Genomic DNA, 134,020 nt, shown 5'->3' with positions numbered 1-134,020 from the left:
CTTCTCCCTCTTCCCCCATGTTGGGCTCCCTAAGACTTGGTTGCAAATATCATCTGACTGATCTGGAACAGAGACATTTAAAGGCAAAAGCAGGAGCCTGTGCTTGGAGCTGTTGAGGTTCATCGCAGGACAGGTTTTCATTTTGTGGTGGTTCACTGCAGTTCACCTTTGCACAGGGAAAATTGGATCAGCTGTGCTCCTGGGAGCAGGAATTGATGGGAATACAATGCAGTAGGAGCAGGGGAGATTGGAAGATGGCAGCTGCTCTGTAAAACCACGTTGTAAATCCCAAATGCTGTCTGGCCCTTATCCTGCTGGGTCACACCTTAGCAAGAAATAAATAAATTGAGCTAATTTTAACTCCAGTGAACACGAGTTGGACTTGCAGGAAGAGCATTCCCTGGAAATTGGGAGAAAACAACCAAATCCAGAAGGGCTGAAAGCAGAGTGGTTTGAGCTGAGTGCCACTAGGGCAGGACTGATGGAGCTGGGATTTGGGAGCTGGGTTGGTCACTGCAGCTCTTCTCCAGAACCTCTACTGGAGCGAGGGTGGAGACCATCCCATGGTTGTTATTTCTCTGTGAAATGATATTTTCCTTCAAATTCCACAGACCCTGCAGCATTGGTGGGGAGGCTCTTCCCTCAGGGGCGCAGCACAGAGGTGCTCTCTGGCCTGCTGGTGGTGCTCAGCATGTTCTGGGTACCAGCAGGAGTTTTTAAAGTCCCCGTGCCAGCTCAGTTTAGGAGATACTTCAAACAAATCCTATTTGATGGGTACAAGAAAGAAAATGGACTGAGAAAGGCCCCTGAGACACGTCAGACCTTCCCACTGTGGGCCTGGGCATTTAGCAAAAGGAAACAATCCCTGAAACGTAATTAATTCCCAACGTGTAAAATGCTGCTGGCGTTGGCTCTGCTGCACTAATTTACCTCGGGGCTGCTGCTGCTCTGCTTCCCTCCTGCTCCTGCAAACCCCGGCCTAGCTGGCGAATCTCTGTGGTCCCAGAGCAGAATCCCGGTGGGATGAGGAGTCTGGGAGGGAGAGCTCAGGGTAGGGAAGGTTAGAGACAAAGCAGTGGCAGTGAGGTGGTGCCAGGGTCATCCTGTCCTGTGTTCTGCAAAGGGAAACGCTTTGATCTTTACACATCGTTTGTGTCAGAATGAATGGCCTCGAAGTGACACTGGGCAGTTTAGATGGGATATTGGGAGGGAATTCCTCCCTGGGAGGGTGGGCAGGCCCTGGCACAGGGTGCCCAGAGCAGCTGTGGCTGCCCCTGGATCCCTGGCAGTGCCCAAGGCCAGGCTGGATGGGATTTAGAGCAGCCCGGGATAGGGGAAGGTGTCCCTGCCATGGCAGAGGGTGGATTGGGATGATCCTTAAGGTCCCTTCCCTCCCTCGTGGTGCTTGTTTGGATGTGCTGCAGTGTGGGGGATGTTTCTGCACCCGCAGGAAAGGGAAAGCTGGGAAGGGAAGGATGAATTAATTACACAGCAGCAGCAGCAGCAGGCTGTTAAATATTTGAGTTGCTAATAATGAGTGCATTTAGTGGTTGTCAGTTGTTTTAAAAGCTCCTAAATACAAACAACAAACACAAATACAAAACACTGCAGTGGTTGCAACACTTCAGCTTGTGTAAAATCAATTAAAATTATTCAGGTAGTCCTAGCTGGGTCTTCCCTGGTGATTTCCAAGTCCCAGGCAGCATGAGGGGAGGGCAAAAGGGCAAGGATGGGGTTTGGGAGCTGTGCTTGGGGTCCAGAACATCCCAGACCTAGCAGAGTTCATTTTGTTTTCCAGGTGGTTTTTAACTGGAGTCAGCTGCTTTAGCAGAACGTATCATGTGAAGAATTGTAATGTAGAAAAGAGACAGTTACTCGGATTTAAGGCCTGGAATTAGAAGGGCCAAGCCATCAAGAGCTGGACTGAATCTGGGGCTGCTGCTGCCCACCAGCCCATGGGAGGCTGAGGCCAAATGAAGCTGAAGTTTGTGTGTCCATGAAATCGCAGGTGGAGTTCAGCAGGCGCTGAGTTTGGTAGTGATTAAGTGCCCTAATTAACACTCGATTAAGTGTTTTTGTTTCCTTCTCTGAGGAGCAGCCACAGCTACTCCAGCAAATCATTGCCAGGCAGAAAGCAGGGAAGTGCTGTAGGGGATGGGGATGGGAATGGGACTGGGGTTGGGATGGGACTGGGGTTGGGATGCCCCAAAGGAAGGGAAATCCCATCTGTCAGTGCTGCTGTGCAGGCCCAGCTGTGTCCAGAGGCACTTGGGACCACAGGGCTGCTATCTTGGGGATCTTTGTGGGATAAACCCCACTCAAAGCCAGCAGGGAAATGTGTTCAGCCAGGAATCTCACATTGATGAGAACTCAGATGTCAGACCTGGTGAGACCTCCTTGGCTGGACTCCTTTGCATCCCCCACAGTTGGGGTCTGTTGGTCCTTTTGGATGATTTTAAATGCTCTGGATATTTTGGAAGCATCAGCTGCACAGCAGGGTCCTTGCAGGTCGTGGGCAGGTGGGAAGTTCCATCCCTGCATCCCAGAGAATCTCTGGATGGTGAAACCCGTGTAGGTCCAACCCACACCTGTAAAAATCCTCCCTTTCCCATCAGCTGGTCCAGCTGAGGTAAAATACTTCAGTATTTGCACTTTGGAAACTGCTCCAGGTCCCTTTGCTCCCACCTCACACCCTGGGCTCCTCCTCAGCAAATTCTCAGGGAATTGCACGAGGCACCACGTGGGGGTGATCAGGGAAAAGGGTTATTCTTGGCCATCCTCCCCAGGTCCTCTTTTTTAATTTTTCTTTATTTTTTTTTTAGCATTTAACTGCTCATTTTCTGATTTTGAGTCACAATATTTCTCCAAGCGAAAGGCCACAAGTCTGGAAAACATCCAGTTTATTCCTTCAGAATTCTCTGCCATCATTTCAGCACGGAAGAGCCAAGGCAAAGCTGGAACCTGCTGCTGATGGGGATGGAGGGACAGTCCCAACACCTCCAGGTGCTCATCTCCTTCCAGAGCCTCCTGCCAGGTGTCCCCTGAGATGTGGGCACAGGTGTGGGTTGGTGAGGCAGGAAGGGGCATTAAGGGATGTCTAAAGCCAGGAGACAGAGCAAAATGGAATTGTTTTCATTAACTCACCCCTAGGGAGTAGTAAAGTGAAAAAATGAATGGGGATTTTACTTTTTTTTTCCTCCTGGTTTCTCATAGATGATATAAAACTGAACCTCAACCCAGGTTTAAATGGAATTTCTTGAACCTCAGACCCAGCAGAAAAGCCAAGCTTTGGTTTTATTAATGTTTCCACCAGGAGGAGGTTGCTGGATTTGGGAAAACCAATTTCTCCATGCTGTTTCCACCCAGTTTGAGCCAAGTGCTCCTAGAGCAGTGACTCGGGGACAGAAGGATTCCCGGGAGAGCTGGCAAGCGCATTATCTTCTAAAAATATCTCCCCAAAGCTCAAACCTCTCCGAAACAACGCAGGAAAGGAGCGGGATGTGGTACTGGGCTCCGGAATTGGAGCAGGGAGCAGGGGAGATGGGTCCGTGCTTGGAGCAGAGAGGGGACAAAGCCGTGTGACAAAAGGGCTGTGCTGGGAGGCAGCAGCTGCAGGAGCATCCTCTGGGAGCAGTGGGAAAACGGGAAGGGAAAAACAAGAGCCTGGGGGGACTTTTTGTGTGGTGGCATCCCAGCCGTGATCCTGGTGATCCCATCTCCTGGCAGTGGCTCCCAGTATCCAGTACTGGGAGGAGCTGTGGCTGACTGGGAGGCGGCTCCCTCACCCCTCCTCGAGCTCTGCCGAGTGTTTCTGCTCTCTGAGGCTGCGAAGTGGCTCCTGCAGTTGGGTTTTTTTCCTTACCGGGGAGGAAGGGAAATATTCGCTCTCCCTGCACCTTCCCCGGGCGTGTTTCAAGGTTTGCCTGTTAGTCACAGTCCCGAGAGAAGCAAACTGCGGGATCTGAGTGACAGCTCCTGGAGAACCCACACCAATCTTATCTCGGCACTCAGCAGAACAGGGCTGGTGGATCTGCTGGGAGGGAGCCGGCTCTGCTCCGAGTGCTCCTGGGAGCAGCTGGGATCCCCCAAAACCTCGGAGCAGCTGCTCTGCAGACCCACTGAGCCCTCCTCCATCTCTGCACCGTTGATTAGCATCAGGGAATCGTCATGGAATGGTTTGGAATGGACCTTAAAGATCATCTCGTTCCACCCCGTGCTAGGGACAGGGACACCTTTCCCTCTCCCAGCTTGCACCAAGCCCCATCCAACTACTTCCATGGATGGGGAGTCACCCTGCTTTGGGTTTCATCCCATCCATTTCCACCCTGGTTTTCCTCCAAGCCTGCTGGGAGGTGTCTAGGGAGGTCTCCCTTGCCCTTGTGCATCTTTGATGGATTTGAACCCTGCTCTCTCCTTGGCAGCCACAGTTGCACCATCAGCAGCTCTGTTCCGTATGGCAGGTGGGAAGTTCCATCCCTGCATCCCAGAGAATCTCTGGATGGTGAAACCCGTGTAGGTCCAACCCACACCTGTAAAAACCCTCCCTTTCCCATCAGCTGGTCCAGCTGAGGTAAAATACTTCAGTGTTTTGTTCCACTTGGAAACTGCTGAGCAGTCCCCAGCACTGCTCCAGGGCTTCTCCTCTCCCTCAGGTGCTGGGAGAAGCTGGGCTGCTTCTTTTCCCTGTTTCCCTCACTCCAGCAGCACTTGGGGTGTCTCAAGAGCCGTGCAGAGCCAGGAGCAGCAGATGGAGGGGTGGGTTGGCTGAGGAGTTTCCAGCGGCTCTTGTTGTGCATTAACTCTCTTTTATTTGCCCCTCTGAGCAGATTGCCCTACCCAGACACAGCCCTGCTCCCCACCGGGGTTTTGCCCCTTGCCAGGGTACGCGTGGTAGCCCAAGCACCCCGATCTGGGGTCATTTCTCCTGGCACTCCCTCCTGGCTGGGCAGCAGAGCCAGGCATGGCACCGATTGCACTGCAGGGGAGGCGAGGCCCCACACCCCCTGTGCTGCTCTGCCTGCCGGGTTGTGACACCTTGAAAGGTTTAGAGGATGAGAATGCTGTGATTAGAGGGGAAAACACCCCCTGGATTTGCCTGGCCCAAGTGCAGTGCCGGGGAGGAGGGGGCTCACGGGACACCTTGGGGTGCCTCTGCTGGGGCACAGGGACGGAGCCCAGCCCGTGGAGATGCTCCAACCCCAAAACAGCCCCCGAGGGCCAGGCCAGGCCGCTGAGGGCGGGGGGGGTTCTGGCCGTGACCCCACCTGCCCCGGGTGCTCAGCAAACCAACCCCGCTGCCTTCGCTTCCCTCCCCTTCCCCACGCACTAATTGAGCTGAGGCACTAATTAATGGCACAGCACCCAGCTATGCGCTGGGAGGATGCTCTGATCTCCCTGTTCCCGGTTTAACAGGGTCAGGAAAGGCCGACACCCTGTGCCTTAGGGTGAAATCTCTGACATTCCCCTAAATTTCCCGTGAGCCAGGGCTGGGGGTCGGGCTGCAGTGCCTGAGGATTCAGGGATGCTCCAACGGGCGCTCCCAAGGACCGGCAACTTGACCTTGGTTTATTTTTCCCAATATCCCCGCGATGTTTATTCTGGATGGGGTTTTTGTTCTCTTAAAAAGCCACGCAGCTAAAAATAGCCGTGTGCTCGCTTGCCCGCGGTGTCCCGGCGTGAATCCGTATGCGGAGCCGACCTTCGGCTCCAGCAGCCCCGCCCCGGGAGCGCCTCTGCTGCTGCGCTGCTGAAAGAGCCTTTGGTGTGCCTCAAGAAACACCTGATGGGAAAAACGGGTTTTTTTCCTCGTTGAAAGAGCCACCTGGCCTCGGATTATCCCAAAGTGGATGATTTCGAGTGGGATTTAATTAAGCATGGGGCTGTGATAATTTAGTTGGGTGGCCATGGAGAATCTCTCCCTTCCCCAGGGTTGGGGTTGTGCACCTTGGGGTGCAGGGAGACAGCAGAACGGGATTTGGGGGTCAGGGACTCGCTGAGGCAGGATCTGGGGGGTTGGTACTCTACAAGGAGGATTTGGGATGCAGGGACCCAACAGGGCAAGATTTGGGGAACTCAGGCACCCAACGAGGCAGATTTGGGCACAGACACCCCGTGAAGCACGAGGGCATTCATGGAGCAGAGGGAATTCCAGTACTCCCCCCTCCATGGGCGTGGTGTTGCCCGCGTGAGGAACTCCCAAAATGCCTGGGGAATTTGCCAGGTCGGGTTTGGCGGGGCCGAGGTGGCTTGGAGAGGACGGAGGTGGTGGGACAGAGCCTTCCCCAGTGCTGCCTGTGCCACTGTGGCACCAGAGCACCCAAAACCATCATGCCCCTACGGAGGTCTGGGTCTCTCCCAGTGCCATCTTCTTATTTTTCCTACCTTTTATTTTTCTCAGTAGATTTGTGGAGAGGAGAAGATGCTCCTCTCTGAAACCCAGAGCTGCTGGGAGCACAATAAGGATCTCTTAAACCCCTTCAAACAAAACACTTTCGCAGAGCACAGCTGAAGGCTGGAGGTTTCTTCCCTCTCTCCTCCCCGTCACGAAGGGGCACCAAATTCTCCTGATCCACAGGAAGAAGTGCGAGTGGGCAAACTGCATCCCTGCCAGGAGCAACAGAGCTAAACTTAGCTGCACAAAGTGTCAAGGAACAATGGCGAGGTAATTAACGATTCCCTAATGAGGAGCTTGGGGTATCCCGGGGCACAGCAGCGTCTGGGGGGTTCCCGAGGGTCTGCAGGGATGGGCCTGGCAGAATTCTCCCACCATGTCCCTGTAAAAGCGGCCGGGAGCCTCCTCCAGGTGTGAATCTGGGGATGAATCTCCCAGCCCAGCACGGGAGAGGGGAAGGGGAAACGAGGGGTGCAGGGAGGGACAGAGCAGCCCTGGGAGGAGCCTGGCTGCGGGCTGGGGGTGCTGAAACCCGGGGAATGAAGACTGGCAGTTACCGAGCCGGGAGGAGATGGGTCACGGTGACATTGGCGAGTGTCCTCGGTGACCCGGTGGCCTCATTTCCAAAGGTGACAGCAGGCACGGCTCCCCCAGCCCGGTGCAGATCTCACCTTTCCAAACAGGGCAGTAGCTCCGCTGCAGAGGGATCAGGCACTCTCGGGAGTGCTGTGACTCCCTTCGATAGAGGGAAAAGCCTTGAGGAGGGGTGGGGAGCTCAGCAGGGTCTCCTTCTGTCACCCCAAAGCTCCCAGTCCCCCGTGGTGCCCAAGCCCAGCGCTCATCCAGACCCCTCCCTCGTCTCTGCCCAGCCCTGTGATGTCCCCAGACTTCAGGATGTCCCGTGCTCAGGGACCTGCCTGTGGCCAGGATACCAAACTGTGCCAAAAAGTTACAGCAAAGGAGAGTTTGGCTCGGAATTGTTGCGTTTTTCTGTTTGATCGGGGTAAGGGAGGGATCCTCTCCCCTCTGCTGCCATCCCTATAGCAACCAGCAGCCTCTTCCTGTTGAACAAGTGACTCATCAAACACGATTACACTCGTGTCAGGGATGGTGCTTGTGACTTCGAGCTCTGACAAGAGAGCTGACCTTTCAGGAGGAAAAAAAAATCAGAAAAACCCCAGGGAAATAGCTCAAAACTGGGTGAGAAGGTGCAGTTCTGGGTCTCATCCTCCCCATCCATCCTGCTGCTTTCATCTCCCCCAATCCCCTCAAATTCGGCGGTTTTAAAGAATTTGGAGGGTTTTCCATGTTGCTGCTTTTCCCATTCCCTCCTCCAGGTGCCTTTTTGCCATGAATTCATCCGTGGGGGTCTGGGGGGAGGATGTTTCTCAGCCAAGCCAGGGGGAGAGGCCCAGCACAGCTCTGGGGTGAAACCCCCAGAGCAGAGGGAATTCTTGTGGGACCAGAGAACCTCCCTGCTTTAAACCCCAGCCCGGAGGATGGAGAAGGCACATTCCCAGGATGTTTAGCAGCTCTCCACTCTGGCTGGGTGTTCACACTCCTGGAAATGGCTCTTTTATCCTGGGGGAATCCCCGAGTGCTGAGACAGCTCTGGACAGTGGTGCTGAAGGAGAAATTGCAATGCCTAGAGAGGGAAAAACACTTCCACCCCCCCCCCCACCCCCAAAATCCAGGTGGGTATGGCTCAGGCTGAGGGTTGGGATGTGACTACGTTGCTGGCATGCCCCACTCATGGCTCTCTTTAAGTAAACAGATTTTTTCCAAGCCAAGCACTTGCTTTATACAAATGATTTCACTCCCAGCCAGCAGCTGTGACCTTTTCTGGGTGATGTTCTCACCCACCCAATCTTGGAGAGCAGGGCTCTGGATCCAGGCATTGTGGTTCCCCAGCCGAATTCCCGGGAATGTGCCCGTGCTCAGGAGGGGAGCCCAGTGCTGTGACTCCACACAGGATCCTGTTTAAATATCAGAAGCTTGAGTTAAAAACAATAAATGGAGAGGACAAATGTGGGGGTGTTGAGCTGCTTGTGCTCCACTTCAAAGCTGGGAATTTGTTCCCCAGGATTTCTGGAAGCCAATGTCCTTCCTGCCCAGCGGGAAGGGAGCTGGGGACGCTGGAGGTGCTTCCAGTGCCACCACAGGGGGGTTTCCCCCCAGGGGAGTGGGCTGCCTCGTGTTCCCCCATGCCAATCCCCCAGGAGGGATCATCAGGGGGTTCAGGGATTGAATGGAGCAGCAAATCCATCCCTGCATGGATCCCACACTCAGTGCCTCTGTATTCCTGTTGGTGCTGGTGTGTCCTTGGCTCGGAGCAGCTGAGGGCTTTTCTACACAGAGCCAAGACCATCCTGGTGCTCAGAGCTGCTTCTCTGCTGTGACTCCAGGGTTTGGTGCTCTGGAGCTGCTCACTCCAAGCCTGGTTTTGGAAAACTCACATTGGTGGCAGCAGGTGGCAGGGGCACAGCAGGGAGGGAGAACTGCCCAGCACTCGAATGCAAAAACCTCCAGATTTTCTAGTTTTTTAAAAGATCTTTCCTATTTTTCCCCATCCAAACCCCTAGAAAACTTTGCTTACCTCCATGCCACGTCAGGTAAATTGGGTTATTGTTAATTATTAATTACTACACTCATATTTTGCCGAATATTTTGCATGCTCCCAGTGTTCCCTATGGCTGAATAGCAGTTTAGGGAAACAGTCACTCCTGATGAGGCACCCGGCCAGAGCAGCACAAACAGCTTGGGAGAAGGAGTAAAACACAGTGCAAAAACCTTTCTTTTGGGAAAAAAAAAAAAAAAACTTTTCTCAGAAGCCCTGCTCAGTGACATATGGTGACACAGCATGTGCCAGCAAAGGTGCTCCAAATCGTGTCCCTCTGGCTCGGGAAAGGACTTGGAACAAAACCATCGTGTGGGGATGATATCACTGATGGAAGGAGCAAAAATCCTCCCCCTGGCTTGGCCTGAGTGTTTGTTTGTGGGAATCAGGAGGAGAAGTCAGAGTGAGCCTTGGAATTGCTCCCTCCCTCCTGGCACAGCCAGGCACTGTCCCCCTAAGTGGGGAATGTTCCCTGCATGTGTAACAGCAAGAAGGCAGTGGGACACGGTGTCCCCACTGTCCCCTGGCTGCACAGCCCAGAGAGAGCTTACCTGGGGGCAGGGAGGTGTTCCCTGCTGCTGGGAGAGCCAAAGATCTGCCCGTGGCTCTCCAAGAGGTGAAGTCAGGATTGCAGCAGTGCTGCTGCAGGGGGATGGCAGAGAGCACCCTTGCAAGCCAGGACCTGGAAGGGGCCCACTTCAGCCACCTGAAGAGAGGCTTTTCAGGCAAATCAGGCAAATCAGCTGCTTTTCCACAGAGGTGGATCATTTTATCAGCCACACTCCTTCCTGCCAGCCTCCAACTCCTCCAGTGCCTGGCTTTGTCATCCGCACCTCAACCACCCCAACCCACCACGGAGCCCTGGTTCTTCCCACCAGGCTGGGATGCTGCAGCTGGAGCAGCTCTAGGAGAATTCCCATCTTTCCAGTGGCAGCAGTGAGAAAATGGCCTCATTTCCACCAAGAATTATGCAAAGCCTTTGAATGTAGGGCTTCACGCGCTCCCAGCAGCGCAGCCCCCGACGGCCCCGTTTTGGGGAGGCTGGCGGGCTCCGAGAGCTTGTTTGCCACCCTGATTAGTCAGCACTGCTAATTATAGCTGTGCTTTTCCTGCTTAGAGCTCCTCAAGCACCGTTGGAGTAACAGGGAACAAGGGAGGTGTTGGGATGAGGCTGGATCCGCTCTCTGCGGAAAAGACACCAAGATAAATAAAATGTGGGGGAATGTTCCAGAGGCGTGGCTTTGGGCCTGGCTCGGGGGTCACAGGGCAGTGAGCTCATGGATTTGTCAGCTCAGCCACAGGATGCTCCCACAGCAGTGGGAACCAGGGTGGGAAAAGCTGATGGGATGCTGGATGGTGATGATGTTTTCCTAAAGAAAAGATGAAAAGCTGATTTTAATGCTTGTGGAGGTAAAAATGATGGAGAATTGGAATTGTGGTTAATCCTCTGTACCACCAGTGTGCCCTTAAACAGCAGCCCTTGTTCCAGCTTTGGTTCCCAGTGGGCTGGGCCTGTGACAGCCACATCATTAGTGATTGCCACCCCGGTTTTAACTTGTCACCCACTTGTTTTAACCAGAAAAGCACAAATTCTAAGGGAGGATGAGCCCCAGGTCAAGCCTTGCTGTGGGCTGGGAGCACCCAGCACCCCCACAGGGCAGTGCCACAGGAAAAGCTGCCTTGCTCAGCACTGAGCTTTCTCCCAAGGGCCAAAATCCAAGGAGGATGATGGGGAATGAAGGTGGGAGACTTTTTCCATGATGAACAGCATTCCCAGGTGAGGATGGTGCCCCCTTGCTCTGTAATTAGTGTCAGGCTTGTGTCTTTGCTTAGATCTTAGCTCCTCTCATTGAGTCTGTATTTAAAATACAGATAAAGCATATCTCATATATGAATATTACCAGAATGGTCTTGCAGCTACTCAGGGAGCTCAGAACATTGAATACAACTTCAAAAAGTAGATTGTCAAGCCTTGAAAACAGGGTGTGCAGTGGCCCATCCTCTCATGTGCAACAGGGCTGCTCTGGGGGCAGCGAGCCCTGGTTTAAAAGGGGCCAGATAACGTCATTTTTGTCAGCAGAAAATCTCAGCATTCTTGGGGTACCCTAGCCGGTGCTTTGCCAATCCACTGCACCCCCTTGCACAGGTGAAACCCCCCAAAAAACTCATTGGAGACATGGGGCTGCTCTTCCCTGGGCAGGAGGACAAGCGGCTCCCAGCACCGGCTGAAATCCACTGGGATGTGTGTATGGAAAGGAGCACTTCTGGAGCCAAGAGGGGGAGCACCTACCAGGGACTGGTGTTTCTGTAGGACAAGGTAAAAACATCCCGGGATTGTGGCAAATTTGTGGTGGGATGTCGAGGGGAGGAACTGGAGGTGGGAAGTGCCGGGTGTTTGAGGGGCTCTGCAGGAAGAGGGCAGGAAGGGTGGGATGCTAGGCGGAGCAGGAGGGCCAAGGCAGCTGCAGCGAGCCCACGGGGTTTGGGATCAGCCGGGACGCTCTGGAGCGTGCGTGTCCGTGCCAGGGGCAGCTCCAGGGGACAAGGGCCAGACCGGGTCACTGGTGCGTGCTGCGTGCGCCCGTCCTCGCTCAGCCTTGCTGCCGGCCGCATCTGGTGCCCGCGGGCTGGGGACGGCGGGGACATCCCTGCTCAGCCCTGCAGCGCTCGTGGCCCGTCCTGGGTGGGCTCTGACCCCACAGACCACCACGCCCGGCCGGCGCATCCCCTCTGCCGCCAGCGCTCCTTGCAGGACGCGTCCCGCACCCCCGTCCCGGCAGGCGCCGCTGCCGAGGGGAGCCGGGCAGAGCTCCTCAGCCGCCTCCCCTCCCCCGGGCCGTGCGTAATTGCCGGGAGCGGGAGCGAATTCATTCAGCTCCGCGCTCGGGTTTCCTCCGCCCCTTGCGCTGCCGCTCGGCTCGCGGCGCTCGGTCACGCGCCCGGCGGCCCCAGGTAGATGACGATTCCCATCCCCTGGGATGGGGCTCGGCCTGATTTGCAACCCAGATGCTCCAAATTGGGGCGGCTGGGTTCAGCCAGAATCGCTGCTATTCACCTAAATATCTCTGCACATCAGGAGCTGGAAATGCTTCCCAGCGCTGAGCTGGCTGCGCCTCAAAGCTCCAGCCTGGAAGAGAGAGGGGGATGAAAGAGGGAAGCTAGAGTGTTATGAAACCCGTAGGAAAAAGGGGAGAAAGGTGTAGCTGAAATCCTGTGGATCCAGGAGCTGAGCATCCCTGCTTTGATGATCCCGCTCCCAAGATGAATCACGGAGCCATTTATAGCTGGAAAAATAACCGTGTCTTTGGGATTTGTTCCTTTCCAGGCTGTTCCTTTCCTAAACGGTCGGGGAGGAAGATCTGGGGATGGGTGGGGTGCTGCGGTGAGGGGGACAGACCCCCATACTCAGCGTCCTTGCGCAGGTCCCAATTCCAGTGAGATCCTCTTCATCCCAGCTTTTCGCTGGCTGGAGGGAAGCCCGTGTGGGGCGAAGGCTCCGGGACGCAGTGTTTCCCTGTGGAGGGATGCCCCTGCCCCGGCCTGGCCGCACAGGATCCCCGAGCAGCCTCAGCCGCCGCGTCCCGGAGGCGCAGGGGGCCGGTGCCGCTGTCCCGGACATTGTCCTTGAGGAGCGCGGCACCGGAGCCGCGCCGCGCCGGATCGCCGCCCTCCCTTTTCATCCGCGCGTCCCTCGGCACAAGCGGTAAAAATAAACCCTGAGAGGCGCCCGAGCCTGGCCGCTGCCCAAGCTGCATCCGCAGGACGCAGGTGCAGCGAGCCCCGACCTTGGGGAGGTGCGTCGGGGTGGCGGGAGGCTGATGAATGAACGAGCGGCGGGGCGGGTGCGCGCACCCCCCGCGTGCCTGCGGGTGTGGAAGGGGATGTGGAGCGGGGAGCCAGCCTTGTTGTTATTCTGATCACAGCGGCTCTGATTCACAGACTTGGATCATGAATATAAGTGAAGACTTTGACGTCAGAGTTGAGATTTATCAGCAGATCCAATGGGGCAGGAATATTAAGTGCAAGTCGATGCCAGCTCTCTGCCAACGCTATTAGCGATGCTCGCCGAGGAATGAGGCTTCGCACCAAGGGCTGGAAGGACCGGCAAGGAAAAAAATAAAAACGGGGTTGGGGGAGCAAGCTGATCCTCGAGCATTAAAACCAGGTAAAACAACAACCCCCGGCGTCGCGGCTGCATGCGGGAAGGGGCGATGGTGGCGGCGGGGGATGGCAGCGGGCTGCGGGCACAGCCCCGACCTTCACACCTCGGCTGCCCAGCCCGGCCGGGGGGATTTACTCCGCCGGGCAAGGGCAGGATGTTGCCGCCGGCCGGGAGCATCTTGTGCCGGCCTTTTCCAAAGGAGGGAAAGGCAGGGAGGAAGGAGAAACTTAACGCAGGCTGTTCCTTGCCGCCGCCTTCTCCTTCCATCAGCGGCTCCGCATACAGGCGCTGGCCTATTAATAGTGTTTATTTTTACTCACTGCACGCAAAAAAGAAAGGGCTGCGGGAGGGGGGGGGCTGAGGGGTTGCGCTATAAATAGGTAGCAAAGGTGGCCGTGCCCCGGGGAGGGGAGGGGAGGAGGAGGAGGAGGGGGCGGCCGGTTCCTCGCCGGGTGCGCAGTGGCTGCGGACCCTGCATGGAGCCGAGCGCATGGAGGCGGCTGCGGGCAGCGGGGTGATGAGTTGTGCTCGGCCTCAGCCCGGCGGGAGATAGTGGCCAGGGGTGCGTGTGGGGCGGGGGGTACGGCGAACCGGGGATGGGGGAGCTCGATCCCAGGGAAGCTGCAGTCGGGCTGGGGGGGAGCGGGCGGGAATGCGGCGAGCGGGGGCGGCCCGGTGCGGGGCGCGGTGTCCCGGGGCGGGGGGCTCCGGAACGCGGGGCAGGCTCGGTGAGGTTCTCCCCCGGCTTGGCGCGGCTCCGGCGAGGTTCGAGGTGCGGGCTCGGCGCGGCGCTGCGCGGGCTGAGCGCGGGGCTCGGCGGCTCTCCGGGGACTCGGGGTCCGTCCCTCACCGCCCCCTTCTCCCTCTCTCCCCAGCGATGCTGCACGGCCCCGCCGCCATGGGGGAGCCGTGGCCGCCGCAGCCGCAGCAGCAGCGGCTCCCGGGGCTCGGCAACGCCTCGGAGCCCCCAGCCTGGCCCTCGGCGGCGGCGGCCGGGCCGGGCACGGCGGCGCCGGGCGGCGGGGCCGCGGCCGCGGGGTCCGTGAGCCCCTGGGACATCGCGCTGTGCGCCACGGGCACGGCGGTGGCGGGGGAGAACGCGCTGGTGCTGGCCGTGCTGTTCTACACGCCGAGCCTGCGGGCGCCCATGTTCCTGCTGATCGGCAGCCTGGCGCTGGCCGACCTGCTGGCCGGGCTGGGGCTGGTGGCCAACTTCGCCGTGCGCTACCTGCTGCGGCCGCCCAGCGAGGCGGCGGAGCTGGCGGCGGCGGGGCTGCTGCTGGCCGCCTTCTCCGCCTCCGTCTGCAGCCTCCTGGCCATCACCGTGGACCGCTACCTGTCGCTGTACAACGCGCTCACCTACCACAGCGAGCGCACGCTGGGCTTCACCTGCGCCATGGTGCTGCTGATGTGGCTGCTGTGCCTGGGCGTGGGGCTGCTGCCCCTCCTGGGCTGGAACTGCCTGCGGGACCAGAGCTCCTGCAGCATCCTGCGGCCCGTCACCAAGGACAATGCGGCCGTGCTGGCCGTCACCTTCCTGCTCCTCTTCGCCCTCATGATGCAGCTCTACCTGCAGATCTGCAAGATCGCCTTCCGGCACGCCCAGCAGATCGCCGTGCAGCACCAGTTCATCGCCACGGCGCAGGCCACCTCCACCCGCAAAGGGCTCTCCACGCTGTCGCTCATCCTCGGCACCTTCGCCCTGTGCTGGATCCCCTTCGCCATCTACTCCCTGGTGGCCGATTCCAGCTACCCCGCGGTGTACACCTACTCGCTGGCACTGCCCGCCACCTGCAACTCGCTCATCAACCCCATCATTTATGCCTTCAGAAACCCGGACATCCAGAAGTCGCTCTGGCTGGCCTGCTGCGGGTGCATCCCTTCCACGTTCTCCTCCAGACCAAGGACATCCAGCGACGTGTGAGGACTGAGCACGGAGCCAGAGGTGCTCCCTGGCTCTCCTGCTCCTTCTCTTTTTCCCCTCTGTCGTTATTGTCTCCTACCGGGAGGAGTCCCTTCCCCGGTCAGCACATCTCGTTCCATGGAAAGATGGCCAAAAAGAGGGAAAAAAAAAAAAAAAAAAAAAAAAAAAAGAGAGAGAGAGAAAAGGAAAGAGAGAGAGAGAGAGAGAGAGAGTAGAATGATAATGGTTTCCTTTAGAAATGTTATTTTCTTACACATTTTATTTTTTATTTAAAAACACAAAAAAAAAAAAAAAAAAAAAAAAAAAAAAAAAAGAAAAGAAAAGAAAAGAAAAGAAAAGAAAAGAAAAGAAAAGAAAAGAAAAGAAAAGAAAAGAAAAGAAAAGAAAAGAAAAGAAAAGAAAAGAAAAGAAAAGAAAAGAAAAGAAAAGAAAAGAAAAGAAAAGAAAAGAAAAGAAAAGAAAAGAAAAAGCAAAGAAAAAGGATCCTCGCACGATGGCGTTTGTCTGCTCTCGGGGTAAGGAGCCAGGGGAGCAGCGGGCCCCATCCGGGTGGTCCCAAGCCTCGGGGCACATCCCATGGAAAGGCCACAGGAGCGGGGGAGCGGGGAGGGAGGTGTCGCGTCCCCCCCGGCGGGGCTGGTCCCCACGCGTGGGGTGGCTGTGCCCATCCCCCTGAAATCAGGGCCTGCGATGCTATGCAATAATGGGGGAGCCGCGTTCAGCACCGCGGGGGAGGAGAGCTCCGGCCGGGGGGGCCGCGGCAGGAGGGACACGGGGACTGCCGCGACATTCCTGTGTCTCTGTGCTTTGAGAAGCACTTTGCGGGGAGAAAGACACTTTAGGTGTGGCTTGTTCGGGCTGTGGCAGGGATGGGGGCACCCAGGGAATCCGTTCCCTCCTTTCCCCCCACCTCCCCACCCCCGAAAATGTGACAGGGGCAGGGTTGGCGGTGTGGGGGTGGTGAGGGCAGCTGGGGTGCCCCGCACCCCAAAGTCTGGGAGGCCAAGGAAGGGCTCTCCTTGTCCAGCTGGGCAATGGGGTGCTGCTTTCCCCCCTTCCACACGAGTTGTTTACATGGGGTGGGGTTTTCATCCAAAGAGGGGTCCGGGCTTGCTGGAGTCCCCAAGAGAGAAGCCTCTGTCACCACCCATGTCATTGCTGATGCTGCCACTTTACCTTGCTTCGTTAGAGAAGCGCCAGCCCCGACATTCCTGTGCTGTGTGATGTGCTTTGTGGTGTTAGTGAGGCCATGATGAAGTGTCCTTTATCCTGTGCTTTCTTTTGGCCGGGAGGTGGAATCGTGCATTCACTGATAAAGAAAGGAAGAGCCCAAGCAACCCCCGGAGAGGTGGCAGGGCTGGGGGTGGGACATCCAGGGTGGCTCAGGGCACAGGGGGTGTGCTGCCCGGGGTCCTGGCATGGGGGGCTTGGGAAACCCTCCAGCAGCCTGAGTCTTGTACCCAAATAGTCTGCTTTGCTGTGGCAGGCCCTGGCACAGGGTGCCCAGAACAGCTGTGGCTTCCCCTGGATCCCTGGCAATGCCCAAGGCCAGGCTGGACAGGGCTTGGAGCAGTCTGAGATGGTGGAAGGTGTCCCTGCTCATGACAGGGGTGGGGCTGGATGGGCTTTGAAGTCTCTCCCAACCTGTAACATTCTGTGAGTCTGTGATAGTGGAAGAAATGTTCTTGCTTTGTGTGGTTGCAGAGGGTACAAAGTCACTTTATGGATGGATACAGACAGATCCAGGTGGATTTTGTGCCTGGATCTGTGCAATGAATCTCTCGCTCCTGGGAGCTAAGTGCACAAGAGAAAGCTCTGAGGTTCTCAAGTGTGCCTGGGGCTTGGGCTTATTGTCTACCTGTGAGAGGTGGCCAGTCTTGGAGTTTTTATGTTTTGTGGGTTTGGGTTTTTTTCCCATTTCCTTTCTCTGATGAATACCTTGGAGAATGGGCAGTTGGCACAATGTGGACTCAATGTAAGTTTTAAAGTAAATATATATGTAAGACTAATATTTATACAAACACTTCACTCCTTCTGTTTCCTCTGGTTTCTTAAGTGCAGCCAGGTCCCTGCAGTTCCTCGGTGTGAAAACTCAATAGCTTAAACCCTTTTTGAAACATTGTGGACATTTGAAATGTTTTTATACAACCACCCTAGCTAGAAGTCTGGATTTGTTTCTCTGGGCAGCTCATTTTGTATCTTTAGATGAAAGGTAGTTTAACTAATCAGCTCAAGAGAAACCTTGACACGAAAAAAGTTGCATTTTCTTGGCTTTCCAGTAAATTCCCTGTTGCTGAAGAGCTTGATTTTAACAATGTTCTTTTTAGAGTTTAGTTGCTTTTGTAAAATGTGTCTCAGTTTGAGGGATACACTGATAAATTTCGCCAAAGTCGAGTGAGGATCAATGAAAAATTTCTCCCTGTGGCCCTCCACAGCAAGAGGAGAAAGATTTGGGATGTGAGGAGCTAAAGCTGAGGACACAGCCCCTGCCAGACTGAGGTTAAGAGCAGGTGGGGGTGTCCTCACTGGGACACTGTTGCTCACCCAAACACATTTCCAGCCACTTTGGGGAAGACAAACTCTGAATTCTGGTCCCTGGGTGCACTGACCCAGCTCACAGTCAGGATGTGGTACGAGCCTATTCCGTGCTCAGTTACTGTAAAATAAGGATCTCATTTCTTTTTGTGTGATGGTCTAGCACCTCTCTCTCTGAGATGTTAAAGCTGCCCATGGAAGCTGTTAAAAACACTTGTTAGGTTTCAGGAAAAGTCTCAAGAAATCTCCTCTAAAAAAAAACCCATTTTGAAAAATTGGCATTTTTGCAGTCATTGCCCTAAATAAAAATAGTGCAATTTCCAGGTGGTTTTTTGCTGTTTTTCCTCTCCTGATTTGTCAGAGGAGAGGGGGAGAAATAAAGGGAAGTGAAGAAGAGGATAAAGAGGTTTAGGTTTACCTGCCATGCGTTGCCTTGTGGAAATCTCTGACCATTTTACTGCACCTTTCCTGCAGTGCTTTGGTTTTGTTTTGGTTTTGTTTTCCATAGACAAAAACTTTTACTGGGAAAGTTTGGAGTAGCAATGTTGGACATCAGGGGGGATGATGGATTTTGGAGCCTCCTCATGCTGAACACCAGGAAAGTTAATTTAAAACCTTGAATCACTTGCTGAGGCAGGGTTGCTGTGTGCAGGGTGGGAATGTCCTGGTGTTTGGGGCTGGCTTTGGGACATATTTAGGATGGAATGCAGGGCTTTAGGATGAGGTTCTGTTGCCATGAACAGGGAGCAGCTCCCATGAATGTAACAGTATCCCATGTGGATGGGGCACCAATGGTGAGGGAATTACCAAAAGCAAAATGGGGTTTCCAGCTGGTAGATCCTCTGTGGATCCAAAACTTGGTGAAAAGAGCCCAGCAGCCCTCTCCACCTCCTGGGCACCACCAGAAGGACACAGAGCAACTGGAGTACATCCAGTGCTCCATGTTTCTGGTGTTGGATGTACTGGGAGGCATCTTCCACTGGGGATTCTGTATCTCTATAAATTGAGGTCTCTAAAAGCCTCTGATTTAATGGCTGTGCTTTTCAGCTGAGACAAGGGGACAGTGGCAGTCCTGCAAAGCACGGGGCCTTTGGCTTGTTGGAAATTTGCAGGTGTCCTTTGATGTCCACAGAGTCCCCGTGGCCACTCCAGGTGGGAACTGGAGCTGCCTGGAGAAGGCTGGTGGGTGTTTGGTTGGGAAGAACTCCCTGTCCTCACCCTGGCCATGATCTTGCCACTGTATCTCCAAACTCTGAGCTTTGCAAATAGCTTTTGATAAAGGATGAGAGGCCAGTGCCAGGCTGGGCTTTCACTCTTGTCACTTCTGGACTCTCCAGGAGCTGGTCTGGATCTACAGAGGCAGAAATGGGCAGAAAACTGGTCCTGAGTAATTACAGGTGGTGTCCAACCAGCCCTGAGCCTATGGCAGGGATCAACCTAGCCAGGGAAATGAATCCACTGCTCATTTGCTGATTTATGTACAGGTTCCTGGGTGCCTTTGGCTTTTTCACCATGAGCTGGTGGCCAGCAGAATGTAAAGGTGAAAAGCTTTCGGTGTTGGTGCTTGGCTGGTTGAGTTGAGGGGATGAGGAAAGGGCGAGGAGGAGAAAGAAGGAGAAAACATTCCTCAAATACACTGTGACAAGGCCAGGGCCACCGTGGGGTGGGATGTAACCACAGCTGCCCTGAGGCTCATGGAGATGTGCCAGGGTTGGGGGGAGCTTGTGCATTTACAACAAACCCTTGTCCCTGTCCTAGTATGAGAAATTAAAAAAAAACAACAAAAAAACCAAAAACCCACCAAAAAAACCTCTATTAAACTGTGTTGATTCTACCAACAAAGCTGCTTAGTTTTATTTTGGGGTTTGTTTTCTTTTTTCCTTTTCCATTTTGGTCAGTTTGGGACATTGAGCAGTGAAAATGTCTCTCTTTAGCCAGCCTCATGTCAGTAACCAGCAGTAAGGATTCCAAGGATCTCAGTCCTGATGTGGCAGCCCCATTCTGTTCATATCAAAGAGTTTTAATTGAACCTGGAATGAACCCCCAAGAAACCATTACTGTTCTCCTTAGGTGATGAAGTATCTCTTTCTTGTAAAAGCATCAAATTTGGGGTGGGGAGGCCTTTTAAAACTCCATTGGTACTCACTTGTATCGGTGTGTCTGACCAGCATCGAGACTCACGCCATTGCTAACGATGAATTAACTGTTCACTTCTAATTGCCAGGAATAATTGTTGGATGCACACAGCATTTCCTTGTAATCCCTCCCGTTCCTCAGCCTTCCCTCATGGTGAGGTGAGGCAGCTCCACTGGGACCATTTGTACCTCTTCTGTTGTCAGTGCAGCTGCCTGCTGCAAAATCCCCCCCCCAGAGCACCCTCCCCACTGTCCCTGCAGCCCCGGAACAGAGCTCTCCCATTCCCACTGGAAAACTGCAGTGCAGAGCCTCACAGAGAGGAAATGGGCTTTTCAGCAGAGAACACCCATGTCAGAGGGGTGGTGTGAAGCTCTTTAGTCCCTGACTTGGAGGGGTGTGAGTGGACTGTCTCTAGCTCCAGGGGTGACAGTTGCCTTTAGGAATTCTGCTGGGTGCCAGGAGCAGCTGAGTGGGCTCCAGGGTGATCCCTTCCCTGCTGAGGGTGCTGCAGCGGGCAGGGCACTGACAGCACATCGTGTCCCTGGCCACTGAAACCACAAGCACAGGTTTATGGCCTTACTGCAGGCTCTGGGAGCTGGAAAACAGCTGGCTCGTCCCAGGAAAAGCTTTTATTCCAGCTGGGCAGGGTCTGGCTGCAGCCCTGGGCTTTGTTTTGCCTTTCCTCTGCAGCACAGGGACGAGGACGGGGTTGATGTCCCTTGGGAGCAGGTCAGAGCACACCAGCCCCCGGGATAAAGAGCGTCCTCCCTGCACAGGGAATCCTCCAGCCCCGAGGCAGGGATGGGTTTCTGGTGGCCAAGGCCAGCAGGAAACTCCCGCAGGGGCAGAGCCTGCTCTGTGCTCACCCCGCTGGGGCTCTGAGCCCGGCTCTCGCTGGCCGGGCTCCTGGAGCCGCTGGCAGAGCACAGACAGGACGGGAATCACTCACCCCCACTCCCTGCCTCCCGTCCTACCTGATTTCCCAGGAATGAGGCCATCCCACAGCAACCAGGACAGCCTTGTTTTGCTGTCAGTGTTGTCATGAGCCTTTAACTTGACTGGGAAAGTTGATCTCAAAGGAAAATTTACAGTTATCATTCAGTTATGGTTAAATCAAGCCCCTTTGATGCACTTTATGACCGAGTGAAAACAAAACAATGCTGTTATTGCACTGTATCTCTATTGTGTATAATATTATACATTCATCTGTAAGAGTAATTTATTTTTATTACTGTAAATAAAACTGTTAAAGTGATTTGTCAAGAGGATATCCAAAAATTGGGGGAGGGGGGTTAAAATTAAAACCTTTGAAGATCTGGGCTGCTGTCCCAGGTATGTGCCATTCTCTGTGTGTCTGTGTTTTTATTTCAGAGTCCAGAACTGGTCTCTGCTTTCCCTCACCCGGGGTCTGTGTTTGCCCTGGGTTCAGGAGGAGCTGGATGAGGACAAGAGCTGCTGGAGACACAGAGGGGTTGGGAAGGAACAGCTCCTACTGCTTGGAGCCTCCAAGCACAGACAGAGCTTTCCCTGCCCTCTGATTACCCAGGCAGTCAGGGACTAAATACCCTGGGGAATTAATTGATCTTTGAGGGCTTGATTCTCCAGTGAAGGGTTTTAGAGAGATCACAGCTTTCTGCTGCTCCTTCCATGCCCTGGCCTCTAACAGAGGAGGGAGCATCACAGGGCTGATTAACTCACAGCAAAGCACAAGGCGACAAAAAGCCAAACCCAAATCTACTGTAACCTCTTAAAATCTTTATTAATTTTTTTCCTTTTTTTTTTTCCTTTTTTTCTTTTAAATTTAATTAGCACATGCATAAAGTGTCAACAGTTGGGGTTAAGATGACATTTCTTGAACAAATGTAGTTACAAGCGGTGCCTCGGACTGATCCAGGTTTCCTCTCTACCCTGTACAGGAGGAACTCGAGGTCGTCCCTACCTTTCCATCCTCGTGTCACCACAGGCAGAACCCACAACACTGGGGAGAAATACACTTGTTCACACGTAGCAACTGGGTAGGGGAGATAGATACGGGCAGCAACATCTACTCACCTACTGACTAAGTGCACATGGTTAAAGACCCCGCCAGACAGCAAACATCTCCTTCCTCAACTCAGCTTTGTAACAATGGGAACCTCTCATGGCCTGGAATGGATCACCCTCCCTTGGGAAGGTGCCTATCTTGCATCAGCTCCTTCTACCAGGTGGCAAATCTAAGGAGATAGAGTAATTCTTCTGCTGTGATTAAAAAATGAGCCTTTTGCAGGAGCATTGGGATGCCGAGGTGTCCCTGTCCCCTCTGTGCCACCCCTGCAGGGCTGGGGCCAACCTCCACAAAGAGCAGCCCAAGACCTGGCTCTGGGCTCTGTGTGTGGTCAGTTGGTGCCAAAGGGAGAGAAAAGTGCTTTTGAGAGGCCCATCTGGAGCTGGCTGCTCGCGGATGCTCTGTTCTGGGAGGATGGGTGCCCCAGTGCTCCAGGAGGTCTCCTGAGCTCAGAGTTTGGGTGGTGCAGAGGGGTTTGGGGGTCTGAGGTGCCTTGATCTGCAGGACACAGAAGATGATCCTCACCTGCCTTCAATTCCCTCCAAAATAACTCTCCTACAGCACCTGGCCTCACCCAGAGGTGTCAGTGCTCCTGGTGGCTCCAAAGAGGATGGAAGCTGGAAGGAGATGGCTCCTGTCCTGCTGCAGCAGCTGGCATTGTCCCAGCAGCCCCAGGCTGGGACAGCATGAGGAGGAGGAGGAAGGCTCTCCTGAATGCTTCCCCATGACAGCAGCAACCCACAGCACATGCACGTCCCACAGCAAAGTGGTGACAGGGTTTGTCCCCTTCCCACACCTCTCACGTCCTCTGGGGATGTTCCCATGCCTCCAGATTGCTGCAGCAGGTTTCCTGGGGTTGGCCAAGACTGGAGTGAACACTGCTCCCCAGGACACTCCTGTGGAAGGAGAGACCCCAGAGGATCCCCTGGGCTCTGGGCAGCTCCAGGTTTCCAGCCCAGGTGAACTCTGCCCCTTGCCAGCACAGCGACACCACCCACCCCAGGAGGCTCCCTGGCAGGGCCAGAGGGACCTCCAGGAAAGGCACTTGTGTCACTGGGAGCTGCCCTGGCCCCGTGGTGCTCCCAGCAGGAATTCTGGACCCAAGCCCTCTGTGTGACAGGGCACAGCTGAAGGCAGAGGGGAGGAAGGTGCCAGCACAGCTCAGCATCACCCCAAACTTACACCCTGCTTCAGATACCCCCAACAAATCAGGCAGCCCCAAAATTAAGGAAGTCTGTTCAGGTGAGGAGCCATCAGCCCCACAAGGCCCTGAAAATGCATTTTGAAGAAAAAGATTTTTTAAATTTGTGGGGATTTGAGCAGGTTGGGTGGGACTTGGTCTCATGGAAGGTGCCCCTGCCCATGGCAGGGGGTGGAAACCAGACTGGAAATCCAAATAGTTCTGGGATTCTATGATTTGCTTTTTTTTACCTGACCTATTCTTACCCGAGACAAAAAAACACCAGAAAGAGCAGCCCCATTTGTGGAAAACTGGCCAGAACCACAGCTAGAGCTGAAACATCCCAGTGTAAAACTAAATTTGGAGGGGGAGCAGTGAGGGGGGTGTTGATGCTCATGACTGTGATTTTTGGAGACCTGGCAGGGCTCTGCCAAAGCTGTTCCTGCTGCCAGGAGGAAATCATCATCAGCTCTCCACGGGCATCACAGGACTGCCCCTGGCTTTTTCCTCTCCCTTTTTAACACAAGACTTTTGTGGTTTTTGCATGGCAAGAAGCGATTTTCCATGGAGTCAGCAATCCCAGCTGAGGCACCAGGATTGCACCAGCACCAGTGAGAGGTGAAATCAATGGGATTTGAAACACTTGAGCTGGGGAGGGGCCTCCAGAGACAAAAGCACCTCCTACAGTGGCAGGAAGCCCTCTCCTTGCTGCACTGGGGGTGATGTGATTATTGCTTTTCCTTAAACACCAGTTTCCTGGGATTTTTGGAAGTGGTTCTGGTGGTATCTGCTTCATTCTGTCGCTGACTGACTGGGGAGTGTTGCTGTGTCTGACCTTCCCTCTAGGTCTGAGGGAAGGAAAGGGAACAGTTTATCCTTCTGGAAGTCACGTGTGAGCTGTTTGTTTGCTTTTTCATTTTGTGGGTGGGTTAGGTTTTTGGGATTTTTTTTTGTTTGTTTGTCTGCTTATTTTTAGATTTTTTTTTTTACATTTTATTTTTAGATTTCTCAACTGAGCTACTCCAAATCAAAGGGTAAATGTTGAATTGTCCACCTTAATGGTTTACTCACTACAGTCTGTGGCTCATGAATGGTTCAGAGGAGCTGCTGCATTTTAACTATTGAAATGCTGTGAGTTCACATCCTTCCCTCTCAGGTGCTTGTTCTGCAGCACTTTTTATCTTTATTCTATTTGAGGGTCAACACCAAAACCAAGGGGGAGCAAAAGCAGCTGCCCTGTCTGCAGGGGGATGCTTTGGGGCTGTAACCCACCTCGACAGACCCCCACGGGGGCGGGGATGAAGGAGAATTACAAACGTGCCAGAAAGGCCCTGTAGGCACCTCCACCACTCCCTGGCTGCACACAAGGTCAGGGCTTCTTTCTGGCTTCTCAAAGCCATGGCAGAGCTTCTGTGACCTGAGTTTCTCCATCCTCACCTCCAGAAAGGTTTCCCTGAGACTTGACTTAGGTCCTTCCTGCCACAGCTCAGTCCCACACTGACCTGCAGAACAGACTTATTCCCCTCACTGCCCTTTGTGGCTTTGCACAGGGTTTGACCTGGCTGAGGTTTCCCCTGTGCAGGCTGATGTGAGCATAACCAACCTAAAATGCTGGGCCGGCTCCTTTCTGCCTTATTTTCTCCTCCCTGCACTCTTAACCTTACACAGAACTGAGTGCTGGAATTGTCACTGAGCTGAAACCCCCCCCGGGGCCAGCCCAGTCCCCTGGCATTACCAGTGTGCAGGGAAAGGCTCCTTTCACACCCACTGGGGCTCACAACAACCAGCAAGAGCTTTAATCCTGCTCCTGGGAGGAGTGAGAGGTTGGAGGCGCCCCTGGGAAGATCCCTGCTGGGAGGGTGAAGCGTCAGTGGTGCTCTGGTGGCCTCAGGGTCCTGTCAGTCTGTAATTCAGACACCAGTTTGGGTAATGTCACATCAATCTGCCTCCAGGGAACATTCTCCATGCAGCTCCTGCCTGGGGGTTTCCCTCAGCAAGAGCCCAACCCTTGCAGCAGGCTCTGGTGACACCACCAGGGTGGTGTTCTCCCTTGGGGACATCCTATTGTCCCACCCTGCCTGTGGGCACAGCTCTGAAGGTTTTGGGGCAAATGCTTCCTCCCTGAAGTTCTTAACTCTGGGGTTGGGTTTGGTTTTTTTATTCCCTCCACCAGCAAAATACAGGCACATTTTTCACCTAGAGAAGGTGGAACTTGGAAAGAGTGAGCCTAAAAACCCTGGGGTTTGTCCAAGAAAAATCAGATTCACACAACCCCCCCCGCCCCTTTGATTCTCAAAAACATTGAACAGCTTCAGAGTGTGGGTTTGGGTTACAAGTGTCTGGAAGAGGAGGTTTTCCAGAGGCTGTCTCATGGATTGGTGACAGCCCTGGGGGTCAGTCCATGGTGCTCCCAAGCACCATTCCCACCCCTCCCGTGGTCATCCCAGAGAGCACAGCTGTGTGGGGGCAGGGAAAGCCCCCCCCCCCCGGGGCACAGGGACCTGTTCAGGGACAAACCCAGCGTGGCTTGGCTCTCCTGGGCTTTGCTCAGGCACTTCTGCGTGGGGGAGTGGGGGACAGGAGAGCCCCGGTGCTGTCACCAGCGGGGGACATGGCTGTGGTGCTGCTCAGGGGTCATCTAAGGAAGGGACAACAGCCCTCAAGGTGCTGCTGCCCAGGCGAGGAGAAATTTATGGGTGAGTGAGCATTTGAGGCTTCTAAAGTGCAGTGCAGGTTACATGGTCTTTGCTGTAGACTGTAAACTCCTCAGGACAGACTCCTTGCCCTTATTTTTATTTCATTAAAAAAAAAAAATCTGTAAAGTGACATTCCAGCTGAAAAAACCTTACCCCTAAATAACTACTGCTACAGGAAAAACAGGAATATTGGTGAAAGGAACAGCCTGTGCTCCCCTTGCCAGCACCCCCCATGGGGAGTGCTTCCCATGGCCATCCCTGCTCCATCCACAAGGAAGTGGCACCGAGTTCCTGCCAGCTGGGGACCTCTGGAATGCACCCTCCAAAATGCCACCTCCAGTGCTACCACCTGCCTCCCTCCAAGCAAAACTCCCAATTGTCATTAAAACTGGGGTGTTAATTCAGGCTCAGTGGAGTCTGCAAAGCTTCTGTTCAGGCTGTTGGGTGTCTGGGAAGGGAGAGAGAGATGGAAAAGTTGCTGGGAGGAAATTTGAGGCTCTTCTGTGGAAAGAGCTCTCTGAAGAAGCCAAGTTCAGCCTGAAGTTTGTCACTGGAGTAAGTAAAACCTTCCCAAGATGAAACAGCTGCAAAGGCAGGAGCCCGTGTGGGATGGGTGATTGCTCCTCTCTGGGTCTCATCCTCAGGTGGGAAATTAGAAACCAGAAACTGCCCAATCCATTCTTCCTGCAGGACACTGATCCTTTAAGAGCCACCAGCACCACCAGCCAGCTCCAGTGGTCACTCCAAATCAGGGAGACATGGAGTGCAATTCCAGGAGTGAACACTGCAGGACTTCCACCAACCCCCAGCAACCTGAGCAGGACCAGCCTTCACACCTGGTGTAGCTTCACAGGTGCACCATGGGCACAGTGCTCCCTGTAAAGTCCCTTTTCAGATGCACCTGGGATGTCCAAGAGGTTCCTGATGGACCTCAAGATGACAGCCTTCCATTAATATCTCCAAGCAGAACCAAAATTTACTCATTTACTGTTCCACTGACTCTAGCCCAACCTATTTGTATGGACACAGGATCTTTCCCCCCTGCTGTTGACAGCCATATTTATTATTTTTAATCTATGCCCATAAATTGGCAAGTAGGGGGAAGCAGATAAAATGGGAAGAAGAGCTCTCAGGAGATCAGTTGGACTCATTAAATGTTTGGCACTCTGTGATTATCCTTTGGCAATGAAATGCCACTGCTATATTTTAGCAGGGAACACGATACCTTAATGTACAGGAGAATCTCCTCAGCCCAATTCTGGCACTCTTGAGAGAGGAGAAATTCAATCATCTGTGACCTGGATTGTATTTTTTAATGTCTGCCAAGCTAGATAAAATACTTAAATATTCACTTTTATATCAGCCCACATGAGGATTTGAGCATTTCAGGTTGTGTAACTCAGCATGGCCTACTTTGGGGAGAATATGTACAAAACACTGAGTGTGCAGCATGTGGGGCAGACAGACAGTGTTAATTAGTGTGGCACAATCCCAGTAGCACCAGCCCCGGGCAGCCAAGGAATTGGTGTCACTTCTGGTGGATTGCAAAGGTCACCTGAGCAGAAACCAGGTGAATCTGCCTCAAATAAAGGTGGTGAAGCGTGGCTGAGTCCCTCAAGGGAAGGCACTGAGGATGGAATGGCTCTCATGGGACTGGGGCATTAATGCTCCAGCTTGAACATTCTGGAGGTCTTTTCCCACCTGAATGATTCCTGGTGCTTGCCTGCCCTGTGGTGCTGTTGGGAGGGTTGGGAAGAGCTGGGTGTGCCGTGGTCAGACCAGGAATGGGTGTCCAAACCCACCCTGAGGTCACTTCTCCACCAGCTCCACCAGACACCTCTCTGGGATGAGAATGGGGGATTCCAGCCCTGCTACCAAGACAGCTTAAGGGTTGCCATAGCAGTTGTGGTTCCTGAAGAGGAGGATGGTGATGTGTCCAACCAGCTGGCAGGTCGTGGTGCTGCTGCCTGCCTTGGCAGTTGTGAACTGGGTTTGTGTTATCAGGGGATTTCCTTCAGCAGAACAGGACAGGTGAGGATGTGCTGGAGCTGCTGGGATGCCCGATGGGGGCGTGGTGTAAGAACATAAAGATGTGGGGAAATGGGGGTGAGCCTTTCCTGCCCCCCTGGGGCTGCCAGCTGTGCATCTGCTCTGCAGATGTGGCCTGAGTGACCTAAATGACCTTTAGGGTCCCTTCCAACCTTCCTATGGCACTTCGCCATGCCACAGCACCAATGCTGACAGCTGCCAGCCCCAGCACAGGTGCTGTGAGGTGACAGGGCCATGGGAGGCCCCAGGGACAGCCCCGACCTGCCACACACCCACAGAGTCCTGCCCCAGTTACCACGGTGCCATGTGACACACACAGAGCAACTGGTGCATGAAAAGAAGGGACTTGGTCTCTTAGGGGCACTGGGCTGCTCTCCAGCTCCCACCAGGACTGGCTCAGCTCTGCAGAACTGGGACAGTGACAAAGCCAAGGCATGAGCCAGTCCTGTGTGTCCCTGAGCCCCTTCCCAGGGCCAGTGGGGCTCCCCAGCTCTGCTGGGTCCCCACAGCCACTCTGCAGCCCCTCCACCTCTGGAACAGATAAGAGCAGCTCCACCAGCCCCTGCTGTTTTCTCTCTCACACAAAGGGTAATTACTCTTCCTAAATTACCTAAATAAACCAAATTTCTCTTTGCTTACACATAGTTTTGTGATTGTATCTATGTTAATAATGCTCCACCAGAAACACCACCTTAAATGTTGCTCTGAATTTTTACAGTTTCCTTCTGAACCTGCTCCAGCCAAACCCCAACTGCCTTCCCAAGGAAAGCAGGTCCTGGGCATTGCAGGGACTCTGTAAAAAGCTCCTGCAGCCATTTCCCTGCATGTCAGAGGGTCAACATGAGAATCAAGAGCTCTCAGTGTGCACCAGGAATTTCCTGGCCACCTGCAGGGTACGGTGTCTCCCTGCCCCTCTGGTCACTCCTGCTCCTTGGGTTGTGCAGATGAGTTATTCCCTGTATCCTGCTGCTTCTTGCCTTGCCCTCTCCCACATCCCAAATCCCTTCTGCACCCTGCTCAAGCCCACTTAGCAGCACAGCTCCCAGCCCGGGTGTGGAGCTGTGGAAGGTGTCACATCCAAGGGACAAGAGACCATTTTGTGCCACTCTAGAGAAGGGAGAGCTCCTGGTGGCATTTCCCAGCAGCTGGGCAGAGGATTCACCACATCTGGCCATGAGGGGTTTGTCACTGGGGGCAAATGAGCAGATGTCTGGGACATTGCTCAACACCAGCATTCCCCAGAAAATCAGCAACCTGGTCTAGTGGAAGGTGCCCTTGGCAGGGGGTTGGAATGAGATGTCTTTAAGGTCCCTTTTATCCCAAACCATTCTAGGATTTTGTGAATTTAAGCATCAGCATTTGGGTCTCAGCCATATCCTCCCACCTCTTTTACAGGTCTGGCTGCTTCTACACGGTCAAAATACTGCTGAAGTAGCCATCACCTGCAGGGCTATTGGGAGAGGCAGGGAATTGGGCACAGAGCTCAGACTTTCCCTGTTCAGGGACTTGTGGTATAGGGGAACACAAGAGAGGGTCTCGGGACATCACACTGGCCAATCCACAGCTGGTCCTGGCCTGTTTTCCACAGGTGGGGAACCTCTCCCAGCTCTCTGCAGGTTTTCACACCTGTGATATTTCCAGTATTTCCCACCCCTTTGCTCTGCCTTCCTCTGTGCCTGCTCCCTTTGTAGCTCTGTGAAAAGTTTTCCATGGGTCACGCTCTGTTTTGATGGGAACACAGGAATTTTCATGCTGAAACAGGGCCTCCATCAGTGCCCAAATGTGGGACAGGGGACGGAGCAGGATCAGGTAGGGGAATCAGTGCCTGGGTCCGAGCTGATCTCAATTGTACAGGCACAGTTTGTGGGGCTGCAAAGTGCAAGCTGAGAGTTTACCTGAAAGCAGCAGATTGTCTGATTCACTTTTCCCCAAATAGCACTGAAATGGTGTCATGCTAAGGCCAAGGAGAGCTGGGCTTAGGAAAGCTCCCTGGACACCTCTACTCCTTCGCTGGAAAAGGCAGGACAAGCCCAGACAAGGCTGTGTCTCCCTGCCAGCCACACCAGCCTTGCCTTCCCCCTTTGCTCCTAGAAAACCAGCTCTGAGGGTGGATACAGGCTAAAGTCACCAACACCTTGGGCTGCTCATGCAACCTGGTCTAGAGGAGGGTGCCCCAATTCTAGATGGGCTTTAAAGGTGCCTTCCAACCCAAAGCATTCCATGATTTTCCAGGGAACAACAACACTGGGGTCTAACCGCTACCAAACGTGGTGCGTTGCTCGGTAGGGAAGGAGGCTCCTGCCCACACGCAGCCTTTGGAGCTGCCTGACCCCAAACCACCAGCAGCAAAGTGTCCCCAAGCCCACCCCTGAGCTCCTGTGGTGGCACCAGCTGTGCAAACAAGGCTTCTTCTGCAGGAGCTTCTCCAGGGGTTATCACAATTAACATTTAGCTGGAAAAGCACTGCTGCCTCTGGGGCTCCCTTCTCTCACAAAGCACGCTCAGGGCCAGTCTCTGGTCTTGCTCCAGGTGTAAATCTGGAGTAATCCTATTAACCTGCCTTCAGAGAATTTTGGAAGTCATTAACTGTGAAGGTGCTGCTAACTTCTGGTCTCACTGCCTCCGAGGTGTATCCTACCAGTGCTGCTGCTGCTGCTGCCCGAAGGGTTTTTGACATAGTGTAAAAGCAAAGCTCCTGCCTGAGCGGGGCCCCGCGCCCGCCGGCAGCGACGTTGGGGAAGGTGCCTATACACACCTGGAACAGAGCCGGGAGCTCCGAGCCTGCCCAGCCCGGGGCCCTCAGTCCGACCACTCGTTATCGTCCAGCTCGGAGTCGTCGTCGGACTCGCTGTACTCCACCGCGATCCGGCGCGACAGGATCGTCGCCACGTCATTGCCCACAGGCTCTTTTTTGGCCTCTTGTTCCCACTGCTCCTGGACCTTCCGGAGTTGGATTCCTACAGGAAAGGGGTGAAGGCTTCAGAGGGGAGTGTACCCAGTGTGCAGCATCCCCCCAGTTATAAAGGATTGGCTGAGACAAGAGGGCTGCTGCCCTGGTGGGTACAAAGTTATATGGGATGAGAGGACAGGATTGGTAGCACAAGAGGGAACGGTGGTAAACTGAGAGAGAGTAGGCCTGGATTGGATGTCAGGAAGAAATTCTTCCCTGTGAGGGTGGGCAGGCCCTGGCACAGGTTCCCAGAGCAGCTGTGGCTGAACCTGGATTCCTGGAAGTGTCCAAGGCCAGGCTGGACACTGGGGCTTGGAGCAGCCTGACACAGTGGGAGGTGTCTCTGCCCCCGACAACGGGTGGAATGGCGTGAGCTTTAAGGTCCTTTCCAACCCAAACCTTTCTAGGATTTTATGAATATATATGATTACAAAGCTGTATCATAGAATTAAACTCCTCCTCTGCTTCCACTCAGCCTGAAGATATTGAACCTTGTGAAAGGTTGAATTTACCATTTGACCTGGAGATCTGCAGGAAAGGGAAATGTGAGAGACCTTGGAGCACATCATCCACTACAGCCTGGGAGGAAGCCACATGCCTGGGAGCTGCCAGCAATCTGTGGGGCTTCGTTCCACCTCCAACCGTGGGTCCCCCACCTCTACACTGTATTTATTCCCCCAGCCAGGTCCCACCATCCTCGCCCATCACCTGGCCACCAAGCTCATCTTCCCCTCGGTGTCTCCAGCGCCACCCAACTCCGCTTTGTCACGGCGGGTCCGGGTCCCCGCACTCACTCACCCCTGCGGATGGCTGCCAGCAGGTCGCTCCGGGCGTCGCTCATGGGCATCAGCGGGATCTGCGGCTTGCGCGGCTCCGCGGCGGGGGCGGGCGGCGAGGCGGAGTGCGCCGGCGAGGCGGACACGGCCGGGGGCCCGGGCGGCGGTGGCGGCGGGGCCACTGGGGGTCCCATGGGGCCGGTCTGCGGCGGGGAGGCGGAGTAGGGGCCGGGGGGCGCGGGGGGCGGTGACGGGGCGTAGGACGGGGCTGCGGCCGAGCCGGGGGCCAGCGCGGGGGGAGCCGAGATGGGGCTGTCGAAGGCGGTCTGTGCCGAAGGGATGACGGGCGGCGGCGGCGGCGGGGCCGGCGGCACGAAGTACTCGGCCATGGGCACCGGCTGCGGGCTGCAACGGGGGGCAGAGGGGTCAGCGCCAGCAGAATCACAGAGCCGAGCGATGGGCTGAGTTAGGACGGACCCACAGGGGTCGTCCAGTCCCACTCCTGGCCCTGCACAGGCCATCCCCGAAAGTCTCACCCTGGGCATCCCTGGGAGTTTTGTCTAAACGCTCCTGGAGCTCTGGCAGGTTTGGTGCTGTGACCATTCCCTGGGGAGCCTGCTCAGTGCTCCACGACCCTCTGAGGGAAGAATCTTTTCCTGATATCTAACCTAAACCTCCTCTGACACAGCTTCAGGCCATTCCCTTGGGTCTTGTTACTGGTCATCAAAAACAAGAGATCAGCATCTGCGCCCCTCCACTTCCCCTCATGAATTTGTGGACTGCAATGATGTCTCCCCTCAGTCTCCAGCTGAACACGCCAAATGCCCTTAACCACTCCTCACACAGCTTCTCCTCAAAGCCCTTTGCCGTCTTCATGGCCTCCTTTGGACACTCTCTAATATCTCAATTTTTTTTTATATTATGGTGCCCAAAATTGCCCCCAATATTCAAGGTGAGGCCGCCCCAGTGCAGATCAGATCAGGACAATCTTCCTGGCTTGCCTGGCTGGTGATGCTGGGCCTGAAGCCCTCTAGGGCACATCTGGCCCTCCTGGCTGCCAGAGCACTGCTGACTGAAGGATGGCACCCATTACCCATCCCAGCATCCATCACCCATCCCAGCATCCATTACCCATCCCAGCATGCATCACCCATCCCAGCATCCATCACCCATCCCAGCACCCAGCTGGCTCCACTCTGGCTTGGTTTGCTCTGAACCCCAATGAAAGCTCTATCCCAGAGTTGGAATGGTGGTGGAGGTGTGCTGGTGGGATGGGCTATGGGTAATGCAGTGGTGGAAAGCAGGCAACAGCTCAGGGGAAAACCCTCCATCCACCCCGCCCCATTATCTGGGATGATGTCACCCCAAAAGCGCTCCTGACTGATTTGGCCTCGAGTCTCACCAGCAGTTTTGGACCATGGAAGCTGCAGAGGAGGGCTCTGCTGCTCCATCAGCCCAGAAATGGGGGGTCAGACCCCCACCAAGCCTCCCTTCCTTTGGACACCCCTCCACCAGCAGGCAGGCTGAAGCTTTACCCGTAATCCTTGACGAGGTGGGGTCTGGGCCCGTTGAGGACAGCCTCGGGGGGCGGCGGCGCGTGGGGCTGCTGCAGGCGGGTCAGGCTGTTCTGCCGGCTGCCCGCGGCCGGCCGGAACACGTGCTCCGGGGGGTTGGTGGCCGCCAGCCCCTCCTTGTGCTCCGCCGGGGCCAGGTGGGCCGCCGGGGCCAGCAGCTGCGCGGGGTGGTTGGGGCTGGCCGGGTACGAGTGGTCAGCAGCGTCCGACGCGTAGGACCTGCAGCACAGGAAAAGGCGACTGTTGTACTCCTGAGGGAGCTCAGGGGGTGTGGGTTTGGGGGTGTTTTGGGGTTGAGACAACAAAACAAGAAAAAGCCATGAAAATATCGATGTACAAGACAGCAGAGTGAGAGCAGAGGGGAGGAGGATACAACAGAGCTCAACCACTCTCTTCCCTTAGCTGCAAAACGGAAAGTGCTCCGGTTTTATCCCAGTGCCAAGGCTCCTCCTGAGCTCCAGGATGACACCCTGGGGACACCAGGGTGAATGAAGATGCCACATGAAGCTACCACAGGCTAACAGCTGAGCACCCCGACCCTGCTGTGGGCAACATGTCCCCCGCAACGACGGAGAGGAGGAGCAAAGCAAAGGAGAGCTGTGAGCCGAAGGTGTAGGAGGTAGAACCTGCCTATTATCTGGGGACAGTGATCCTTCCGATGATGCCATGTGATAGGGGGATGGTGAGAACCTGTTATCCGGCCGGAACTCTTTATCATACGCCATCATGTTCCACTCCAGGCGCCGGTTGCGGGCTTTCCTCACTTTCTTCACCTCCCGGGTGGAGTCCTCCACCAGCCGCTGCTCCTGCAGGAACACAAAGCCACGGCTCCAGCCCGGCTTCTCCAGACCAGGAGCATCACCCAGCGTTGTGAGATGCATCCAGTGCAGGGGAGGGGAGCACGAAGGTGCACCGGGAGGTGACTGTCCCCAGGTCCAGCCCCCTTGTCCCCCTCGTGCCCCCAGCCACCTTCTGCCTGCGCTTCTCCTTCCTCTTGTCTTCTGTCGCCTGCAGCATCTTCTCCTTCCATAAGTTGAAGAAGTAGGAGGGGTCGGTGTAGAATTTGAGGCCATCCTTCTTGTCATCCCTGGGGGTTGGGAAGGGGAGAGAGAGGGTTACCAGCCACAGGAGAAGATCCCATGTTCCCCTTCCCAAGGTCTTTGGTATGATCATGACCATGAGCTGTTGCCCCACCACAGACACATCCAACACAGCAGTCAGCACCTGCAGGCTTGGACACACATTCCAAGCATCCCACGCAATGGGGGTGGCAGCACAGCACCCAAATCTGATCCTTCTTATGGAAAGGACCCCCTCGGAGCCCCAGGGAGAGCTGTGCCCTGTACCTGTAGGGCGTGAGGATGTTGAGGGGCGGGGGTTTGTCACAGCGCTGGTACATCTCCATTACCGGGTTGGGGATGGAGTTGCGGGACACGACCTGCTGGTTCTGCACCGTGGAGCTCTTGAAGGCTTTCCTCATGTTGATGTCCTGCAGCGAAACTGGGGGGCACAGGCAGGACAAAGGATGCAGGGGTGGCCTCAGCCCGCCGAGCACGGCATGGCGGGGGTCTGGTCCCGAGAGCACGTCTGGACATCAGCCCAAACCAGCCCCGGCCCCTCACCTTCCTCCACGGTGGAGTCCAGCTGCGTCACCTTGATGACCAGCAGGTCCACCCTCTCCTGCAGCGAGTTCATCCTCATGTAGAAGCTGTTGGCTTCATTGAACAGCTCTCCGAAGATGTCCTCTGCGTGCCTGCCTGGCAGGGGACAACGCACCTGTCACCACAGCAGATGGCTCGCCCAGCTCAGCCCATCCCCTGGACCACCCACTTCCCCACTGGCTCCGTGGGGTGCTCTCCCCAGCCTGGATTTCTGGGAGCTGAGCCTCATCCTCTCCCAAAGTGCTGCAAGGAGGTGGGGGAGCCCAAACAAGCACCCCTTTCCAGTGGGAGCAGCACCCACAGGGACACAGAACATTCACAGTGCCCCAAAGAGCCCTTGGATCCATCAGGACAGATCAGCCAAAAAAATGACCATCACACAACGTGACCTGGGGAAATTCAGCCCAAGTAGAAAGCCAAGAGCAGGACAGTGTGGACAGTGCCACAACGGGGACGATCTGTAATTTGTTTCACTTTATCCGTTCTTTTCCTGCGTCTCTCAGTGCATCCCTACAACAGCTTATTTATTTAGGATTATTTAGCTTTTTATTAGAGTTATTCCTATCATGGAGCTGAGTGAGGTATCTGGCAGAGCACTGCTGATACCTGTAGGCTACAGCACCCGTCTCATCCCATCCCCCCAATCCTCAGGGTTTCCTCCAATCCCACCTATCAAACAGTTCCCCAGATCAGGGCACGTCTAAAACCTCCTCAGAGCAATCACCAGCTTGGTCATATTTGACTCCCTTTTCCCCTGGACTAGGAAGCCTGAGCAGACATGGGTGCGAGCCACTGCACTTCCAGCAGCTCCCTACATCCTGGGTTTATTTTTCTGGGAGTATTTTAGAGCAGAATCTACTTCTGGAGGTGTGTGAAAGACTGGGGGGGGGGGGGGGCTGAACAGCTTCTCTCTCTCTATTTTAAGTGGATATTCTGCATTAAATAGGTTGCCCCTGTTAAACCTTCACACTGGTGTGTGCAGTGCTCTCATCTGCCCCTTTTCTGCTGAGATCAGTCCCAGGGCAGGAGGACAGCTGAGGGTTTAGACCTTTTATAGACATCTCTCTTCCTCAAAAAGCTTTAACTTTAAAAAGAATAGCTTGGAGTATTTTAAATCTTCACCTGACCTTCCTATTTCTGGCCAAGTGCAGAAGCAAGGGGCTCCTGAAGGCTTTCCATCCTGCACTGCACAGACCAGCTGTGGGAGGAAAATGGGCCTCAAAATGCCACCAAGTACCCATTTCTAGCTTGGCCAAAAAAAAAAAGAAAAAACTGAAAACTTTAAAAGTTTATCTATATATCTATATATCTATGTATCTATATATCTATAAAAATATAAATAGAATAAATATATAACAATTTAAAATAATTAACAATAGCAATAATAATTTCTTTTATAAATAATTAATTCTATAAAATTATATTAATAAATATATATAATAAAATAAAAAAAATTAAAAGTAGGTGCATCCTCCTATTTTCAACAAGCTGGATGATTCCCACTGAATTAGGAGTGGCTGCAGCCCACATGGCTCTCACACAACCCCTGTTTCTCTGTGTTTGAAACTGGTGGGAGTGACTGTGGTATCCCATTGGCATCCTGTGCCATCCCAGTGCCATCCTGGTGCCATCCCACACCAGGGTGGCTGTGCCATGACTTACTGAGGCTGCCCAGCTGCTTGATGATGGCAGCCAGCGTGCTGTTGGTGACACACTCCAGCTCACTCGTCACCCCGTCGGGAAGGGCCCCCCGGCACAGGTGCCGGGGCTCGATGTTCCTCTTCACCAGCGGCATGGCGAGCCCTCACGCCTCTCCTGGGAAAGGAGGGAGAAAGGAAAAATCAAAATACACAACTTTCACCATTTGTCTGTTCCCCCCACACTCCCTCAGCATCCTCCAGGAAGTTCCTCCTGCCCACGCTGGGACATGGCAGGTACAGCAGGACTTTTCCAAGCAGGGGATGGATGCGCTCTGCGGGTGCAAACCTTGGGGTGCTGGTGAGCACCCAGATGCCAGGCTGGAGGTGAGGACTTTGTCCCTGCCTTTGTGCCACCGTGTCCTTCCCCACTCACTTCCCAGAGCTGTGCTCAAACCAGGAGCAAACTCCCCTGTGCTGCAGCCCTTCAGCTGGCCCCGAAAAGCCTCATCCAGTCCAAAGAGAAGTGAGGAAGCGCTTGTAATGCCATTATTTCCAGCTCACTGCAGGCTCTCCAGGGTTTTATTTGTGCACACACTACACTGAGACAAGCTGCTGTGGCCAGCCCATCCCAGCTCCCTGCATGGCCCCCCATTATCCCTGGGTGCCCCCATAACTCCTGTGTGAGCCTCAACAGCATCTTTGGGTGTCCCCACAGGATTTCTGGGTGTCCCCATAGCTTCTGTGAGCCTCCACAGCATTTTTGGGTGGTCCCACAGCATCCCTGGGTGTTCCCATAGCTCCTGTGTGAGCCTCCACAGCATTTTTGGGTGCCCCCACAGCATCCCTGGGAATCCCCTGCTCCACTGTCCGCCGTGAACTGGGGATGGTTCATTTTCTACAAGGTTTAAGGAGATGTAGGGAGATCAAAGGGCTCATCCCCACTGAGGGCACCCATGGGAGCTGCAGGGAAAGATGAAGGATGGGTACCATGGGCTGTGGGGTGCTGGGGACAGGGTACCCTGCTGTTGTGAAGGGTGAATGGTGGGAAACAGGCTGGGAAAAGAGGCAAAAAAGGAGCATTTATTATCCACAGTGGTGTCTCCTGGGACTGGGACACAGACCCTGAGACTGGGACATGGACACAGACCCTGGGACACGGACACAGATCCTGGGACTGGGACACAGACCCTGGGACTGGGACATGGACAGGCAGCGAGCCCACAGGCTGACACAAGGGGGTCTTGGGTGCCACGAGTGCAAATGGGCTCAGCTCAGCTCCCAAAGCAAAGGCAGACTAGTGGCTGTGCTGTCCAGAGGGCACCAAGAGCATTCCCAGAGAGCAGAATCCCCCCATTTCACGTCCTGAGCATTCCCCACCCGCCCCATCTTTCCCAAAATGTTGGCAGCCAAGGAAAAGCAGCTTCCGTCATTCGCCGTGAGTGGAGCCAGCGATGCTGCCCGCGAGCGGAGCCAGCAATCTGCAGAGTTCACATTTTTTGGCCCCGGCAGCGCTAGACAGAACAGTTTCCCATTGATAGCACCCGGCCAGCGCTCCCAGCAGCGGCAGCAGCTCCTCCGCTGTTTTCAAATGCAAATTCCAGCTCCCTCCATGGAGGAGCCCAAAGCCTTTCCTAAGGGCTGGGCTCTGCCCAGGGCGCTCGGGGTGCCAGGGGTGCCTGAGCCCTCCGCAGGGCTGCGTGGTGCTTCGGGCTCACAGCAGACTCTGTGTCCTCCAGTGCTCCCCAGAGCCACTGCTCACGGATGTGGTGCTGTCCCCACCTCCTAAAAATCAAATTTCTGCCGGTAGTTTGTTCCTGTGTGACAGCATTTGCAGGGGAGGCTCTGCTCTGGCCATGTATAACCCCCTCCCCTTTCTGGGCACCCCCGAGCCCCCCAGGCTGTGCAAAGAGCTGAGGCAGCTTCACCCCAAGCAGGTTTTATGTGTCACCCCAAAACCTGCCCTCAGAGGCTGAGCCCTGGCACGTCCCAGGGCTGCAGGGACTGGAGGGCACAGGGCAGAGCCCTTAACGAGCTGCCTGGGCCCAGCAATTAGAATCAGGGAACAAAGAGCCATTCTCAGCACCCCTTTGGGCCACAGCCACGGGCCACGGCCACTGGACACAGCCGTGGCACCCGGGGCTTTTTGTCCCTGCACAGGGGACCCGGGGGGAGCTGGGGCCACCTGAGCCCACAGCCTCCACGGGGACCTTGGAGCAGAATGAAGGAATAAAAAGGATTTTGTGGTTTGAAACTTCCAGCAGGGACAGATTGGATGAGAGGCAGAAAGTGGGTGAGGGGTGTGATGGCAGCATTTGAGACTGTGCCATAGGAGGGCACCCCTGGAGGAGGAAAATCCCTTTAATCTCACCCCAAAGAGGCCAAACAAGACTCAGAGCTTGCAGCAGAAGGAACCAAGGAGAAGTTTGGCACATTTTTATGCAAGGACAGCCTGTAAAGGAAATTTTGACCAAATCACAGGAACAGCTGCTTTCCAAGCCCCCCAGTGAATGGAGCACAGGGATCAGAACCCACGGACAGCCCTCCCCTGACAAGAGTTCTCTCAACCTGCTGCACCAACAGCACCAAACCTCTGACTTCTGCCTTGAAATCCCAACTTCTCACCTAAAACCTGTCACCTCTAGGCCTGTCCTGAGTCTGGTTCTCTGGGTGGGGATGGGCTGCACATGGCTCCAGAGAGGCCAAATTAATTTCTATCCTCGCTGGCACATCTGGCTCACCCCCACCAAGAGTCTGCACACAAATCCTGAGCACTGAACCTGGCCAGAGCCTCAGCAGGGGATGCTGAGCTGTGCCCAGCACTGCTCCTGCTCTTCCTGGTGTCACAGGTGATTTCCAAGACATCAAGGGGGTGATTTTGGGTGGCAAAATCTTTTCCTCAGACCTTCAGGAAAAGGCTCCCAAGGACAGGGATGATCTGGGTGCAGGCTCTAGGGTCATGTACATGGATTAAAACCTATGGGATTTGGCTGTGTCCTGGGTGGAAGGAAGGCAGGAGCCCTCAGTGGGAGGTGGGGTCAGGCTGCAGAAGGAGGAAAATGGGAGCCACAAACTCAGCAGGAATTTCTTGGAGGGTGAAGACAGAAGAAATGGAACCAGCCAGGGGCTGGTTCAGGTTTCAGGAGTATTGCGGGGATTGTCCCATCACTCAGTTTTTCCCCGTGACTGGAGAGAGCCAATCACTCTAAATCTTGTACTGGGAAATGCCACAGGTGAGGGGAGACACCCACCAGCTTCGCACCAGCTTCCCAAAGCCAGTGGTGGAGCTTGGAAGGGAATCACACCCAGCTGAGCTGACCAGGACATGGGACAGAAATGAGCTGTTTATTGTGCCCTAAGATGCTGATTTCCCCCAAGGAACAAACTGCCAGCAGCATCTCAAATCCAGAGCTGCCGGCAGCACTGAGGAGCAGCCCCGGCTGTCCCAGAACAGTTCTGGGTTATAAGGGCTGCCCCAGTCCCTGTAGAGCAAACTGGGGTGTGATTTTCAGCTGCTGGCCCAGGGGTGACCCCTCCAGCTGGCTCCTTCCAGATGTTATCCTTCACCTCAGCAGCACCAGCATCTGGCAGTTTACATCCTCGGGGTCCATCAGGGCAGAAAAGCAGCTCTCATTTTGTAAGAGGGTCCAAAAAAAGGAGTTTTGTGTCCTGTTATTGCTCCTTACATTCTTTGCAACAGCTTTCCACGTGCATGACTGTGTCCTCATCCCCTTCCTGCCCCCAAAGCCACTCTCTCCCACTGGGCTGTGATTTACAACCCTGTAGGCAGATCCAAAGTGGCCTGAAGGACCAGATGTGCTCTGGTGGCCCTGCAAGGGGGGACAGGCTCCCAGGGACAGATCTCTCAGGTGCTGCTTAATCCCTGTGGCAGATTTCTGGGTTGGTCAGTACCCAGCACCTGCAGCCCTGGAGCCCTGCTTGGTGTGGCATGAGGCAGAAGGAAGAGGTGGCCTGGCTCCCACCTTCCTTCACTGAGCCGTGGTGGAGCAGAAAACCATTTTGGGGTTTGTTTTCTGTGGGTGTTCCCTGCAGGAGAATCCTGGAGCGGGAGTGGAGCCATGGCAGAGATGGGCAGCACTGGAGGGAAGGATGTCCATGCTGCACTCGAGGCACCTCCAGTATTTCTGATGGGATCAGGGGTGCATGAGCAGCAGGAATGAGGGAAACCTCCTTCTCTCTTCAGACAGCCAGGAAAAACCCCGAGCTCGGATTTGGGGAGGATGTGGGTAAGTGTGTGGTGAAGCAAACGCCTCAAGACTGGAGAGTTGGGGTCAGCCCTGCACTAAGCTCAGTTCTGGGCCAAGATTTGGGGCAGTCTGTTTGCTCAGCCCTTGTAATCAAAGCTATTTCCCAATCTGGGTTTCCCGGGGTCCTTCTGAGCCCTGAGGAGCAGACACTGCCAGGAACTGGAGGCTTTTGCAAGGCAGCAAATCTTTGGTCAGATGCCAGGAGCCAGAGTAGTGAAAAAAACAAGAGATATGTTGAAAAACTTATTAACCATGAACAAAAAAAGTTTGTAAGTGAATATTAAACAAACAAGAAGTGCCACAACTTGTGGTGGCTGCTCAGGACCCTGTTTTGGTGCAGAGCACTTGGAATGGAGAGGTGAAGAAGGGCTGGGGGCAGGAGGGAGGCACAAAGCAGTCCTGAAATAGTGAAAGGAGCAACAAAACCCCTGAATCTGAAGTCAGGGAAAGGACAAGAGGCAGAGCTGACACTCAGTTTGGCTTGTAGGTGCCTGAAGGAGCTCATCCTGTGGAGTTTGGCAGGATGGATCTGGCAGAGAAGAGGGCTGGGAAGGATCTGGGGGTGTGTGATGCTTCTGAGCAGACAGAAATAGGTGGTAGGTGTGAAAGCAGCAGCTTCTCGAGGTGTCGATTTGTGGAGCTCTGCCACAGCATGGTGGAAACCAGCGTGGGATGGTTCAAAGAGCAACAGGACAAACCTGCAGAGGGCAGAGAGGACACCAGCAGCCACCTCATGGTTGAGGGGCAACCTCTGGTCCAGGTGGCCCTAAACTCCTTCTTTCCTTCCAGTGTGGGCCATGGGGAGAGCAGAGCCTACAGAGGCTGAAGTTTTGTTGTCTCGGGAGTAATTCAGCCAGGAAAAGCTGTGCAGGTGGCTCTTTGTGGTGCAGGGAAAAACCTGCCTGGGAGAGCTGGGCCAGATCTGCTGATTTACCTCCCACAAAATGGAGCGTGAGCTGCACCGCAAGGACTCGCTGCTCCAATTTACAAAAAGCATCTGCGACCACTTCGTCATTTGTTGCCAGCCCCAAAGCCTGAGAACACCAGCAGCATGACAAATGTCACTGCTCCCTGGGAAGGTGACTGTTGCTCCAGAGCTGCTGTCCAAAGGTTCATTAAATATATTAAAACCAGCTGGATCCCAAATAAAGCAGAGAGCAGGACTTCAGCAAGAGTAAATTCTCAGGGTGGCATTGGGGGCTGGTGGGCATGGGAGAAGCAATGCCACTGCTTGCCCCTTCCTTGACACCTCTGCATCCTAAAGGAGTCTGGCCTTACAAATGGTCTGGGGTCACGGAAACATCCCAGCCCCACTGCAAAAGGGTCAGCAAAGCATCAGGTGGAAAAATGCCTCGGAGACTGAAAACCCCAGGGTGTGGGATGGTGGTTTTGTCCCCCATCCCCAGGATATCAGCCCGGGGAGGCTGGAAGCCAGGGCTCAGGCTCGCCATGAAATGAGTGGAGAGGTCTCAGCCCCGGGTGGCACTGAAGGATTTCTCTGCCGGCCAGGAAGAGATTTGGGTGGAGCTGGGGAAGGGCCAGGCCCTGCTGCCAAAGGGGGCAGAGAGCTGTGTCCGGCTGGCCGCGGGGCACAGCTCCATCGCTCCCTGGCCGGGCTGGAGCCCTGACCTGTGTCCCACCGGGAAGTGCTGCCCCGCCTCTCCCCGGCCCCTCTGCGGCTCCTCCTGGGCGAGCTCCGCCACGGCAGCTGCCGGGCGGCTCCAGCGAGCAAACACTTCACAGCAAAGTGCAACACAACGTTAAATCATAGCTAAAAATATTCCTCGGGAGCTTTGTTAGTGAATGCCACCGTTGGTGGTTTGGTATGGGGGATTTTCCCCCCCCTCTCCTTCTACTGTAAAATGTTTCAGCTCTAGGAACAGCACTTGACTAAACTGTCTCTAAACCCCCACCACTCCCGAGGGCTGGGCTCTGCAGCACTAGCCCTGCTGAGGAGGATGCCATAAAAGCAACTGCCTCGTTACCCTGGGCTCAGTACAGAAACCTGGTTCTGCTGTGAGTCTGGTTTAAAACAAACAGGCTGCTGGAGGGGTTATACCTAAATGATGTTTCTTTCAGGGTAGGTGAGAGCAAATGCTGTAAATCACAGAATCACAGGATGATTTGGGTTGGAAAGGACCTTTAAGATTATCTCATTCAACCCCCTGCCATGGGCAGGGACACCTCCCACTGTCCCAGGCTGCTCCAAGCCCTGATGTCCATCCTGGCTTTGGACACTTCCAGGGATCCAAGGGCAGCCACAGCTTCTCTGGGCACCTGTGCCAGGGCATCAGCACCCTCACAGCCAAGAATTTCTTCCTAAATTTTAATCTAAATCTCTCCTCTTTTGGTTCAAAGCCATTCCACATTGACCTATCACTATTTCCCCCTGTAAAAAGTCTTTCCCTCCTTTTGATAAGCCCCCTTTAGGTACTGGGAGGGGCTCTGAGGTCTCTCCAGAGCCTTCTCTTCTCCAGGCTCAACAACCCCATCTCTGGCAAGTGGATTTTCAGGCAGTACTTTCCTTGGGGTTCAGTTAACATGGAGTTTGGGTTCTGTTGTTTGATTTCTCAGAAACGGGGAGCCCTGGCAGTGGTCATGGAGCTGAGGGCCACTTCTCCAGGTCCTTCCCATTCACCCTTTGCTCTATCTCTGCTACAGATACAGATCAGAGTATCCGTATCCACACAAAATCCATCCAAGAAAAGGACATCCATCCCGATACCCTAATGCTGAAGGGAAAAAGGTGGGGGGGAAAGTTGTGGATGAAACTATGCACCACCCTCCTCCATCATCCCTTGGCTGTTCCATGCCTGGATCCTGCGCGAGGAATGCCCGGGAGCAGCGGCACTGCCTTGATCTTCAGAGGAGGCGTCAGGGGTTGGGGCTGTGGGAACGCAGCACAGATCTCAGCTCTGCTTTGGCTGCAAAAGATCCCTGCTGGCCCAGGAATCATGCGTTGTTTTTAATGACTCTATCACCAAAGGAAAATCTTCAATGACAGCTTTTTTTCCCTTTTGTGCCCAGCTCATTACCAGAAGGATCTCCCTCGCTCGCTGCCGGGCTGTGCGGGCAGGACGTTGCTGAACAAACCAGCCTTTTTCTCCCCAGTATAGAAGGCGCTTTGATATACCGGGGAAACCCTCGGCCAGCAGCGAGGGGCTTTCTGCAAAGACGCCGCTGCTGCCTTTGGGAACAGCCGCAGGCAGCGCTGGCATCTCCAGCCTCGGAGCAGAGCGCTCCCAGCCAGCCCCAACCTGCTCCCTGCAGGGCTGGGCTCTGCCTGCTGCTCCCCAGCGTGTCCAGCTGGGTTTTCCCACCGGAGCTGGACGTGCACCCTACAAAACTCCGGGTGCATGTGGGGAAGAGGGGGCAGATCCCAGCCTGGAGCTGGCTGCAGCCACGCTGCTCAGAGACGTGCGAAATGCCGCGGCTCTTGCCCGCGGGGTGCAGCTCAGAGGGTGTCTTTTTGGAGGAGCAGCTCTACAAAAAAAAAAAAAAAAAAAAAAAAAAAAAAAAAAAAAAAAAAGGAGGAAAAAAAAAAAGCGTTCTTGCTTTTCTTTTTTTATTTCTTAACACTTCTGGCTCGAGGGCTGTTGTTCGTAACTTGTCAAGATCTTGGCATCGGCGGCTGATTTGTCATCCGCCATAAAATGGAGGATGAGCATCTTTGGTTCAGAACTGGGCCAAGGGAGATGACAGCTCAAAGCAAAATATGCTTCATCTCCAGTTTTCTCCGCGGGCTTTAGCTCCCGGGAAAAGGAGCGGACATTCGGGGTCTGAGTGCATCACAGCGTTCTGGGTAAGAGCCCTTCTCCTGCTCTGCGTTTGCGACAGCACAGCCCGGTGCACATTAACCCTCTGCCTGCCAGAGTAGGCTGTGCTGGACTGACGCTGCCACCACCCTGCCCTCCTCACCGAGCTCTGCGACTTGTCACCCTGAGAGCTACCGAGATACTCAAATACCACCAAAACACCATTTTTTAAAAAAGAAAATGATACCAGCAATCTCTTTAAAACGCAGGCAGTGAGCTGCAGCGTGAGGGGTGTGCCTTGGCATGCTGAAGTTTGGAAGATGAATTATTAATCCTGCCATTCCCGAGCTGCCCGCACATCCCGGCGCTGCGCTCCCTTCCCCTCCTCCGGCAGCGTGTCCGGCCACTGGCTCCGGTGTGCCGGCCACACAGAGCAGCCACAAACTCCGTTAAAAAGCATCTCAATCCGCAGGTAATCCATCGCGCTGACACCACCACGAGGCAGCAAGAACTCGAGTTTGAAGCGATAAAATTAAAGCTCCCTGCAAGTAGCTGAATCACTGAGCGTGGAGGCCCAGGCTCGGCAGCTTTGAGGGGTTCTGGGCCCACCTGCAGCTCTGCCCATGGGGGTGCCCCGGGCTGGGGGGGTGTCGCCAAGGGGGCTCTGAACCCGGCAGGGCTCCAAATGCCTGGGAGGGCACCAGGATGGGGAGGGGGGAGAGTGCATGACAGGTGACAGCAGGTTGTGCCCTCCTCAGCGCTGTCCCCTCTGTATCCCAGCCTCATATCAGCCTGCAGAGCCCCCCGGACCCCCCCCCCCCCAGTTCCCCACCCAGGGGGTGAGGAGCCCTGCTCTGTGCTGGTTGTAGGAGCACAGGCAACCTGGGCCCAGTTTACCCCGCACAGTGATGTAAAGGTGAAGGATCCTCCCTCCCCAGATGGCAAGGATGTCAGGTGAAGCCCCCCGCCCCCACCTCGCCCCCATGCAAAGGTGCAGAGCAGCCGGGTCCCCCTCCCCCTCCATGTAGGAATGCGAAGTGACAGCGCACACACCCCCTCCCCAGCGCAAGGGTGCAGAGAGGCCCGGAGCATCGCGGTGCAAATGTGCCAAGCGCTGCCGGGATCCCTCCCCCCGCCATGAAAACGTGCCGAGCAGCCTGACCCCCTCCCCTCCCCTCCAGGCAAAGGTGTAAAACGTGGAGGATCCCCCCCACCCTGGCCATGAATAGCTGCAAAGTGGAGGGACCCCCCACGCAAGGATGCGAAGCAGTTTGGACAGCCCCTTCCCAAAGCAAGGATGCGAAGGGATGGAGGACAGCCCCCCGCCCCCGTGCACGGATGCAAAGCTGGGGGGGATGCAGCAAAACGGGGATGCAGAGCGGCCCCCCCCCCCCCCCCGCAAGGATGCGAAGGGACGGAAAACCCCCCCTGAAAGGATGCGAAGGGATGGAGGATCCCCCCGAAAGGATGTAAAGGATGGAGAACCCCTTCCCCCGCAAGGACTCCCCCCGCCACCGGAAAGATGTAAAGCAGCAGAGGATCACCCACCCCCCATGCCAGGATGCAGAGCGGTGGGAGATCCCCTCCACGCAACAATGCCCACCCAAAAGGATGTAAAGACATGGGAGACCCCCATAAAACGGCCGCAAAGCCCCCAGTGCCCCGCGAAGGGACATCCCCCCATGCGCGCTCACACCTGGGGGCACAGGGACCCCCCTGCTTTCCCTGCGCCGCGTCATTCCCGCACCCCCTGCGCTCACCTCCGCCGGGCTGGGGGGGCCGGGATGTGTCTCGGCGGGGCCGTGCGGGGCCGTGCGGGGCCGTGCGGGGCTGCGGCCGCCGCCGCCGCTGCCCGCGCCCCGCGCCCCGCTCCGCTGGCGCTGCCCGCGCTGCCCGCGCCGCTCCGCAGTGCGCGCACGGCGCATGTGCCCCCGCGCCGCCCCCGTCCCGCTCCGCCCCGCGCCGCCAGCCCCGCGCTCCCCGAGCGGCCCCGGCACCCCGGAGCCGCCCTTACAACTTCGCCTCGGGGTTTTAATAAACCCCTGATTCCCCGCGGCTTCCCGGCCTCTCGCCGTGAGGCGCGGGTTTGGAGCATCCCGCTGGAAATCCTTCCGCTGTCGCGGCCGGGAGGGGAAGCGATGCTCCGGTGAGAGGGAGCGGTTTGGGCATCGTCTTCTCCAGGTGTAGCATTGCCACCATCTTCTCCACGCTTCCCCTGTGCCCTGTGGAGTCCCTGGGTGTCTCCCCAAGGATCAGATCCAGGCCAAGGGATTGTTCTGGGGTATTGATGAAGCCCCAAGCAAAGCATCATCCCCAGCTTGTCACTGTCACCAGCTGCTGGTGGCCGAGGATTTGGGGTCCTCTCCTTGGTCATGTCACAGATATACCCCGGGGGCTGGAGCCCTCTGCTCTGAGGGCAGGCTGGGAGAGCTCGGGGTGTTCACCTGGAGAAGGGAAGGATCCAGGGAGACCCCAGAGCCCCTTCCAGGGCCTAAAGGGGCTCCAAGAAAGATGGTGACAAAGTTTTTACCAGGACCTGTTGTTAGAGGACAGTGATAGTCTTAAAATAAAAGAGGGTCGATTTAAACTAGATATGAGGAAGAAGTTTTTTACAATGAGGGTGGGGCGGCCCTGGCATAGGGTGCCCAGAGAAGCTCCTGGATCCCTAGAAGTGTTCAAGGTCAGGATGGATGGGGCTTGGAGTAACCTTGGGACAGTGGGAGGTGTCCCTGCCCACGGCAGGGGGTTGGACTAGAAGACCTTTAAAGATGCCCTCCAGCCTAAACCATGCCATGACTCTGTGCCCCAGTGCCAGTGCTGGGCCATGTTGAGTGCAAACATTTGCAGGAGCCTCAGCTGCTTGGGGGTCTAACAAAATCCAAGCCTGGGAGTCCTAGAATCCCAGAATGGTTTGGGTTGAAAGTGACCTTAAAGACCATCCAGTCCCAACACCCCTGCCATGGCAGGGACAACTTCCACTGACCCCACCTCAGAGCTCTGCCCTTCTCAGCCCACTCCAGCCACACCAAACCCATCCCAGGCTATGTCCACACTCCAGCCCCAGTGACCAGCAGGGATTCTGCTGGCTGGCAAAGGAGAGAGGTGAATTACTCCTTCAGGGGCTGAGACTGCAGGAAAACCACACAGCTCTGCCCATAGCAGCTGCGTGTCCGTGCCAAGGATGCCAGCAGAGCCAGGGCAGGCTCCAGTGACCCCACAGCCCTTCCTCAAATCCCTGGCCATGCCCCTGCCCAGCCAGGGCAGCCAAGGGGAACTCTGGGCTGGGGGTGCAGCAGAGCAAGGCACCCACAGAAATCAAACCTCAGATCCTGGGGGCAGTTCTGAGCCCCTCAAGAGAGCCGTTGAGGGGCTGGAGTATGTCCAGGGAAGGGAATGGAGCTGGGAAGGGGCTGGAGCACCAGGAGTAGCTGAGGGAGCTGGAAAGGGGCTCAGCCTGGAGCAAAGGAGGCTCAGGGGGGCCCTTGTGGCTCTGCACAACTCCTGACAGGAGGGGACAGCTGGGGGGTGGGTCGGGCTCTGCTCCAGGGAATAGGGACAGGAGGAGAGGGAACGGCCCCAGGCTGGGCCAGGGGAGGTTTAGATTGGACGTTAAGGAAAATTTCTTCACTGCAGGGGTTGTCTAGCCTTGGCACAGCTGCCCAGAGCAGTGATAGAGTCACCGTCCCTGGGGGGATTTAAAGGATGTCTAGATGTGGCATTTGGGGATACGGGTTAATGTTGGGTTTGGCAGTGCTGTGAGAATGGTTGGACTCGATGAAGGCTTTTCCACCCTAAACAATTCCACGATGCCGTGATTCTGCGACTGCTGTAAGTGCGGCCGCTACTAGAGGGCAGAGTGAGCCCGGAGAGACAGGTGGTTCGAGCCGTGCGGGAGCTGCGATGTGGGAACCGCGTTTGCTTCCCCTTGCACTGAGGCGTGTGGGGGAAGCAAGAACTTCAGCAGCACGAGGGATAATCTGTGACACGGTTTGAGGTTTGGAGGGAGATGACTCACGCTTTGATTTCTTTATGGAGCGCTCCAGGGCGGGATTAATCCGTGCTTGTCAGGAAGGCGCTGCATCCAGCAGCGGGGAGGCAGCGGAGAGAGCTCCTCATCCCCAGCACATCAGGCTCCCGGTGCTCCTCAGGAAGAGAAAACCGGCATGGATGAAGGGCGAGGGCACCCCAAAAGGGACAGCTGCCATCTCCTGGGCACTCACTAGGCTGGACCTAGGGGTCTGGCACAAGGCTGTGTCCCAGCCCAGAGCCCGTCTTTTCTGTAGGTGTAAGGGCAGCTCTGCCGTGCCCGGAGGAGCTCGGGCAGCTCTGCAGCCCACGCCCCCCTCACTCCGTCCCCCCCTGCCGGTGTCCCCAGGGACCTTCCTCGAGCAGCGGACACTCAGGCTGGAGATTTTAGATTCATCCTGGACTGCCTTGGCCAAGCTGTCCTGTCCCTGTGCTGGTGCTACCAGAGGTGTTCTCATCTCAAGAAATGAAGTAGAAGTTTTCCATGAGCCAAACAGAGCCAGAAGTGCAGCCGGTCAGGGCGAGGAGGCTGACGCTGCTCCCAGGACAGCACAGCCTGCGACAGCGCCAGGCAGGGATCTGGGGACTCACGTTTGGACGGGAGGGGTGAGCAGCCCCTCTGCTGTGCCCCAGGACAGAGCTGCCCCCTCCTGCCCGCAGCCCTCGGTGACCTGCAGCCCTGGCTCAGAGCAGCTCCGGAGCTCTCAGCGCTGCCAGGAGCAGCTCAGCAAGTCACACACCCCCGAAGCGCCAGGAGCAAACCCAAAGGGTGGCACAACTGCCCAGGCCTCAGCCCCTGGAGCCCCCAGACCATCTCCTCTATTCCTGGGTGCTCTCAGGCACACACACCCCCAAGCTTGGGGTGCACAGAGTGCCCAGGGTGCCCCACACAGCTTGGGAGGGTGAGGGCAGGGGGAGCAGAGGGTGCAGACAGCAGCACCCGCAGATCTGTGCACCTTCAGCACCCTCAGGGTGCCCAGGGCCAGCCTCAGCCCAGGCTCTTCCCTGCTCTGTGCACAGCACACCTGGGGTTTCACCTGAGTTTTTTCTGCATTCAGACCAGCAGTGTCCTCTGCTCGGGCTCAGGGGCACAAACCAGCTGCACCAAGGCTTCTCTGCTCCCCGAGCCGCTCCCCTGGAGGTGCCTGGGCTGGCTTTGTCCTGGGCCGTGGGACAGGAGCCTGCAGAGCTCCTGGCCCTGCAGCTCCCAGAGATGTTCCAGGGTTGCCATGAGCCACCTTTGTGCCATGCTGGAGCTGGGCAGTGCCCCCACCCTCCAAAGTGAGGAGTTGATGGGGAATTCACCCTTTCCCAAGGGAATTCATTCCATCACTGGATAAACTATGCAAATATCAGTTAATAACAGTAAATTAATGAACCATAGGAAAAACCTTCCCTGGGGGCACATCCACGAACTTTTTGCCAGTGATTCCCTGAACCCCTTGGGGTTTTGAGCAGCTTTGGGTCATCAGTGGCTCCCACATCAGTGACACTGTGGACAAACAGGCACAGTGGGGCCCAGGGGAGCACCCAACCCCAAACCCCACCACCCCTCCATCCACCCCAACCAGCTCAGCAAGCCAAAGGCTGTGCAGCTGGAGTGGGATGCCAGGAGGCTGCCAAAGCTCTTCATTTTGGGTCGTGGACCCCCAGCTGGCCCAGGAGGAGGTGGTGGGTGCTGTGGCACTGCCGCACGCGCTCACCTCCCCCGCGGGCTGCTGCGAGGGCTGAGGTAATCCTGGGTAATTCCTGACTTCCATGGAAATGCCTCCGGGCCGTGATGATTATCGCTGTAATTAGCCTCTCTGATTTTTCTTGGTGTTCTATAAAATATTAATTTACAGCTGGATCCTTGCCTCCTTTGTGTGCCGGCTCGAGCTCTTCCCATCAGCAGAGCATCTCTGGCACCTCGCGCAGAGGTCCTGTGGGGTTACGTGGCAGAGCTGGGGCGGCCGCTGGCGGCTGCGTCGTGGTTGGGGTTGGTGGGGCTGGGCAGGAACTTCCACTTCCCCACAGGAACATGCCCTTGTAGCTCCTATTTCAAAGGAAATATGGAAAACCGCTGAGGCACGCTCAGAAAATGCCCTCCACACCTCTGCAGCTGGATGGCTGAAGGTGAGCAGGCAGCTGCGTGGCTCCAGAAGCCCTTTAATACAACATAGATCCACCCTGTTCCTCTGTTTGGGCCAGAAACAGTGCTTTTGCTCAGCTGCATGAAAAATCAGGTAGGGCAGCAGTGTCTGAGCAGCACCATGCTCCCCACCCAGCCCAGAGCCACTGGAGTGGACACGGTGCTGTGATTTCCACTGCCAAAATGCAGCCAAATGTGGGGTTTGGTGGCACACGGTTCCCTGAAAACCCACTGCTCACACCAGCACTTTTAAGTTGCCTCATTTTTCAGCCAAGCTAAGTAGAATATACTTCAATCTTGCCAAAAAGGTGGAAAATGCCACCTGTGATATTTTTGATGCCCAACACTGGCAAAGTCAGGCAGAGGAAGGACATTGCAGTGTGCTGGTCCCCTCTCTGCCTTCTCCCTGGGACAAGCCTTGGGCTCCAGACTCTGCATTCCAGTATCCCTGCCAGGGAGGGAGTTCTGCCACATCCCTAAGGCTGCCCCCGAGATACTTTTTTCTCTGGGACAGTGTCTCTGCCAGGCCAGATGCAGCAGCTGTCTTAACTACAGCTCCAGTCTAAAGAAAGGAGCGTTGCTAATGACAGGGAGGGGCTGTGCCCAGCATGTGAATGTCTCTGCCGAGAGCTGCTAGCCACTAGAGATGTTTTCCTGGAGCTTTTGGCCCTGCAGCAGACGCTGTCAGTTTTGTCCTCAGGACAACCCTACATGTCCCTGATGCCTTGAGAGGCTCCTGGAACAGAGGCTGGACAGAGTTAAAGGAATAAAGCAGGGATTTATTAAAAGGCCTTCACAGGATTCACCTTGGGCAGTGCAAGAGCCCGGCTGAGGCTACACCCAAGATGGACCCTGGGTCAGGAGTTTTCACACTTTTATAAGTTTTGGTCCATTTCCATTTTGGGGTTAATTGTCCAGTTAAAGCTCCAAGTTATGCAGTCCCATCCTCCCGGTCTGCTCTCCTCAATTCCCTGTTGTTTGCACTTTTTGGGCCTGAAGCTGCAGCAGTGTCCTTGGTTCTGGGGCTGGAAAAGGATTGTTTTGTCTAACCAAACTGTGAGGAGAACTTGTTAACACTTTATATGAAGTTCAGAGTTATATACTACTGCAGTACAGAATCTGGAAAATAGGAAAGCTCAAACTTAAGGCATTATCCCCATGTCACTAAAACCAAGCCAGGTTGCAAAGCTGCTGGGGATTTGTATTCTCCGAAGCCACGTCCTCCCAAAACACTGCCCAAGCTGTTTGCACAGGTATTTCCATTCCTCCTCCCCTTCTGCACACCCAGGCACACACATTGAGCAGGAGCCAATCCCTCTGGCAGAGGCTCTGGCACGAGGGCTTGGAGCCAAGCACACACTGCTGGCAGCCACGCCTTGCCCGGGTGGCCGGGGGCTTGTCAGCTGTGACATGAGGTGCTCCCTGCCAGCTCTCCAGGGATGCCAGATGTGGATCTGGAGAGCCCCGAGGTGCTGCTGCCATCCACTGCATCCCTCACCAAGCTGGCAGGCTCAGGGCTTTGAGGGAAACCACGTGGCAGACACAGAAGGGTGTTCTAGCATTGAGTTCAATGGGAAGAGCAGGGTTTTCCTCAGTGTTTCTTTCATCTTGTGGTTATGAAGCCGCAGAGCCTCTGGGTGGGATGCTCCGTGTTCTTACAGCAGGCAGAGCTGTTCCTGCCTGGATTTCCCAAAGCTTCCCAGGCTGCATCTCCCTCCTCAATGAAACCTCCATCATCTCACCCAGCCCAGAGTTTTAACCCCTGCTTTTTCAGCCCCTTCTGTGATTTTACTCCTCAGTCTCATTGGTCCAGTCCAGCCCAGTGATGCCTGGGCCAAAAAATGACCTGTCCAGGCACCATGCAGCCAACATCCAGGAGAGATGCTGCTCCCTGGGTTTTGTGTCTGGCTCAAGGTCCAAGGAGTATTAACCTCCTGTTTCCCACTCTGCGAGAGCCTTCTGCAGCTCCAGAGGGAAGAAGTCTCCATAACACAGTGTTTTCTATGGCAAAGAGTTCTCCCACCTCTCTCATTGCTGTTTTAAATCCAGCCTTGCTTTGCTGCTGTGGACAATGAACATTTTGGGGGGCAGCTTCCCTGTGCACCACCCGGGGTACCCCAGGCCCCTTCTCTGTCAGCTTGCAGGGGCTTAACAAAATAAAACCAGCAGGCCAGGAACCCGAGCAGGCTTTCTGGTGATGTGGAAATTAAAATTTAGCTGCTCGTTGTGTCGGCAGAGGGCAGTGGAAGATGCTTCCAAACCTCCCAAGCCTCCCCCGGCCGCGCTGTGGAGATGGGGATCCGGGGAGGAGACTCCACCAGAGAGGAAGGGAAATAAAAATGCAGTTCCTCCAGCAGCGAGGCTGACCTGAGCGCGGCGTTCCCGCCGGGCAGCCCACCGGGCGGGGGGATTTGGGCTCATCCATCGGCGCGGTGCACAGGAGGGAAGGCGAGGCGTGGAGACCGCGCTCTCCATGGGCGCATCCCTCCAGCTCGGGTCTCGCCATCGCTCACAGCAGCTGCTCAGAGCCGGGCAGAGCCGCTGCTCCTCATCCTCTGCCCGGGAGGAAGCGGATGGCGATGGAGCTGGCAGTGATTTGCCGGCGGGAGCAGGCGGGAAGGCCGAGGAGAGGTTTTTCTGGCTGTAGCCGTGTCCCAGAGGGGTTCTCCAAGCTTGGCGAGCCGCAGCACGTAGACAAAAGTCTTCCCAACCCGCAGCCCGTGGCCGAGTGCTGCTCTCCGGCTTCGGGAGAGGCACGGAGATAGTGCGGCCCTGCCGCCGCCTCCCTGCCGCTCCGCACCCTGCCCTGTAATTAATATCCCTGGAGGTAAAGAAAGAGCAGCGGGAGGTTGGGATGTATTATTTTACTCTGATAGGAATCTGACACTGACACAGCCATTAGGGGAAAGAAAGAATAATAACTCAGACTTGGCATATATGAAAGCATAAATACCTTCAGCGTGTGAAAAGACAGGCTTTAATATATTGGTGGGCTTGTAATTATTTATTGAAAGAAGGGAAAAGGCAGAGCTTGCTGCAAAACAAGGCAGAGGCGAGGGAACAGCTCCCAGAATCATTGAGTTTGGGTGGCCGCTGCTATCCCGCCCGGAGAAGGCAGCGTGGGGTGACCCGCGGCCCTGGGGGCAGCCGCCGCTGCCGGGGTGATGTCGGCGGCTTCCCCCAGCAAGAAGCCGGGTTGGGGTCACACAAACGCTCTCCGAACTTTTCGAGGTAGGGCACGCCAAAACTCCCACCGGGCTGTACGGCGTGGAAGGAAATGCATCCCCTCGCCGGCTGTTTGCCACCTGCTCGGGCGGCTCCGGGGGCTTCGCTGCGGGGCGGAGGCAGCGGCAGCATCCCCCGCCGGGCCACCGAGAGCCCCCGGGCCGCGCCCGCGGGATGCCCCGCGACCGGGGGACTGCGCGGGGCCGGGGGCCGGCGGCGGCTCCCCCATCGCTCCCTGCCGCCCCCCGCGCCCCGCCGGGCCCCGCGGGGGCGGCGCTGGCGGGGGCCCGCCCCGGGCCGGGCCCGCCGCAGGATGCGGCGGCGGGGGCGGTGCGGCGGCTCGGCGGGCGATGCGGGGCCGCGGCCGGGCCCGGGGCCGCCTTTGAGCGCCGCGGGGGGACGGGAGGGGGGCGCGGGCGGGCGGGCAGGCCCCGCCGCAGGTAGGGACGCGGGGGCCGAGCGGCGCGATGGAGGAGGAGGAGGAGGATGGAGGCGGCGGAGGGGAGGCGGGGAGTGAGGCTGCGGCAGGAGGGGGCGGGCGGGGGGGCCGGCCGGGGGGGGCGGCGGGCATGTGGGACCGGCTGCGGGGCAGTCGGGCGGCGGGCGGCGGCCGGAGCGCGGCCGCGATGGCGCAACGCGACGAGAAGGTGCCGGCGGCGGCGGCGGGCGAGGGCGAGCCCGGGGCCGGGGCCGGGGCCGGGGCTGGTGCTGGGGCCGGGGCCGGTGCCGAGGCTGAGCAGGGACAGAGCGGGGTCGCCGCGCCCTTCCAGCCCCCCGAGGGCGGCTTCGGCTGGGTGGTGGTCTTCGCCGCCGCCTGGTGCAACGGCTCCATCTTCGGCATCCACAACTCCTTCGGGATCCTCTACATGATGCTGCAGAGCGACCTGGGCGAGGGGGAGAAGGATCCGGCGCTAGAGTTTAAAACAGGTATGGGCTCCGCGGCCCCTTCCCCAGGCCGGGCAGTGCGTGCGGGGGGTGCCCGAGCGGAGCGGGGATGCCCGAGCGGAACGGGGAAAGGTGCGGCGGCACGGCCGGCGCTGCCTCCCGGAGCTGGAAGCTCCTTCTCGGCTGTGTGGAACCTCGATTGCTCCCTGCCCCCTCTATCCTCGTAGCCGTGGCTATATTTATCTCCGACAGCATCATGTGTTTCTAAGCTCCGATGTACTCAATTAAAAGTAATTCGGTTGAAAAACACGCCCTTAGCTTGTCCTGCCGGTGTGTCCTGGGGTAAAGCAGAGCAGCACTGGTGAATCAGCTGCTGCGTGTGAGCCACCCCCTCTAGTTTTCTTTATTATTGTTCTATTTTATGAGTTTTCAAGCTTTCTATCTGTCTGCCTTGTTGGCCGGGGGTGGCTCCAGGAGAGCATCTGCCCTGCTGCCACGCTCCCTCCGAGCCGTGTCCATTCAGTGGGACGGCCGGCACAGGGCAGGGCTGGCAGCGCCACCTGCGCGGTCACTCCGAGGGCAGCGCGGGGTCTCCAGCATTTCACATCCCTGAAAAGCAAGATCCATGGACTGCACACAGCTTTGGTAGGACCTACCCAGTTTTGGTAGGACCGACAGGCCTGGCCAGGGTGCAGACTGGGTAGGGTTAATATGGAGAAAAGGGTTGATTCTTGCTGCCAAGACCCTGCTGTTGAAGTAGACTTGGCAGAGGGACAACAGCCTCCTAGCGTGGTGGTCCCAGCTGGACACTGGTGTTGGGAGGCCCAGCCTTGTCCCAGGTCCTCCTGTCCCCGCTGGAAGATCACATCCATCCTCGTGGTGGACAGCCGTGGCCCACCTTGCTCTCATCTGCCAGGTGGAGACGAACACTTGACGCTGAGGGAACCTGCCTGCGGTGCTGTCCTGACTCTGGCTGGGACGTGGGCAGCAGCCAGGAGCCAGGAGTGTGCTGGGGAGAGATGAGTGCCAGGGCTGTGTAAGGACCTTAAAGCCTTGTTTTGGGGACCAGCGTTGCCCACGCTCCCTCCCTCAGCTGGCACATGGCCGGCGAGTGCAGCGGGGAGCGCGCCAGGATGAAATTCATTACGGGATCCACCACATCTAGAATCCCAAATTAACTCCGTGATACTCTTACCAGGGAGACGATGGGACCATGTAATTACGGGTACTAACAGAGTGCCACAGCGAGCTGCGGACGTGTGGCCAGTTGTAATTAGGGTGATGGATGGGCTGGGAGTGTGTGTGTGTGTGTGTGTGTTGTGTGTGCGCATGTGATGCCCAGGAAGCTCATAGTGCAGCTCTCTGTTTCCTGCTACCTGTGATTGTATCTAGAAAGCCTAAGGCAGGGCTCTAAAGGTAAAAGCGGTAACAAAAGAAATTAAATACTGCAAGTTCTGGTGGTTTAAAGGCTCTGTGCCCAAGACAGAGGTTGTAGGAGTCAGCATCTGCCTCTTGCTCCTGCCATCTATTTATTTAAGGCTATGACCGCACAGAGGTCTCGAAAAAGAAAGGCGTGTGGGTGTGCGAGGTGAACCCAGGCTGGGTAATTAAATTGCCTGGGTGACGAATATCTGCATTTTGGTCTGGGTGCTTAATGAAGAGGCCGTTAATAACTGAGTCGTGGCTCCGAGGTTGTGGTGCCGAGGCTCCAGCAGCGGTGGCGGATCCATCTGCGGCACCTCCGGGGCTGCAGCTGCACTGGCTGGGGCTGAGGGCAGCGGGGTGCAGCCTGGAGCCCCCCTCCAGCCCTTCCTCCCTCGCTCCCACCCCTCCCCACTCAGCATTGCATAATTTCCCCGCGGCGCTCGTTTGCGTGCAAACATAATCAGGAAAATATCGTAGCTCCTTTCCAAGCGCTAAGTGATATGGCCTTCCTGAAAAGACCGGTGCTGTCTGTTTGTCCTCCAACGTCACTCTGAACCCGCCAGCTGCAGGCAACAGCCGGACCCCAGGGAGCCCCTCATCCCCCGCCAACAGGGAGCAGGTTGGGAGGATGAGGATCCGTTCCCTGCTGCAGCAGCGGCATCCAGTATGGCTGTGGGCATGGCTCAGCCTTTTGTCTCTGCTCTTAAACCTCCTCCAGGTCTCAGGGAGGTGGGTTTCTATCAAACAGGGGGTTTGGAGGCAAAATGGGGAGTAATGCTGTCAGCTGGTCAGGCATCCCTTTAAAAATAGGGTTCTGTTTATGCTAAAAAGGGTGCTAGTCGGCACTAAACAATAGCCGCCCCAGCTATAATTATCAAGGTTTATTTCTTGTTTGCATTGGTCACGTTTTCTTGCGTTTGATCTTGAGAAACGCAGGATCCGTGGAGTTCAGGTCTGGGGTCAGGCTTTGAAAACAAACCCTGTGGCAGCAATGCATCGAATGCATAGGCTCCTCTCTTTAAAGAAATATACTGTGCTGCCTATGTCAACAAGCACGGCGGGCTGGGGCAGGCAGGCTGCTGCGACCACCGCGTGCCCCTTCCCCGCGGGACGCCAGCGCGGGGCCTTTGCGAGGCACACTCTGTGCTTTCGGGTTTGTTTTCTTGCGGGGGGAGTGGAGGAATGCTGAGACCAGAATAAAAAAAATAATATACATGTGAGCACTCGGCCAGGAAAAAAAAAAAAATCCAGCTTTGCTGGAGAGGTGTTGAGTGATGCTTGAGGGTGTTTGCTGGGAGATGAGTGGTGACGTTTGCCTCCGGTTGTACAAGGCTCGTTCCGGTGCTGAGGGATCTATGGATCCGTGGCTGTCCCGGTGCTGGTCCCACAGTGAGGGCTGACACTGAGCCAAGGGCCAGATGAGCCAGCCCAGCACCCTCATCTTCCTCAGCTCCAAAAGCCCTTTTGAGTGGCAGCACAGTCCTGGTGAGCATTGACTGGGCATGAACCTTCTTACCTCAGTGTCTGCTCTGCCACTGTCAGATGTGCCTCAAGCTTGGGAGAGGGGACCACAAGGTGGCCTTGTCCCTGACCAGGGCTGTGCCCTCAGCCAAGGAGCCACCCAAAGGTCCCAGAGGGTGCTCCAGATACCTAGGCAGAGCCAGGAGAGTGACATTTCTTGGTGCATCTTGTTATTCTAAACACATCCTTGTGCCATACCCGAGGTCTGGAAAGCCCTGGTGGGACAGCCTGCAGATTTTGGTTTTATTTTAAAAAGGTCTATTTATCTTTTTCTTCTCCCCTCCTCTGCTTTGTTTCAATATCCCAGATATAGATTAACTCTCTTCCCTTAATATTTAATGTTTTGGTGCCTGGAAATGGAACTAAAAGCATTTGGAGAGATGGCCTGAGGAGCTGGTCTGGTTTGGCTGCAGCTCCTCTGAGTGCATCTCTGTGTCCATCAGCATCCCCTGATCAGTGTGCAAGAACTTGGGGAACAGCTTCCCCCCATTAGGCCAGCTCTAGACAAGGAGCAGAGGCTGCTGGAGCTCCTTGTGCTTAGGGAAGCTGGAATGGTGCATGGACCACAGTCCCTGAGTGACCAGATCCTGAGCCAAGGCAGGGCTGATGTCACCTTTATTCCTCAATTCCCATCCGTTTTGCTGGGGAATTTCTTTGTGCTGATTTCACATACTCAGGACAGGTGAGCACAGGTGGAAAAGGCTGTTTTTACTCCAGCATTGTAATGAAGGCTTGGTAAGAAAGAACAAGGGGGTTTTTGGAGAAAACAAAGCATTTCAGTGCTAACAGTCATATGAGAGAGGGGGAGGAGAAGCCTGCACTCCTCTCTGGGCTGAAGAAGATTCTGTGGGTGGGTGAGCGTGGCTGGAGCTTTAGGAGCTGGGAAGAGAAATCCCAAGGTGAGGGTAAATCACAGAGTGCTTCCTGTTGGAAGGGACCTTAAAAATCACCACATTCTAACCCCTGCCATGGGCAGGGACACCTCCCACTGTCCCAAGCTGCTTCAAGCCCCAATGTCCAACCTGGCCTTGGACACTCCCAGGGATCCAGGGGCAGCCTCAGCTGCTCTGGGCACCTGGGCCAGGGCCTGCCCACCCTCCCAGGGAGGAATTCCTTCCCAATATCCCATCTGACCCTGCCCTCTGGCAGTGGGAAGCCATTCACCCTTGTCCTATCCCTGTCCAGCTCTCTTGAAACCCCTTTAGAGCAAGGGGAGAATCTGCTCCCTCAACCTGTTGGCCACGTTGCTTTGATTGCAAGAGGTAATTCTTGGAAATGATCCCAACTAAATTGGGATCATGGGGTTATTGTCCATTGCTGGCCTTTTGGAGGCTCCCATCTCCTGGGAGCACTGTGAAGTTGTTGACACTGTGGTTGTCACCTTCTTACCCAAATCTGCAGGATTTGGAGCTAATTACTAATTACCAGGGTGCTGTGCTGGCCCCGTTTCACAGCTTTATTGTCCAAGGCTGCTGTGGACCTCAGCTTTCCTGGGGCCTTTCCCATGTCCACCCGGGCTCCCAACCCTCCTCTAACCCTGCAGAGGGATGCACTGACATGAACAATATTTACGTAGCCCAGATGGGGAGGTAAATCCAGCAAAAAGTGATAAAAAACTTGTTTTTATTACCTTGCCCTGCAAGCTGGGGAGTACAAAGGGCAGCACAGAGCCTTCCCAGATTTACTGGGGGTTTTCCATGGTGGGATGCGAGTGTGCCAGCACCAGGCTCTGCCCCAGCCTCTGTTTTGGGAGCTGGAGTTTGTGACTACAGGGAAACGGGGGAGTTTTAGAGGAACTGGGGTTTTGCCTGAGCTGATTGCAAGGTACTGTGTGAGATAAAGCAGCCTGAAAAGCAAACAAAGCCCAGTCATGTTGTTAAACCTGGTTCTTGGGGCTGTCGGGAGCGATTAAGGTTATTAGGAGGCCGGAGTGCTGTTTCTAAGGGAGGTTCTTGTTTTTCAAGACTGCAGGGGCCCTCTCAGCCAGCACATTTGCCATTTTAGTGGTTTTTAATTTACTTTTAAGTGTCCTCCACCAGCCAGCCAAGAAGATGTAAGGTTGTATTTCCTGGTGGCCATTGTCCTTGAGTGGTGGCAGCTCCTGTGGCCTATGAAGAAGTCGTGCAGTTGGCTTGGAGTTTTTTGGTCCTTTTAGCTGCAACTAAATGAACAAAACCACCTCTACTTTGTGAAGTTTGGATCATAGGTTAAAATTTGAAGGTGCTGAGTTGCAAATCCATCACTGAGACAGGGCTGGGAACAGGAGGAGGATGAGAAGGAGGAGGGATTGGAGGGTGAAGGGGTTACTGCTGCAGATCACAGGGCTGGGATGAATGTGGCGGCACGAAGTGACAATGGGGTGTGATGCAGTGCAAGGCAAAGGAACCATTTCATTTCCTCTTTTGGGGAGAAATCCACGAGTTTGACAAGTCATCCTTTAATTTCCTTAAAATCCCTCAGCAGCTGGAAGCTGCCCATCAGCTGGGATGGTTCTCACCCTACACTTTAAACCAGACCTAACCCATCAGGCTGGGCCAAACCCCGTGGCTGGGAGGCGCTGCTGACCTCACTGGCAGTGCCCAGGGGCTGGCTGTGCAAGGCTCACGTGGGCCTTGTCACCTGCCCGTGTCCCTGGGACAGCCCCTCTGGCTCTCTCCCTGCTTATCCAGAGTCTCCAGACACCATTCCCAGGGATTATCCCACTTGTGAGGCAGCACTATCAATCACCCCATCCCACCAGTATCGGCCTTCCAAATGATCTGGTGGTGTGATGAGGACCACCAGGATCGGTGGATGTGGAGCCGAATTCCCTGCAGGGCAGTTTGGGGAAGGAGGAATTACCTGGGTTTCACCTCCCGGGGCTGATTTTTGTATCCCATGGTGTGCACGGGGGAAATTCCCTGGGTGGCAGCAAGCCAGCCCCACTCCTGCCGTGCCGACAGGGAGGTGACCCCGGTGGGGCAGTGGCACTGCTGCTGTGCCTGGCAGGATTTGGCACTGTCTGGATACGAGCCCAGAGGAGCCTTTTGCTGTCTTATCCCAGTCACTCCTGGGGACCTCAGCCAGCGTGGCACAGGCCAGCAGCAGGGGGGCAGCGTGGCCAGATGAGGTGGCATGCAACTGTTGGGGACATTGGTGGCAGATGCCACAGGCACTTCCAAAGCTGTGCCCCCTCTCTGGAATCAAATGAGGCTCCACCCTGGCCCCACAATCAGGGAATAGTTTGGAAAAGGCCTCTAAGATCACCGAGTCCAACCATACTGGTGTTCTGCCCACTGCTGGCTGCCGTCTGGGTGCCATACGGAATTTTCTGGCACGTCACCAAATACCTCAGTGTCTCCCACTCACTGTTTTTGGAATGATCACCCTTCAGGGGTTTCTTATGAGCAGGTCAGAGCACAGAGGAGGATGCCAGAATTTCCCAGCTGAGACAGAGGCCATGCACCCACATCTTGCAGCCAGTGTTTTCCCGGAGGAATCGCTTTTCCCCGGATCTCCAGGGGATATGCATCCCATGGCATCACCATGGCAATGGGCCAAGAGGACTGGACACCAGTCCAGCACATGTGCAGATATGTTACTGCACCCACCCTGCTGCAGCAGGGATTTGTTGGGTTTTCCCTTCCTCTTCCTCGAAGGATTGATTATTCCCTATTGCCAGGGAAGGAGATGCTGCCCTTTAGCATTTAGCCCTGCGGATAAAGGGCTGGTGGAGAGGTATGTGCCAGGCTGGGCATGGCCGGGGGCCGTGCCCAGCTGTCCCGCCGGGCGTTGCCGTGCCCGCCGCAGGCACCGGAGCGCTCGGTTCTCCCCGGGCCCTTTCGGCGCATCCACCCCGAGACAGTTGGGGCGGTTGCAAAACCCACATGACGTGTGCTGGGAATTGCTGCAACACGCTCGCAGGCGCGAGCCATTCCAGCCTCTCCCCGGCACCTCGCACAACAGGTCCTGCCAGCTCCGCGGCCGGCGGGACGCGGCGCTGCCCGCACGCCCGCGCGCCCTGCCCGCTGTGCCGCCCGCCCGGGGCTCCCTCCGGCCGCTCCTGCCGCTGCCCCGGCCTCCCTCGGTACACCCCGCGGGCAGGGTGGCACAGCCCTGCATTCCACCCGCACGTTTGCAGGGTTTTCCCCCGCCCCTACCCTTTTAGTTGTAGATCCCTAAAAAATCACCTGATGCACTAGCTTGGCCCTTGTCCCCAGCACGTCCTTCCAGAGCTGAAACACGGGGAAAAACCCTTGGGAAGAGCTGCCGGGTCACAGCCCTGAGTTGTTTTGCTGGAACTCATCTTGGGCATCCATGGCAGCTGTGCCATGCCATGCCATGCCATGCCATGCCATGCCATGCCATGCCATGCCATGCCATGCCATGCCATGCCATGCCATGCCATGCCATGCCATGCCATGCCATGCCATGCCATGCCATGCCGTGCCATGCTGGCCTCTGTGCAAAGAGCAACCCAGCATGCTCTGAGCAACCTCCTAGCCCCATGTGGGATCACCGAGAGGACGCTGTGGCAGGAGGGCAGCCCCAGCACCCCCTTGCACGCCGCAGGGGAGCTCCCCCTTGGGGCTATCCCGTACTTCCATCCCTGCACCTTGCAGGGCACAGGCAGAGGAGCATTGCACCCCATGGCTGCAACGGGAGCTCCCGGCGCTGCACCCCAGAGCCAGGTGGGGAGGGTGTTCTGGGGTCAGGGCTGCCAGCAGCATGGTTTTGAGAGAATCTGGTCTGCAAAACCTCACACTGGAGGAGACGAGCTCACCAAACTCTGCTGCTCCACATCTTTGGGATTTTTTGGCTCTGAGTTTGGATTTGGCAGCTCATGATGGGTTTTGCTTGCTTTGCCGAGGCTGGGTTGGATGGGGCTTTGAGCGAGCTTGTCCAGTGAAGGTGTTCCTGCCCGTGGCAGTGGAGTTGGACCTGGATCTTTGCAGTGCCTTCCAACCCGAGCCATTCCACGATTCCCTGCAGAGTCTCTCCGGGGGGGGGCAGCCCCGCATGCTCTGGAGCGGCTCGGGCACTCGCTGCATGGGCTGACTTGTTGGGCTTTGCCCCGGGCAAACACCGGGGCCCTCCTCAAGGAGGAGAAACAACCCTACCACAGTGCCTGCAGCCAAGGAACCTGCTCTGAGCACCCAGCCACCACCCCATCCCGGGCTGGCATCCCCAAAGGCCCTTTTCTTGGTCATCTCACACTAGGCACCAAAACAAAGCTTTTGTTTCAAGATCTTGGCCTTAATTTGTCCGCTCGCAGATCCCGTGTGTAAAAGCGAGGCAAAATCCTTCCCTCTTGGGGGGATGTGGGCGTTTGCCAGGGAGCCAGAGGGTTTTTTTGTGCAAAACCCGTGCAAAGCAGGGGGAGCTCAGTGTGGTGGGAATAAACCTGGAACCCAGTGAGGTGAGAATGACATTTAATCGCAGTTCCTTCAAGTGAGGATTGTGCTTCCCATGCTCTGTCTGATTCGAGTCCGATGGAAAAGTATAATCTGTGATTAAAGATTGACGGTAATTACATAATGGGTATGCACCAGATGATGCCCAGACAAGCTCCCTCCTGGGATTTCCCAACTTTTGGAGTGTTTGCAATCATCCTAAAGAGCTTCCTTCTACCAAGGGAGGGGGGTAATTATTGATTTTACGGCAGCACCCAGCACAAGGCTCAGCAGTGGCACAGTGGTCACCAGAGCCAGGCTGTGGTCACCCTGCCTACCCTGATAGCTCTGGGGCACAGTCAGGCACAGGAATTGCATCCCACCAGCTGTGCAATGGCAATAAAAGTACAATAAAATAAAAGAGAACAAAAAAATAAGGGAGTAAAGCTGCTTTTTGGATCTGCTGGCAAGGCAAGCAGAGCGGTTGCAGCCGTGTGCTTACGCCGTGACCGGTGACGAAAAGGCAACGTCAGGATGTTCTTGAAGGTGGGCCAGCTATTAATCCGTGTGTTTTAGCAAAACCCAATTTGTTTCTTAAGATTTGTGGCAGTGGGGACAGCTGGGGGTGTGGGGAGCTTGTCTGGGATTAAACCTGCCTGAGAGCCAAGCACGCCAAGCTCATGAGCCCGGGGAGAGCTTAATTAAAGTCAACGGAGAAGCGTTTCCAAGAAAATAATACCGGGTTTTTAAATGGGATATTTTCATTCTGGGCCCAGAATGTCTCCTTTTCCCTCTTCGGTGTCAGCTTTAATAAAACAAAATGAGATCTCCAAGAAAAACAAATTGGAGCTCTTAAAAGGCGCTGCGGAGATAAAAATCAGTAACAGTGTTGCTGGTAACACCTTGGGTTATTAAAAGTGAAAGAATGCTAACGATGCAAATCGCGTCGGCCTTTCTTGTGGTTGCTCCCCGGCGGGAGCCTGCCCACCCTGCCAGGGGGGCACGGGCATGGGGCCCCTCTCCATGGCCCCTGGGCTGGGCTGCAGAGGCACGGAGGCTTTGCCCTTCACTGGCCACGGCATCGGGGCACTTTTGGAAAATGCTGGCACAGGGAGGATTTTGGAGTTTTCTTTCCCGAGGTTCTGGTGGCAGCTCCCGGGGTCAGGACCGGTGTTGAGGGCAAATAGTAAAAAGCTTGGAAGAATGGCAAGGATCAGGTTTCAGGGGACACCAGACTTTAAAACAGCTGAAATCAGGGCTGGTGCTGTTGGGAAGATGCCACAGCCTGTCAGAGCTCCTTTCGAGGCGATGAACGTGTGAATGGAAATAGCAGGTTGGGCTTTTTTATGGCCTGAGAGCAGCTGGGTGTGGCTTTGCTCCTCATGCCAAGGCATCGGGCTGGAAAATTGGGGTCACTTTCTCTAATCCAGTGCCCCAGTCCCACTGGTACAGCTGGACCCCACACTGAAGGGCTGCTCTCACAGTGCCCTGGCCCCTGGCAGGCTCTCCCAGCTGCCTGGCCTCATGCTGCTGCTCCCCAGGATGCTGGAGCAGGGATGTGGGAAGGGCTGGGGAGTCTCTGGGGATGTGGGTTTGGTGCCTCCACCATCTGCTTCTGCCTTCCCACAGCCGGAGCAGACTCAGAGATGCCCCTTTTGTTCCTTGTGCTCCTGCCCTGGCTAGGGGCTGGGCATGGCATGGGGCAGTGCACGGGCACAGGGCTGATGCTGCTGCCCCACATTTGCAGGGAGGAAGTTGCTGTAGGGTCCTGTCTGTCCACAAAGCAGGAGAATCCTTTCAGACAGGGTGGCTTCAAAATGCCCAGGGTGATGAATTCAAGGCCAGCTCCTGCTTTGCTGCTGTGCCCAGCAGCATCAGATAAGGCAATTACAGCTTTATCACTTAATTGCAGAATATAATAATAGGAGTGGTATCAGGGCAGGCAGTTGCCAAGGAGGGAATATCGTCGGTGTTTGGTTTAATTTTTTTTTTTTTTCAATATAAACTCGTTGGAGCCTCAGCACTGCTGGAGGTTTGAGATCTTTGTGAGGCTCCTCCTGCCTGCTCCCCATCTTTCCCCTACCCAGGGGGAAATTTAGCATTAAATAGGAGCTGTGCTGACTGTCCTGATGCCAGGGAAACTTCTCCAGAGTCGGTGAGAACCCAGCCTGGGAGGGGAAGGGGTGAGGACTGACAGGGATGTTGTCAACAGCTTTGTGGACAGCTTTTCCCTTGCACCTTGGGAATGAGATTTCCATCCCTTGCAGGTTTTTCCTGTCCTGCTCAGCAGGTGTGGGGTGCACGCTCACAGCTGCACGAGGACGTGGGGCTAATTCTGGGGGTCTGGGTGCCCTTGGGAGGGACAGCTGAGAATGAATCCTAATGAATCCCTTTGCACCAGGCTTTTCCACTCTCAGTGTCACATGTGAAATGCTCCATCACTGCCCTGGAACCCAGAGGGGAAAATGAAAATTTTATATTTGGCAACTCTTCCGCAGCCTGCTGGGGTGGTGTGGGAGAGCTGAAAGACGTTGGCTGCGATATCCAGAGCTCTGCTTGTCTCTCACTCACGTGGTCCCATTTTCCACTCTCCCTGTGGAACCGTCCAGGAGGCTGAGCCCTCCCAGTGTCAGGATTTGGGGCATTTCCCCACCCAAACTGGCCTGGCTGGTGCTTTTCTGCCTTAAAAATGGGGATTTTTCAAGACCCAGGGTGGGTTTCTCATCAAGAACTGAAGTTTTGCCTTGCTTGTCCTGATGTCTGCAGGGTCAGGTGATAAAACCTCAGGTGACCTGGAGGCAAGGGATGGTGTGACAGGCTTTTAACTAGGAGAGCTGAAACTCCCTTGGGATCTGCATTTTAGGAGAGGACCTTTATTAAGGGAGATTCATATAAAATCCAATGTGTTGCCCAAAGCTAAGAAATCATGGCAAAAATTTTTAAAGCTGTTAAACTCTGCCCTGCTTCAGTTCATCAACCAAAGCATGAACCAAAGAGCCTGGAGAGGAGGCACTTCAGGTCCTGCTCTGACCCCTGTGCCTGGCTGTTAACTCCTGCTGGCCCATGCTAATCTCCATCTGGAGATAAGATTACCCCAGACTGGTTTTCAGAGCTCGTTTGCTTCCCTTGGGACAGCATCCTCCCAACTCCAGGGTTCCCAGCCCCACCATCTGCAGCCTCCCCCTGCCACAGTCTGTGTTCCACTGACCTCATAAACAAAAATGACGCAAAACAAAACCCCACAGAAAACAATTTTTACAGCAGGCAGAGTTTTCCTACTCCACAGAGGCGGTTGTTTCGATTTTTATTGCCGGATGAAGAAGGACGGAGATAAAAAACAACCCTAAAAGCTGTTGGGAAGATGATGCAAGGCAGAGCAGTGTGGAAAGCAATGGCTCTGGGGGCTTTAATGTTTCCTCTGCTTCCGAGTCAGGAATCAGCTGTTGCAAAATGCCAGGCACTGCCGGCTGATTCCAGCCCCTGGCCACGCGCCGACACTTTCTGCAGCAGATAACTCCTGCTTTATCACCCGCCTGCGCCAGGCCAGAGCTTCCCCTGAGCGCTGGAGCTGGGGAAGATGGTGAAGAACCAAGCAAGCAGGATGTGGGGCTGCTGTGGAAGCAGCAGGTTGTTGGCCGGGTTCCCCATTAGTCAGGGTGACGAGTCGATCTCCTTTCCCATTTTCTTATGAATGAATCAGTTTTGGCTGGGCCCGATGGTCAGACTGGTTCAACGAGAAGCAGCTGGTATCAGTCTCATTAGCAGAGGAGACAAAAACGAGCCTCTCCCTGGCTCTGCAAACTCCCCGTGGTCCCGACAGGCCCGCGGCTGCCAGGGCTGACAGCCGCACTGCCGGGCTTCGGCGCCTCCATCACCCTGGTCCCTCCTTCCTCTGGCCTCTCCTGGCTCCTGGGCACTCTGAAGCTTCAGGGACACTTCAAAACCAGTGTGGATGCACATGGGGTCCTGCATCCCGAGCCTTCTGCTCTCCAAGTGCATCAGTGCTGCAGCAGGGGTGTTTTTAGAGGACAATTTCAGCTCCAGGTTGCCCGTGGTTGCTGTGGGGAGCACAGCTCGGCTGTCCAGTCCTTGGCCAGAGGAAAATTCTTGACATTTTGCCACAAATTCAGCTGGAGCAGTTGGGATTTGGGATTTTGAGGCAGGGGCACAGGGGCAGCGGTGATGTGTGGCTGCCTCTGCTCAGCCCTGCCATAGTGTCACTGCTCTTCCCTTCATTGTTGGCACCCAGCACCCCTGTCCTGCTCTCACTGTCCATAATGCCACCCCACACGTGCATGCCAGCTCCCTTGGGCAGGGACTGCCCCGTGCCAGGGTCACTGCAGAGGCTGAGCACTGTGATGATGCCTCAGGAGAGGCGTCCCCGGTGCTGTCACAGAGCAGGGCAGGCTGGTGGCCTCCAGCACATCTCCATGGATCCATGTGGGGAGAGCAGAGGGGTTGGACCCACCCCACGCTTGGGGCTTTGTGTTCCAGGGCTGCCCCTGGCCCCTCACATCCCTCCACACCCCAAAATCCTGGCAGGCTCAGCTCCACACTGCTGAATCCTCTCAGTGCCCTTTTCCCTTTGCCCCTCAGCACGGATGGGTGAAGGGGGAGCTCAGGCAATTGAAAACAAGACTGGGGGTGTGGGGTGTGCTCCCTACAGCAATCCCACCCTTGGCACCTGTAGGACAGGATGAGTTTTGTAGGGACAGGGTAATTTTGTAGGGACAGAGGTAGTTTTGTAGGGACAGGGTAATTTTGTAGGGACAGGATAGTTTTGATTCCCACCCCCGTCCCAAAAAGCCGTATTTCTATGGGAGGAAGAGGAGGCTTCCTGGCCAGAGAGATGGGATGTAAGGCTTTTAACCCTGACTGGCAGGACCAAACCTCACCCAGTAACTGACAGAAGCCTTCATTAACCTGCCTTGTTGTTTATTCCCATTTCAAAGCCCTTGATGCAGCAAAAAGCGAATGTTTTTCCTCAGGAAAGCACATTAATGTTTCACCTGCCTTCAGAGCCCTTTGCCACCGGGGCACTTGGAGCGGTCGGGGCTGTCCCCAGTTCCCCCCAGTCTCGTTAAACATTGTGTGGCTCCAAGGGAGCTCTGCCTGTGGCTGTCGTGTGGGCTCAAGCCCTCGGGGGCCTGGTGTTTAATTTATATGTAGATGTGAGTGTGTGCACAGATCCACACAGGCGTGTTTATGTGTATGGATCACGGCTGCCCGTCCGAGGGGCAGCGGCAGGAGCTGCAGGGCTCGGGGTGGGTTCTGGTATGGGGATGGGATGCAGGGGGCTCATCCTGCTGCGAACCCCTCGCCTCGGCCGTGCCTCTGCCCCTCCTGCCTGCAGCACCAAAGGGCAGGGCTGGCCCTTCCCCAAAGCCACCCGGTGTCTGAAAAACTTTCAAATGAGAGCAGGTCAGCCAAAAGTGACAGCCCGTTGGCAAAGGGGTGGAACCTGCTTCTTGCTGGGCTAAAAAAAAAAAAAAGAGAGAGATAAAATACTGCCGGTTTTCACTTTCCTTTAGCGGTCGGATTTGCTTAATGACAGCCTGGTCTATTTTTCTGAGATATCCAGTTGTTTCCAAATGTTGTCTTTAATGTAAGGAAGCTCCAAGAGATTAAAATCACATGGATATTTTCCCCTCCTCTTGCCCTCTGGGTGTCTGGTTCAATGATGATATGCAGGTGTTGTGAGCTTTTTTCCTGGTCCGTAGGCTCCAGGAGCACTATCCAAAGGTGCTGCTCTGTGCTGCAGACCCGGGGCAAACTCTCCAGCACTGGGGCAAGAAATAATTTCCTGATGGCCATCAGGAGAAGAGCCCACCTCAGAGGTGTTTTGTCCCACAGACACTGTGTCAGCCCAGGATGGCTCTGTGCCTGCCCCAGGGCTCTGCTCAGCCTGCTTAAAAACGGCTTTTCTTCATTTATTTTGATTGTTAAAGATAGTCTCTCGGTGGAGGAGGCTCTCCAGTGTGGTCACTCATCACCTCGTGTCCCTCACCCCAGCCCACGGGAGGGGTGGGGCTGGGGCTGAGCCCTGGGACAATCTGGAGAAGACACCAGTGTGGGGAGAGAGCTGAGGTGGAAGAGGCCATGGAGGGAGGTGTTACCTCCTTTGTGAGTGAACCTCGGGGGCAAAACAACTTAAAAGCCACCTGGCACAGCCTGGGGAGGGGCCTCCCCTCAGAGAGCGCCAGGAGCAGCCACCACGATTTTCCCTTTCATATTTCCAGCCGCATGCATCGTTGGGTATTGGGCAGACTTTGTCTTCAGGGAAATTTGGGCTGTGTTGGGTGGAAGCGAATAAGTAACATAACTGAAATATTTTGGTAATGTTGGGGTGGGTGGCTCTGCCCCGGTGCCACAGGGGAGGAATCCTAGCCCTCTCCATTTCAGGGTTTTTGCTCCAGTGGGGCTGAGGCTGAAGTTGCTACAGTATTTTTTTCCTCTGGAGCTCGGAGGGCTCTGGGGGTGGCTCTGGAGATGATGCTGCAGGGCAGAGTCAGCAGTGCCACTGGAGCATGTGGTTGGCACTGGGAAAAACACAGGGATGCTTTCTTCCAACCTCACTCATCCTGGGAATGCCCCAGCCTTGGCTGATGGGTGTTTGGGAGGTTTGGCTCTTCCCACACCATCCCCATCCCCATCCCCACCTCATAGGACAATAGAATCATGGAATATCCCAGATTAGAAGGGACCCTCAAGGATCCTCCAGTCCAGCCCCTGGCCCTGCACAGACCCCCCAACAATCCCACCCTGGGCATCCCCGGTGCCCTGGTGCCACGTGGACTGGTGTCCAAACACTCCTGGAGCCCTGGCAGCCTCGGGCATTCCATTCCTTGGGCAGTGCCCAGCACCCTCTGGGGGAAGAACCTTTCCTGACCTCCGACCTAAACCTGCCCTGAAACAATTCCATGTCATCCCCATCCCCATCCACCACACGATGGGAAAGGATTGGGCTGACTGAGAGATGTGGAGGAGAGAAGGGAGAATAAGTAGTGCTGAAACCTGGGCTGGGGTTGGGACAGGGGACAGACAGAATGTGCATCACTGCCTTCAGCTGCCTCAAAAGCTGCAAAACCCAAGGTTTTGAACACACCCACTGTGTTCTCTGTCCAGTGAGGGGCAGGGTGCAAAGTGATGCTTGGAAATTTTGCAGCAGGGAAGGTGTTAGTTGGGAGAAATACTTGGAGTTCAAGACTGGCCCTGGTCTAGGGGAAGGTACAGATACACATTAAACACCCTGTAGGGATTGAAAAGACATGTTGGTGAGGCACTTGGGGACATGGCTTAGTGCTGGGTTAATAGTAGGACTCAATGGTTTCAGAGGGCTTTTCCAACCTAAACGGCTCCGTAATTCTATGATTCCAAGACTGGACATGTCCACTACCAGAGGGATTGGAGGAAAGGCTGTACAGAAATCTGCCAGGACTGGGAGAAGGCTGCAGATGTTCTGTCGTGGCAATTATTTGTCTAAAACCAGTGCCTGAGCGGGTGAGGAGCTGTGGCCAGGGCTCCTGGGTTTGGTGTCCAACCTTCTGGGACTCTCCCCTTAATGCTCAGGGCTGGCAAAGGGCTGCAAGTATTTTTCTTTCTGAGTATCCCTTAATTAGCTGAAGGGGAAGGCTGTCAAGTACCCAGCTGAGAAGGAAAAAGATCTTCGTGAGCCTGTGACCAGCCCAACATTTTGTCTCCATTTATTTTCCCTGACTTCTTTGTTTTCCCCTTTGAAAAAAGGGTGTTTTTTCTCTTTCCTTTCATTTAACTGCTATTTATTTGCTGGTAAGTGGAAGGAATTCAGCTGGGATCAGCCTGGCTCCTGCCAGCGACTGAAGTTGAAAAGTTTCCATGGGGGAGATGTAAGAGCAGAGCAGGGGGGTTGTTTTCCACCCGCCGCCGGTCCTCGCTCTGCGGGTCGCTGGGTCACGGCCAGCCAGGTTGCATGGCTTTAATTCTCCTTTTTTTTGCTGGGATGTTGACAAGTGCCCATGGGAGTTGTGGTGGGAGGAGCATGGAGCTGGGCTGTAGGGTTTCTTCTTCTCCTTGCTGTTAATGGGAAACAGAAGATGGCTTGGGAGAAATTTGGCAGAGGGAAACTTTTCTGTCTCTTCCAGCTTGGAGAAAAGTTTCCTTTCTCACCCCTGTCTCACCGCAGAGGGAGGAGGGGTCCCAAACACAGCCCAGGAGGGGTTGGTGGGAGTGGGGCAGAGGAGGCAGAAAGTGCTCAGTGATTTCATGAGGATGGAGCAGCCTTGGGCCACCAGCTTTGTTTTGGGAGTGGAGCCCAACCTGCCTTCCACTGGTGGCCAGGATCCAATCCCATCTTCTCCCCAAGGCATCACAGGCTTGGGATGCCCCAGGTGTTCTCACCCTGAAGCAATGCTGGGGATTTTTGGGATCCTGTGTGTCAGATATGGTGTCACCATGGAGAGGGAGATGCAGTGGTGGATCAGTGCTGGACACTGGCTCCTGTAGGGATCCTGTAAATTCTCTGCCTGGCTGGGACATGAACCCCTGACCTTGGCATGAAGAGCTCTGTTGGCTTTGCCCCTCATCCCGGCTTGTGAGCCAGCGCTGCTTTGCCATCTGCTCCAAGCTGTATTGGCCGGGAGCCACAGCTCCACATCCCAGTGGATCACAGGGCTGGCCAGGCTGCTCCAGCCGGGAGCCACAGCTCCACATCCCAGTGGATCACAGGGCTGGCCAGGCTGCTCCAGCTGGGAGCCACAGCTCCACATCCCAGTGGATCACAGGGCTGGCCAGGCTGCTCCAGCCGGGAGCCACAGCTCCACATCCCAGTGGATCACAGGGCTGGCCAGGCTGCTCCAGCCGGGAGCCACAGCTCCACATCCCAGTGGATCACAGGGCTGGCCAGGCTGCTCCAGCCGGGAGCCACAGCTCCACATCCCAGTGGATCACAGGGCTGGCAAGGTGGCTCTGGCCAGGAGCCACGGTTCTGTGTCCTGGTGGATCACAGGGCTGGCTGCGCTGCTCTGGCTGGGAAAAGCCATGGCAGCCATTCATGTGGGGCAGCCGGCAGGGCAGGGACTGCTCCCAGGGTCACACTCCAGCCCTTTAGGACTTTCAGGTGTGCCCCCAAAAGGGGCAGCACTCACCTGGATCACAGCCTGGGAAACGGTGGCTGGCCCTGGCTGAGACATAGCCCAGCACTGCTGGCCCAGTCCTGGTGCTGGTGCTCGTGTCCTGGCAGATGCCTTCCCCCTTCCATCCCTCCCTTCCCCCTTCCATCCCTCCCTTCCCCCTTCCATCCCTCCTGCCCTGTTTGTGAGCAGATGAAGCACTGGGATGAGGCTCCACCACCCCAGTCCCTCAGCTGCACAGTCCTCCCAGTTGTCTGTGGCTACAGGAACTGGTTACCAGTACAAACCTGCCAGTTACATAAGGTAGCTGTGGTGGGGTTCAGAGGAGATGACACATTTTGGGGCTGGAGAAGAAGGGGGTCACACCTCACTGCTGGGGACAGGGGATGGCCGTGGCAGAGTGTGAGTGCTGAACTGTTCCCAGGCTTTGTGACCTTGCACTGGTGACTGCAGGAGGTTAATCATAGTCAAAGCCCAGTGAAGTTTGGTCAGGTCATGGCTTTTCCAAAGAGAAAAGAGAGAGCTTTGGATGTGCAGCAGCCAGTGTCTGGGGCCAGAGCTGACCCACAGTATCTCACCAGAGTTAATCATTGTCATCAGCTTGGAACCTGCCCAGTTTCAGCAGTGGGAACTCTTTCCCCAAAAACTCAGGGTGAGGGGCCTGGAGGAAACCCCAACCCACCAGGATGCATCAGGCTGGGGAAATGAATGTCCCTTGACCTTGACACTAAACCAAACTGTAACCCTCATCCAGACCCTAACCCAAACCCTAATCACAACCCTGATATTGCCCCTGTCCCTGTTCCCAAATCTTTGTTGTCCCTTTCATTTCATAAGGTGGATATTGTGTTTATTGCCCTGTTGGAAATGGGAGAACCTGGAGCAGCCAGTGGCAGCCACTCAGGACCCCCTGCTGGGCTCTCACTGCCATCTGCACACGGGGCTGGACAGAGGGGAAGGCTCTGATCTGCTCTGGTCACCTGGTCCCAGCTGGGAGGTCCTGGGGGCTGGTGGTCCAGTCTGGAGCTGCTGTGTTAGGAGATGTGGCTGCTACTTCTGGGAGAGTGTAAATCCCAAATCACTCCACATTGAGCCCAGGAATCATGAACCTTGCGTTCTGGCTTCCACTGCTGAGGGTGGGTTCTCCAAAACGGAGCTGGGTGCTGTTGATGGCTTCCAACAGTGCTTTTCCCATCCTCCCACTTCAGGGCTCCCATCCTTCAGTTGTGTTTCAGGGGGAACATTGAGGGGCATCACAGCTGGGGAGAAAAGCCTGTGTTAAAGAAAGAGGAAGATGGATAAAATCAGGAGGTCTGGTTTGGCACGGTGTGTTTGGGAGAGCGCCGGGATCCAGGGGGCAGTCGGACCCTGGGCCGGTGCCGTGCTCGCCACCGGTGTCCTGATGCTGGAAGGAGGTTTTTATGTATATATATAAAAAATACTTTCTTCTCCCTGTGGGTGTGTTTTGAAAAAGGGCTTGGGAACAATGAGCATTAACAAGCAGATAGAGAATTAAATGCAGGGTTTGAGTCTTCAAATGTGTGCACATTTCAGAGCGCATGTTTGTGCCAAGATAAACTCCGTCAGGAATAAACATCATTTTACATGAAAGGCTAATTACAGATTGGTGCTCTGCGGGTGGGAGGAGGGAATTTTCACCAATTAAAATGGAACTTTTCTGTTTTTCGTAAAATTGCTGGATGAAAATGCAGCCAGGGGCTGGCGAGGCGTTTGACAGCACAGTCAAGGGGGGAGATGCTCACCCCCAGGATTTGTTTTTTTCCCCCCTCAGTGCTGAAAAGTCTTTGCCAGTTCATTTGGGCAGGAGCTGAGGGAGGGCACTGGTTCTGCCCAACAGCAGCTGAATGCCAGGACAGCCCTGGGCTTTCACACAGGGAGATGGGACATGGGCAAACATGGTCCAACCCAACATCCCTTGGACTCACACAACACCAGGAGAGTTTGGAGTAACAAGATCCTCGGCCTCCTTGGGTGTGTAGGTCATGGAAAGATGTCTGGATGGAACGTGGCCCACGTTGAGGAGCTGCAGCTCCTGTTTGTTGGGTAACTTTAGTGTGTGGTAGGTGAATCATCCCTCAAAAATTGCAAGCCAGAGGCGACGCAGAGAAGAAAAACCTTCCTGGCCTGTGGAGTGGAGTGCTGGGAAGAAAACTCCCGCCTGGGCACATGGTGGGTTTCAGCTGCAGAGCACATGCTGCCTTGTTGCTTTTGGATGGATTTCACAAGAATTTGCATTTCTGGACCAGCTCTTGAGCCTCCAAGGCTGAGGCTGTGGATGGGGAGGATGTGATGCAGCCGAGAAACCAGCTCTAACACCATTTTGCTCTAGCCAGGGTTGAGTTTTATGGGTTTGGAATGAAATGGATGCAAAATGTGGCTGGGACTGAGTTTCTCCAGGATGATGAGTGCAGGAACCCCAGGCAAACACTCCGTGCCTGCTGCTTGCCAAGCGAAACCACAGATTTGTCTCCATCTCTACTTAGTGTGGCCACAGGGCAGCTCATTTTGGGACTTTTCTCTCACATAAGCTGAGATCTTTCGCTCAGTGGTTACAGGAGATGGCCTGGGCCACCATCTCTGAAAAGTCTCCTGCGTCCTTGAGGGAGAGGGGAGGCAGAGGGACACAATCAGAAGAGGTGTGGTGGGGTTTTTAAAGTAAAGCACATTCTCAGCCTGCTCTGCTCCAGCGCTCTGTGCTCCTGAACCAGTTCAAAATTGGTGTTTTAAAACTCCCCTGTGGAAAAGACTGGATTGGCACTTGCTGGCTCTGATCTCTGGGAAGCTGTTGCCTTATCCATGGCCATGGGATCATGGCACAATGACAGGAGCTTCCACTTCTACAACATTCACATATTTCCTTACCCTCTCCTAATACCACCATGAACAGGGCACTGAAAGGGTCTTTAGCCAGACCTGGCCTTGAATAATTCCTCTGAATAATTCCATTTATTCAAATTTTCAGGCTGTTGTGGAATTGTTTTCAAAAGAGGGGGGAGTTGGGGGGAGAATTCAGCCAAACCTGATAAAGGAGGACTTTGTTCTGAAGCTTTAGGGTATGGTACCAAGCAGGGCTTGCTATACAATTAATGAGTTTAGCTGGCTTTGAGCTGCACGTGATGCACAGTGGCTGCCACCACAATGCCCTGCCACCACCAGCTCCCATCCAGAGAAGCCTGGCTTCAGTTTGGTGCTCCTCAGCCTTGGTTTGGGGTTCTTCAGCATGAGTTTGGTGTTCCCTAGCCTTAGTTCGGGGTTCTTCACCATCAATTTGGGCTCCTCAGTTTGGGGCTCCACAGCTTTGGTTTGGTGCTTCTCAGATTTGGTTTGGTGCTTCCCAGCTAGTTTGGGACTTCTCAGCATCATTTTGAATCTCCTCAGTATCAGTTTGGTGTGTCCTGGTGTTGGTTTGGTGCTCCTCATCTTCAGTTTTCTGCTCCTCAATCTCAGTTTGGTGCTGCCCAGGTTCAGTTTGATGTTCCTCAGCTTCAATCTGGGGCTTCACAACTTTGGTTTGTGGATCTCAATTTGGTGGTCTCCAGGTTCAGTTTGGTGTTCCTCAGATTTTGTTTGGGATTCCCCAGCTTTGCTTTGGGGCTCTTCATCTTCAGTTTGGGGCTCCGCAACTTCATTTTGGGCCATTTTGGTGCTCCTCAGCTTCGGTTCTGCTCCTCAGCTTCAATTTGGTGCTCCCCAGCTTCAATTTGGGGTTCCCCAGCTTCAGTTTCAAACTCCTCAGCTCTGTTTTGCTACTCTCCAGCTCAGTTTCCCATCCCACTGTGCATTGTGGTGGCTTCCTCAGCTCTGACTTTTGCATCTGCCTTTATTTAAGCCTTGACCATTCATCCCCGGGACTGGCTCAGCCTGCAGGGGGTATTGAGCACATGGGGCTGAGCCGCTGGGAGCAGTTCAGGCTTCACTTTGAGATCACAAGGGGATGACGCAAATGGCTCTTCAAGGGCACGAGATGAAACAGCTGCTTGGTTTTCACTCCAGATGTGCTGCGGGAGCCCTGCCGAGGGGGGCACAGCTGCCTGCTCCCCCACAGCCTCTGCCTGGGAAGGACCACGAGGTTGCCTGGGCTCCCAGGCCACCCCAAAATTGAGACAGGTAGGGCTGGGGAGGGCTGTGACAAGGTTTGTCACAGCAGCAGAGCTTCCCTGTGCCTGAAACGAGTCAAAAAGTGATTCATTTCTTGTAGGAGAGGTGCAGGAGGCAAATTACCTTTGGCTGCCTCATGTCTCCTCTGAGAAATGTCAGGTGCCTGGGGAAGGTGACCCTGTGCATCTTGTCCCCGTCCCCTGTCCCAGCTGCGCGGCGCGAGCGGGAGAAGCCGCGGGAAGCGAGGGAAGACACTTCCTCCAGCGGCGGATCTGAGGTCACCTCCTGGCCCTTGATCCCTCCAGCCCGGGGTATTTGGGTCAGCGGGGAAGCACAGCTGAGAGCGACGTCCCTTCCTCCTCTCTCCCTGGAGATTTGCTTTTAAAGGAACAAATAAGTTTGGCTTCAAGTGCTGCAGTCTGATTTTTTAATGATGTTTTTGGGAACAATGAGCTAAATACCAGCAGGGTTTGGATCTGCATCTCAGAGTGGTGAGATTTTCTTCCTTTCTCACCTTCCTGCTCCTACCTTGCTCTGCTCTCAGAAAGCTTTTTCTGCTTAGGAAAACGCCAGCAACGGGGGACAGTTATCACCCTGTCGGATGGTCCTGCTGGAAGGAAAGTTGGTCTGGTATCCAGGTGGGGCCACCTGGACTGACCCTGGGGGCCCTGCTCACCATGAACACACAGACATGGTGCTCACAGCCCTCAGGGACCCCTCAGCATCACCAGCCCCACTGCAGGCAGAGCTGAGCCCCCCAACCCCCATGTGGCCACAGGGTCCTCCTCTGCTGCAGGGTCCCCAGGAGCTTTGTCACCCACTGGTAGGAGGAGGAGAAGATGACCAAAGCATTCCTGGTCCCTCCTCCACTATGGGCACAACTTGGTGCTGTTGGGCTGGTGGGCAAATGGGTTGGCGGGAAAATGGGTCACCTCACCAGTTTTCCCTCTGTCCTGAACCCAAGGTGAGTGGTGTTGGGGGGGATGGATCATCCTGGCCATGCTATTGCAACAGCTGGAAGTGTCCAAGGCCAGGTTAGACGGGACTAACCTGGAGCACCCTGGGATAGTGGAAGGTGTCCCTACCCATGGCAGGGGGTAGAACTGGATGAACCTTAAGGTCCCTTCCAACCCCAACCCTTGTGATTTTATGATTCTGTGATCTCTTACACCACTGAATCACTCTTCCCCCTTGGAGAACTTCAACCTCCACATTCCCTGTCCAGGTTGCTTTAGATCAGCCACAGGCCACCAGCTTGGCTGCCTTTGTTATGTCAAGGTGGGAAGGAAGAATTTGTGGAGCTTTAGCTGCAACTTTCCCCTTTGTGTGAGAGCTGCTGGTGGAATGTTCTCCTTGCTCAACAGCTCTGCTCCAGCAAAGCAGCACCAGCTCCACACTGAACTCTTCCCCTACATCAGAGCATCCCTAGGACCACCAGAAAGGTTCTATCAGCTCTGTAGGTGGCTTGGGCTGGGGTGGCAGCTGGGGCTGGTGCTGTCCCCCAGCCCCCTGGAGCAGGGTGTGTGCCCCGGGGGGGGTCCTGGCTCCTCAGGTGCTCCCTCAATCCCTTCAGGAGGGGCTGTGGTGGGAGCAGGGTGGGATGGACAGGTCTGAGCTCGATGTAACTCTCAGTGCCAAACAGGGTCAGGGGAGGGACAACACACCTTGAGTCACCTCTAGTATCAGCAACCCCCAAATCAGAAGTCATGTGCATTTTCCCTTACCAAAAGCAAAGTGCTTTCATGCCTTTTGGGTGGTTTTTTTAATCTAGAAATATGGTTTCTGAAGCATTTTGTGGTTTTGTCAAGACATCTCTTGCATGTCATCTGTCAGGTTGTTTCTGTCAAGACACCTCTGTCACCAGCCAGGTCACCCCATGGCACCCAGCTCCAAAAACAGCCCCTTCAGCTGGTGCTCCCAGGAGCTGGTTGGACTCACAGCACCCTAAAATACAATCAAGTCCTAACCCGATCCCTGTCAAAGTTCTGGCAGCTCCTGAGCTTCTTCCAGCCCCATCCTCAGCTGGATTCTCTCCATAGCTTCTTTTAGGACGTGCTTGATGATAAGACTCTGTGCCTCATGTGGGGGCTTGTCTGTGTTTCCATATCTTGCCCGGCTTATCAGCCACAGAGGGTGGGAGGTGTGGCCAGGCTGGGAATTAACCATCCCATCCAAACCCTCTGGAAATCAGAAGCAGAATTCCCCCCCCTTTTTTTCCACTGTGGCTTTAAACCAAGAGGTAATTTCTCCAGCGCTGGAGAAGCTGTAGGAGGGAAGATGCTGAGCCTTGCCTGGTTTCCACTGGAGGAATGGCTGCCTCTGCCCATCACATCCAGCAAAGTCCAGGAGAAACTTCAACACCACAGATTGCCCAAAATAAACCTTTCTTTCCCCGGAGTTGATCCAAAGACTATGCCCAAAGGGGCGGGTTTGGGGCTAGGCTTCACCTGAGCTCCATTTCTTTCCCAGCTTGTGCTTTTCTGCCATCACGTCCCTCCATCCTCGTCCCAGCCCAGGTGAATGGAGATCACTGGGGATAAAACAGGGGGAAAACTGTGCCCCCCCCCCCGCCCCTCTGCGGGGGTGTTTTGGTGTGAATCATGCTGGGATGGGAGCCGGCACCGAGGCAGTTTTCTGCTGCCCCCAGATTTTGCCGAGGTTTCCTTCCAGCGCTGGAGCTGGCCCAGCCCTCCCGGCTTCCCGGGGCTTCGCTGGGAAGCGGTGGGAAGACAAAACCCCGCTCTGGAAGTGAGGCTATTGTTCTTACTAATTTTAACTGGATGTTCTTCCCCAAGCCTATTTTTATTCATTGCTTGTGGTAAGCTCTTTCTCTAAGGTAGAGCAATTTGCCACAGGACTCTTTTTTTTTTTTTTTTTTTTTTTTTTTTTTTTTTTTTTTTTTTTTTTTTTGTGTGTGTGTGTTTACCGATTTTAATTGAGAGATATCTCCTTTTTACAAACCCAGAGCTGGAGGAGCTTTTAAGCGCCCGTTGCTGAGCCTCCTGCCCTGGGTTTGCTTTGATCTCTGCAGGTGAGTGTGCGTTTTTGGGGCCAGAGATTGATCCTGCCTATTTGCATGTAAATCCCCAGGTTATTAAGATCCGAATCTGGCCCTTTAAATTTAATACTTCGCTTTATGCTTTTATTTCCGCGTTTCTTAAAGTAATTTCCAAAAATAACAAACTTCAAACATGACGGGGCCATCTAACGTTTTACTGCCTTGGCTGGAGTAGAAGGAACATTTCTGGAAGTATATTATCCAATTTAACGAGCCTTTCCCATCTTGGCGTGGCTCCCACCCCTCACCCCCTCTCGGAGCTGTTTTGGACGGCTCTTTGGATCCGTGCCACCTAATCCTATTAGAGGGACTTTCGTTACACTGTGCCTTGTGTTTATAACCAAGAAATTCAGCTGGAGAGGGGGGTCCTCTCCCTTCCCCTCTCCCATCTGTTTGCCTGGAGTTGAGATGAGAGCTCAGCCAGTCCCACGAGGTTCCTGCTCAGCCCTTGCTTTTCATTTTATTGCTCCACTCTGCATTTATTAAGGAAGATTTTGAAGTAAATTGGGTACTTGTGAACTTATAATTAATTTGGAAGGGTCAGCTCTTCCCAGCCTGAGGAGGGCTTCTTTGTGTGGTCCTTTTGTGAAAGGCAGAGGTTGGAGAGGCTGCTCTATAGCTGGGATTTGCTTTTAATAGGGATCTGGCTATTTTTTGAAGATCTCACAGCTCTGGAAGGACCATGAGGGTATTTTTATGCAGGGCTGTGATGAAAAGGTTTGCAGAGCCTTTGGCTTGGGTGCAAAAAAAAAAAATCACAGCAAACCTAAAAAAGGGATAAAAATGGTAAAAAGACCACATGTCCTGGGGCTGTGCTTGGCAAACCAGAGCCAGCACCTGGAGCTTGGAGTGGAGATGCTCCAGGAGGTCCCCCCACTTTGGTGTCAGGTAGGGCTGGGGGCCCCTTGTCCTTCTGTCCATCCTGCTCTGCCCCACACGTCACCCAGGGGACCTCTTGCTTCTCCTCAGAGCTGTTAGAACTGAAATTCTTGTTCTTACCACATTGTTTTTCTTGAAATCCTACATTTCCTCCCCAAAATAGTCACATAAACCATTAAAAGGAGAAGGTGGAGGGTAGGGAGAAGACGGTGGGCAAAAGGAAATGGCCTCAAGTTGTGCCAGGAGAGGTTTAGGTTTGATATTAGGAAAAATTTCTTCACTAAAAGGCTGGTCAAGCACTGGCACAGGCTGCTCAGGGCAGTGATGGAATCATTGTCCCTGGAGGGAATTAAAAACCATGTGGATGTGGCACTTGGGAACATGGGTTAGTGCTGGGCTGGGCAGTGCTGGGGAATGGTTGGACTTGAGGATCTTGAAAGGCTTTTCTAACCTTAACAATTCTATGATGGGCTGTAAAAAAAAAAATCCAAACAAAAAACCCACCTGTGAATAATTAAGGTTTCTGGAAAAAAAAGACAGACAGACAAAAAATGGTTTTCTCCAGAGTGGGCTGGAAGGAGACAGGGCATGATGGTTCCACTTGGGCATTGCCTGGCAAGGTCAGGGGTGGAATTTAACCTGGGATAAACATGTGTCTTCATCAGCTCAGCTGCAATGAGGAATCCTTACTGACCGTGGGGAGAGGAAGAGGCAAGGAGTGCTGACTCTGGGGAGTGAGGGAGGAGTAGGTGAGTGTGCTCCCTGGGAATGCAGGGCTCTAGCTCAGGACAGGAACCTCTCCCTAGCCAAAGCTGGGGAGCAAAGGGCTTGGAGGAGCTCAGGGGGCTTTTGGCTGTGGAGATTCCTGCTGGAAGTGCTGTCAGTGGGGCACCTTCCCATGTGCAGACAAGGTTGTTTGGAAAGGGTGTTGAAAGTTGGTGCCTTCCCTGGGACACAGTAACACAGCAGAGAGGAATACAAGGAAAACCTGTCCATACTCCATCATCGTGCCCCATTTACAGTGCCACCAGGTCTCTGTGTCATTTATGAGCTGCACTGTTAATTAACAGCACTAAACACGGCTAATTAACTGTGTGATGGGGCTGCCTCTCTGCCAAGACACCTCCAAAGCTGCTCTTGGTCCCTGATTGATTCCCCCCTGCCCCTGTTGGATGTCCCATCCTGACCATCACTTTTCTCCTCTCTCTCTCCCCAGCATGGGTTGGCTCCCTGGCCATGGGAATGATTTTTTTCTGCTCTCCCATCGTCAGCATCTTCACCGACCGGATCGGCTGCAGGACCACGGCAGCCATGGGAGCTACCATCGCTTTCATCGGGCTCCTCTCCAGCTCCTTCACCAAGTAAGGTGGTGGAGGGCACCCCCAGCTCCTTGGAGAGCTCCTCTTCCTCCCTGTTCCCTGCAATCCCCTGCCAACACATTGCTGCTGCCTCTGGGGGCAAAGCAGGTGGTTCCCATCCACATGAGAGATGTCCTGGCATCCCTACAGCCCACGTGTGCTCAGCCCGCTCCTCACCAAATTGAACCTTGTGTCCTTAGGTAAAAAGAGAGCAAATTTTACCCAAGCAAGGACAGTTTTTTCTGGGATTTCAGCACTCAGGTCCCTCATTGGATTTCTAAAACAGCAGGAGAGGTTGGTGTGCCTCTCATGGGCAGCTCCAGAGAGGCACTCACAGAGAAAACCATTCTCCTTTGCAACCATCTTCACATTTGGTGCTGAAAGTAAATTAATGCTTAAAATAATATTTGGTGGATTACGCCTGAGAGGGAGTTTCTGTGCAGGGCAGACAGGGAGGGGGAGGCAGACAGGCTTTGGAACAGTTTGTGGTGTTCCTGCCCTGGCTCGTGTGTCTGCAGTAGCACAGGGCCACTGCTGCTCCTTGTTTTCCATGCCTGATGCCATGCCATGAATTTCTGCTGGCAGGCACTGGCCAGTGGCAGGTGTACCTTGTGTGTCTTTCCAGCCCAGAAATCGGGGTTGGCATCATTGTCGGAGCAAAAAGAGGTCACCTCTGGGGTAATTTATATGACACTTGTTAAACACAGTCTCAGAGGCTTCATGGAGACACCTCCAAGGCAGCATTTGCCTCATTTTTTTCTGAATAAAACCATTGTTTTGGGTTGGATTTCACTTAAAATCAATGTTGTTTTAATTAAAATGCTTCAATGAGTGGGTTTTTAAAGCAAATACACACCAGTTTTCCAGAGGGCAACTTGCCCACACTGTGCTCCTCCTGGTCAGGAGACCCTTGTGCTCGTCCCAGCCCTGTTTCCCTTGAACAGGGCTTGTCCCAGTCCTGTTTCCCTGGATCCCCAAGTCCTCATCTGTGGGATCGCCCCATCATGCTGGGAGTGGGGATCAGTTCAGATCCCCAGGCAAACCCCCCAGGACTGTGGCCAATTGCAGATGGGATTTTTGCGTTGCTAAAACCATCTTGGGCAGTGGCATCTGCAGCTTCCTCCTCAGGTGCCACCCTTTGTGTTTCCAAAGATAATGGCAAAAGGTGCAGTGGGTCCTGGGGAGAGCTGTGCCCTGGCGTGCAGATCACAGGAGCTTCCCATGTAATCCTGCTTTCCTTCCAATCAGCAGAGCTTGGACTTTTTTGCCTCCTCTTTTGTAAAATGTTTGTGCAGAGAAAAAAGGCTCATGGGACTACACCGCTGCAAAGCGCTTGTTGTGTTTGGCTTCAAAAAAAAATTAAAAAAAAAAATTCAAACAGAGAGGAATATAATTTCCAGGAGAGCTACAGGACTGAAATCCCCATTTCCTGCCTCTCACTCTCGGACCACATTCCTCTGGCTGCCTTTTAAGGGAGAAAGGAGCCCCTTTGCAGCTGGAGCACAGCGAGGGGAGCAGCGAGGGCAGAGCCGAGCGAGTGGGGCCGGAGGAAGAGCAGGGAGGCTGTGGGATTTGGCAGCGCTCCATCCGGATGATGAAGGCTGCTCCTGAAATTCGGGGCTTGTGGCTCCAGCTCTCCCAGAACAATGGAGAAGCTCTTTTTTTTGGTCCCTCCTGCCAAGTCCCTCCACTGCAGCTGGAGATCATTCCCCTGTGATACAAGCACTGGGGCAAAGGGACACAGCCTGGCTTTGGTGGGCTCAGGCAGAGCTGGATCAAGGCTCTGCCCCCCTTTATCTCCTAGTTTCTCTAAAATGAATTTATTTTGTCCAAATGGAGGAGCAGCACTTCCCAGCACTGCACTGAGCTGCTCCAAAAACCCTCTGAGCCACCAAGACTGTGTGGCAAGACCCCAGCGCCCAGCTCAGTGCCTCTTGTCTCAAAATATTGGGAATTTTGTATGGAAACCACTAAAGAAACCAAATGTGCTGAAAAGCAAAACTCTGGGGAAGGCTGGATGGGGTCAATGTGAGGCTCTTCCTCTCTGCTGCCTTGCTCTGAGGTGTCTCCTGCACTTGTAACCAGCTCAAGCCACCAGAGACCTTGTGTGCTCTCAAGAAAAGAGAAATCCCAGTTCAGGCTTTAGCTTCCCTCCAGTTTAAGGGGGTTGGTTTAGCATGAGGAATGGGAGATGATGGCCAGCTCAGCAGGGCTGTCTTCACATGCCCCCAAGGCCCTCCCAGCCCTCCTCCTCTGCACTAAGTGTATTGTAGGGAGGATTGGGTCCCTTTTCATCTGCTTCTTCTTCCCCTCCACAATTTCTGCCCAGTTACTCCTGCACAGCGGGATCCCCCAAACTTCTGCCAGCAAGGATGAACCAGGGCTGTCCCCACTGAGAGCTGGAAGCAAGAGGAAGCCAATGGAGGGAGACCTCCTTGTCCCAGGAGGAGCAATTATCCATTGGCAACCTCACAATCCGAGGGGACGATGCCTCCCTTCCCACCGGACAGCCGCTGGCTGATTCCCAGTAAGCAGGCTGGGAAATCCTGGCTCTTCAAGAAGCATGGCTGAAAGGAATCCCTGCTCATGCAGGGGTGTCTGAGCATCACTGGGGAGCAGATGGGAACTGTGGCATTTGTCTCCACTTATCCAACGCATCAGCTTAGCTGCGGCACCAGGGCTGCTGTGACCAGGCCAGGGCTGGTGCGTGGGAGGTCGGGCACGGCCCACAAGGCCCAGCTGCTCGCCTGGCTCCCACAGAGGGGGCTTCTGATGTGGTTTTGTTCTGGAGTGGATGGAAATTGCCTTTCATGAGAGTCATTTGTCTCGGCGCCGTCAGGCACCGCAACCGTGTTCTGCTTTCTGCTTGGCAGGCTGGCGGGATGAGCATGTAATGGAAGGCATGATGTGCTTGTAAAGGTTTTCCCAACTTCCAGCTGCTCTGGTAGATGTGGGCTGCTGTCTCCTCACTTGCTTTGGGAGCAGCACTCCCAGTCTTTCTCTGAGGGTTGGAGTACAGACCCTGCTTGTACAACACCCTGAGGTGTCCAAAGGTTTTCCTCACACTTTCCTCCCAGGCAGTATCTCATGGCAGACCTTTGCAGCTGGATGTATTGCATGGGAATGGAGAAAATAATTCTTTCATCTGGAGAGAAACAGAACAGGTTGTTTGTGTTGCCTAAATCCAGGCTTCTTTGTCAGCTGCCTCTGTTGGAAAATTGGGCTGGAAATTGGGAGGCAGATTCTTCCAAGGGCTTTTAGCACTCTCCATCTGCTTGGTAGAGCAGCCACTTCACTCCCTCTTCGAGTGCAGCCACCAATGTAAGGTTCAAATAAGATCTATTAACTGTCTAATTAAAGCTCCCAGAGGAGGTTAAAGAAGAACTTAATTAACCAGCCTGGAGCCTGGGCAGAACACCACATTTCCTTCCTGCATGCCTAGTAACCAGCAGGGTTGGTGCTTTTTGCTTCCAAACACTGGGTGGAGAATGTTTTCAGTTAGTCCTTTCAGTGGAAAAATTAAAAGGAATTCTAGCTAAAAATATCCCACCATCCCTACCTTAGAAAATCTTGTTTGCTGCAATTTAATAACCACTGAAGTAAAGTCAGCTTCCCAAGGAGGCCATGTTGGCTGCTGCCTTCTCCTGGTGGCAGAAAGCACTTCCCAGCTCCACTTCATTTTGCTGAAGATTTCATGTGCCAGCTGTAAGGTGGGGATTATCCCGGTTTTGGTGAGGGGATAAGCTCCTCGTGGTCAGACAGTCTGTGCAGCACCTGTGGCCTGTGCAGCACTGTGGGGGAGGAGGCCTCCTCACCTCTGCCTCACATCCCCACTCCCATGTGTGCTATTCCAGGTCCCTGGAAGTCCGTTATTTCACATATGGGATCCTCTTTGGCTGTGGCAGCTCCTTCGCCTTCCAGCCCTCGCTGGTCATCCTCGGTCACTACTTCAAGCGCCGCCTGGGCCTGGCCAACGGCATCGTGGCCGGGGGCAGCTGCCTCATCTCTGTGCCGCTCCCCTTCTTCTTGAAGATGGTCGGGGGCGCCATCGGGCTGGCACACACTTTCCAAGTACTCAGTGCCTTAATGCTCATCCAGATCTTCTTGTCCATGACCTACCGGCCCATCCTGACACCTTCTTGTGACTCTCAGCATGACGGGCACGACAAGCTGGGCAGCCGGAGCATGAGGCAGCAGTGCTGGGCCCAGACCCGCAAGTATTTCAACCTGAGGGTTTTCCGGAGAAAGACCTATCGTATTTGGGCCTTTGGGATCGCTACTGCTGTCCTGGGATACCTCGTACCTTACATGAACCTGGTAAGAGCCGTGGCTGGGGCTGGAAGGGGAGGGAGGTCCCTTTGCCCAGAGAGAGGAGGAGGTGGGAAGGTGGGGATGGGCAGCAGGGGCAGAGGCACCAAAAGCCTCGAAGCCAAGAAACTGCTGCATGTCCTGTAGACAGGAGTTGTGATGGATATGGTTTTGTGTGTCTTCTCTGTGCCCTCTGTGCCAGGGTAGGCCAGGGTCACTTCCCAACGCTCCTAGGGACCAGCACCAGTAGCAGGAGAGGAAGGGCCTGCTGGGTTTGGGCTGGGTGGAGGGTGCAGGTCAGTGTGTGTGGACACGAGGGTCACACAACCAGCCCAAATCCATGAGCCGTCTGCAGGAAATTTCATCCCTTTTGGGGAGATGAGAGGGATCAATATGCTGCAGCTTCATGTCCTTGTGTCCTTCCATCCATCCTAGGTCAAATATGTGGAGAAGCGATTTCAGGAAACCAAAAAGGACTGGATCCTCCTGGTTTGCCTCGGGGCCATGTCGGGGCTGGGGCGCTTGGTTTCAGGCCGCATTGGCGACTGCATTCCCGGGCTGAAGAAGATTTACCTGCAGGTACACTGTGTCCAGCCCTCCATGGAGGTGCTGGCCAACCACTGAGGGGCAGGGATGGTACCTCTACATTGGTGTCCACACTCTGCTTAATAACTGTGAATCACAAAACCTTTACCAGCCATTGTCTGCTGTGAGGGAAAAAATTGACTGCAGAAATGTGTAAGAGGAGTTACTTGCTTGACCCCAGGGATTGGTGTCTATTCAGCAATCAAACTCCATGGTAGCCACTCTTCCCAAACTACTGACACCCTTTAACCTCCTTGTGGATTTTGAAGAACAAACTGCTGAAATCTAGCAGCTAATCCATCAGTTAATCCTTCTTAACCCTTCTTAAAAGGTTATTCTTAAGGGCCTCTCCGAGACAGGAGCAGCAGCTGGATGGCTTTGCTGGGTCCAGGGGAGGGAGCAGTGACATTGACTTGTTCAGTGTCATGTCCATGACTCTTTTTGCTGCCCATCTCCACTCTCATGCCCACTTCTGTTCCCCTAGGTTGCGTCCTTCATGCTGTTGGGCCTCCTGTGCATGATGATCCCACAGTGCCGAGGCTTCGAGGGCGTCATTGTCATCTGCCTCTTCCTTGGCCTCTGTGACGGCTTCTTCACCACCATCATGGCCCCCATCGCCTTCGAGCTGGTGGGGCCCATGCAGGCGTCCCAGGCCATAGGGTACCTCATGGGGCTGATGGCCGTGCCCATGACCGCGGGCACGCCCATTGCAGGTTGGTAACGCCACAGGGCTGGACCAGGACTGGGTGGTTGGGAGGGACGTGGTGGTGGCAGCTTTCACCCCATAGTGGTGTTTTGATGTGAGACCAGAAGCGCTGGTTTGAGTTTTCTGGTTTCTCAGATCACGTGGAGGTTGAGGAATGGGAGTGGCATCACTCCATGCTATGTCCTGTGGCATCTCAGGGCCTTTCTCAAGGCTGATGAAAGGTGATCATTGGGGAAACAGTGAGCCAAGGTCACATTAAGTGATTTCTATTTGCAGCTGAGCTAAAAATTGTCAATCATAATTTTCTAGAAGTCCTTTTAGATGGAATTGAAGTTGGAGATGGAGACACCTGAGCCTCCACAAGACCTGGGTCTGTGTTGCAGCACAGCAATAACCCCAATGTCCTTAACAGCGAGGGCTTTGCCAGAGCTGCCCCTGAGCAGCAGGACCTCTGCATCAGCAGCACTAAGCCAAAGCTGGATAAGCACCTCCGATCTCTCTGCTTCCGGCAGCAAAGTTCACTTTAACGCCCTCGGGACGGAACATGGGGATCACAGGCCTCCCACTGGGAGGGTGCTGCACCAGGACCCCCGAGTGGGGCTTGCTGGGTGAAGTGGCCCTTTGCATTGGCCTAATCCCCAGGGAAGCATCCACGCAGGAGACACTCAGAGGGATTTTCCAGCACTGATCAATGGCCATGTGTTATTCTCCAAGGATGCCTGGCTATGTTGGAACTTGTCAGACAAATGTAGAACCTTGTGGGGTTTTAAAGGCTTGGCTATTGTTTGTAACTGGCAGCATGTATTTCACAGCTGGAGATAAAGCATCCAAAGGGCAGGGCTTCCAAATGGAGACAAGCAGCAGAGGAACAGCCCCTGCCCACTTTCCCCATTGCCTCCTGGCTGGCAAGCCTCTGGGAAGAGGTGTTGGGTTTAACACATCTCAGCTTGCATTTGGGATTATCTGGGATGTGGACAATTGTGTCCTGTTCTGGAGAAACAGGAGGGATGTTTGAGGCTTTCCTTCTCCACTCCCTTGGTACACAGGGTTGGCTGCACACATCTGTTAATCCAGGGTGTAAAAACTCCAAGAAATGCAAACAGAAAAAAAATATTATTTTAAAAACCCAAACCTCCCCAAATCTGGTGGGTGACACAAGCTGCACTTGAAGGAGGGAACAAGCAGGTCATCAGACTAATGAGCTCATTAGTCTGATGAGGCTCTATCGTCACCTGTCTTCTCTTCCAGGATACCTCAATGATTATTTTGGGAATTACGACGCGGCCTTTTACTTTGCTGGCGTGCCACCCATCATCGGCGGCCTGGTGCTCTCCGTGGTGCCGCTGGTCCACCAGAGGATGCTCAAGAAGCAGCGCCTGGATTCTGGCAAAGACAAGATGCTGGTGTCGGAGGCGGTGGTGAACGGGGAGCTGCTGCCGGGCTGCCCAGCCTCCGAAGCACACATGTGACGCCGCTCCTGGCTCTCCCGGGACACCAGCAGCCTCTCCGTAGCCCCAGAACAGGCCCTTTCCCAGACGGACCAAAATTCCCAGTGATCGCAGATGCACTATGTTTGTAAAGGAAAAACACAAATATTTCTTCTAGTTAAAGGCTTTTAACTAGCAGAAATGCTTTTTTTTTTTTTTTTTTTTTTTTTGGGGACAGTTTTGATTTCAAAGCCACGTGTTTTTTTTTTTTTTCCCGCCCCAAACCAGTTTTGTAAGGAGAACTCTCACCAGGATTCAAACTTGATCGAGCTCCTACTCCTCTCCCGGGTTTCTATACATCACGACAGAGGTTTACAGCTAATAAATGCCTTTTCCAAGCAGGCCACGGATGAAACTTGTTGAACCTTGCAGCTGTCCATCCTCCTTCTCCTCCAGTGTCACTCGGGTGTCACATCCAAGTGAGACAGCCTCCTCCCCGTCCAGCACCTGGGGTTGTTCTGGAGCCAGAGATCCGAAGGAGGAAACGCTGCTTTAGTCTGATGCACAAACCAAATAAATGTCAGCGAGTCCCGCTTTCATGTTCCTCTTTCCTCCTTTCCCGCTGCTCTCCCACACCCCCAGGGAGCTGCAGCTGGGATGACAGGGAGCTCAGCTGGCTCCAGCCATCAGAGTCACGCGGGAGCACACCCTTCCTGCAAAATATGCCTTAAAAACGCGTGGATGAGACCAGCAGGTCCCTTGGCCGCTTTCCACCTCCATTTTCCCAGCTGGCAATTAAGGATTGGGCTTTTGAGCTGCAAGAGACAGGGGCAGCTCCTTGCACAGCCCACAGTGCCCAGCTCTGTAGGGCCAAATCCATGGGATCGCCACCCAAATGGGCACTTTGGTGGCTTTGAGGCACACAGGATTGGGACAGAGCCCCTGTGTCATGCATCAGCTCCGTGCTGGGAGGTGGCTTCCCTGCTGGGCTCAGGGGCACCCACAGGTGTGGGGATGCTGCTGGCCCAGGGCACAGGGTGCCTCTGCTGTTTTTGTGGGCCAGTTGTGTATTATGCAGCAATAAGCATGAGTCAGTATTGGTGGGGAATCCCAGTTTTCCAAAGGATTTGACAGCCCCAGTCGCGTTTAACTTGTAGCCCGTGTGTTGTCACTGAGCTCGTGCAGGGTCAGTGCTGATCTGGGAGGAGAGGGAGACAGTGCAAGGAAATCACACAGCCAGTGGGTACCCACCACATTGAGTGGTAGCAGAGCTCAACCCCAGCTTGGGCAGGAATCCATCACTGCCCACAGAAAATTGTAGAAATGCAAATTGCGCAGAGAAGCTGTGACTGCCCCATCCCTGGAAGTGCTCCAGGCCAGGTTGGGCAGGACTGGGAGCAACCTGGGGTAGTGGAAGGTGTCCCTGCCCATGGCAAGGGGCTGGAATGAGATGAGCTTTAAGGTCCATTCCAACCCAAACCATTCCATGATTCTATGATCATCTCCAGGGATTGCTAATGAGCGTGGCTAATGAGTGAGAAGGGAAGTTCTCCTGCCCTGGTGGGTCCCTGTGTGAACAAGGAGCCAGGTGGGACTGGGGTACCTTTTCCTGGAAGAGATCAAGAAACAAAACTCACATTTATCCTGACTGCAAACCCATCCTTCATCAGATTTTCATTTTGTTCACCTGACACTAAAAGTCTGAGATGTCTGAAGAGGGATGTGTGTCGTAGGAATCATCCCTTGGTCTCCGGGTGAGTGTGGGGGATTGTAACAGCAGGACATGTCTTTGCTGTGGAAATTTGGGCTCAATGGAGGCCCCTCCCACAGGCAGCAGTGGGACTTTTGTACATAATAGGCTCAAGACCCTGCATGTCCCTCTGGCCCTGTTTTTAATCCCTGTTGGCTGATGCATTGTAAGGTCTTGTGGTCTCGTGGCCCTTCTGTCCCCATACGAGCTGGAAAATTACCTGGTGTGTTGTGACGTGTCTGTTTATGATATAAAATGAGATGTCTACTTGTCTCTTTCTTGGATACACTTTTCCATGACTGTTCTTATCCTTCATGGCCTGTATTGCATCCTCTGCTGTGGCTCTGCTGTGCCATCAGAGTTTTGGGAGCCACGGGAGGCAGATGAAGCTGCAGGAGGAGGCAGGGCTTTAGCCATCTAACCCTGGCTCCAGCTGGGATCTGCCCGACTTAGCCTAGGGCAGGGTGTTAATCTGGTGCTTTTTGGGTGGGAGCCTTGGAAGTGGGGTGGCTTCAAAGCCCTCTGACAGCTGAAGGAAATAAAAAATTCTTCATTGTAACTCCTTCTGTGAGTTTTGGGGCATTAATTCACGCTGGAGTTTGATGAAGTTCATTAAATCATATTTTGGACCTTAATGCCCCCCAAAGGAGAGATTATGAGAGATTTAAATTCCAGAAGTAGCTTCTTCAGAGCAAGCAGAGCATGAACAGAGCTGTCTCCAAACCCCATCTGGGCTGAGGGAGAGGCTGCACAGCAGAGCCCACTGATGGCTGCACCCAGACTTTGTTTGGCAAAGCCTCCTTGGCTCCTAAGGTGATTTATGGTTCAAATCCCAAATTTCTACAGAATTCCATTTGCCTTAACTGTTCTATATGCCTGCAAAAGCCCTAGGAGGAGCCTGCATTCAGTGCAAGGGGTGCTTAGCACTGCAGTGGCATCAGAGCAGCTGTATCAGCCCAGGAGGGGTGCTGGTATCCACATCTGTCCCCCCTACATTTTGATCTTTCCCCGTGGCTTTTATTATTCACCCTCTAGAAGATTTGGAGTGATGAGGTGCTTTCTTGGCCACCCCAGCTTGGTCAGAGGAAGCCATCCCTCATCCTATCCCAGACCCATGTCTAGTAGCAGCCTCCCAAAACCACACTCAGTGTCTTTGTCTGGTCAAAATCCTGCCCTTGGTGGACACAAGGACAAATTCTGCAGGTTTGGACAACAGCCATGAAAGATCTCCTCATCAGCAAACACAGATGGGAATGGGAAGGGCAAAGGTTGGAGCAGTGTCAACAAACAGGGAGTATTTGGGGCTTGTTTGTCAGATTGCTGCTGCAGCTGCTGTGGGTCTAGTTTGGCCCTTTTGAACACCAGGCGATTTGCAAGAATTTCTGCATGTGAGAGGTGGGACTGTGAACAGGGAGGGGTTGCACTGCTCTCAAGACAGCTGCTCAGCCTCTGGTGATCTGGCGGTGTGACACCAAATGGGTCCCTAAATACTGCAAAAAGCTTCATCCCAAAACTCTCCCTGTTCCATCAGGGTCATCTTGTCCTAGCCCAGCACATCCACATCTCCTTGGGGCTGCCTTCTACTCAGTTTTCTAATTAAAATCCCACCTTCTCCCTCCCCTGCGAGTGCCAGGCTGTGATTCCTGCCCTTCTCCCTTGCTCTGGGAAGGGAAGGGAAGGGGGAGCCCAGCACTGAGGTTCAGCCAGCTTTGGGAGCCAGCAAGGGAAGGGGTGTGGGCTGAGCCCCTTGTGTGGGAAAGGGTTGGAAGGGAGCTGGGGGGGCCCACTTCACCCCGTGGCTGGGGTGTTTGCAGAGCTGCAGAGCCTTATGTAAGTGTGCAGTGAGCACAGGACATGTCCCAGCAGCGCCTGCTCGGGGCTGGGCTGGGGCTGCCTCTTAAATCTTTACCTTAAGGGTGTTCAAAAAACCAACTTGTTGTCTTTTCTTTTTATTTTTTCCCTCCCTTTTCTCTTTTATTATTATTCTACTGCAGAGTGAGGCATCGGGTTTAACTCCTCTGGCTCTGGCTGAGGGATGGAGTGGGACAGCTAAGCTGGAAGGGCTCCCAGGATGGTTGTGTTTGTGATGGGAAGGGTATCAGGACTCTGGGAGCTGACTGGGAAGTGCCATGATTCATGGCTTAGTGCTTTTTTCAGTTTTGGAACAATGTGCAGGAGCTGCTTCACTGGAGCTTGCCCTGCCCTGAAGTCCTGCAGCCAGGCAAACACAAGTTTCGAAGTCACAGAGCTTAAATTTATCAAATTCTGGCCTCTCTCCAGCTGGGGTTGTGGTTTCCTAACATTTCTCTGCTGTGGGAGCTGTGGGAAGGCCACATCCTAATTGCCAGCCAAGCAGAGGGCTTTTGCAGGTCTGCTGTGGTACCGTGGGGTTTGCAGACCCCCAATTTCAGGGGGTTTTGGCTCTGCCTCCCACCACAGTGGTGCTTTGGGGCTGCCACTCAAGGAGCTTCATCATCCCCCAGGCTGAGCTGCCTGGAGAAGCCAGCAGAGTGGTGGCCAAGCAGCTGGGCAAGGACATTCCTGCCCTTCCTTCCCTGGCAGTACTATGGGAATGTTCTGCATGGCAGCAGAGGCTCTCTTTGGTACGTGGGTGCCAAGAGCAATTTGCTCTGGGCGGCCTGATTTGGTGCTGTGGATCTCACCTGCTCTGGATTTGAACCCTGGCTGACACTTGCATCTATAAGTGGCCACATAATCCTCACCTGGGTAAAGGTGAACTCGGATCAAATCCTCTGAATGCAGGAGGACAGATCCAGCTGAGACTTTTGCTGTCTCTCCATTCTTCACTGCAAACCATTCCTGGCCTTTGTGTGCTTCTGCACCCCACAGTTTTGTTTGGGGTCACCTAGATTATTTTAGTTTCAATTATTTTCGAGCTGGCAGAGTCTGCTTCTCCTTTTCCAGCTGGAAGCAGAAAATTTGAATGACTTTGAAAGCCAAGGCAAGCAGAGCAGCCCCCTCCCTCCACCTTTATACCACCCAACGTGGACTCTTTTGGGTGCTTACAAGCCACCCTTGTAACCTTTGGGGACAATTATGTCGTTGACAAGTGCTCCTTAAATCCTGCCCTAAGGTGCTCTGAGTAATGCCAGGCATGGAACTGGCACAGAGAGGGGCTGGGTGGGCAAGTAACAAACCAAAATAAAGCTGTTTTATTTCTTTTTGAGAGCCCTTGGCAGGAAAGCAAACAGAGAGGTGGATGGAGCTCTGAAAGGGCTTTGGTCTTCACTGGTGACGCTGTGCCAGGTCCTTTATCTGCCTGGCACGGCCGCTTCGTGGACTTCAGCCCTGGTGACAGGGAGGTTATCACTGGGCTTTGGTGGCACCACCGGCACAGCCCCTGTCGGGGGGGCTTTGTAGTTTTATTTTTGCAAATATTTTGCCGTGCTCTCAGTGCGCCCCTCAAGGCCAGACCCTGTGAGTGTCCCCGCGTCCCCTCTTCCCATGGACCTCGGTGGTGAAACCCTACAGGTGCAGGGCTAGGATCCATTTTCCCAGCCAAGAGACAAGACACAAAATCTCTCCTGTTTCCTGCAAAACGTGGCTTTGGAGGAGCCTCCAAAGTTTCTCCTCTTTTTGTACCCTACTCCCCAAGGCTCTCCCTGCACCCACCTCCGCCCGGCCCCACAAGCGCAGCTCCTCCTGTAGCTGTAGAGACAAGATGAGGGGCTGTTTCACCAAGAAGTTCAGCTCGTTTTTGTCCTTTTTGTAGATTTTTATCGTGGTGTGTAAGATGAGTTGTTTACTGAGCAGGTTCCTGAACTGAGGTGATGCTGCCCTTCTGGTGGGCGATGGCCAAGCTGCCTGAACCCGGCTGGGATTTGGCTGCCGAGCGCGTTCAACCCGATCCTGTCGGGAAAGAACTCGACTTCCCCAGGCCTGAACTTTCCCAGCATATCCTGTTTCAGCCATTTAAACCCGTTAGAGCCAGAGGCAGGATTTTTCTGGGGAGACTGAGGGCAATTAGGAAATTACCCCGCTCCCCCTCCCCTGCCCTGAGATCCAGCAGGATGAAGCCAAATATTTGCTTTCGGATGGGTGGATTTTGAAGCTGGCTCCACATGAGAGCACCGGGGCGGAGGCTTGAATTTTGGCCGTTTTGGGTGATTGTTTTTGAAGCAGGACCTCCAAGGTTGCTGCCATCACCCTGCTCAGCAGATTCCAAAGCCAAGCCCTGTCACAGCTGGCATTTGCTCCATTGCTGATGGAAAACAGGCTGCCCATGGGTTTTGGGGGTGGGATGCACCCTCTTTGTGTCTGTACGCACTAGAAAGACTCAATAAAAGGCTGCAGCACCGTTGGGTAGCTTTGCAATCCTATTTTTTTCTGCTGTGCTCCAGGCTCTTGAGCAGCAGGAGCCGTGTGTGGCTCTGAAATTGGTCCTGGGAGGTGCCCAGGCCTGCTGGGCACCCTGGGCAGAGCAGCAGAGCCAGTGGTCCAAAAGCAGCTGCTCAATTCAATGCTGAAATCAGATCCTGAAGCTTAAAATTATTACTTTTTTTCTTTTCTTTTTGGTTTGGTTTTTTTTTTTTTGACATTTGCTCCTTGTAAGTGATTTATAACCCCTCAAAATTTTGTATCTGGAAGTAAAGTGAATGTGTCTCTTAAAAGTATGCCTATCCTTTCAAAATGTGAATTTCTGATTGTTGGAAGAAAAAAAAAAAAAGAAAATAAACCTACCCCATATTAGCACATGTTTGTAATTAATGTTTTATGAATGTTGTTTAAAAGATTTGTGTAGAATAAACCAGTTTAAAAAGAAAAGGGATGTGTTTTGCCAGGTCTCTCCTCATGGCTGCTCATGGTTCTCAGCAGCTTTTTCAGATGCTGCCAATCCTCCAGAGGGGCTGGAGAGGCAAGGGTTCATGCTGGGAATTGTTTTTATTAAGTGTTTGATGCACTTTGAGGAAAGGCTGAGCCAAGGTCCTGGAACCCAACGGGGGAGATGTTCCCATGAGCTGGTCAAGGGTGGCTGCTGGAAGTGGATAGTCCTTGTCCCACTGAGGCATTTAGAAGAAAAAAATATTTTAAAATGCACCCCGAGAACATGTGGGTGCCCAGGATGAACCCAGAGCCTCCTGGATGTTTTCCATTCCCCTGGGGGCAGCTTTGGGTCTGGATTTTACCCCCCAGCATCTCCAGGGGCTGCAGCCTCTTCACTCCGTGGGGGCTCTCACACAGCCACAGCACCAGGGTTGTTTTTAAGTATCCTTAATATTATTTATTCCACTTGGCAGTGGTTGAGGGGCCTGATGAGGCCTTCCAGGGACCTCCTGGTCACAAGAGAATTAATCATTTTTGTCTATAACAGAAGATATGGGAAGGTTGGGAAAGGTCAGGGATGATAATTCATGAGTGAGGTTACAGAGGCTGTGAGACACTGAGAACACAGCTTTCATCCAGGGTTTTCAATTAATAATTTGTTTATATGAGGTGCTTTAATTGCCATTAGATGAAAGCTGACACGTGCATTAATTTTATAAAACTCAGGCTTTTTTTTTTTTTTTTTTTTTTTAGTGTGCACCTCAACTCTTTTTCAAGTTGGGGATATTTACTGCAAATAGTGTTTAAAAAAAAACATCAGGAGATAAGAGATGGTAAACAGAGATTCAAAGGGAATGAGAGCACAGCAGTGAGCTCCTCCAGAGGACTCTGTGCTGTACATGCAGGGACAGAGCAAGGAGAGGGAATGCTGCATCCCACTCCTGAGAGAGGCAAGCACAGCCCTTCACTTACAGGCACCAGGAAAAGTGGCAATTTTAGCTTGATATCAAAATTACTTTCTTGGGATGGCTGGAAAGTTGGGGGGGAATTGGGAGGGTGCTGGGGTAAAAGTGGGCTGTGCATCCATGGGGACACTCAGAGGGGTGAGGGAGGGGACACCCTGCCCTGCTGCTCCAGCACCCCCAGGAGCAGCAGCTCAGCACAGCCCATCCCCACAAATTCCATGTAAATAAATATAGATACATACACACGTGTATGTGTGTATATATATATGTGCATCTCCAAAGGTGTGTTTATGCATGGGCCTCTGGAAATCCCCACTCAGCTTGGCTGAGCACAGGGCAGGGAGCACCAACCACCTCCTCCTGCTCTGCCAGACTGCTGGATCTGCCCTAACTGACAGAAAAAAATGGGGGGAAAAGCACTTTGCATCAGATAAACCCCTGAGTTTTTCCACAAAAAGGTTGTGAATGAGAAAAAAAACCAAACCAAACCACAACAAAATACAAGGGTGTTTTCATTACTATAACTCAGTGGTTCAGATTTAGATATCTAGTTGTATATTAACATTGAAATATCATGGATTAAACCGAGTTAATTAGATGTAATAGCTGATATTTGTGCTACAAAACACATGTGTGTTTTACATATTAAATATATATAATTACAAGTATGTTTTCTAGATCAAATATGAGCCACATGTCAATGTTTTGTATTAATTTAATATTTTAAAATTACATATGATTTAGACCAATAAATGGTGCAAACAGCATCTATCTATCTATTGATTTTTAAAAGTTTACACATAGATTCAGACACAAATATGTCAATCTATGGATGTGCAGTGTGTACACGAGCTGGGCACTGCTGTGCCCGGCCACTGCTCCTCTCCCTGCAGGCTCTGGGCTGGGTTTGCTTTTTTTCATTGTCTTCTTCTCCATCTCTTTTCTTTTTGCAGGACTGAATTATTATAATGCTTCAGGGAAAAAAAGAAAAAAAAAATTTAAAGGGCAAAACCTCCATTTGCAAGCGCCTTTGAAGGATGCACTGAGGAGTGACAGGAGATTTTTTTTTTAATCATCCCAGCGTTGAAATGCAAATCTTTCCTATAGCCGTTGCTTCGCTGTCGTTACTCAAAGGAACAATTTAGGCGAGATCCCTTCCCAGGCTCGGCAGGGCGGGGGGCTCTGCTGTCCCCTGCCCCGGCCGGGGGTACCCGGCCCCAGAGCATCGCGCGGGGCAGGAGGACGCGGGCAGCGCCCGCCGGGCTCGGGATGCGCCGCGTTCCTTCGCCTGGGACTGCGGGGTTTAAATGCCTGGGAGAAAGCATCGCCCCCCCTGGCAGCGGGGCAGAGCCAGGAAAAACCCTCAGATCCAGGCTGGGATCTGAGGGAAACACGGCACGGGGGAGGGGGGATTGAGAGCCACGAGAGAGACCCCAAAGCATCAGCAACCAAAGTTAGCATTACAAAGCATAGCAACCAGCTTTCATATGTTTTGCCATCTCTTTATATAATCACCTACAAAACACATATCTCTTCAAAATTCTGCTTTTTATTTTCTTATACATACTACTATACACTGTATAACTACAGATGTATAACTACTTATACAGATGTGTAACTACTTATACATCTCCTTTATCCAAACTCCTAACCTCATAACTTTCTTCAATTATTATTACAAAAATACTCCAACAAAAAATCCAAATATAACATGAACTTCTTTCTTTAAATTTCATACTAAGTAATCAATCTCTCATTCAACTACACTTCCCCCCTTCACACTTTCAGTGTCCAAATCCAAACTCATAATCCTATCTATAACCACTTTCAAATATTTTTAAAAAAAGTTTACTATATTCAAAAAATCTCTATCCTTAAAAAAACTTCAAAAAAATTCAATTACTAAATAGTTTAATTAGTTTTTAACCTAAAGTTTTTACTCATAACTACTAATCTTTAGAATTTTATTTTAAAATAAGATTTAATATTTTAAAATAATGCCCTCCCTCCCGGTAAGGGGCCAGCCCAAGATGGTCCTGGAGTGGGAGCAGAAATCCCTTGGGATGCAAGGATTGCCTTTGGAGTGCCAGCCTGTCCTGGCCGAGGCTCGGTCTGTGCTGCTTTACTGCGCTCTCTGTTTTGGCACAGCAGCCGCACTGAACGAGTCTCCCCATCACCTGCAGCCCGCCCTGGAAACACGAGCACAGTCCGGGGGTTTTGGGCAGGGTGGTGCAGAAATCCCCTCCGGGCCCCGTGTCCCCCCGCTGCCCTGGCGGGCTCCAGCTGCTGTTCTGGCACGCTCCTGTCCCACCCAGCATCGAGATTTGCTGTTCATAATCTGTTCTATGGTGATCTGGTGTTTATATTCTGTTCTATTGTGGTTTGGTGTTTATATTCTGTTCTATCATGATTTGCTGTTCTTAATCTGTTCTATCGCGATTTGGTGTTTATAGTCTGTCCTATGGCAATTTGGTGTTTATAATCTGTTCTATGGCTATTTGGTGCTTGTTTATAATATCTTCTATGGCGATTTGGTGTTTATAATCTGTTCTATGGCGATGTGGTGTTTGTTTATAATATGTTCTATTGTGATTTGGTGTTTATATTCTGTTCTATGGCGATTTGGTGTTTGTTTATAATCTGTTCTGGGCTCATCTGGAACATGGCTCAGGCCGGCCCGCTCCACTATACGTGGCTGACACCGCAGGCCCCAGCAGTGCCTGCTCGGCCCCACAGACACAGGCTATGCCCCCGAGTCTCTCCTGGACCTTCTCTGCATCCTCACAACCACGGGCATCTCTCCATGGCTTGGCTCTCACCTGTTCTCTTCTTCCACCTGTGTTGATGTTTAATCCTACTCAGACAAGCACAGTTCAGACGGCTTTTTTTTCAGCCTTTAGTTTTCCTTGGGTTTAATTCTCCTCCTATTTTCCTTCCCATCCTCTGTTCTTCATCCTTTTCCATCTTTTCCACCCTCCCCTTTCACCTTTCCCTCCTGGTCGTGTCTCACTTTTAGGGTAGATGGGAAACCAGCACTGCCGGACTCCAGCTGGCAGCGAGTGGCTCTCAGGACATTTCTCACTCTCTTCCACTCCATAAATATTTCAATTTATTTAGATGCAGCTTTATAAATTAACACACAACCATCCCAAAGGTGCCAGCAGCAAAGGCTGAGTCATTTCCAAGTTGATTTAGGATTTATTTAGTTTAGTTTAGCAGAGAGATTAACTTATTTCTTCCACTGTGTCTTTTGTAGCCCTTCACCTTCATGGTGAGCAGTGAATGATGCTCAGGGCAGGCACACACTGGTCCCATCTCCATTCCATAAATCCCTGCTCTGGAGAGGAATCTTAAGGGCTCCTGAAATGAAGTTATTTTGAGTTTTTACCCATACCCCTACCTCCAAACCCACTGGCCAGCCAAGGTCTGGCTTTGCAGACACAGGGCAAACACTGGGGTTTGGGTCTGGAGAGGTGCCAGAGCTGTTTCCATGCTGTGAAAGGAAAGATTAAAGAAGGTATTAAAGCCAAGAAACCAAACCAGGCACTTTGTCCTTCATGGCATTTTCTACAGGAAACAACAAGCAAAGCTGATGCTCCAGAGCTAAAATCCACTGCCCTCAAACTTTCAACCTGGAGAAATCACATTCTGCAAATGCATCCTGAGAAATCAAACCAGTGTGAAGGCATCCCTGCTGGACACCAGGAGCCTGGCTGGCTCCTCTCCTGGCTGTGCCAGAGTCACAGGGAATGTGCTGCAGCCCAGCATCCCCAACACCAGCACAAGGGTACCTCCTTGCAACCCTTGAAACCCCAGAACCCTGCTGGTGTAGGGTGCCAGAGCTCAAGGAACCCTCCACAAATGTGGGATGAAGTAATCATTGTTGAGGGGACCTAACGCCTGGATTTTTGCATGCTCGGCTTAGCACGGGATTTACTCAGGGGAACAGCTGGAGCATGTGGCAGCAGCATCTCATTAGTGTCACAGACAATGCCCAGTCAGTCTAAGACTAAAAGGTAGGGTTAATTTTCCCTATATAAATTTATTGTAAGAGTTTAGGGAGCCACAACACAGCTGAGTTTAGATTTATTGTGTTAAAAGTCCCAGAATGGGTTCAATCACACTTGAAATAGCTGGGAAGGGCAAGGAGGAGCAGCTAGCCTGTGCTACTCTCCCCATTTCTCTTTCCGAACACTCCATCCCAGCGAGGAGGGGTCAGAAAAGGGGAGAAGCCCCCAAAAGGATGGCTATTCCTGCCCCCACATCCCCCCTTGGGATGCACGAGGTCACCAAATACAACCTCTCCCCTCCCACCCAGCCGCAGGACCAGCAAAGTCAAACACATTCCCCTGAGAAGGTCTGGATGTGCCATGGAAATATATCCTAAAGGGAGGAGTAAGACAACGTAAAAGGTTACAGAGTTTAAGCACCAAGAGGGAGGAACAAGGTTATATAAAGTTTTACAGGTCAGGACAAAGACCTCAAATATATTAAAGAAAATAAACAGAGGGATGAAGTCAGCCACACACGAGCACCAAGCTTGGCTTGGGCTCTTTAAGCAATCCAGGGGCTGATCAAGAGTTTTTGAGGAACAAATCCAGGGTTACCCAAACTGCAGGAGATTCTCAGGGAGATGAGGGGTTGGAGACAGCTAGCAGGCAAACAGTTCCTGACACACAAAGTGTGGGAGTCACTTCATGAATAGTCACTGAAATCAAAGCTACACCTGTGTTAAACACCCAGTTTCAGACTGAACTGAACACTCAAAGAGCAAGAAGCATGTAGGAATGAGAAAAAAACCCTTTATCCAAGCACTCTCCCTCTGGAGAGTGAAGCTGGAGCAGAAGCCCAACTCCCTGCATCCCCGGAGCAGCCCACACCTTCTCCTTGCTGGAGAAGAGCATTGCTGGCAGTGCTGAGGAGCATCAGCCCAGCTGTGGCACTGAGCCCCTGCCCTGGCACCCAAAATGTCCCTTTCCAGGGACACGCCACCTTCCTGTCCCCTTTTGCACCGATGCCATAGTGCTGCTCTCAGTGTACAGCTCCCACTTCCTACCCAAGGAATGGGATTGAGGTGAGGGCAGCACAGATAATAAATACAGCTTCCCACACCCTAAAAAACTTCCTTCCCACTTCAGTGTTTGCACATACCTCAGCTGCTAATTTTAGGATGGAGCTTTAAGCCACATGTGAGACTCTCCCTTGAATCCTGGCTGCATTTGCAGGGAGACTCAGCCCTGCCAGCCCCACTGGTTCCGATGGGCACCTGGAGTCACAGCTTTTCCTTGCGAGACAATTTGGAGATGCTGCTTTTGTATCTTACATTATCTACTGCCAGATTTACAAAGTCTGGGACACAGAGGTATTTATTTCTTTGGTTTTATGTCCTAATGTAATAAATTCTTCTGAGGAGTTAATTCTGTACTATTCCAGCTCCTTCCTTTCTGCCTCAAGGGGAAAGGTGTATGGAGGAAATAAATTCCTGCCACATCCACCACCGTGTACTCCAGTGCATTCCCACCGTAAGAATAAACCCAAGGAGTGATGATCCAGCACAAAATGAACACTTCATGCATTTTATTGAGTCTATTTACATTTGCATTATAACACCTTACATAGGGAACAAACTCCTCCTAAGTGTTAGCTGGCAAACCTGGTCAAACTGTGTCCAACAACCTCTGAGTACCAGTTTGTATTAAACAAGTCCAGTATAAACAAATGTAAAGCTTCGTTAAAAAAAAAAAAAAAAAAAGGAATGATAAAGAAAAGTGTTACATTCACAGTGGAATTCAGAGCTTCACAACCAACAGTCTATCCAGCAGAGTGAAATTCAGAAAGAAGCTCAAGTATTGTAGCTAAAGGGAATAAAACCAGACATAAATCAAATAAATTCAGTATTATGTTTCCCCATAAGACAAAAGAGACAGAGTCTATCTGAGAGGTTGGGAAGCCCTGGTATAATAGATGCAAACCTCATTTTTTAACACACCACCATTTATTTATACTTTGGGTACGTTACCATTAATTGTGTCTCTTCAGCCTCCTGCTTCCCGCCCCCCGCCTCCCGCCGGGTCGAGGATAAACAAAAAGCCTACTGTACATACAGGCTGGAAATATTTCTGAAGTTGTTATAAATTCCCTCCATGTGGCTCCAAGCCAACCTTCATCCAAAGCTCCTCCTCCTGGGAGAAGGCAGAGGAGCAGGCAGACATTTCCGACAGCTGGGCTCCTCCTCGGCTCCCCAGACCCTTTCCCGAAGCAGGGCACCGCTTCCATGGACACAGCGATCCCAAATGAAGGGTGAGACGAGGCATGGAGGCTTGTGCTGCGGTGTGAAGGTTCAGAACCCCCTCAGCCTTACCTGCACCTCTTCTCACCCCGCATGATCCAGCCCCTCATTCTTATGGCGAGATCACTGGGTTTGCGGGCAACTGTGGATCCACCCGGGAAAGGGGCCTTGGAGTCCCACATTTGCATAACCCAGACAAGTGACAGGAAACTGGGATGACACTCATTATGAGCCATTGTGCCAGCTCTGGTGGGAAACCCCTTCGTCTGCAAGGCGACACAATGGACAATTAGGGCTCCTTAGACCCGGTGTCATGTCCTGCAGCTGCTGTGCCTGCACGGCAGCGCTTCCTACAAAAGGCCCTTAAAATTCCCTAATTTCTATGCACAAAGTACCTACATAATCAAACCGTTTTTAAAACAACTCAACTGCTTCCAAGTTCTCTGCAAAAAAACCCGACTTGTCTGAAGAAATAAAAAATATGCACGTGAAAGGGAAGTCCAATCAGCACCAGGAATTCAGACTTTTCACAGATAAAGCCCCCAACCCCCCCCAAAAAAAAAAAAAAAAAAAAAAAAAAAAAAAAAAAAAAAAAAAAAGAGAGCACCCACGAGTTTGTGTTTGTTCACAATGTGAATTAAAATATGAACTAACAGCAACTGATACCTAATGTAATTATTAAAACTGTGTTTGTGCCAAGGCTGTGGCCGGGTGACCACTGTCATTGCTGTGGGTAGGGGTCTGTCCTGTCAGAAAGGAAAGAAGCTCACACACCAGGTATTCCCAGCAGAAATTTGGACATTTGGGAAAAAAAACCCACGGTAACCACTGAGTCAGGCAATAACAAGGAGAATCCTTCGAAACCAAAGCAAAAGCTGCTGATCCTGCAAAGAATGCTGCTGGTGCTGAAGGCAGATCCCACACGGTGGCACTGTGACCCAGGCCACAGCGCACAGGGCTCGGCCACGCCAAAGCCATCACTCCTACAAATCAGGCCTAGGAACGTGACAAAACTCACCCTTTTAAAAGGGTTAACCCTTCATACCCCTCCAGGCACGAGTGAAGATGCTGAGTCCCTCCAGAAATATGAAAAAAATACTAAGGGAAGAACTAAATACACATGTTCACTATCAAAATAATTCATGAAATGTAAATTAGTCTAATTATGAAAGTGTTTCACATTTTGTAAGCAACTGAAATGTTAATATTGGCTTTTCCTAACTCCAATCTAAATTTAGATAAACAGAAATTTAATTACCCTAATTAACTGAGCTACATAAAGAACTTTTTGCTGCAGACAATGAGCCCCCAGCCCCTTTAGTGCACTCAGCACTGCAAAAGGCAGAGAAACCATGGAGAACGATGAATGTCTCAAACTGAGATTAAATTATTTGTTCTTGGTACCGTTTGGGAAACCTCCAAGATTTTATTAGTTGCTCTTGTTACAGAAAGATAAAATGTTAAGACATGCCATAAGCTATAACAAAACTGTGAGGGCAGTTCTACCAAGGTGGAAATTCAATGGAAAATGTGGGGTGACAGGTACCACAGCCATGCTTTGTGTGGGTTTGGGAAAATGGGCTCCCTTCCTGGTGGTCACCAGCTCTAGTCTGAGATGAACATCTCTGACTTTCAACATCTAACATGGTACTCACATAGAGAGGGTTTTTTTTTTCCTTCTAATTCTACGCTCTGTAAGTCTGGAAACTGCAACTGAGAGCGAGTATTTGCTCTGTGAAATTCAGAAGCGTTATTTTGCTGTGAAATTTTGGCACAGAGAACGCAGCACCCAGAATCAACAGCCAACTCCAATTTTACAGTGATGTGTGTCCAAGGAAAAAACCAAGCCCGTTTGGTTGCTGACTGATTGCTCTGTTCCCAAAGAACCCTCGTGTTCCCTTCTGCCATGATGGCGTGTCCCACCAGGAGGAAAGCGAGCTCAACAGCCAGTCAGGGCTTCCCACTGAAACAACAGCACAAAATGCACATGGAGAAAAAAAAAACATAGAATTTTGGGATGCTGTGGAATCCTGAACTAGCTGATGAGATGTTAAAATGGCTTAGAGCAAGCGATTATAGTTTATGCACCCACCACTATAAAACACACCAAAAATGTGTTTTAATTAGGAAAAGAGATAGGCCAGCTTTGGTTTTGTCATCTGAGGAACAAGCAACATTTCCCATCCAGCCAGCAAGAGCAGCTCATATCCCTTCAGAACTACTGCGCTAGAGTGGAAATAAATAAAAAACACATTCCCACTGCACATGTAAACCAGGAAAAACCCAAAACCTTAGAGAATAAAACAAAGAAGGGGTCACTGAGAGTGAAGGATGTTTCCCCACACACACACTCTGATGAGAGTTGAGGTACATTCTCCAGTTCTCAACTGCAACAGGTCATGTACATAATTTTAAAAGTAAATTCATTTTCATTCTGTCCAATAGGAATGTAAAGAGCTTGTTGGGTTTTTACTGTTAGTCCCAAGAATCTCCTACACATTTAAGTGCACTCATTTTAAAATGTAACCCAATACTAATGATGTGCTTTCCAGTTATTCCCTGAGGCACTAGCACCACAGGCTACCAACACTGGACCACTCAACACATCCAGAGGTTACCAATACAGTTGAAGCTCGTGAAGAACTAAAAACCAACCTGTCCATATTTGTTTGCTGAAGTTACAACACTGCCTCAAAAACTGAGAGGAAAAGCTGATAGAAAAATTGGGCACAAACCTCAGTGAACAAGCCAGTACACACAGGTTGGTATTATTCCGTATTTGCAACCATACCAAGAAATAACCAGCCATTAGAACAGTTTCTAATTTTTATCATCTTTTTTTGGTGGCATTACTGAGCCGAAACACTGCAACTATAACATTCAATTTCCGTTTTTTAAATGCAATCAAATGTCTAATCCAACTGGTTTTATGTTACAGTAGCTGTTCACATAAATAGTACAGATATGCACTGCTCTTGACAGGTACACAGTCACAAAAGCACCTCTCTCGTGTTCAGTTTGCTCTCTGTGTAGTGGGGTTTGTATGAAAAGCGTTCTTGATTTCTAAGCATGGTACAATTTTAATTCTTAATGCGTTAGTACAACAGTGCATTGGAAAAGTACTGAGCTTCTACAAAAAAGCTTTACAATTTTAAATCAGATTTTTTTTTCCTTTATTTAAACAAGCATAGGCAATTCTTATATTTCCACAACAAGATAAATATCCCAATTACGCTAACAGCTCATCCTACAGCGTGCCATAGTGATGGGGAAAGGGCTAACATTAGTGTTATTTACACAGACATGTCCAATATTAACCCAGGAGGAAAATTAAAAGTATGTTCAAATGTGCAATTAAATTAATATTAATTTTTCAGAGAGTTGGATTTCTTGCAAAAATTCCTCTATGACTCATGGACACTGAGCTGGGATAACTTCTCAAATAACTCCTCAGAAGCATAATCTTGAGGACAAACTTTTTATTGGATGGGGTTGGCAAGGGCTGGGCAGGAGAAAGAACTTAGTATCTTCACAAAGAAAACAATATTTTGAAGTGGGGAGATGTCTTTGGACAAGTGAAATTGAACACCCAAACCAACTAGAACTCAAAAAACCTAATTAAAGAAATTTTCCAATTCACAAAGCTTGAATCCAGAGAAAATGCTTTCATGAGGGAAGATTCACTCCGAGTCATTACTATACATTGAGGTACCACTCAAAAAGTGGCCATAAAGGAAGTGACTTCTTTGCCCATCACTATCACACCAGCTGCCTGGCCATCGACTCAGCTCTCCTTTAGACAACGCTCTCTCTGTTCCCAGAAGCTAAGACTGCCCTGCGGCAGATGGGGCAGGTGGAGTTCTCCGACAGCCAGCGGTCGATGCAGTGCACGTGGTACTCGTGCGAGCACGGCAGCTTGCGGAGCTTGTTGCCCTCCGTGTACTCTGTGATGCACACGCTGCAGGTTTTCAGAGCGTCGCTCTCACCAAAATTCCTCATGGCTAGGTTGTCAATTTGTTCTTTGGTGAGTCCTCTTGGTTGGTCATCGTCATCTTCGTTGAGTAGGAAAAATTGTGCAAGGCTAAGGAATGGTAGAGAACCACTTTCTTCAAAAGTGACCGATCCCCTCATATTCCGGCCTTCCCGCCTGGCACCAGATGTTGAGCTAGCCTCGTGCCCACCCTCATACACCTCCCCTGAGCTAACATCTGCGTTCTCATTGCCCGAGGCACCCCCGCCTCCGCTCTGCGGCTCAGAAGCCTCCACGTTCTGACTGGGAGCCGGCCCACTGGGATCTGCATCGCTATCGCTGTACATGAAGTAGCTGAGCTCCCCGAAGCCTGTCATGATCTGCCTCAGCATGGTCTGGATGGCGACTGACGTGGTCTCACTCAGGCCGGTGTTTAAGATCCTGCGGATGGGAATCCTAATGGTGCTGACGTAAGTTCTCACCCCAGCCCGCTCCGAGCGGGAGAACGTGCGCCGGAAGCCTCCGCGCTCGCTCTCATAGGTGACCGTGTTGTTGGGGGTCTGGGACCGGGAGCGGGTCCTGTTGGCTATGCTGTCCCTCTGCCGGTACTCGCCCGGGCGAACTCTTCTCACCTGCAGGTCAAGCACTATGGTGGGAGGCCTCTGCCCAGGAGCTGTGGACTCACTGGTGCCGGTGGTTTCTGAAGAGCCTGCTGCTTGTGGAGCAGGCCTCGTTTCAGGGGGGGAAAACAGAACTGCATTTTCACTTGGCACCTCAGTCCCCACTGTGTGCTGCCTTAACGTCACATGCTGCCTGGTTCTAGAGCTGCCCTCAGCCTCGCTCGCTGAGGAGTGGTCAAGTATTTGAGATGATGTGTTGTGATGAGACCTGCGAGGGGCCTCACTCACTGCATTAATAGGTGACCTACTTCTATCAGTCCTAGCCCGCGTCCGCCGCTGTTCTGGACTCCTACTCCTGGCTCTCCTCTGCCCTCTAGGAGGGGAAGCCTCCTCGGCTGTCAGCTCCTCCGCACTGCTCCTTTCTGATCCAGGCTGCCTTACAGATGGTGATTCAGACCTTGGAATTTCAGAGTCACTTTGGCTATTTTCCAAATCCTCCCCATTGGAAGGCTCTACAGATGGCTCATTCTCAGTTTCTGGATTCGTGTTCCCATTATTACGGTTGACATTTATTTCCAAACTGAATCTGAAGTCGCCGCTATTTGGGTTAGTCCGGCTCACTGCTCTCCAGGACTGGTTTCCTCGCTGCCCACTTCGTGTTGTATTTCCAGTCTGTCGGACTGAATTAAGCCAGTCTATTATAGAATCTCCATTTGAAACATCTTCTGCGGACTCTGCACCTGTGAAAAAGACAGGGAACTACCAAAATTAGAGTACTGAGCTAATTTTGGAGCCATCTTTTCCAAGAACATAATTGCTTAGCTTAACAAGTGACAATTTAGAAGTGCTGAATCCTACTGAGTGCTACTGTGGTTTCTCAGGCAGAGTGACAATTCTGTAACTACCAGAGATCTTATAAGGGAGCAGGAGTGGACATTGCTCTAATATGCACAGATAGACTGCAGCCATCAGAGAGCAAACAAGTCATCAAAAGAACACGTATTTTCTATCATAAGTAAATGGAAAGTCACATGTCAGGTGTCATAACACATCAATATTCTGTGTTTTCTTTTCCAAACAATTAAGTGATCTATTGACCATGAAACAGAGAATTAAGTTTGTCCTGAACCTTCACCTGCAGAGCTTTATAGCAAATCTGTCTCACTGAAGAATGAACCCCAGTGGTCAGCTCCGAGCATCCCCCACCGACCTCTACAGAAGGGTGACAACAAAAGCAATGCAGCATCTTTGGAAGGGAAGAATGTGAATTAAAAAATAGAGATCCCCAAAAAGCATCCCCAAAGGGAGCAGACAGAAAGGCAATCTTAAAAAATGAAATTAAAAAAAAAAATCTAAACAAAACTTTATTTTGATAGGAGTAAGAGATGTGTTATGAATGAAATCTGTCCCAAACTGACCTCTGCAGCAGATATCAGACATAAGGTTCACTGAGTTTTGAAACAAAGCTCACCTTGCACCTGCCTAGGCTTAACTTGTTCCACTCCTGCACTCAAGTTAAGGTCCGTATGGGGTGCTAAAGTTAAGAGTTTTCACAAATACTGTATATACCTCTATTCTCATCACTGTTTTGCTGTGGTGGACCTTCTTTAACTTGGTGTAGCCTTCTCAGCAACTCTTCTTCAGTAATTTCACCTTAGAAAATAAGCAAAATTTTCCAAAAATATTTCCAAATCATATAGGTATGGCAAGCATTATCAAAAGCTTCTAAAGAAGGTACAAGCCACTGCTTGTGTTCTGTCTAATTAAATCCTGCCATAATGGCACTGCCAAGCACATTGCTAAGGGGAAGTTCAGACACTTTAGCACTGTTGTCCCAAGTAAGTTTTCCTGAAGCTGAAATACCCAACAGTTCCATTCTATTCAAGAGAGATGTGCCCTCTGGTTCTGTAACCTCAACAACTGAGCAGCAATTTTTGTCATCCTACACCCATTAGGGTGTCCAGTGTGAAATATTTGAGGTTAACACTTCCACAAGCAGGAAAAGAAGGTTTCAATTACTTGAGTCATGGTTTGAAATATGTATCAACCTATGAAGAGGGAATCCGTCAAGTTGATTGAGAGCTGACATCAAAATGCCCATGCAGAATGTCATACCAGACTCCTTACCCTGGTTACAAACTCCTAACCTCACCAGCACAAAACCTGCACACAGATGCTTAAAGGAGATTTTTTTGTCCATCTAAGGGTTCATAACTGGAACTGGGTCAAATCTGGGTGTTCCTGCCAAGTAGTGCAAACACCAGACTTTTGTATCTGATGAATCCACACCATTCTATGTCTCCACAAGTCAAGGGACCACTTGAATTTGAATGTGCACAAATTAGCAAGAAGCTACTTCCTACCACGAACACTGCTGCAGCACACAGACTGGTGAAAGGGCTTCAGGAGAACAGAAAATGACACAAATTGCCTACCAGCAACTCTAGCAGGATGGACATAGGCAAGCATTACCTACCTGGTGTTCCTAGCAAATTGTTATCTCTCATAAGCCTGTAGTCCTCTTCACTCAGGTTGTTCACAAACTGATAGAAAGCTTCTTCTCGATCTAACCGATCCAGCTGGCTTTGACGTTGGGCTTCTGATTGATCAATACTTCCTTTATCACTAGAATCTGAGCTTTCCATCTTGATGAGTAAAAGAGTACCTAAAAAAGGAAAGAACAAACCCGTCATGAGAGCAGTGAACTACAGCATGGAATTTATGCATGTTTGCAATGGAGAGTGAAGTACAGGTTAAAGCAGTTTGCTCATGAAGCTTTAGTTAAGATCAGGTTCATCACCACAGGGATCAAAAATAAAGCATGAACCTCCTCAAGAAGTACAAACAAAACTGATGCCCAAATACTCATCAAAGCAGCAAGCTGAACACCGAATATCATCTGCCATAAGCCTTATAGCCCATCTTTGAATTCACATCGTAGGTGACCATGATTATCTGCTTTTTGCAGAAAATATTCCTAGTATCACAACTGCCTCTCCAAGAAGCCTTACAGAAGTGTAGTACAAGGCATGAGCCATCCTTGATCGTGCTCTCTTGCTTTTTCCTGCCTGCTACAGAAACACCCTCTTTACCATACTAGTGAATTTTAACCGAATGAAGTGGTTATGAAGAACTCAAAGAAGATGCTGTCGAACCCTGTACACACAAAAAAAAGAGACAGGTTCTCATTCCTTCAAAAAAAGGGTTTGCAAAATCAACTTTTTAGTTTTACATCAAGAGAGGAATTTGCTTTCAAGTTTCAGCTTTTACTGAACTACTGATGTTGATGAGCAAATTTCCAAGACAAAACTCCAGCATATACCAGGTACACCACTGCTTTAAAGAACCTTCTTCTAGGCTGCATATTTTTAAATATAACCTTCCCATATTGTTTTTCATTTGGATGAAATACTCGAGAACGTCTCTCTTTCAAGGAAAATAATCGATGAATGCCGTGTCTGTATCTGATAAATATTATAAGGAACACATGCAAATGCTGGAGACGTTCTGGCACTGGCTGTGCCATGCAAATACATCAAATGAAGATAAAATAACCAGTTTCCTTGATCACTCTACCTCACTATTCACAGCACCAAGAATTTTCCTGTACAACTGGTAGAATCTAGTTACTCAGAGAGGTGATTAAGAAGCTAATCCTCTGCATGCTAAAAAGCTCTGCAATAACATTCCCCATCAGAAAATATTCCTTTCATTTAAACCATACTTCAAGTGACATGGAAATACTGGAAGAATAAAGCTTTTCTGCTTCTCACTGGAAAACTTCCAACACTTAGACATCTGTCTAGTGCAAAAAGCATCTTTTTTTGGTTTGTCAGCACAGCTGTCAAGTCAAGACTGCCCACAGTTTACATTAGTACTTCTCCTGAAGAGCAGCCCTGCATGATATCCACAGGCACTTTATTTCAGCTGCTATGGTGAAAATTAAAGTGCACCAATGACCTCGATGTGCAGCACAAGAAAAATTCCACAGGATAGGACATCCTGTTATTGCAGACTTGAAAATTATGAAACTACTGTTCTGATCCTCTTTGTCTTCAGTTCTGATACAGTAGAAGTTGATTTTAAGTAAGTTAGTGATACTAACTTATTGCCACTCGGTGCTGTTTGGTTTTGTGAAACCAGGAATCCAGAAGCAGCAGCAATTACCAGAGTCACTCCTGAGTCAGATGGGAGCCTGTCAGCTTTCTCTGCATTTCTAAATCCCTGGTGCAACCTAAAGACTTGCAGACGGCGTGTGACGTGTGTTGTGTGCTGTGATGTACTGATAAACACCGATACATGATCCCATTCACAGGACGGTTGAGCAATAGTTTCTGCAGGTGTGTTCAGCTCTGACTGGGCTCACTTAGGAAATCCCTGTGCCCTTCACATGCCAGGCATGTATTTCTAGTGAGAACACTAGAGCTTCTATCAACTTTTTCACAAGCTTTCTCCAGCAGAATTATTACTCCAAGTAGCATTATTTAAAGATGTGCTGGAGGAGATACTTTTAAAAGCAGCTCTCACTGGTTCTGGTAATATCTGAACAAAAGTCTCAAGAAGAATGAGAGACTTGCATCTAAAATAAAACCTTGAAATGCATCAGTTCTTTGGGAATACACATCAAACTTGGAAATACATGGAATGTCTTCAGAAAGATGGCAATATTAACACCTTTATAAGCATTAGACCAATTCTTCAACAGCTCTTAAAACAGAAAGATGCACTACACATACAAAACATAACATTTGTTTACTACTTATTTACTACTTTTCTTTTAACTGAAAATGCTTGCAGGCACCTCAGCTATCTAATGCCTACGTGATTCAAAGATATTTGCCTATTCCATTTCAGAAAATGAAGGGCACTATTCTTGGTCAGGGAAAAAGGGAGAGTCAAAACAAGTCAAAACAGGGGGTGGAATTTATAAATCTCTTCTTTACCAACAGGCTGATGTACAGTTCAATGGGTGATTCTTTAGGAAATGCCTGGAATAAGTCATTACTACTTATTTCCAGGTTTGCTCCTCTTTTGTCCTCCATCACCTCTTATGTTCCCTCTTAAACCATAAAATCAGCTAATTGTCAAGGCTGAATAGTTTACTGCTGAGAAAAAAAGCCTCAGAGGTGGGATGAATGAAGAATTTAATTTACATAAGGACCTTTCTGCTAGTGACAAATTGCTGTATTTTCCTATTGCAAGCTACTAACAGGCTACACCAGTCCCCCATATCCCAATTTCAGGATCCCAGAAATGCTGTGAATCCCTATGGGATGTTTACACTGATGGAAATACAGATGGCACAGAAACACAGCAGCAACAACATGTTCTCCCTACGTGACTGCTGGCAGCAAATGGGATGATACCGTTCAAACCAGAGCTCTGATATTAAAATCAGCAAATGAAAACCAGGATTTCTACCCCAAGGCTTCTGCTAGTTTCTATCTCCTCATTGTGCACATTGTCCAACGTTAAGCCTCACCTCCCAGCCCGCTGCAGAGCTCTCCATGGCCAGACTGAACTTACTGGAATGTTTAGACTGCTCCTGCCTCAGCATGGCCTCACAGAGCCCATCTGGCTGGACAGCAGAATTTCCACGGTGGGAGTCACCATGGCCCTGCTCAGAGAGGCCGAAAAAACTTGAACATCTGCCCCTCAGGATGCTGCTCTCAGCTCACACCCTGCAGACAATTAAGACTGGCTGAAGGAAGCCAGTAATGCAGGGAAGCCTGATGAGGGAAAACCAACAGGTGTACTATTAGCTTACAACAAAATAACAAACATTTGGCTATCTAATAAGCAAGAACAGTTTAACTCTGCTTTTCCTTCTTCCCGTACACGACTTTGTTCTTATCCAAGCTAAAAGATTCAGAATTTCCTCCTTTAGTGTCCTTCCTTGTCAGCTGAGTTGACACAGGGTGGGGAAGGTCACAGCTACGAGCAGGAAGTTCAGATCTGCCGGTTATTGCCAACTTCAGCTGAGATACCCAGGTATGAAAATCTCTTTATGGGGAAGTGAGGGGGTGACCACCTAAGGACTGCACAAAGCAAGAGAATCAGAGATAGGATAAACAATTTTCTCCTTGAAAAAAAAAAATATTCAGCAGCAGAATATCCAGACAAGAGTTACTACAGTGAATTCTTAATTGGTGTTCCTGTCCTGCCACAAATCAGAAAAGTATCTTCCCTGCAGTTACGCTTCAACAACCTCAGAGATTTCTAAGCACAAATGACTGCCTGTCTCCCCACTGCTGCTCCAGACTGCAGTAAGCCCACAAAAGCTATTGTTTGTTACATTCTTTTAATTCAAGAGGAAGCAATACTATGTTTTTTTTGGATAGGGACAATTTAAGAGTACTGGATATTCCCTCAATAATACAAAGTTATCGTTCGTACAGCGTAAGAAATATTTTGTGTTCTTTTATGCCAGGTTGTGTGTAAACTAAATCCAGTTAGGAATGTGCTACTGCCTCAAATCTAGTGGGACAGCAAGTAGGGATAACATGTGTGTGTCACCCATTTACCTTCTCCATATTGCACAGCACTTGTGGACTACAGGATTCTTCCCAGAAAAAAAGTATTAATGGACCATAATGCACAGTAATAAATCTCTAGTTCTTCCTCCTTCAAAAATGTGTAATATCTCCTGACATTAGTTACCTGAATTGAACACCAAGACACTACCTTAGCCTGTATTCCTGGTTTTTTTTTTTTTTTTTTAACATTTAAAAGAAAACCCAAAAAACATTAGAGCTCTCATTAAACCAACTAGGCAGAGGCAGAAATTAGAAAATCTGACAAACCCTGAAATCACTAATTGGCACGGTTAATGAAAAAGCGACACCTTAAAATTAAAATCTTCATTAGATTTATGGGGCAAGCCTCAAATTTTAACAGGACAAGGCATGGAATTTAATTAAACTGAAGAAACAACTCAACTGCTCACGAGTCAGGTGTGCAAGAAGAAGCTCCTCTAGAACTCCCCCATGTCAGTGTTACCAGTATTTCAACCTCACCTGAGAATCTCTCGTGCCCTGTGCGCCAGGAATGTTTCCTGAGTTACCTCACGTCCCAGCAACACAGTTAATACCTCTGGATAAACAAAAAAGAGGATGGCAGTGTGGGTGTTCCAGAGATGTCCTCAGCAGAAGGCCAGCTTCTCATTTATGATTCATACCCCCATCTTAATTAGCTACTCCAACCGGTAGAGCACCTTGCTTACTTGCAGTCTACAGAACTGATCAAACCCTTGGACTAAAGGAGTGACTCAGGATGGAAGCCAGAAGCACTGATTTGTTTGCTTTGGGTAGTTAGAGGCTATTTTCCCTGCCCAGCTTGCAGTGAACATGCCTCAAAGACACTTCAGCTCCAGAGAAGCACAGCACAGCTGTGTGTCCAAGCTCTTTCCACGAACTGTGACTTCAGCAGCTCTGACGTGCCATGGCAGCATGGCCCCAGCCAGCCTCGCTCCAATTCCATGTCTCAAATGACACAGGAACAGCAGCTAGAACAGGCAGTCCTCTTAGCCCAGCTCCTTCAAGCACAAACTGAACCCACTTCACACACAGCACTCATCCAACCCACTCCAACTCATTTTCCTAGAAGAATTCAAAGTTGAAAAACAGTTTCCATGCCAGTCAGTATCCAATTTCTCCATACTCAAAACTAGCTGGAAGTAAGACATAACAGAAACTACATTTTCATCTTAAATATTTCATCACTCAACTCTGCAAGCTCAAAAGCAGAAGCAAAAACTGTCAGTGAATCCCATCATTAAAGGAAAAAGACACCCTAAGACAGTGAAATGAAAGTCATCTATCTGCATTATACATGGAGCTTCATTATGTCAAGTTTGTTTGGCTTTTTCTTTTTGTGCAGGTGCACAAGGTTCCTTTTGTGATCACACCGAAGTCTTTGATACCACAGGTCCAATATACCCATCTCCATCTTAGAAACAGTAAAAAAGAACAAACTTTTATAATTTTCAAAGTGGCATTATGAATTTTGGGATTTTTTTCCCTGCTACTGTGCTTTTTTATTTCCACTGTGATGAACAACAGGTTTAGGTTCTTATTAGTTTTTTAATAAATCTACCACAAGTTTTAAAATCAGAAATGCACCGCTCTTGCAAAGCTGGAAGAAAGTTAGATATAGAATACAGTTTTGTATTCTATAAAGTGTTCTGTGAAAAGTGTTGTAAAATTTAAATGCCACTTTAATAAGGAGTGTTAAACATCGATTCAGCTTTTTCACTACCCCAGTGTGTTTCAAAGCAAAGGCCCTCAAACAAGATGTCATTCTGAACATACATTTCAAACAACAGAAAGCAAATGAATACTTTTGCAGAACAGTGGCAGAAAGTTCCACAGAATAAAAAAAAACAACAGACCAGAGAGGAAAAACACTTCAGCTGAACCAAATGCTGAGTTAAAAAAGAGAAACACTAACAACTCCTGATAAGTCAGAAAGAAGTGAGGAAATCAGGGCAGAACTTAGCAATTCCAGAACACTGAGACCATGTGGAACCAAGATGGAGCTCTGAAAATAAAATGCAGTAACAACTGCCAAAATGCTGGGCTTTGCCTTTTATCATCTGCAGTTACTAAAACAACACTTTACACATACAAGTGGAAAATAAAATTAAGATAACACTGCCTTTGCCATCAAATTCAGATAGCACAGAAGAGAAAGCTTGGTGTATATGAGGTGCACAAGTCTCCAGCACTGCAGGCTCATGAAATTATACTCTTTTTGCCCAGAAATGAGCTTCCAGCTGGGTCAGCAGCAGACAGCCCACTCTGAACTCAAAAGAAGTAAAGCTGCACACATGCAACCAGTGTTGACCCTGAGAGACAGCACTGGAAAAGGACTGATATCCAAGGACAAGCAGAGTTTTGATTCCTGAAGAAACACAAACTGTGGTTAGTGAAAACACCAAGCCTATCAAGACTTTCAACTAAAAAAGAAAAAGCCATCTTTAAATTCACTGCTGAATCTTGCTGTCTCCACACAACTGCTGCTAACGCAGGCACTGCTAACAGTAAAAGAGCAACAATCACTGCAACCACAACCCACAGAGGAATTCCGATACGTGCGCTCCTGCTCTTGCTGATATCCGCTGCCCAACAAACACAGCAAGGCAAATTTATCTCAATTTCAACAGGCATCTGTACCATGAGAATTCCATTTCTGATGCCATCCCAAGGCAGCTCCAGCATTTTAACAGGACTATGTGCACATACACCTTGCACATCAAAACCCAGAGCGCTCTGAGCACAAGATGATTTTAAATACTGAACTAAGATAAAATATGTGCTGGCTTTCCCTACATTGCATAATCATCAGGTGGTTTTATGAGACCATCCAACCCTGCAGACCTCCCTGAGTCAAAAGCTGAGCCTCAACACTGTACAGCAGCCAAAAGCTCCTAACAAGCACCTCATTAATACAAACCTGAGCACTCTACTCTGAAGGAGACACAGCCTTGTGTTTATGATCTTACCTGCAGCCAGAACCTGTGCAAAGGCAAAACCAGTCCCTGGGATGCTCCTGGCTATCCCTACTCAGCACACAAAGCTCCTGACTAAGTTACGACACTGCTACACTCTTTAGAAGTTTTGGTTTTCAGAAGCACAAGACTCCCATAAAAGGATCTTGAAGAAGGAAATGTTCACATTTGGTTTTATCCTTTCACTAATAATTTTTACAAGCTCAGCAGCTGATAAATTTTCACCAAGACTGAGATTAAAGCACAAAACCTTGGATAAACACCCAATAATCATATCTGGATTCAAGCATTTTAACACATGGCAACTGAAGTTCTCTACAAAAAAAGAATTTAGGACACTCCAGTAATGTGTTATGCTACATTAGGCTGGATTTAAATACAATCTTTAGACATATGGAGTAATATGTTATATATAACATTATATTATGTTTATTAATAATATGTTATTAATATATAACATTATGTTCTATATTAATAACATTATGTTATATTATGCTATGATTGTTTAAAAAAAAATACAACACCTCCACTGCAACTGGAATGATTCTGCTAAGATCAAGGGATTTATTTTGATACATCCCCACAGGGAAGAGGAACAAGCAAGGCAGGTATATTGATGTAGAGGTGTTTTGAAAACATTTCCATCTAAGGATCGTGCTATCCATTCCTCTAAAAAAACCCTAATTACACATATTGGAGAGCAGACACTTGCAACACTCTTTTCCATTAATTCAGTAATATGGAAAATAAGTATGATACAGATGGCAACCACTACAGCTTGAAAAACACTGGTGTGTGGTTATTTCAGTGACAAACATTTACCCAGTCAGAGCTGCTGATGAAGGGAACACTGCAGTTGCTGTGCTTTAGTGGTCTAACATAACAAGAAACCCTTAATTTTATAATGTGTGGTATGTTTTCCCTTCCCAAGACATAATTCCAAGCTATCATTATTTTAATTCCACAATGGTAAACCTGTAGAGGGAACAGAGTCAGTTTAAGTGCTAGGTGACCACTATAACAAAACTAAATATCTGACCCTCAATTAAGATAATTAACTGCCCAAGAAACAGCCAACTGTTTATTTGTTTTAGAAAGACTTGACAAGTCACTGCAATTAAAACTCAGGGACAAATTAGTGTCAGAAGTTCTTCTGAACATTTGACAAGTATTTCCAAGTTGAAATTACCCAATACTGCCAACATGGACAGGAAAATAAATGTCATGTGTAATGATACTATTGGGTATTATCAAGTTTGTATTCCTGTTTAGGAGGTTCTCTGTATCAAGGCTCCACTTTCCCAAGAAACAGCAAAATAATATTACTATTATTTGAAAAACTCAGGTTTTTTTGCTGTGAAACCTTTTGTCAGACTTCTACTGCACACGAAAATCAGGTCACACAATAAATTTTAAAAACAAACCTTAATCATCACTACACGACACGCATATATATATATATATATATATATATATATATATATACACACACACACATAACGTGATATTGCTCCTCAATTAAAGCAGACCACTCAAGATAAACACATACACGCAGCTGGACTCGACAAAGGTTTTGAAACAGAACCAGAAACCTTAAATGCCAACAAACAGCATTAAAAGGGGCAGGGAAAAACTTGCACGGGAAGCTAAGGCGACAGAGGAAAGATGACGTGCTTAACTGGGGAGAAACTCAGCACAGGAATAGCAAACACCACAGGTCTGAAGAGGTCACAGGCTGATCCAGAGCTCTGCACAGCGGGAGGGGAAGAGTTGTTCTCGCCTGTCTTCCACAACAAGGCTTCTTGCCCCAACTCACGGGGAGCACGGCCTGAAAACACGGCCGTGCAAAGCTGCGGTTCCTGCAGCAGACACTGAACTGTGGCCGAGGCCCAGGACAGCAGCTCTAACCACCCCCTCCCCCCACCCCTCCCAGAAGGAGCTTCTTCCAATTCCTCCCCCAGCCCAGCCGGACACCCGGAGGGTGCGGGGCCCGCCTGCCCTCCCCGCAGGCAGCGCAAACCCAGCTCCAGCCCCCAGCGGAGGATCAGGGTGGCGGCGGGAGGCCCCGCCAGGAGAATCCCCGGGGTGACGGAGCGCGGCCCATCCGGGCACACCCGCTCAGACCGCCATCACCGCCCCCCGCTCCCTCACGGCACCGCGGATGGAGCCTCCCGCACCCCGCCGAGCCGCCCCGCCGAGCCCGAGCGGGGACTGAGGGGCCCCGCTCCCGCCTCCCGCTCCGGGCGGAGGCCGCCGCCGCCGCCTCCCCCGAGCCTGGGCCTCTCCCTTCCCCGGGCCATTTTGAGAGCCCGCCCCCGCCCCGGTGCTCACCGCCCGCCGCCGCCGCCCGCCGCCGCCCCGGCTGTGGGTGCGCCGCTGCCCGCGCCGCTCGGGGCTGGGTGCCGGCTGTCCGCGCTCCGCCCGTGCCGCTCCGCCGCCGCGCCGCCTCCTGCCCGCTCAGGCGGCCATTTTCTGCTCCATTGTTACCAAGGAACGGGGGGCCGGAAGCGGCCGCCGGCAGCCGGAAGTGGAGGCGCGCGCGGCCCCGCGCAGGCGCGGCCCGGGAGGGCAGCCCCGCCCAGCGCGCGCGGCCCCGGCCCTCAGGGGCCGCCGCCATTTTGGTGCGGGCAAAGGCTGAGGGTGGGGTGGGGTAGGGTGGGGTGGGGTAGGGTAGGGTGGGGTGGGGCGGGGATGCCATGGCTGCTCCTCAACTCACAGCCCCCAGGGGATGTGGAGGGGGCCGGGGGTCAGCGGTGCGCGCCCGTGATCCGTAGGGTCCGTATCCCCGCGGTCCCCTAAGTGTGGGGCCGTTTCATGCCGCCTCAGGTGTGTGGGTGCTGGCCAGAGGGAATTCGGTGCAAGGTCGATGGTGGCCAGCAGTGCCGAAAAAACGAAAAAGTACTGGCAGTACTGGCGTCTGTCGGTGCGGATATTCATCCTTCTAACCATGGACATTCCTCCAGTTCTAACCATGGGTATTCCTTTCCCTCCAAGCTTTGGCATTCCTCCAGTTTGAACCATGGACGTTCCTTCCCTTCTAACTATGGCAGGGTTTCCCCTCTCACCTGGTGTTGTGTACTACATACAACTCTATGAAAATTAAAATACTCATGTTTTCCTGTACGAGCCTTAATTAAATGCCCGACTTCCCATGTTATGTAGGGTTAAGCACTTCGGCAGTGTTCCCCCTCGCTGCTGAAATCATCAAGGGCAGCTGAGTTTTGAACGATCCCATTTTAATGCCCGAAAAGTCATATCTTGCGAAGGTCATGTAAGGAAGTCATCTTCATACTATCTGATACATAGAGAAAAAACATATTCCTGAGGATTTTACACCATTTCAGGAAACCCACGAGACACCTTTGTTTCTCCTTTTGGTGGCTCATTGTAAAAATAGCATTGTCAAGCTGAGGGCGGTGTTGCACTTAAAGGTTGTGGAAACTGTTGAGTTTCTACTCAACAATATAAACCCAACTTCTAATGTAAATAAGAAGTTTGTGTTATATAAAAACATGTAAATGTTTTTATATATTCACACTTTCAATTTCCCCCAGCAGACTTGAGAACTCAAAGGCAGCCACAGTGTCAGGGCTAGAGAAGAGGGAAGAGACAGGTACAGGGCATGTTTCTCATCAGTTTTACTTACCACAGCCTGTGACCAGGAAAGGAGAATGCCAAAATCCTTTGTAATGGAGAGCAGGAAGGAGTCCCACTTTCATCTGGAGCAGGTGTAGGTTCCCAACAATATTTTTGTTCAAATAACTGGTACATGAAGCAATTGAGTATTGATACACCACATAGCTGGCGTGATGGAGAGGTGGTACCTAATACAGCATAAAACTTGCTTGGAGAATGTTCACCTTTTATGATTTTAAAAGTAAATCGGTGTTGGGAGGGTGAGTTTACATCAGACCAGTCCTTTGCATCAGTGCCGAAATTACAATTAGATGTACTGCAGGGTCAAACCGTGACCTAACAGCTCTGCTTTGACTGTTAAATGTGAGTAATATTAAAAAAAAATAAACCCAAACCCAAACCTAAGAAGAGTAAATTTAATGTCACAAAGCAATTTGGTGGTTTTAATGCACCAAAATATTTGTCACTGGGAAAAGTTGTCTTGCTCCTGATCCATGACAAATGGATGGTTTAGGTAGGCAGTGCTCCAACCCCTACAAATTCCAGTGGCTGGAGAAACTGTATCCCCCAAACAGAGACCCTGTGGCTGAGTGTGTGGGCACTCCTTTATATTTGACAGGCACCTTTGAAGCTGGAAAAAATCCATTCCATTGTCAAACGTGGATAATTCAGGGAGCAGGTGATGGGCACACAATTGATCCAGTTTATCACGGGAAGCCTTGTGCCCACAATTGATAAGGCAGCCATGAGTGTGAGTATTGGCAATTAGCACAGCAGCAGGACATTTCTGAGTGTCACCTCAAAGAAAATCAGAGGTGAGGGCACTGCCACAGGCTGGTCATACATGAAAGTGAATCCTGCCTTTTCCCCCCACCTTTTCTGGATACCAGGCAAGGTCAGAGCAGGATAAAAGTGGCTTTGTTTAGACACCAGTAACCTAAGCAGCAAAATATTAGGGATTATTGAGCAAATGGGAGGTGGAGCATATTCTGCTGGGATGGAGGGATAAGATGATGGTTTATGCTCCTGGAACAGCCTCCTGACATCTGACATGTCATTTTGTTTGTCTCTTTCCCCCTCAACAGAATATGTTTACTTGATTAACCGTACCGAAAATGTTGAAAATCATCAAATGGCAAAGCAACAGAGGAATAAAACATTCTTCTTCACATCTGTGGGTGAGCTCTGACTCTTGAGGCAGACATTTGCCAGTTTGCTGGAAGATGAACGCCCGTGAGGAGCAGAGACAGCAGCTGGATCCTGCTGATTCACACCTTCCTTAGCAGTAAAAAGTTGGAGCTGAGGTCCACGGCACACAGCTGAGGAAAAGTCTCTCCCTCGGTGTGATTTGGTGGATTTATTTGTAAATGCCCTCACAGAGTTCATCAGGTACAGAATAAGCTCTGGTTTTTCAAAACCACTTAATGGATTTCAGTATCCACTTGACATTAATAACAATTAATGACCTGTGCACACATATCTCCTTAACAGCTTTGACAAAATTAGGAGCAGTGTAGCAGCATATTTCAAAAAGCTTGTAGGGAAAAATATATTTGCGTAGAGAACTTTGCAGTATAGGGAAAAAATCAAAATCTACAGCAAAAGCATGGTGTAATTCCTACTTAAGTGTTTTCAATTTGCTACTGTGTGTATAGCAAAAGAGAATTGCAACACTTTTCCATGGTAAGTTTAATGTCGTTTCCTTCAATGAGGGTAAATAAATTTGCTTTAAATTCCCCAGGGTTTTAAAAACTGCTTATTAGGTATGCAGTGATAGATGAAAAAAATGTTGGCTTATTTTTTTCTAAAAAGATATTAAAATAACTTATTCTCAATATAGCTAAGTAATAATCCAAATGCAGTAAGGTGAGGAAATCTGAATCTCTTGGGAGCTTCTAAACCTGAGCAAAAAAAAAAAATTAAAAATAACAGACCCACCAAACTCAGATCTTTGTATTCTCCAAGTAGAGGCAGAGCCAGGAGCTGAGTGGGGTGATGAAGCCAGCTGGGTGGTGTAAATGCAGGAATTCTGATTTTCTCCAGCTACCTGAGTTTAAAGCTGGGCTGCTGTTTACTTTTTAGATTGATTTTGTCTTTCTGTAGCTTCTGGCAGAAAGTTACATACAAAGTCTGTGATAAATGCAGGATGTGTGAACTTCTGCTGAATTCATTTAATCCCAAAGGATTTCTCTGCTGTTTACTGTCACCTAGTTAGGTGCTATAAATCCAGTTGCACCTAAAAAAATTGAGGCTACAGAAGATGAAGTAGTTAAAGCAGAGTGTGGCAATTTATACAACCCCAACATGGAGGTGCTTGCTCATGTCACCAGAGTGCTTCATCACTGCACCTGAGCCCTGTTCAGGCCAGAACTAACCAAAGTGAAGTGGGAAAAAGTGAGGTTTTATTTTTCCTTCTGGTTGACAAAATTGTCCCAGGCCATCCAAGAATATCCATGTGCAATTAAACTATGATTTTTGTCCTTTCTCTCTGGAAAACTCACCTTTGCAGGTATTAATTCAAGAAAACTTGTCTCCTGATGAAGGAACATTATTTCTATTCTGAAAAAGCCATCTCTGCCAAGTTTTAAGCACAGAAGTTCATTGATTTTATTAAAACCCTGAGGCAAGAAAGCTCATCTAAAATAGTAAAATGGAAATTAAAAGCTCCATAGGTAGGACAGAATAAAATCTAGACTGGAAAAGTTACCCCATCTTGATGAACTCCTTACCATGCTTACCAGATTAACTTTTTTTTCTGGTTAGCATTAGCTTTATTTAATTTTAAAGTAATTTGCTTCTAGGATTATAACATTGGTCAAAAAACATCTTTTAGAAGTGCGAGAAAAACACTGTTTGAGTCTTTCCTCATGGCAAAACTTAAAAAATTAAAGTTACATCAAGTCAACCTCAGCCTTTCTCCCAAAAGCAGCCATGCCCAAACGATTTGCTCTGCATTCATACTGGTGCAGCTGAGTAATGTGTGTCCTGGCACAACCTGATCAATTCCCTCCTCTGTCACCTGTGTCCTGGCACAGCCTGATCAATTCCCTCCTCTGTCACCTGTGTCCTGGCACAGCCTGATCAATTCCCTCCTCTGTCACCTGTGTCCTGGCACAGCCTGATCAATTCCCTCCTCTGTCACCTGTGTCCTGGCACAGCCTGATCAATTCCCTCCTGTCCCCTAAACCAAGCAGAGCCCCAGCATGTGGCTATTTTCAGTGCGTGCCGGTGCTCAGCGCCCAGAGGAGCCCGCCTGGCCGTGCTGGTGGCAGACACTCACTCAGGATCGGGTACATGAGCAGCACTTTCCTCCTGTAGATGTCTGGGGGGAACTTGGCGTAGTACACCTTGGCTCGCTGCGTCTCCTCGTCGCTCTGGATCAGGATTTTCCCGATGCGGATGGATCGGCAGCAGTCCCGCAGGCCCTGCTCCATCGCCTCCCCTGCACAGGACAGCACAGACACAGCAGCAGATGTGACACTGGGAAAGGGCTTGGGGTAAGGGGCTGCAGGGACAGGGACAGTCCCAAAGGGATAGTCCCAAAGAGCCCCCAAAGGGACAGTCCCAAAGGAACAGTCCCAAACAGCCCCCAAAGGGACAGTCCCAAACAGACAGCCCCCAAAGGGACAGTCCCAAAGGAAGAGTCCCAAACAGCCCCCAAAGGGATAGTCTCCAGATGGAGATTCCCAAATGGGAATCTCATGTCCCCCCAAACTGTCCCCCCAAATGGACAGTCCCCAAAGACAGAGTCCCAAAAGGACAGTCCCCAAAGAGACAGTCCAAAGGGACACTCTCAAATGGACAGTCCCCAAAGACACAGTCCCAAACAGACAACCCCCAAAGGGACCGTCCCAAAGGAACAGTCCCAGATAGACAGTCCCCAAATGGACAGTCCCAAAAGGACAGCCACACCCCTGTGCTGGTGGATGGTTCTAAGCATTAAAACACCTGAGGCTCATCCCCTTTTTCCTCTGTTTACAGCAAACCGAGTCTCCTCGGTGTTGGCGAGCCCTGGGTTTGGTGCTCCCAGCTGTGCTGAGGATGGTTCTAAGCATTAAAACACCTGAGGCTCATCCCCTTTTTCCTCTGTTTACAGCAAACCGAGTCTCCTCGGTGTTGGCGAGCCCTGGGTTTGGTGCTCCCAGCTGTGCTGAGCTCTCACAGGACAGAGCTGGAAAGGTCAGAAGGGGCGGGTGGGGTTTGGGGACATCCCGGTGACAGAGGGTGGGGCAGAGTGTGGGGCTGCTGGGTTTGCCAGCACAGATCCAAAGGTTTGCCCAGCACTGGGCACTGACAGGGACTCTGCCCCTGCGGAGCGTGGCTGGGGTGGGGCCCTGGCTCTGGGCACAAGTGGGAAACAGGGCAGGGCACTTGGCCCCTCACAGGGAACAGCTGCCAGGGAAGGGGCCACAGGAGATCTGTTCCAGCCATTTGTCTCCTTAAAGGTTAATGGGAGGTATTCCTGGATAGTCTGTTATCAAGGATACCTAAGGAAAAAAAAAAAAAAAAAAAAAAAAACAAAAACAAATAATAAGCTGATAAATAATTTCAAGGAGATACTGTAGCATTATGAAAAGTAGGCTTTGTCCTGTTAAACAGATATTTTCCTTAGTGTCATAGTTTACAGTAGTAGAGCTGTTAGAAGAAACCTTCAGTCAGAGACCAGATTTTGTCTTTCACTGTACTTTGATTGAGAAAGAGGAACAATGTGTCAATATGACAAATATTAATTGGATTGAAAACTAACTGATAGTCTGCAAGTGTAATTGTAAGCAGAGGACTGAACACGGCAGAGCTCCCTTCCTGCCCGATCTTGACCCCACAACATTTAACGTGTGATCACTGACCTGTGAGAAAATGCCAAATAATTACTGTTGATCTACAGCTCACAGAAGTTGGGGCAGGTCGCCAATACCAAACCTAATCTGGATCACTTAATGAGCTGAGTTTAAATAAACAACATGTTTTTCATGCCACCAGATGTTAAGTCCTTAGCCTAAGAATAGAGCGGCAGCTGGACTAAGGGGTAGGTGACAAAGTCATGGAAAGCAGTGACTCAGAAGAGGAATAATCAGCTGAAGATGAGCTCCTAATGAGATGCTCAGCCAAGAGGAGCTAATGCTTCCAAGGAACCAAAAAGCGAGGTACCAAGGAAGACAAGAGAGGTTTTATTACCTCTGTGTGGGCTCCAGGAAGTCTTTCTTGAGAGCTGGAAAACACACCTTGGTGAGAAAGCAGCCAAGGAACACAGTTTATTAAGAAATAAAAGGTGAAGGGACGTTTTAAATGCAGTCTCTGGGAAGGCACATGACAGATTTAACCCTAAAGGGTGGTGAGGCCCTGGCACAGCCTGAGGGGCTGTGGCTGCTCCATCACTGGAATAGTTCAGGACCAGGTTGGATGGAGCTTGAAGCAGCCTGGGATGGTTGAAGGTGTCCCTGCCCTGGCAGGAGGTGGAACTGGATGATCTTTAAGGTCCCTTCCAACCCAAACCATTCTGTGATTCCATGATTTATCTGGCAGAGGGGTGTTTGGTAGCTGGACATCAATACAGGTTGCTGTGCATTTTTAGGACTGGGAAAAGGTGTCCACTGGAACAATCCACAGGCAGTTTGCTGACTGTGGCAGAGTGCCTGTCACTGAAGAATCACTGGAAATACTTAATGAGATAATTTTTTTTTTTTTCCAAAAGAAACACTCTGGTTTGAACAAGCATTAATTCAGAGGAATCCAGCGGCCTTCATTAGACAGGAATTGGGAGCAGGTTATGAGAACAGCTCCTGCTAGATTTGTTCTGGATAAATACAGAAACCCTGTGGCTGCAGGCAGGAGCGAAGGGAGGGGTGAACCAGGCAGCACAACCTGCCCACTGCCTTGGCTGTGCTGCCTGTGTGCTCCCAGAGAGGTGAAGAGGCTATTTTTACCCAACCTATTTCCCCTTCCCGTACTCAACACCTTTTTTTTTGCATTATTAACATTATCAGTGGGAATCCTGGCTGCCCTCAGCAGCACCAGCCGCGGGGCAATCAGCATTTGCGAACAGCAACCAAAAAACGTGCCTCAGACAATTCATTGCCAAGCCTTTTGCTTTAACTCTGGCCTGAAAGAGCACCATCAGCCACTGGGAAACTTAAACCCATTACAGAGTGAGAATGCAATCAAGCAGCATCAGCTTTATTGCAGTCTCTTGGCATTTGGAAAGTGTTGGGTGCCCACTGGATCTTGTTGTTTTAGGGGAAGCAAAGACTCTGGGCAGGCTTTATTGCTTCATTTGTTTGTGTGGAGAAACCAGAACGGAGGTAAAAACCTTTAAGTGAAAAATTCAGGCAAGAAAAAGGGGGAAACACAGAATGGGGCTGGAGGAAGAGAGTGATTTCTGAGATTTTTTCTTGTTCAGTGTTGATGGTCACTTTCTTACTTCCATCCAGAACATAGTTCTGATGGTCACTTACCTATCCTTATCTTGGGGCATGATTTCTGATGTCTCATGTGCAGTCTTAGAGTGTGTCAGTGACTGGATACTGGTGCCTGGTTAATCCCAGGGATAGCAGGGGGGACCCGGAGTGCCTTCTGCCTCTTCTGTTTGGCAGCTGTTTCAACAGAAAATGCTAATTCCTCTCTCAATGTTTTGCTCTTTCTGGGAATTTAAAAATAACTTGCTTAATGAAGCAGTGCTGAGCAGCTCATATGTCCAGACAGATAGGACTGAAATGCTTCAGTTCAGAAAGCAAAGTCGTCCGTGGTGGCAGTGCCTTTGAACAAATCCCCCAGGGCCCTTTTTCAAATAATCCCAGGACTGGCTGAAATTAATGCTGGAAGAAATTCAGAGAAAGGGGAGAGAATCACGTCAAAGAGCCTGGGACTTGGGAAGACATTTCTGGGTGAGCTGTAATCAGGCCCATCCTATGACATCCCTTTAGCAGTGCCATTTAATTACTCCTTTATGGACAGGGTTTGATGTATGTGTGCTGTAGCAGGGACATCCAGAACATGAAAGGAAAATGTGGCATTACTGAAGGCTTTTCAAAGATCAGTGGAGCTCCTTGTCCCTTGTTAGAGCAACGAGAAGCTGAGCAGAGGGACGAAACTGCCTGTCCAAGGGCAGCCACCAAAGCACAAGCAGAGACAATTACAGGCTATGGCAATTTTCAGCTTCTCCCTCAAAAACACCTTGTTTTGTTACAAATCTTTGATTTTCTATCTCCTGCACCTGGAAGTCAACATCCTCATTTAAGTTTACCCTGCAATGAGCTCATCTGCCTCAACAGGACAGGACACATGAGAACCATGAAGGGTGAACATGCAACAGGAGCTGGAGGAATGGTTACAAAAGGAGCTGGGCATGATATGCTGGGAGGCAAAATTGCTGTGGAAAAGCAGGCATGGGGGCAGGGAGATACCTGGCTTCTTCTTTGGGCCAAGACTGGAGTCAGAAGATCTCTCCCTGCCCACTTGGAGCAGCCTTAGCCTCTTGCACTGATTTGCTACATTGTTGTTTTCTTGACCTAAAATTAAATAATTTGCTGTTAGAATCTGAAATGTAGGGAACTCTCAGAATTTTGGGCTTGTAAGCTAAAGCTTAGAATTTAATATGAGGATTTGATATGAGACCTTGGAAAAAGCTTCCAAACTTAGGTACTAGAAGTGAGAATGTGGATTTATAGTTTAAAGCAGAGACATGTTAAAATAAGTAAAAAAAAGTTTCATTTTAGAGTACAGTACTGTAGGTTTTTGTGTTATAACATGATTGGTTAAGAAAGTTTACAATGTAGCAAGAGTCCATAAGACTAAATATTTAAGGATTAGGTTAAAAACATCTATATATCCTTGTTAGCAATGTTTAATTAGTTAATAAATCCTTAAAAAGTCTTGTAATTAGAGGCCTTGTGACCTTTTGAACCATGCAGTAAAAATGTGAGCTGACCTCACCCTTCCTACCTATGTAGAAGATAAGAAAAATAAATCCCATTATCTAAAAAAACTCAGAAGTCCCGTCTCTAACTCATTCAAAATTCCTGCACAATTCCTCACAATTTGCAGTGCCATAATATTTATCAGAATAGAAATGCTAGTCTTTCTCATATTTCAGTGATAAAACCCTATTTTTTCTGCAGCCAGATGAATGATCATTCCATTCTTCAAATCAGCTCTTATTTTTCTTTAATTGCTTCTGATGCCTTTGGCACTGTTGAGTGACGGTCTGCTCTCCATCCTTGGAGGCTGCTCAGGGAACCTGGCAATGTCCTCATCTCCACAAGAAGAGGTAATTGATCCTAAAAAACTGGTGGTTTTATTTGGGGCAGAAAGGATGAGTAAAGTATCCATCAGAAGAGTTTTCCATGCAGAGATTCACGGTACAACCCCATGTTAACCTTACAAAGACCATAATATCTGTATCATATACAGCATGTCCATATGTTTTCATTAAATTCTTTTTAGAGTGCAATTCATCTTTCCCTTGAGTCTTGCATCAAATATGCCATGCTGCAAAATGATGAAATGAAGGCAGACCACAGGGATCATGTGTTACTTTGCTCTGTGCTCATGCCAGGGAAATTAAGGGTTTCCACCGCTGGGATTCAACTGCTAAACCCCAGGAGCTTCTGTCCCTGTGCACAGAATAATGAATTTTAGCAGCATCCTTCATCCTTCAACCAAGAACGTGGCCTGTGTGATGTCTAGGGCAGTTCAGTCAATGGCACATTTCCTTTTTCGTGCTGGAATCTTGACCTAATTCATAACTGTAGCCCTAAAATTAAACTGGTGTTTGCTCCCAGCTTGACCAGCCAACCACTGTTCTCCTTAACCAACACAAGTCTCCTCCTCAGCATGTTCCCTGTAGGATTGCAGACTTCACACACTTGGCAATAATTGAGAGATCTGTACCTTTCTGTTCTGGCCCTAACATCAAACAACCTTGGCCAGAGCTGTGCAGTGACTGTCTCACTCACACCAGGAGCTCCATGGAGCTCTTGGAGTCAGTAAGAAGAGTGACTTTTCAGCTCTTGGTTTCCATCATTTTGGTGTCATAACCCCAGCAGAGACTGGAAGCATCACAGAGGGGTCATGCCAGGCACCCACCCTGGAACAGAGCCAGGGCAGAGCAAGTGCCTCAAGCACGGACCTAGACCATGCCCTCAAGGGACTTGGCATGGTGCTAAATCCCTCTGGGCACTGCTGGACAGGTTCCCCTCATTGAACACTACACCAGGAGTTCATTTCAGCAAGAAAGATCCTAAATAGTCTCCACAGCCAATGCTAGCATTTTGCAGTGCTATCCGATGGGAGGTGAAGGAGGGATACACTCCTTAAAAATAATCCTCCTGGTGGTAAATAATGTGATTAAGCAGGCTGGCTAATTCTCCCCCTCAGTATTAAACTGTCCTGTTTATCCCTGGCTGCAGCTCTGCCCTGTCCCTGCCCTGGCCTGTGTCCCCTTCTCTGCTGCAGCAGGGGCTGGTGTCACATAGCCCTGTTTTAGCAGCTGCCTGCTGTAAAAATATGCCCTTATCTCTCAGACTGCAGTTTATGCTCAGTTTCTTTATTTCCCTTCATGTAATCATCAGACATTTCTGCGTTTTGTCGTGATAAATACCAGACTGTTGAATCTCTGGGGCTGCCAAGAAGTACATCTCAACGTAGCACAAATAGAGCTGCTATTTTTTTTTCATTCCTTCCTTTAGTTTAACATTTATTCCTGCTATTGTTGTCCTTAGAAAGATAAAGAGGGCTGCATCTCACTAGCCAGTTGCTCCAAATACATTAGATTAAAGATTAAATAACATGATAACCGAAGGCTATGAAGACTATATTAATATATTATATTGAGATAGTCAAGCAAAGATGTGATAATGTGCTATTCATTATACAGGTGCACCAGTGCTCAGTACAGGATAAAATTAGATTGACTCATCTGCAGGTCATGTACCTTCTACAGCTCAGAACTGGCAGAGCTTTGCTTCTCTCTGCGCTGAGACAAGAGTATGTCAGTCCTAGCCCTCCTTGCATGCAGAGGTGTCTGTGATCACACCACACTGCCCAGTGCAAGCCATGAAGGATCCTGGTCACCACAGCCCTGGCATCACAGCTCATGACATTTTTCCCATTCCCACTCTTTAAATGCCATAGGTTTCTCTTTCCCCTGCTCTCCGAGAAGCGAAGATGCTCAACGTGCAAAGAAATCCTGATGCTAGGCACCTCCCTGAAGTGCTGATACTGAGAGGCAAACTCAGCTCACAAAAACAGTCACTGCCAGGCTAAACGGGCAGTGTGTCTCTGTATTCCCTGTTTTCCTTGATATCCACATCCCAGCTTCCAGCCACCCTTCTTGAGGCATGTCTGCCACACACCTGAGCTGTAAAACGCCTCTTGCTCCTGAGAGCATTAAGTACTTTTCTCTCAGTGAGTGGATTTGTTGTCTGGAACTGCCTTTATTGCCACTCACCCCTATTGCTATTTCCATTAAAAGGTTGGAGGCCTAATACTGCATAATCATGTAGTCTGAGATCTCAAAATGAAATCTGAGGGGAAAGAAAAAAGAGGTGCAGGTATAGGCAAGAAGTAGAAACGTCTCTTGTGCTTCTCATGGAAAACAAAGAGATACAAGATGTAAAATTTCAAAGAAACTCACTTGTGTTTGTTAAAGGGATCAGTAAGCCCCTGCACTGTCATTTTGGCTGCCTGGGTTATCTCCCTGGGTGACTCATCTTCAGGAAATGCTCTCAGATGGTTGTCCTACAGGTGTGTCAGCTAGCTGGTCTCTGGATAACAATCACTTCCCCTTCTGCATTTTAAGATGGCTCAACATATAAATTTTAGATGAAAAATCCAGTTAGGAGTTGTGATACCTTGTGGTATGACACAAAAAGATAAAAACCATTTCATTTTAGCACTGTCAAGAAAATGAACTTCATCCCACCCAAAACCAGCACACTGTCCCAATCCTGGGATGGGGAAGGCTCTTCAGTGACAGCAAATCCTACTGGACAAACAGAAACCCAGACACTTGTTTTGCATTCAGCTTGTCAGAGCTTGATATTTTTGGAATCCTTTTTTTTTTCCCCCTTCAATTAGATGAAATTTGTCACAGAGTTCAAAAGTTATGGAAATGGTCCAAAAGACAGGCTGGTAATGCAATTGCAGAAACCCTTTTTTCTTAGCAAATCAACTTAAATCCCCTAATGACTGGAGAAATGATGCCACAGCCCATTAGTTGGTGGCCACTTACATTCCAAGGTCGCTGTCACTGAGGAGAGGGAGAGGATGGCTGAATCCTTCCTTTCTCATAATTAAAGCTCATGAGCTGGAGACTCATTTCTAAGGTGCTCCTTTCTATTGATCTGTAATGCCACTTTAGAGATTCGAACTAATAATATTAGATTTTCATCAACTCAGATTTGGTCGTGGATGCTGCTTTCAGCTGAAAGAATCGAGTTAACTGCCTCTTGCCTTTTTCCTATTTATATTTTAACTGCATTGTGTGAGAATAATGTAACACCTTCATTCAGACAGAATTAGTCACTGACTTTATGTCGAAATCTTCAGCTTGTAGTAATCTCACCCACATTCAGCCAAGCAGGTAAGCACATACTGAAGTCTACAATTAAAATCCTTAATTAAATCCTTAAATTAAGCACATACTTAAATGCTTTGCTAAAGAGGGATATAATCTCCAACATGCTCAAGATAAAGTGTATATTTAAGTGCTTTATTGAACCAGTGCTTTTGCTGCAACAAAAAGTACATTTGCCAAGCAAAAGCTACTCCTATAGGTGTAATTCCATAAAAACTGGGGGATGGGGCAGCCTGTGGGCATTTATCAACATAAACCACACAGCACCTGTCCTGACAGATCACACCTGGAATACTGGGAGGTGTAAGAAACCTCTGGGATGGGATGTTGCCAGTGGATCAGCTGTGCAGGAGCTGGACTGTGCTGGGGTCCGCATGGCAGAGATTTTGGGCAGGTTTGGGCTCTGTGTCGACTTTGAGGAAGTTAAATATATTTCTAAGTTTCAAATATATGAATACTCCAGACAAAGAAGTTCCCATTTTTTCCCCCTGCTGACTTCCTTGCATGAAGAGACACAAATTCGTCCTCAAGTCATTACCTGACACCTTCTAGAGGCCTCCAGGCTGCCAATGCTGCAGGTGTCCCAGACTATCCTGTGGAATTGTCTGCAAAATTCTGTTGCTACTTTGAGACATGGTGATGGCCACTAACCAACCCCAGAGACACTGAGGAAAGGCTGGTGTCACCCAGGGCAGGTTTGTCCCCATCCAAACTCTCCCCAGGGGCAGCAGCTCCCACTGGCAGGACAGAGACGCTGGAGATATTAAATTACATCCCAATTAAAATCTGACTCTGCTGTCACCCACAAGGAGAAGCCACTGGGCCATGCACAGACATGGATGATGGTTCATCTAGAAGTTACAAGTGTTTTAATTATATGTGCTTTTATATAATACAAATACAGTAGATAAACACAACCCCATTTAACAGGTCCTTTCTGTAGCATTGCTCTGGTGGATGAAGGCTCTGCTTGTTTGATTAAACCTATTTTGGTACCACTCATGCCAAACGTGAACCAGCCAGCGTGGGGTTGTGTCAGCACTTGAGAAAGCAAGAGATTGAACAGGGTCCCCAAAATGAGTTTATGAGTTTTTGAGCAACATAACCCTGATTATGGAGAAAACATGCAATAATAGCTCAGAGAAACAGCAGCCTTCCAATTTGTTCCAAACTCCATCCAACCTGGCCTTGAACACTTCCAGGGATGGGGCATCCACAGCTTCTCTGGGCAAATGTGTGCCAGGGCTTTGCCACCCTCACTGTAAAAAATTTCTTCCCTACATTTAATGTGAATCTACCTTCTTTCATTTAAAACCACGCCCCAAGCTCTGTGGCAACAGGACCTGCTGAAAAGTCTCTCCCCAAGACTTGCACTAAGGAGCTGGAACTATTTTCAGCCCATGGGTCACAGGACTGATCCCACATGGGATGCACCGAATGGTTTTGGTGGCTGTGCGCCTGGCCCAGCCCTCTGTGTGTTTTATTTATTGGAGAGCTCTTAGTGCCAGATGAAGCTCAGCCCTTCTCAAAGCTGAGCTGCTGATGGGCTTCCCTGGACCATGGCCCCATTCCAGCCCTGTCCTGCCCTGGCTCCTGGCACCGGGATCCTCACGGCCACTGGAGCACTGAAATCCTTCCTGTGCCCCATTTTACTAATCTGAAACCCCTCGGTGAACACAGGCAGCTTGTAGAGCTAGCAGCTCTGCTTTTGGGGATATTTCCCAGCCCCCTGCCAAAGGATCCAGTTGCAGTTCAGGTGTTCATGTCCCGCTTTCTGCTGGCAGGGCTGGGAATGACCCAGCCTGAATTAATGCCCCCCTCCTTCATTACTCCTATCAAGCGTGAATAAAAGGAATTGTCATTTTTAAAACAAATAAGTTTTATTCCTTTTCCACAAGAAATTGAGGACAGTGGCATTTCACACACACCAGCTCCTTCCCAGGGAAAGGCCAGTCTGGGAGTGTGCTGGGACAGTACCGGGACAGGGACCCCGCCCAGGGACAGTGGGCTGGGCAGAGGCTCCGCTCCCTCCCGAGCTCCCACCTCTGCACCCGCGGAAGGCAAAGTCTGAACTCTGTGTTGACTTGCTGAAGTTTCCATTTCTCAGTTAAAAGCAGCCCCACTTTACAGCAGAAGTGATCCAAGCCTTTTTTCCCCACTTTTCCCCACCCACAGCCGCACCTCCCTCCCCGGTGTGCTTCACACTGACGAGCATCAGCCCAATTAGGCGGGGGCCTGGAGTGCCCTGGGAGGGGACAGCCAGACAGATCCTCATCTATTGCAGCGATTTGGTTAAAGAAACGATTCCTAATATTCAATAAATGGCAGTTTTAATTTCTTCTTCATACATGATCTTAAAATGAGATTTTAAATTTTTTTATTTATTCCATAAACAATATAACAAAACTCAGCAAGTTAACAATATGACGTTTTCACCA

General features: G+C 51.6%; 4 protein-coding genes and 1 long non-coding RNA gene across 10 annotated transcripts; 3 read left to right on the top strand and 2 right to left on the bottom strand.

Annotated features, from left to right (window-relative positions):
- Positions 1–1,802: 1,802 nt before the first annotated feature.
- On the top strand, positions 1,803–15,378 carry LOC128795161 (G-protein coupled receptor 12-like). 2 transcript variants are annotated; one of them, XM_053955719.1, is made up of 7 exons: positions 1,803–2,034; positions 2,823–3,003; positions 6,398–6,661; positions 11,209–11,325; positions 12,431–12,802; positions 12,948–13,173; positions 14,046–15,378. In XM_053955719.1, the coding sequence occupies exon 7, from the start codon at positions 14,048–14,050 to the stop codon at positions 15,092–15,094; it is 1,047 nt and encodes a 348-aa protein (XP_053811694.1). In that variant the 5' UTR covers positions 1,803–2,034; positions 2,823–3,003; positions 6,398–6,661; positions 11,209–11,325; positions 12,431–12,802; positions 12,948–13,173; positions 14,046–14,047; the 3' UTR covers positions 15,095–15,378. The 2 variants fall into 2 exon arrangements, with proteins under 2 accessions (XP_053811694.1, XP_053811695.1); XM_053955720.1 differs by lacking the exons at positions 1,803–2,034; positions 2,823–3,003; positions 6,398–6,661; ... (1 more) ...; positions 12,431–12,802; positions 12,948–13,173 and adding an exon at positions 13,393–13,732.
- A 6,127-nt stretch (positions 15,379–21,505) lies between these two features.
- LOC128795197 (actin-binding protein WASF3-like) lies at positions 21,506–46,196 on the bottom strand. Of its 2 annotated transcripts, XM_053955774.1 has the most exons (9): positions 46,116–46,196; positions 36,358–36,510; positions 34,657–34,791; positions 34,381–34,534; positions 34,004–34,121; positions 33,665–33,840; positions 32,996–33,253; positions 31,483–31,865; positions 21,506–30,691 (listed from the first exon to the last, which is right to left on the bottom strand). In XM_053955774.1, exons 2-9 carry the CDS (start codon positions 36,488–36,490, stop codon positions 30,534–30,536), a joined length of 1,515 nt encoding a protein of 504 aa, XP_053811749.1. In that variant the 5' UTR covers positions 36,491–36,510; positions 46,116–46,196; the 3' UTR covers positions 21,506–30,533. The 2 variants fall into 2 exon arrangements, with proteins under 2 accessions (XP_053811749.1, XP_053811750.1); XM_053955775.1 differs by lacking the exon at positions 46,116–46,196 and having other exon boundaries at positions 34,657–34,787; positions 36,358–36,437.
- An 8,110-nt stretch (positions 46,197–54,306) lies between these two features.
- SLC16A2 (solute carrier family 16 member 2) lies at positions 54,307–90,521 on the top strand. Its single transcript, XM_053955691.1, has 6 exons — positions 54,307–54,664; positions 81,320–81,464; positions 85,316–85,778; positions 86,205–86,348; positions 86,839–87,067; positions 88,309–90,521. The coding sequence occupies exons 1-6, from the start codon at positions 54,307–54,309 to the stop codon at positions 88,527–88,529; spliced, it is 1,560 nt and encodes a 519-aa protein (XP_053811666.1). The 3' UTR covers positions 88,530–90,521.
- Positions 90,522–103,677: 13,156 nt separating this feature from the next.
- RLIM (ring finger protein, LIM domain interacting) lies at positions 103,678–118,820 on the bottom strand. Of its 4 annotated transcripts, none has more exons than XM_053955670.1 (4): positions 118,706–118,819; positions 109,343–109,531; positions 108,436–108,519; positions 103,678–107,606 (listed from the first exon to the last, which is right to left on the bottom strand). In XM_053955670.1, the coding sequence occupies exons 2-4, from the start codon at positions 109,509–109,511 to the stop codon at positions 106,072–106,074; spliced, it is 1,788 nt and encodes a 595-aa protein (XP_053811645.1). In that variant the 5' UTR covers positions 109,512–109,531; positions 118,706–118,819; the 3' UTR covers positions 103,678–106,071. The 4 variants fall into 4 exon arrangements, with proteins under 4 accessions (XP_053811645.1, XP_053811643.1, XP_053811646.1 ...); XM_053955668.1 differs by lacking the exon at positions 118,706–118,819 and adding an exon at positions 113,883–113,946; XM_053955671.1 differs by lacking the exon at positions 108,436–108,519 and having other exon boundaries at positions 118,706–118,820.
- Positions 118,821–118,934: 114 nt separating this feature from the next.
- Positions 118,935–121,346, top strand: LOC128795136 (uncharacterized). The gene is made up of 3 exons (XR_008433414.1): positions 118,935–118,995; positions 120,026–120,104; positions 121,096–121,346. It is a non-coding gene; the product is annotated as an uncharacterized LOC128795136 (long non-coding RNA).
- The last annotated feature ends 12,674 nt before the right edge of the window (positions 121,347–134,020 follow it).

Source organism: Vidua chalybeata, chromosome 14 (genome assembly GCF_026979565.1).
Source record: "Vidua chalybeata isolate OUT-0048 chromosome 14, bVidCha1 merged haplotype, whole genome shotgun sequence".
In the NCBI taxonomy this organism is placed as follows: domain Eukaryota; kingdom Metazoa; phylum Chordata; class Aves; order Passeriformes; family Viduidae; genus Vidua; species Vidua chalybeata.
The sequence above is the reverse complement of the archived record's forward strand: the minus strand, read 5'-3'. Positions and strand labels throughout refer to the sequence as shown.

Coding starts and splice junctions, on each gene's coding strand:
- LOC128795161 (XM_053955719.1), top strand. CDS start 14,048: ATGCTGCACGGCCCCGCCGCCATGGGGGAGCCGTGGCCGCCGCAGCCG.
- SLC16A2 (XM_053955691.1), top strand. CDS start 54,307: ATGTGGGACCGGCTGCGGGGCAGTCGGGCGGCGGGCGGCGGCCGGAGC. Junction 85,779..86,204: donor TCGTACCTTACATGAACCTG/GTAAGAGCCGTG, acceptor CATCCATCCTAG/GTCAAATATGTGGAGAAGCG. Junction 86,349..86,838: donor TGAAGAAGATTTACCTGCAG/GTACACTGTGTC, acceptor CTGTTCCCCTAG/GTTGCGTCCTTCATGCTGTT.
- RLIM (XM_053955670.1), bottom strand. CDS start 109,511: ATGGAAAGCTCAGATTCTAGTGATAAAGGAAGTATTGATCAATCAGAA. Junction 108,520..109,342: donor CAATTTGCTAGGAACACCAG/GTAGGTAATGCT, acceptor TTATTTTCTAAG/GTGAAATTACTGAAGAAGAG. Junction 107,607..108,435: donor AAACAGTGATGAGAATAGAG/GTATATACAGTA, acceptor TCTTTTTCACAG/GTGCAGAGTCCGCAGAAGAT.
- LOC128795197 (XM_053955774.1), bottom strand. CDS start 36,490: ATGCCGCTGGTGAAGAGGAACATCGAGCCCCGGCACCTGTGCCGGGGG. Junction 34,535..34,656: donor GGACTCCACCGTGGAGGAAG/GTGAGGGGCCGG, acceptor TGTGCCCCCCAG/TTTCGCTGCAGGACATCAAC. Junction 33,841..34,003: donor AGGAGAAGCGCAGGCAGAAG/GTGGCTGGGGGC, acceptor GTGTTCCTGCAG/GAGCAGCGGCTGGTGGAGGA.